This window comes from Gossypium hirsutum, chromosome A11 (genome assembly GCF_007990345.1).
Source record: "Gossypium hirsutum isolate 1008001.06 chromosome A11, Gossypium_hirsutum_v2.1, whole genome shotgun sequence".
Classification (NCBI taxonomy): domain Eukaryota; kingdom Viridiplantae; phylum Streptophyta; class Magnoliopsida; order Malvales; family Malvaceae; genus Gossypium; species Gossypium hirsutum.
Window position 1 is genome coordinate 79,288,266 of NC_053434.1, and position 144,179 is coordinate 79,432,444.

The 144,179-nt window shown below is 36.7% G+C and overlaps 1 protein-coding gene across 1 annotated transcript; it reads left to right on the forward strand.

Moving 5' to 3' along the window:
- The first annotated feature begins 21,086 nt into the window (after window positions 1-21,086).
- On the forward strand, window positions 21,087-115,682 carry LOC121210024 (uncharacterized). Its single transcript, XM_041082095.1, has 3 exons — window positions 21,087-21,517; window positions 114,521-114,870; window positions 115,651-115,682. The coding sequence occupies exons 1-3, from the start codon at window positions 21,087-21,089 to the stop codon at window positions 115,680-115,682; spliced, it is 813 nt and encodes a 270-aa protein (XP_040938029.1).
- Window positions 115,683-144,179: the final 28,497 nt, after the last annotated feature.

Genomic DNA, 144,179 nt, shown 5'->3' on the forward strand with positions numbered 1-144,179 from the left:
ATTGTGATGCAAATATCTATGTTTGTTTGGCCTTATATAATGTCATGAGCATGAATTAATTTAATTAAATGAATGGATAAGTAAAGCTGTCTAGAAAACATAGAATGTATGCATAAGTATATTGTCTAAATGGGACAATAGGAAAATTGGTGTAAGCCAACATGAATGAATGACATGATTTTGATGATGTTACTATGATGATGGAAGTTGTGTCATATGTGTAAGTATAAGAAAGTCGAGTCAGAGGTCCTACAACCCTCCCCCTTACCGAAGTGGTACTTATAATGGAATTTCATGAGATTTGTATTGAATAAGTTTCCGGTTGAGAACCCAAAGAGTACAGTGATAGAATAATTATAAGTATGATTAGAGATTGAAAATGAGCTGATAAGTAAAGTCAGAGCCAGTAAAGTATCGGATTGACGTAAAAATTATTGGAGTTATGCACTGTCCCAGTTAGAAAAGGAATTCTCCTTGGTAAACCGAATTACTCAAGTGCAATGTCGAGAAAAGTGTAAATCGAAATTTATTCAGAACTGGCCTTCTTTAGTGAATGGTTTAATATGAAATTTGTGACGGCAGAACTAGTTGGGGAAATGATAATTGAAATGTGAACTATCTGAGTGTGACAGTTATGACTGGACAGATTTAGCAGTCTCTTTTGAGATGTTCTATGTGTTTACCCGTTCTCAGAAATATTTCTATGGCTATTGATCTTCTGAAGAAATTCTTGTTATATGGGAATGTCTTCTAATTCTGGTGTTGGATGAAAGCATTGGTAGTCTGACTGGTTTATAATTTATATTGCTCTATTTCATCGGGTATTCTATTTCATTTCGTCTGATAAGAATTGATGAGAGAATACGTATGATATTATGATTCTGTTTCTTCTACTTGATGCTTCATGTGATATATATGTATGGGAAGATATATTGATCTTGTTATATTTGATTTCAATGGAATTAAATGATGTTTTCTTCTGGACTTTCTTTCTTTGAAGAATTATCAGGGTAGTCCGTATTTTCTCTATGAGTTTGGTTTTTCGATTCTCGGCATAGTATCGTATCTTGGGTTTCTTTATCCTGGATCTCTTCATTCTGGATTTCTTTATTCTGGGTTTCTCTATCTTGGATTTCTCTATTCGGTTTTCTTCTTATCTTTGTTCCATAATTTGTCAATTACGACTTATGTTCTAAGTGGGTTCTTCAGCTCGTGATAATCGTGTAAAATATGACTATCCTTCTAATTTGATATTAGTAATGTGGTGATTTTAGTATTGGGATTTTTTCTAATTTCTATGTAAGGATTTGACATCAGTAAAGGCATAGGTGATAAAAGCGCGAGCGGTATGGTAAATTATTTATTTGAAAGATTTCATGTGACAACTATGTCAGGATTATTTTTCCCAAGTCTGATAATAGAATTTCATTTTGTACGGATAAAAGAGTAAATAGTTTGAATGAGAAGTGTGTATTTATTAGAAAAGAGTTGGATATTAGTTTAAGTCACTACGAATGATAAGGTTTCCATCTTGTGAAAGCTGAAAAGTTTATTACATGTTGACAGAGTTCAGATAGATGAGAATATTGGTAACCGAAGCGTCTGAACTAGACTAGTCTACATTGAGTAAAGACTTCCTGACTTTCAGAAATGTACTGTTGTATGAATTGTGATGTGTTTCAAGACAGTGAGGTAATGTGATAGTTTAGAGCATTCGATGTTACATAAAATCAAAGTTCTTAAAGGGGTTAAAGCCAAGCATTGGGATCTATCAAAATTATCCTTGTCTGTGTTGATATTGGGGTGGAAATGAGCAGGATTATTCTTGAGGCCATATCAGAATTATTTCTATGGCGGAAAGAGGAAAATGTGATATATCCTATTGTTAAATGTTTGGCGAGATCTATAAATCATATCTGTATTGAATGAATTCCTACTCATCAGATTCATGGAATTTCAGGTCTCTTTGATTGTTGGATTTCTTGGAATTCTGGTCTCCATTAAATCAAGTTGAGATCTGGGTTTTATGTCATGATATCATGGGAAACTGAGAAGGGTTGAAAATTTAAGAACAGTTGAGAGTTGAGACTGTAAGCTTTCAGATCATATGAGAAATTAAAGAGATGTATTGGAGGTACAGTCTAAGTGAAAGTTTTTTGGCACCAAATATGAGATTAAAAGTGAAGACCACTTTTCCGGTAAGATTTTCGGGGACGAAAATCCCTGAAGGGGGGAGAGTTGTAATATCCTGATTTTGGGCCTAGTCGGAATAGTGGTTTCGTGACCACAAAATCCGAGATAGAAATAATTATTTTATAATTATTTTAAGGTCTATGATATGATTGCATGATTGTGTGAAAATTTCGTGAAGAAATTTTATGCATAAAGTGCTTAAATTGAAATTAGGGACTAAATCGAATAATTTGCAAAACTTGCATTCTAGAAGTTTCTAGTATGAAATTGTTTTGAAATATTAATTAGGAGGTCTTAAATAGAAATTTTACAAATTTCTAAGTCTATGGACAAAAATTGGACATGGATGGAATTTTTGGAAAGTTTAGTAGTAAGGGCATTTTGGTCATTTAGGGGTAAAATGAATTAAAATACAAAATTAAAAGCCAATTTTGCTCATCTTCAACCCCATGGCCGAATATAGCAAGGAGAAACCATGGCTAGGGTTTTTCAAGCTTCCAAGCTCGATTGTAAGTCCGTTCTAGCCTCGTTTTTAATGATTTTTACGTTTTTGGAGTCCCGGTAGCTCGATTAAGTTTATGCTAGCAATAATTTAACCTAGGGTTTATATTTGGAAAAATATCCATAGGTGAAATTTGTGTATTTTTATGTTTTATGATAGAATATGAGGTTTTAAATTATGTTAGACAACTTGTGCTACTCGGTTTTAAGTGAAAACGAGCAAAAGGGCTTAATCGGTAAAAATACCTAATAGTCATAAGTATATGTTAGAGTGAGAATTTGATGTTGCCATAGAAGGGAAAAAGGATCAGCATGTCATAAAACATAAGAAAATAGGCTGAAGTTTAATTTACGAGCTTTGGGGAAAAATTGTAAATATGCACAAGTTTAGGGGCAAAATTGTAATTTTTCTAAAATATGATTTTGGGTCAATTTGAATAATGTGAGTCCTAACTAGACTATATTTTAAATGATAGAGCAAGGAAAACTAAAATTCGGGCTAAAATGGGGGAAAATACTAAGTTGTGGATGAAATGGTAAAAGTAGCCATTTTCGCATACAAGGTAAGTTCATATGTAAATGTTGGTAACATAGTTATTATTTTAAATGTTTTAATGTTATTTAAATGATATGATAATTATTATGAAATATCATACTTGTGACAATTGTTTGATAATATGTCAAATTATGTGATATACTTGGAAAATGTGAAATACTATCAAGTATCGGTATTGGCATTCCGTAGAAGATGGTTGAGACACATGATTGGGAAAAAGGTCCCGTTGAACCTTAGGAATGGATTAGGATACAAGTGACATGTCACTAGGATGTTTGAGCATCCGAACTCGTTGAGTTGAGTCCGAGTTCACTTATGGATGCGAGCGTCTGAACTCGTTGAGTTGAGTCTGAGTTCGAGAGATGTAACTAGGCATCCGAGCTCGTTGAGTTGAGCCCGAGTTCACTTATGGATGCGAACGCCCGAGCTCATTGAGTTGAGTCCGAGTTCACTTATGGGCGGGTTATATGGTAGCTTGGCTACATATGTGGCACTTATGTGCAAACTTTCCATGTATCCGAATTATATTCCGATGTGTTCAACGGGTAAAGTTCTACTGAAATGGAGGAATACTCAAGATGAAAGGGACGTATTGGTAAGTGTTGTGAAATGGGTACTTTGAACAAGTATGTACTTAACCCTCAGGTTGAAAAATCGATATAACAACAATATGGTAAGATGATAAATGAAAATGTGATATGAATGTCTTGGTGATGATTATGCAAATGATGTTTTATGTTTTCTTATATGGTTATGTTACTTGCTACTTGCATGTGAACTTATTAAGCATTTATGCTTACTCCTTCCTTTTCATTCCTTGTAGTTTTGACAAGCCAGCTCAAAAATCGGGAACGATCGGAGGCTCGCTCACACTATCCGTATACCATCTTGGCATAATGGCTTGTATATTTTGAGTATGGCATGTATAACATTATAATCATTTTGTATATATGGTCTTATGATATGGTTATTGAGTGGTATGGAAATGCTTGGTAATGATTAGCCATTGGAATGGCTAATCATGATCATATTTGGTGTTATGTATGTCAAATTGCTAGCTAATCCATGGAAACCATGAAATAGGTAAAATTTACCATAAAATAGATTCAGACAGTAGTAGTGACATGAATTTGAAAAATCACTAAAAATAGTATAAATGGAATTTAATAATGAATAAGTTATGGAATCGAAGCTTGATGAGTTTATTTTCATATGGAAGTAGCAAAACAGGTATATGAGCTATATTTTATGAGATGTTTAAATTTTTGTGAAACAGGGCCAGAGCGATTTCTGGATCCCCTATTCTGATTTTGGAAATTCACCATAAATTGTACAAATATAATTAGAAGTCATGCTTTATATGAAAGATTCCTTATTGAGTCCTGTGTTAAGAGAAACAAATTTCATAGTCATTGAAATTCTGTACAGAGAGATATCTGATTCGTAATACACAGAGGTCAGATCAGTCGAACCCTGAAATAGGGGAGACTTTAACTAATAAACTGTACTAATTGGATCAACCAAAAATTCTAGAAAAAAATTAGTAGATAGATATATGAGTCTAGTTTCAGTGAAAATTTAAGGATCTTAATTTTTAGTTTTGAAACTCGAGATATGAATTTTTAAAGCGACTGTGATGCAGTTAGCCAGCTTGTCTGGAAATTTTAAAATGAGTTGTATGAGTTGTTTAAGTAATGAATTAAGTCTGTTAACACCTCATGTTCAACTTCGGCGATGGTCTCGGGTACGGGGCGTTACATTTAGACTTCGAATTTGACTGATTTGATTATGAATGTGTGACTGCGTTTTAATTGACTTGACTATGGTTGTATGACTGATATTCTCTTAATATATGTTTAAAAGACTGTTACTGAGTATGGCCATTCTGCATACACGTGTGATGATTGAGCATGACATACATGACATATTGCATGGGTTGGGAATTATGGAACGGAGAAAGTATACGAGGATCACGTGATTGCTTGACGACCGTGGATCCATCGATGGCTATTAAGCCTAATATTTGATTAGCAGCTTGCTGCAATGAAGGTAGTACCGCAACCGGGCTACCATTGATGTGTATCGGATAGGTGGGTCGATATTTATATCCTCACATGATGTGTACCAGGGGACAGAGTTGGTGTGTAGTGGTTGGATTATTGGGGTGGGTTGCATAGCATTGCATGTATGATATTATTGTGATATTATTGTGATGTGGGCTTCAGCCCAACTGAGGCTAAGTTGGGCTAGGCCCAATTGATTCTATTATGGGCTGTGATCCAAATGATATTGTAACGGGCTTTGGCCCACGTATGCTCTAAATTAGACTGTACTATTACTGTAATGGGCTTCAGCCCAGACTGATTCTGAATTTTGTCTGTTTACTGGCTGTTACTCTAGTAAGGGGATTACACATTGAGTTTTTGTAAACTCACCCTGTTTATTAACTGTGTAGGTAATCCCCAGCGTTAGGTGGATCGGTGTCGTAGAGGGACTCAAAGACGACCATACAACTGCACATGTTTTTCTATTTCGTTTATTTAGTTAAGCACTTTGGTCTTTGATTTGGGTTGTATTAAGGCCTCTTTATTTTCTTAATCTTTTATTTGGAAAATTTATTTAGTATGCTTAATATCTGTTAGAAGTAAAGCACGGTTTTCCAAAACAACAACTAGTTTTCAAAATATCTCATTTCCGCAACTGTTTAAAAGTAAGCTTCCGCAGCAAGTAAGGTTTTAAGGGAATTAACGTTTCACAAGTTTTAAAATGGCCAGAGGTTTTGAGTAGCAAGAAGGGTTTTCAATGAGAACATGGTTTTCGAAAAACACTTTAATGTGACACGCCAGATTCGAGGCTAACTTTTAGGCCGGGTTTGGTATGTTACAAAGATGGTAAGTTTGGTAAGTTCATGGCATGAGATTGAATGATGGTTTTGATATGATCTTACCTTATGTTTTGGTATAAATTGGTAAGGTTGATGAGTATGTAAATGATTGATAATGTTATGGTATGAATGGCTTATGTTTTGGTATTATATTTGGCTGAATTGGTTGAACAAATATGCTTGTTCCTTTGCTTGTAGGTTGACCCAAATTGGGGTGGCAAATTGGCTAAGGAAATGGCCTATTTTTGTCCATATGGACAGAGACACAGGCGTGTGTCTCAGCCGTGTGTGACACACGGCTATGTTACATGGCCGTGTGTCCCCTGGGATACCCTACAATTATAAGTCAGGCTCGAGCACGGCCAAGGCACACGGGCGTGTGGCTAGCCGTGTGAACCAAGTCAGATTCGACCACGGCCAAGGAATACGGGCGTGTCTTGTGGCCGTGTGATCAAGTCAATATGTATGCCCTATTTTAACACAGCCTAGACACATGGACGTGTCTAATGCCGTGCGAGGCACATGGCCTGTTCACACGGGCATGTGACCTGTATTTGTTTGAAAAATGTTTAAGTTTTGGCAAAATTCTGTATGTGTTTGGTTTAGTCCTGACCCCTTTCTAAAGCATGTTTAAGGTCTCGGTGACCTATACAAGGGACTCTATATTAATGTTACTCTCTGATGCATTGACGAATATGAAATGAAAGTTAAATGTTCCGCTTCGTCTGGTAACGCCTTTAACCCTAGTTCAGCAACGGATACAGGTTAGGGGTGTTACAAGCCATTTGTTCATGCCATTACCAAAAATTAAAAAGGAAAAGAAAAGAAAAGACAAGCTAGGGCTCGACCATGTTAAAGTTTGATTAAAGGTTCATTTTTATCAGTTTTCGATAATTTCTATGTTTTTGCGATTGTTGCTTTGTGTTTTACTAAGCCCATGGTTCAATTTTTGAAATTTTTGATGATTTTGAGTTCTGTCATTATTGATAATGTGAGCTTTGTGAAGTTTGATGATAGTAAATGAAAGATGTGTTAGATTACTAAGTTGTGTCATTGAATTTTTTATGAATTTGAGTACTGTAGGCTAAATTGTGAAATTTGTAATTTTAGGGACTAAAATGTGAAATAAATGAAATATTTGGACTTGTATGAGTGCTATGAATATTCGGCTAGGCATGTGTACAAAGAAATTTTGTATATTTTGTGATTTTGTAAATTAGGGACTAATTTGTCAAAATATGAAAATGTGAGGGCTATTTTGTAAAATGCCCTAAATGTGTATTTTTGGATTGATTTGAATGATTTGGTGAATAAAAGAGTTAAATTTGAATTTATTTAGATCAAGAACAAAAGAAAACGGAATTAGATCGAGGAAAGTCAAAAGTCGTCGAGTAGTTGATTCTGTTCATTCGAATCTGTGCGAGGTAAGTCTATATACAAATAAATGTATTTGAAATGATTTATTTATGCTTATATATTATTGAACAATGATGAATGACTTTATGCCTTGAATATGAGATATTCGAGAAAGTATCTACAAAGTTTCAACGTCCGTAAAGCCCCGTACAAACCTTAGGAATAGTTAGGATACATATGTCATGACATAGGATCCGATTTGTGTTATCGTGTAAGACCACAACTAGGATGTTGGCATCGACTTATGATTTACGTGTAAGACAATGTCTGGGATGTTGGCATCATATTTGATTTCGTGTAAAACCCTGTCTGGGATAGTGGCATCGATATTTGATTACATGTAAGACCACGTTTGGGACGTTTACATTGTACGAGCTTTCCGAGCAATCTGTGTATCCTTATGATTCTAAACGATTCAACGGGCATTCCAATAAACGAATGAATATATGAGATGTGTATCCGATTTAGGTACCTTTGAAGTGTATACTATGTTTGAGAGTAAAGGTAAGTAAATGTACAAGTGATGATATGTGATATAAGTATGAGAAAGTAAGTTATTTGTGCAAATTAATTGAGTATATGGGAAATGTACATGAATTATGTGGTTTGTGATAGTATTTGACTATGGAGTATTGTATTTAGATGATGTTTATATGCTTTAATTGATAAGTTTATTTGTATATTGCTTAGTAAGCTTTTGAAAGCTTACTCTTTGTGTTTTTCAAAAGTTTTATAGTTATCGGAGCTACTGAGAGCTCGGGGATCGTCGAGGATCATCACCACACACTTTATTTTGGTACATTTTGCAAGTGTAAATATTGGAGTATGGCATGTATAGGCTAGAAGTACTTTGATTATATGTTGTGATGTATATATTTAGCCATGTGATATGGCTTAATTATGGTTAAACTTATGGTTTGATTTTGGTATATGATATATGATGCAAATTATGATTATGTGATGTGTTTATGAATGACCAAATGAAATGGTCAATTTTGGTAAGTTATAGAATGTGCATATTTGAGAAATTGGTTTATAGCATGTCATTGAATGAAGTAAAATAAGGTTATGAAACAAAAGCTTAGATATGATTTTGTCTTATGTTTTGGCATAATTTGGTATGACTATTAAGCATGAAATTGATTGATAATTGATAATGTTATGGTATGATTGGTGTAAATTTTGGTATTGAAATTGGTTGAAATTATAGTGCAAATATGCTTGGTTTGATGCTTGTATGTTTGACCCAAATTGGGTGGCAAATTGGCTTTTCAAATTGCCTATTTTTTTGTTAGCACGGGCAGAGACACGGGTGTATGTCTCAGCCGTGTATGACACACGGTCATGTTGCACGGCCATGTGTCCCCTGGGGTACCCTTCAATTTTAAGTCAGTCTTGAGCACGGCCAAGGCACACGGGCGTGTGGCTAGCCGTGTGACTCAAGTCAGTTTCGAACACGACCAAGACACACAGGCATGTCTTGTGGCCATGTGATTAAGTCAGTATGTATGCCCTTATTTGACACGGTCTAGACACACGGGCATGTCTACTGCCGTGTGAGGCACACGGCCTGTTCACACAAACGTGTGACCTTTGTAACTCTAGAAAATGTTTAATTTACGAAAAATTTTGTATGAGCTTGGTTTAGTCCTGACCCTTTCTAAAGCATGTTTAAGGTTTAGTAAACCTTATAAAGGGACTACTTGTATATGAATTGCTATGATATGATGATGTATGATTTACGATTTTGTAATGTTCTAAATTTTTTGGTAATGCCTTTAACCCTAGTCTAGCGACGCATTCGGGTTAGAGGTGTTACAAGTTACCTGTTGTGATTTCTTTGATGTCTACCCGAAGATATGTAAGGAAAGGGTGTGAAGCTTATCTTGCTTATGTGTTGAATACAAAAGTGTCTGAATTGAAAATTGAATCAATGCAGATAGTTTGTGAATATGTGGATCTGTTTCCAGAAGAGTTGCTTGGGTTACCACTGGTTAGAGAAGTTGAGTTTGGTATTGAATTAGTACCAAGGACCTCGCTAATATCTATTGCTCCGTATAGGATGGCATCGACTGAATTGAAAGAATTAAAGGCTCAGTTGCAAGAGTTAACAGATAAAGGTTGTGCGAGACCGAGTTACTCTCCATGGGGTGCTCCAGTGTTATTTGTAAAGAAGAAAGGCGGATCTATGAGACTTTGTATCGATTACCGAAAGCTCAACAAGGTGACTATAAAGAACAAGTATCCTTTACCAAGGATAGATGACTTGTTTGATCAGTTGAGAGGAACAACGGTATTTTCGAAGATTGATTCAAGATCTGGCTACTATCAGTTGAGAGTCAAAGAGTCGGATGTGCCGAAGACCGCTTTCTGGACAAGGTATGGACACTATACATTCCTTATTATGTCTTTTGGATTAGCAAATGCACTTGCTATCTTTATGGACTTGATGAATAGAATTTTTTGACCGTATTTGGACAAGTTTGTGGTTGTGTTTATTGATGACATTTTGATTTATTCTCGAGACGAGTCCGAGCATGTTGAGCACTTTAGGACTGTATTACATGCCTTGAGAGATAAGCAGTTGTTTGTTAAATTCAGTGAAAGTGAGTTTGGCTTCGAGAAGTTAGATTTTGGGACATATAGTTTCAGGTGATGGTATTCAAGTTGATCCAATTAAGATTTCAGCTATTGTTGATTGGAAACAACCGAGAAATGTATCTAAAGTTAAAAGCTTTCTAGGTTTAGCCTGTTATTACCTATGATTTATCAAAGGATTCTCGATGATTGCTACTCCTATGACCCAGTTGTTGCAAAAAGATGTTAAATTTGAATGGTCTGAAAAATGTCAGCAAAGTTTCGAGAAATTGAAAGCATTATTGACAAAGGCACAGGTTTTAGTACAACCTCAGCCGAGAAAGGAGTTTGTAATTTATAGCAACGCATCACTAAATGGATTGGGATGTGTGTTAATGCAAGAGGGCAAAGTGATAGCTTATGCCTCGAGACAACTAAAACCGCACGAGAAGAATTATCCTACTCATGATTTGGAATTGGATGTCACTGTGTTTGCTTTAAAATTTGGAGACAACGTTTTTACGGTGAGAAATGTCATGTCTTTTCTGATCATAAGAGTTTAAAATACTTGATGACTCAGAAAGATTTGAACTTGTGGCAACAGAGATGTCTTGAGTTACTGAAGGATTATGACCTAATAATTGATTACCACCCGGGTAAGGCAAATGTGGTCCCCGATGCGTTGAGTAGAAAGGCTTTGTTTACTTTGAGAGCTATGAATACACGATTGAATTTGTTTGATAATGGTTCGATTCTAACCGAGTTGAGAGCTAGATCGTTGTTTCTTCAATAAATTTGTGAAGCTCAGAAATGTGACAGTGATTTGCAAGCCAAAAGAGTTCATTGTGAATCGGGTAGTGATTAAGACTTCCATATCAGATTCGAAAATTGTTTGATATTCCGAGGCAGAATTTGTGTACCGAAAAGTGATGAGCTTGTTTAGAAAATTCTTCATGAAGCAAATAACGGTTGTTTATCTATGCATCCAGGTAGTATGAAAATGTATAATGATTTGAAGAAATTGTATTGGTGGTCTGGTATGAAATGAGACATTTCAAAGTTTGTTTCGAGATGTTTGATTTGTCAACAAGTGAAAGCTGAAAACCAAGTGCCTTTGGGTTTACTTCAGCTAGTGATGGTGCCCGAGTGGAAATGGGATAGGATTACAATGGATTTCGTAAAGGGTTTGCCTTTGACTCCGAAAAAGAAAGATGTCATATGGGTTGTGGTTGATAGACTGACAAAATCGACTCATTTTATACTGGTATGTACTGATTATTCACTTGATAAGTTAACTAAATTGTACATTTCAAAGATTGTGAGATTACACGGAGTGCCTATTTCTATTATTTCGTTTAGAGATCCGAGGTTTACTTTGAGGTTTTGGAAGAAGTTGCAAAAATCCTTGGGTATGAAGTTGAACTTTAGTACCGCATTTCATCCATAAACCGACAGTCAGTTTGAAAGAATGATTCAGATTCTCGAAGATATGCTCCGAAGTTTTGTTCTAAAATTTGAGGGTAGTTGGGAAAAATATCTGCCATTGGTCGAATTTGTGTATAATAACAGCTTTTAGTCGAGTATTAAGATGGCACCTTATGAGGCGTTGTATGGCTGCAAGTGCCGAACGCCTTTGTATTGGATCAAACTTAGTGAGAAACAGATTCATAGGGTTGATTTGGTTAGAGAAACCGAAGAAAAAGTAAAGGTAATTTGTGATTGCTTGAAAGCAGCTTCAGATCGACAAAAGTCATATGTAGATTTGAAAAGAAAAGGGATTGAATTTCAGATCATTGATAAAGTATTTCTGAAAGTATCTTCATGGAAGAAGATTCTGAGATTTATCCGTAAAGGCAAGTTGAGTCCACGTTTCATTAGGCCATACGAGGTTATCGAAAGAATAGGGCCAGTGGCATATCGGTTAGCTCTACTGATAGAGTTGGAAAGGATCCATAATGTGTTTAAGAAAAATAAAAAGAATGATATCATCCTTTTCACCCCTTCTTCTTTACTAAAATTCTCAACAAAATAAGGGTTCTTGGAGCTTTAAAATTTCAGCCAATCTATGCTCTTGCAAGTAAGTGAATTTGAAGGTTATTTTTGATAATTTTTGTACTTTTGGAACCCTTATGGCATGAGCTAGCTAATGCGGGGACCATTTTGCAAAATAGATGATAGTCTAAGGATTTTCCATGAAAGGATTTATGATGTTTTCTAAGTTTTTATGGAAGAAAATGAATCTTAGTTGTGAAATAAACAACTTTTGGGAAAGAACTTCTCATGAAAACCCTAATATGACCATTTTGTAAAGACTGTAAAATAGATAGTAATGTGCTGAAATAATGTGAATTTTGGGTTAATATAAAAGTAAAAAGGGTTCAGCTAGGCTTAAGTCTTGAAGAAATTCGATAAAAATCGATTAACGAGCCCAAGGGTGAAATCATAATTTTTGTGAAAGTCTAAGGGCAAAATGGTTAATTTTGCCAAATTACATATTGTCGATGATTTTATTAATATGGTGATTAAATTAGTGAATTTTTATCATCTTAGACCAAGAAAAACGAAAACTGGACTTGGACAAGGGGAAAGCCAGGCAAGTAGAGTAAATCGTCTAATCGCCTACATTTTTTAATTCGAGGTAAGTTGTGTGTTAATAATGCAACTATATTGCTATGATGTATGACTGAATTGATATTGCATAAATTGTTTGATTGTGATTATGAGAATGCATGTCGAGAAATTAATGTAGTAAACTCTTCCGATTGAACATTTGGAATAGACTTCGATATTCATACCATGACATTTGGGTGGTATGTCAGCCAGTGTAAGGCATGTCTAGGACATACATCGACATTGAGATGAGTGCTAGTGTAAGACATGTTTGGGACTTTCATCGGCCTCGGGATATATAAGCTAGTGTAAGTCCTGTTTAGGACATGGCGTCAGCTTGTTGTGTGTCAATGTAAGACCTGTCTGGGACATGGCATCGACACTGATAGATGAGAGCCGGCATAAGACTTGTCTGGGGCATGGCATTGGCCTCGATATATGAAAGCCAGTGTAAAACCTATCTGGGACATGACAACGACTTTAATGTGCTAGCCTGTGTAAGACCATGTCTGGGACATGGCGTCGGCATCTTATTCCATGTTCGGTGTTATTGAGTATCTTGTAATATTCCAAATAGTTCAATGGAAGATTCCTAAAATATTTTGAAATGAGAAAAGTTATGACCATGTGGTGAGTGGTACAGGTACCTACTTGAAATGTATGAGATTTGGGCGCAATATATGCTATATAAATTGCATTAGATGGTGATGAGTAAGTTGTACTTATGCCTATTTATTGTATTCATGGACAAGCTATGAAATGTTATAAGCATATTGTTGTATGATAAGTAGTTGATGTTTATTTTCACGTAACTTACTAAGCTTTATGCTTACCCCTTTCCTTTCCATTTTCTTATAGTGCCGCGAAAGTAGCTCATGGATCATCGCCTACGTTAGAGAAGTCAGTCACACTATCATTTGAAGCACTTGGTATAGTTAGTTCTTTTATTTTGATTATGGCATGTATAGGATCTTTTAATTTTGTTTTCGTATCACATTGTTTTGGGGCCAAATGTGTTGGCTTACTTTATGATTTGACTCATTTTGTATAAGGACATGAAATTGGCCAATATTGAAAGTCATTTTATGAATACAATAAGGTCTTTCATGAATGAGAAATTGTTTGTATGGTTGACCATGTGAATTTCAATATTTGGATAGCAAAATGCATGAATTGGTTGCCTAAACATATGTGAAATGTGTAGAGATCTTAGTTATGGTTACTAGATCAAGAAATCATGTCATACTAGACTTTGGTATGATGGTTGGTATTATATTTTGTTTTAGGGTGGCAAAGGGTTGGTAGATAGCCTAATATCGTCTACGCGGGTAGACACACAGGTGTGTGTCTAGGCCGTGTGTGATGCACAGTCAGCCCCATGGGCATGTTGTTCGACCGTGTGTCCCGTGCACCTCAGATTTGCAAGTCAGTATGCATGGTAGTAAACACACTGGCAAGGACACAGCTGTGTGTCTCAGCCGTGTGGAGGACATGGCCCATGGCTACGAGCGTGCACCTTGGCCGTGTGCCTCTAAATTGTTCCTGACGTTAGAAACAGAATGTCAAGGCTTTTAGACATGGGCTAAAACACAGGCATGTCATGGCCATGTGAGCGACACGGGCCATGGACACAGGTGTGTGTCAAGCCGTGTGAAAACCCCTATATGTTCAAATTTGGAATTTAATTCACACAGGCTCGGGGCACGAGCGTGTTCCCTTATGCTTAGGTCATGTGAACCACACGGGCCATTGGCACGACCAGATCAACAGGGCCATACGGGTGTGTTGCCCTTCCACATGGGCATGTGCCCTGTTTCAAGTGATATTTTCCAAAGTTTTCATAAGTGATCGAATTAATCCCAGATCGTTTCCAAAGCATGATTTGGGCCTCGTATGCCCATATTAGGAATCAAAAAACTATGAAATGAAGGTTTTATTTTGACCTAGTTTTTACATTTTAGAAAAGATTGAATGCATGTGTTTAAGTCAGGTAATGCCTCGTGCCCAACTTCGGTCTAGGACTCGGGTAAGGGGTGTTACATTTAGTGGTATCATAGCTATGGTTTAGTCGATTCTAGGACTAACCTAGCGTGAGAACGAGTCTAGCTATACATGGCATAATTGTATATTGATAGTGTGGCGACTCCTGATTAAATAAATTGTGTTTTCATATATAGTAACTGGATCCTGATGTGGCTACGATGAATGACGTGGAAAGTAATGCACGGGCTTCAGCTGAAGGGACCGTGCCAGTTGATAGTGGGCCCGTAACAATGAGTCAAGGTGAAGGGGCTAGAGAAGCTTACCTCCATATGATGGACGCTTAGTACTTAGAGTTTATTCGTACGAATCCGAATACTCTACCCCCCCACCTCCCCACCTCCTCCAATTCCTCAACCCATTCATATATCTCCTCAAGGAGCAGAAATGGCTAGAAGAGAGAAACCTCCACTGGATGGAATTAGAAAGCATGAGGCCGAAGAATTTCTGGCAAATATCGAGGATGACCCAGAGAAGGCTGAGTTTTGGTTGGAAAATACCATCAGGGTATTCAATGAATTGCACGTCGGAGGAGTGTATGAAGTGTGTAGTGTCACTCCTACGAGATTCATCCTACCAATGGTGGAACACTCTCGTGTTAGTCGTACTGAGAGAGTGAGTAACTTGCGGATTCTTCTAGGAAGAATTCTTAAAGAAGTACATTAGTCAGAGGTTCATTAATCAAAAGAGGAAAGCGTTCCTCGAACTGAAGCAAGGTCGTATGACAGTGATAGAGTATGAGTACGAGTTTGTGAGACTTAGCAAGCATGCACGGGAGTGCATTTCCACAGAAGCCACGATGTGTAAAAGGTTTGAAGATGGATTGAACGAGGACATCCGTCTATTAGTTGGCATTTTAGAGTTGATGGAGTTTGTAGTACTTGTTGAGAGAGCTTGCAAGGCCGAAGAATTGGCCAAAGAGAAGTGAAAAGCTGACATTGAGTCTTATGACTCAACGAAAAGACAGATGGGGAAACCACATCAAACTTCATCCAAGAGATCGAGAGAGTTTCCTACTTGATCAAATACGTCAGTAGGGTTCTCGAGCAAGAGCAAGAATAAGCAGTACACAATGATAAAAGCCTAAACCACTTCTATCGCAAGTGTTGGTAGTGCTCGCCCGAATAGACCAGAATGTTCATAGTGCGGCAAACGTCATTTTGGTGAGTGCCGAGGTAATGAAAGATGCTGCTTTAAATGTGGGTCTTTGGACCATTTTATTTGTAGCTGTCCCGAGATGGTCGAGAAAATAAGGATCAAAGTGTAAGATTGAGTAATGTTCCTTCAAGGAGTAGACATATAAGAACCTGGGAAGTGGGGCTAGCAGTAGAGGTGTGCCTAGAGATACTACTGTGAGGTTCGAGGGTAGAACACCTGCAGGGACTTATGCTATACATGCCTGTGAAGAGGTAGCGTGATGTGATTACGGGTACCTTTTGTATCCATAATATATCTATTGTATCTTTGATTGACCCGGGGTCTACCTATTTTTATATTTATCTGGAATTGATACCCCGTATGAACATGCTAGTCGAGCCCACTGAATTTGTGATACCCCGTTAGGCAAACATGTGTTAGTTGACCAAGTATGTAGAAATTGGCCTTTGACAATTAGAGGTCATTTTTTTCTGACTAACTTGATGTTATTTCTGTTCAATGAATTTGATGCAATCCTTGGGATGGATTAGTTAACTTCTCATGGTGTTGTGGTAGACTGTGGGAGAAAAGTTATTGAGTTGAAGTGTGAAAGTGGGGATGTTCTTCGGGTTGAATCGGGTAGAGCGGATAACTTACCTGTGGTGATATTGTCCATGTTGGCAGTGAGATATTTGAGAAAATGATATAAAGCTTATCTCGCTTTTATATTGAATACTCAAGCATCTGAATTGAAGATCGAGTCAGTACCAGTGGTATGTGAGTTCTCAGATGTGTTTTCGGAGGAATTACCCAGATTGTCACCCGTGAGGGAAGTTGAATTCAGGATTGAGTTAGTCCCCGGTACGGCACGCATTTTGATTGCTCTGTATAGGATGGCTCCAATGGAGTTAAAAGAATTGAAAGTCCAGTTACAAGAGTTAACGGATAAAGGTTTTCTGAGATAGAGCTATTCTTCGTGGCGTGCTCTAGTACTCTTTGTGAAAAAGAAAGTCGAGTCGATGAGGTTATGTATATAGATTACAGACAACTCAACAAAGTGAAAGTGATAAACAAGTACCCCTTTCCAAGGATCAACTATTTGTTGGACCAATTGAAAGGAGCCACCATGTTTTCTAAGATAGACTTGAGGTCTGGTTATTACCAGCTCAGAGTAAAGGAGCAAGATGTACCGAAAACTGCATTTAGGTCGAGGAATGGGCACTATGAGTTCCTTATCATGCCCTTCGGTTTAACAAATGCCCTTGCAATATTTATGGACTTGATGAACCGCATTTTTTGGCTGTATTTGGATAAGTTTGTGGTGGTTTTTATCGATGATATATTGATTTATTCTCGAGATGCGAGTGAACACGCGAAACACTTGAGAACTGTTTTGCAAACCTTGAGGGATAAGCAGCTATATGCCAAGTTTAGTAAAAGTGAGTTTTGGCTTCGAGAGGTTGGATTCTTAGGACAAATTGTGTCGGGTGCTGGAATTAGAGTTGACCCTAGTAAGATATCAGCCATTACTGAGTGGAAACTGCCAAGAAATATGTCACAGATTAGAAGCTTTTTGGGCCTAACGGGCTACTACAGATGGTTTGTTAAAGGGTTCTCCATGATAGATTCTCTGTAACACCCCGAACCCGAGACCGACACCGGAGTCGAACACGAGGTGTTAACAGACTTTAAACCCCTTATAAAAATATTTCTCAAACACTGCCAATCTGCGTACTAGTCGCTTTAAAAATCATATCTTGAGTTTCACAACTAGAAAATCAGTTTCGTGATTTGTCCCTGAAACTAGACTCATATGCCCATCTACATATTTTTTTCTAGAATTTTTGGTCAGGCCAATTAGTACAGTTTATTAGTCAAAGTCTACCATGTTACAGGGATCGACTACCCTGACCTTTGCGCATTACGACTTGGATATCTCCCTGTACAGGGCTCAAATACTGATGCCGTTTGTTTCTATAGAAACTAGACTCAGAGAGGAATCTATCCATATATGGTATGACTCCTAATTATCTCTGGTTAATTTGTAATGAATTTCCAATGTCGGAACAGGAAATCCAGAAACCGTTCTGGCCCTGTCTCACGAGAACCTGAATATCTCTTAACATACTATCCGTATGATTGTTTCGTTACTTTCCTATGAAAGTAGATTCATCAAGGTTTGTTTACATAATTTATTCACTATTTAATTCCCTTCCTACTATTTTTAGTGATTTTCCAAATCTACATCACTGCTGCTGTCAGCATCTGCCTTTAAAGTAGACTTTACCTATTTCATGGTTTCCATGATTCAACTAGCCCTTTTTGCATAAATAGCACAACTTATGAAAGTGATTAACCATCCCCATGGCCAATCCTTGTCAAGCATATCCACACCAAATGATTATAACAATATACTCAAACACATATAAGCCATTTTCGCATGGCTATCCAAAATTTATACAAGTCCAAAGGGTCCACGACCCACAACAAACGGGTAGTCCTATACATGCCATTTCGAAGTTCAACCAAAATTGTACCAAAAGGGGGCTTTGATAGTGTGGGCGACTTTGACCTCAAGATCCCGAGTCCGATAGCTGGAGAACCAAATCTATAAAACAGAGGAGCAATGAAACGGAGTAAGCAATTTATGCTTAGTAAGTTTTGAGCAAGGAATTCCAGCACAACAAAAGTATAGCATTCATATAGCTAAACGGATAATTTCATATGCACAAATTTACGATATCGTACTTGCTTCACATTATCAACCCTTATGTACATACACAAAAGATCAACTCAGCCAAAGGCCGGTAGCTCGTTTATCAACTGAGCGAATACTTATTTGTAAGGGCTCAACTAAATTCAAGCACATACGAAACATACCTCAATGTTGGGATGTTTCGAGAGTATTAACTGGAATTTTACAGCAAGTTCATTCATTCCCAAATCACGTACCTTCGGAATTTAACCGGATATAGCTCCTCGTTCAAATGCCTTCGGGACATAGCCCGGTTATAGTAATTCGCACAAATGCCTTCGGGACTTAACCCGGATTTAGTAACTCGCACAAATGCCTTCGGGACTTAACCCGGATTTAGTAACTCACACAAATGCCTTCGGGCTTAGCCCGGAATTAGTATCTCGCACAAATGCCTTCGAATCTTAGTCCGGATATGGTCACTTAGCACAAAGCCTTCGGGACTTAGCCCGGACATCATTCAAATAACCATGCACATTTAACAATAAATCATGACACATTCGTATTTCATTTTCGTTAGCAAAACTCAAACACAAGACACTTATCATTCTTGTGATTTCGGCTCAATAGCCACACACAAAGAGCATGATTTTGATTTGCTTAAAACATGATCTAATCAAATCTTAATTTAAGCTCTCTTACTCAAGAACTTACATCGGGTGTTGTCGAACGATTCCGATAGCTATTCGACCACTTTTCCTTCCCTTTATCGGATTTAGTTCCCCTTTGCTCTTGAGCTTAATTAAACAAATAAATTGATTTAATCATTTGAGCATCGAAAAGACGAACACAAGGCACTTAGCCCATATTTATACATTAGACATTAAAGTCACATATGTACGGAATCATGAATCAAACTCAACATTTTAGCTAATTTTTCCCCCTTGGCCGAATATGCATGTCTATTTTGGGGCCGATTTCAACACTTAATACATTCTACAAGCATGGTCACTTGTATTGACTAAACACCCTTTTGTTTCAAGTTCAAAACTTGGCTAATACACACATATACACACTAGTAAAGCATCCTCTCCCTTTCCATCAATTTAACACATGCATTGCTCATTAACATGCAAAAGTTATATTCAGCCTTAGCACACAACTTGCTAGCCGATTCTTCTCCATTTAGCAACCAATGCACATATGTGCTCACTCAAAAATGCTAAAAAGGAGGTTCAAGAATCATCAAGCCACCATCACATGCATCATTAACAAGCTTCATATTTAGCATGCAATGGCATTAACACAAACTCCACCTAGGCCGAATCTTAACTCATCCTCATGCCTCATCACCACAACATCAAACATCAACCAAGAATGATGCATCCATGGCCGAGTGTCATTTCCATCACATAGCAAGATTTAGACCATGGGCTAGGTAGAACTCAAGCTAACAACTAAAACATGCATGCATCTCATGGAACATCATCAAACATACCTTAGCCTAGCTACATGCATGGCCGAACCTCTTCAACCTTTCTTCTTCCTTCCTCCTTAAAATTTTTGGCCAAGGATGAACCAAAGGATGAGCATTTTTTTTTCTTTGTTTTTTTTCTTTCTAGTTTCGGCTAAATGAAGATGAGAAAGGATGAACAAAAATTTTCTCCTTTCTTTTCTTTAGCTCACGGCAATGGGGGGGGGAAACAACTACACACATTTTTTTTTGTATTCATCATACTTCTTTTCATTATTTTATGCCCATGCCCCTTATTTTATTTTTTTCTACATACCTCACTAGGCCAACATGTTCCCAACATGTTTCCACCCATAGCATGGCCAACCACTAGCTCAAATTTTGGGTAATTTGACATGCAAACCCATCATTTTCACAACATGCATTAATAGACCATTTTAAATTAGCCTATCATATTTTCACCATGTCTCATATCAATCCCTATTTAATAATTTCTCATGCAATTGGCAAAATTGGAGAATGAAACTTCCACATACTCATGTACACACATAATAAGCATAGAATATGGAAATCAATTATTTTTATGACTCGGTTTTCTGGTCCCGAAACCACTTCCCAACTAGGGTCAATTTTGGGCTGTCACATTCTCTGATGACAAGATTTCTACAAAAAAGAGGTCAAGTTTGAATGGAACAAAAAGTGTCAACAGAGTTTTTAAAAGTTAAAAGCTTCGTTGACCGAAGCCCCAGTTTTAGTGCAACCGAAATTGGGAAAAGAGTTTGTGGTGTATAGTGACGCATCCTTGAATGGATTAGGGTACGTGCTCATGCAAGAAGGCAAAATGATAGCATACACTTCAAAAAAACTGAAGCCACATGAGAAAAACTACTCGATGCACGATTTAGAGTTGGCTTCCAATGTGTTCGCATTGAAAATTTGGAGATACCATTTGTATGGCGAGAGATGCCAGGTATTTACTGACCATAAGAGTTTAAAGTATTTGATGAATCAAAAGGAGCTAAATCTACGTCAACGAAGATGGTTGGAGTTTATAAAGGATTATGAGTTGGTGATGGACTACCACCCCGGGAAGGCGAATGTAATCGCCGATGCATTGAGTAGGAAATCATTGTTCGCCTTGAGGGCTATGATTACTCAATTGACCGTGACTGATGATGGTTTGATTCTAGCTGAGATGAAAGCTAAATCTATGTTCCTTCAAGAGATTTGTGAAGCTCAGAAAGGTGATAAGGATTTGCAAGCTAAAATAGGTCAATGTGAGATGGGAAACGAATCAGAATTTCGTATTGGTATCGATGGTCGTATAATGTACCGAGACAGGATTTGTGTGCCTAAGGATGATGAGCTTGTTCAGAAGATTTTAAGAGAGGCACATAGTTGTTGCTTGTCTATCCATTCGGGTAGTGTGAAAATGTATAATGACTTGAAGAAAATGTACTAGTGGTCAGGAACGAAAAGAGACATTTTAGAATTTTTTTCCAAGTGTCTAGTTTGTCAACAAGTGAAAGCTGAACACCAAGCACCTTCGGGTTTACTTTAACCTGTGATGGTTTCCGAATGGAAATGGGACCGTGTAACCATGGATTTTGTGTCAGGGTTGCCTTTGACGCCAAGGAAAAATGATTCCGTTTGGGTAGTTGTCGATAGATTAACAAAGTCGGCACATTTTATACCAGTGCGTACTGACTATTTGTAACATCCCGAATTAAGGCCTAGTCAGAACAGTGGTTTTGGGACCACAAATCCGATTAATAAACCATGTCTTACATGACTTGAGATCCTGCAGTGTTGCAGAAAAGGATTTAGCCCAGACGGGTAATCCGTTGATCTCAGATATAGAAAAGGATCTAGCCCGGACGGGTGTACCTTGAGTGATCGAGCCTCCCGAAGAATATGTGTGCTTTAATGATTTAGCTCGGACAGGTAATCCGATTAGGATCTGAATTTAGCCTGGGCTGGTAATTCAGATCCAATCTCATTTGAGTATATGTCATCGTAGGGGATTCAGCCTGGACTGGTAATCCCGACAATACTCTATAAGTTTATATTATGGGGGATTTAGCGTAGACTGATACTACCACCGTAAGATGTGAGGTTCGCGGGAGTTCATAATTGAGATGATCACTTGTATGACTTGATAGTAAATGGATTATGCATCGAGATTTTTGAGAAATTCAACTAGTATTATAATGAATAACGCGATGAAAGTCCCGAGATAGGCGTGGTGATAAAGGTAAAGTTAATCGATATGCATAGGTACATACATTATACTCATAAGCGATGCCTTATTGAAATGTGATAAATGATGAGTAAGCGAATTCATGCATATGTATGTGTATACATGATGAACAAGTGAAAAGATTTGAAAGACGAACCATCCTTATACTTATGATTATGAATTGTGTTGCAATATCATGTTGACTTACAGTGTGTAAATGAATATGGAATTTATGAAATAATGAGTCCATGACCAATGTGATAATGAAATTATGATAGCTACTGTGATTTTGCACCGAAACAGTGTTGAACAGTAGCAGTAGCCCGATTTTGAAAAATCACCATAAATGGTGGAAGTCGAATTAGAGGCTGAATAATATATGAAGTTAAAGCTTAGTGAGTCTAGTTTCACATAAATGAAACGATTTAAGTAAAAGAATTATGTATTATGAGATATTTGAATTCTTGTGAGATAGAGTTGGAGTGATTCTAGACTCCCCTATATTAAATTTTGAAAATCACTAGAAATTGTAAAAAAAAATTATGAGTTAAAATTAATATGAATGACATCTTCAATAAGTCTATTTTCAATAGAAAGAGATTAGAACATTATCCGAGTCTCGTACTATGAGATATTTTATTTTTAGTAGATAGAGGTCTAAGTTATCAGACAGTGAAATAGGGGAAAGTTTAAAGAATAAAATGTACTTATTTTATTGACAAAAAATTCTGGAAATTTTATGTACAAAGATATATGAGTCTAGTTTTAGGGAAAACTAACGGATCTTAATTTAGAGTCTTATAGCTCGAGATATAAATAATTTATCGACTATGACTCGAGTAGATAGCTTGACCAGAATATGAATAAAAATGTAATTATAGTTGTTTTACCTAAGGAAACATGTTGTTACAATGCTTGTTATTTTCATATGGACATACTACGCGTAAAGCTTACTCCCCCTTCAATTTCTTCTAGTGTCCTCAGGTCGGCTCAGGGTTGGAGATCGTCGAAGGCAACCTCACACTATCAAGCTACCATCTTTGGAGTATTGTTGTAACTTAATTTCTTCAAGTGAGTGGCATGTATAGGGACTTAATTATTGATATGTGTTTTTATGTTTTGGCCAAGATGTTGCCTTATACTAATTCAATGTATATAGCCATGAGATGTGGCTTATAATGATTTTGGCTTGTAAGCCTATTTGTCCATGTTATGTGTTAATGTCTTGTGACGTGGTTATGTGATTATGGTTGTTCACTATGTATGAGAAGTATATGGCATATGTACATGATGAATGCCCTAGGACCATTCGAGATGGCCATGGCCATGGAATGAATGTGTGGCATGGTAGTAAGATGATAATGATTGAACATGGACAATTCTTGAATGTGTAGAGATTAAGTGTTGGGTAATAAACACAAGTATGACAACATGCAAATTTCACCAAAGGTTGATTAAACATTAAATTAATGTTATAATTTGTGCCCGTGATGTGTAAAAGTATGGGGGAAAAATAAGGTCAACATAAGGCTTGGAAAATAGCCTAAGTGTTAGCTACAGGGCAGAAACATGACCATGTGTCTCAATTGTGTGGAGGACACGGCCTAGTATACGGACGTGTGGCCTGGCCGTGTGATATAATTTATTTTGCTGACATCATAAACAGAGAGTTACACGAGCTGAGGACACGGGCGTATGTGACCACACGGCCCCACCTACACGAGCGTGTGACTATCCAAAGCAAGAAAATTTTTTAAGGTGCCCAAAGTTTATCGAATGTTTTCAGTTTTGTCCCGAACCGTCCTGATGTATGTTTTAGGCCTCGAAGGCCTGTATAAGGGACGATATGCATATGTTTGAAAAGTTTTAAGTTTGGGAAAAATTTGGTGACTTGATTTTGTATGTTTGTGAATGTTTAAGTTCGGTAACACCTCTAACCCTGTCCCGGAGTTGGATATGGGTGGGGGTGTTACATTTAGTGGTATCAGAGTTATAGTTTAGTCGATTCTCAAACTAACCTAGCATATGTATGAGAGTTCAGCTATACATGCCACTGATCTGTGATAGTGTGATGTCTTCCGACGCACATGAGAGCCATTTTGTTTAGACAAAAGGTACTCTCCAACTGTGCTACACCGACCATGTTGAATGTGTTGTTAAAATATTCGAGTAAAGTATAGTCATGATGAACTGAACCTTGGAAAGGTATGAATGGGGATTCATGGAATGTGTATATCGTGGAATAAGCTTATCTATGATTAATAGACAATGCTATGATGTAAATGGTCGATTTGCTTGAGTAAATGCATGTTTTTAGATAACTTACTACAGATGTAGATGGAATGAATATTCACGTACGCTTATATGAAAGATTATGGTTGATAAGCTCGTATAGCTTAAGTAAATGTGTTAAATTGCTTGGACTGATTTATATTATTGTAACAATATGTTTAAATGATGGTGCACGAGGTAAAAGTATAGGTTGTGATAAATTTATCTGTGTTTGTTGGCCCATGTATGATATCACGTGCATGACATGTATGATTAAATGAATAGATAAGTAAAGTTATCCAGAAAACATGGAATGCATGTATAAGTATACTTGTTAAAATGAGATAACTGGAAAGTGGACATAAAATCAATATGATATTTAGTTTACCTAAAATGAATGGCATGATTATGATGATGAAAGTTGTGTTACATGTATATGTAAATAAGAATCAAGTCAGAGGCCCTATGATCCTATCCCCCTTACCAAAGTGGTGTTTTATAATTGAAATTCATGAGATTTGTGTTGAATGAGTTTCTGGGTGAGAAACCAAAGAGTTCAATGATAGAATGGTTATAAGCATGGGTAAAGATTGAGAACGGGTTGATAAGTATAGACATGAGCTAGAAAGATATCGGATTGACCGAAAGATTGTTTAATTTTCGCAACATCGCAGTTAGTGAAAAAGGTTAATTTTGGTAAAACGATCTATCCTGGTCTGATATCAAGAGATGTATTGATTGAAATTCCCTCGGGAACTGGTTCTCTTAGTGAAAGGAATATTATGGAATATGGGACAGCAAAAATAGTTAAAGGAATAATGTACGAAATATGAAATGTCCAAGTAGGGTAATTATAGTGAATAGTTTGTGACTGTCTCTATTGAGATATTATGTGAGATTATTTGACCTCAAAAATGTTATTGGGACTATCTAATCTCTGATGAATTCTTATATTATGAAAATGTTCCCTGATCTTAACGTTAGATGAATAAGTTGTCAGTCTGATTGGCTTATGATCTGCATGGTTCTATTTTTCTATGGTATTTTGTTGTATTCCGCCTGTTGGGAATCGATGAGGAATTGTGTATGGTGCCATGATTCTGTCTCTACTGATCATTACTCTGACTGGTTTTATATGTATAAATGAGAGGCATATAGTTTCGGTCGTATTTGTTGTCAGTGGTTTGGAATGATGTTATTCTAGATTTCTTTTCTTTGAAAAATCGTTGGGGTTTTTCATATTTTTATCAGTCTGGTTTTCGGTCTTCTAATGCAGTGTTGTAAATTGGATTTTCTTATCATGAATTTCTTTATCTTGGATTTCTTTATTTTGGGCTTCTCCGTCTCATATTTCTCTATATTGGGTTTTTTGGATATTTTTATCTTGTGACTTATTGATCATGGCTTGCATTTAGAGCATGACCTCCAGCTTGTGGTTGATATACATAAAGAACAAGTATGACTATACCTCTGAATTGATCCTGATAATGTGGTGAAACTTCAAGTCCCAATTTGTATGGTGGATTTCTTTTCTCAAGTGGTTTCACTATTCGAATCCGAAAGGATTCGGGTGTGAATGTATATGTAACATGATGGTATGGACCAGAATTTTAAGTACATGAGTTTTTCTGATAGAGATTAAGTTTCAGTGAAAGTGTTGTAAAGTGAAAAAGAAACCAAAACCACTTTTCTGGTAAGATTTTCGGGGACAAAAATCCCTAAAGGAGGGAGAAATGTAACATCCCGAATTAGGCCTAGTCAGAGCAGTGGTTTTGGGACAAAATACGACGTAAGAAAATTTATTTTTATTATATTTTTATGGTCTACAATTTCGCGAAAGGATTTCGGGAAAATTTCGTTCGAAAAATTCGACGTTTGGGCACTCAATTTGGTCAAAAGGATTAAATTGTATAATGTGAAAAAGTTAAGTTCTACATGTTATAGGTGTCTAATTGCTATGAAATTTTACATGGGAGGTCCTTAAATGGTAATTATACCATTGTATAACTTGTTGGACAAAAATGGCATTGGTTGGGTAAAAGTTGAAAGAATAGTAAAAAGGGCATTTTGGTTATTTAGGGGTAAAATGAATTAAAAGACAAATTTTAAAACCCAAATGTGTCCCTTTCTTCATGCTTCAGCCAAATGTACCAAGAGCAGCCATGGTTAGGGTTTGGCCAAGCTTCCAAGCTCAATAGTAAGTGATTCTGAGCTCTGTTTTTAACGTTCTATGCATTTTTAAAGTCCCAGTAACATGTTCTAGCTATTTCTACCATTTATTTGAGCTAAGGTTTGTGTTTAAAAATTTAACCATGAATGATATGCATGTATTTTGATGTTTAATGGTAGAATATGAAGGCTCGGTGTGTAATAAACGACTTTTATTAAGCGATTTTTGATGAAAACGTCCGGAAAGACCGTTTTGTAAAATTGTAAAATTGGTCATAAAAGGGTGATTTAGTGGAAATTAGGGGCTTCCATAGTTATTAAAATGATTTGGCTAGCTTGAAATGCAAGGAATTTGAATAAAAATCATTTTACGAGCCTTGGGGAAAAAGTGCAAATATGTGAAAGTTTAGGGGTCAAAATGAAAATTTGTAAAAATATGATTTTTGGACCGGTATGAATAATGTGACTAATTAGTAGGCTAAATGTGATATTATAGATCAAGGAAAACAAGATTCAGGCTTAGAACGAGGTTGAACAAGGTTAAGCACAAACTCGAAATAAATAGTCGTACTCGAAACCGAGGTAAGTTCATATGTCAATGATAATGCAATGATATTATTGTTCATACTTGAACTTAAATTGATGTGTTACCATTGTGTGATGGATATTTATTTAGTTGATATAAAGATTATATATTGTAACAAATGCCTAAATATAATTGTATGCAATACCATGTTTATTTCATGGACTAATGTCTAAATAAACATGGAAATGTGTTGAATTGGATGTACATTGCATGATCAGCTATGCATAATGAGATACTTGATGAGAAGAGAAAAATCCTGGTTGAATAAAAAGGGAAATCCGATGGATAATCCATGGCTTACATGACTTGAGATCCTGCATGTGTTGCAGAAAAGGATTTAGCTCGGACGGGTAATCCGTTGATCTCAAATATAGAAAAGGATCTAGCCCGGACGGGTGTTCCTTGAGCGATCGAGCCTCCTAAAGAATATGTGTGCGTTGAGGATTTATCCTGGACGGGTAATCCGATTAGGATCTAAATTTAGCCTGGACTGGTAATTCAGATTCGACCTTATTTGAGTATATGTCGTCGTAGGGGATTTAGCCTAGACTGGTAATCCCGACAATACTCTATGAGTTTATATTACGGGGGATTTAGCCTGGACTGGTAATCCTGCCAAAAGATGTGAGGTTCGCCGGAATGTGTACTCAAGATGATCACTTGTATGACTTGATGGTAAATGGTTATCCATCGAGATTTCTGAGAAATTCAACAGGTATTATAATTACTAACGCGATGAAAGTCCCAAGATGGGTGTGGTGATAAAGGTAAAGTTAAACGATATGCTATGAATATGTACAAGTATGTACATTATACTCATAATCATGCCTTATTAAAATGTGATAAATGATGAGTAAGCGAATTCATGCATATGTATGTGTATACATGATGAACAAGTGAAAAGATTTAAAAGACGAACCATCCTTATGCTTATGATTATGAATTGTGTTGCAATATCATGTTAACTTAAATTGTGTAAATGAATATGAGATTTATGAAATAATGAGTCCATAACCAATGTGACAATGAAATTATGATAGCTATTGTGATTTTACACCAAAACAGTGTTGAACAGAAGCAGTAGCCCAACTTTGATAAAGCACCATAAATGATGAAAGTCGAATCATAGGTCTAATAATATACAAAATTAAATCTTAATGAGTCTATTTTCACATAAATGAAACAATGTAACTAAAAGAATTATGTGTTATGAGATATTTGAATTCTTGTGAGATAGAGTTGGAGTGATTCTAGACTCCCCTGTCTTAACTTTTGAAAATCACTATAAATTTTAAAAAAATAATTATGAGTTAAAATTCAGATTAATGAAATCCTTACTGAGTCTATTTGCAATAGAAAGAAATGGATACATTATCTGAGTCTCGTACTACGAGATATTTTATTTTTAGTAGATAGAGGTCGAAGCTGTCAGACAGTGAAATAGGGGAGAGTTTAAAGAATAAACTGTACTTATTGGCTCGACCAAGAAATCTAGAAATTTTATGGTAAGAGGATATATGAGTCTAGTTTTAGGAAAAATTAACGGATCTTAATTTAAAGTACTGTAGCTCCAGATATAAATAATTTATCAATTATGACTCGAGTAGACAGCTTGACCAGAATATGAATAAAAATGTAATTATAGTCGTTTTACCTAAGGAAACATGTTGTTATAATGCTTATTATTTTCATATGGACTTACTAAGCGTAAAAATTACTCCCCCTTCAATTTCTTCTAGTGTCCTCAGGTCGGCTCAGGGTTGGAGATCGTCGGAGGCAACGTCTCACTATCAAGCTACCATCTTTGGAGTATTGTTGAAACTTAATTTCTTCAAGTGAGTGGCATGTATAGGGACTTAATTATTGATACATGTTTTTATGTTTTGGCCAAGATGTTGCCTTATATTAATTCAATGTATATAGCCATGAGATGTGGCTTATAATGATTTTGGCTTGTAAGCCTATTTGTCCATGTTATGTGTTAATGTCTTGTGACGTGGTTATGTGATTATGCTTGTTCATTATGTATGAGAAGTATATGGCACATGTACATGATGAATGCCCCAGGACCATTCGAGATGGCCATGACCATGGAATGAATATGTGGCATGGTAGTAAGATGATAATGATTGAACATGGACAATTTGTGACAGCCCTAAATTGACCCTAGTCGGAAAGTGGTTTCGGGACCACGAAATCGAGTCATAAAAAAATAATGAACAGTCATATTCGATGCTTATTATATGTGAATATGAATGTGTGGAAGTTTCATACTTTAATTTGGTCAGTATATGTGAAATTTATTAGTAGGGACTTATGTGAGACAATTGTGAAGTGTGTTAGACTAATGTAAAAGTGAGCTAATAGTGCATGACGTAAAAAAAAGTGTACTTGCATGTCAAATTAGCCAAAGTATGGATAGTGGCCGGCCATGGTATGGGTTATTAATGATAATATGTATTTTTCTATTAACATTTTTAGATTATAAAATGAGTTAATGAATTAAGAATAATAAAATATGAGGGGAGTGGGAGGAGAAACCAAAGTTGTTTCATCCTTGCTCCTCCATTTTGCCGTAACTTGAGGGAGGAAGAAGAAAGGAGTTCTCTTGCTTCATGTTCGGCTTGGATGATGATTATGAAGAGGTAAGTACTTTGAAATTCTTGGAAATTTATGTATAAATAAGGTGGTTAGTTCAAGTTCTATTCATTCCATGGATTAAGTTTTGGTTGTTTGGTGGTTTGATATACGGCCAAGTAGTTTGAAGCTCTTAGTACATATATTTTTTTTTCTTTCTTGAAGGTTGAAATTGGTTTGTCCTTAAGGAGGTGCCGAATGTGGTCATTGAAGGGCCTTGATGAACAATATGTGTGGCTTGGGTTTATAACATTCGGTTAAGGAAGTTTGTGTGCTAGGAAGTTTGGTTTAATATATATAGATCTAAATCACCTTGTATTTGATAATTTGAAGAGTAGGAAATGGCAAATTAAAATTATGTTGGGTAAATTTTTAGTTTAGTTGTGCTTAAGCATTCGGCATTAATAGTTGATATTGGCTATGAAAGTATGAAAGATTAGAGATTATTTTTTTTAAAATGAATTATGACCTTAATATGAACAAGATAGAAAGTCGGTTATAGATGTGATTGAGTGATTCGATCATTGATGGGCATTATGGTAACCTAATTGTAGTTTGCTACCTTTAATTTCGAGATGGAAATTGTATATATAAGCTAAGTTGAGCGGTTAGGGCCAAATGAGGTATATAAGATATTAAAGCATGCTAGAATTATACATTAGTGAAAATGTGTGATTGTACTAAATTCCCTACTTGAATTCGGTTAGGTATAGTCATGGTATGAGCTCATTAGGGATACTACCTTATAAGTGAATGTAGCTTTAGTTAACTTTATGTGTTATGCGTGTGTTAAAATAATTAATGATTTGGATGTTATTATAGGTATTTATGCTAAAGAATTTTTCGACTATGTTTTGTACCCATGTGATGACTCTAATGTCTAATATAATTAGGTATATAGTTGATTTCATTATTAAAAATAAGGGTTAAGTACGTTGAATTTCTCTTTGATGTTCAAAATGATTAAATCAATTTATTTGTTAAATTAAGCTCAAGAGCAAAGGGGAACTAAATCTGATAAAGGAAAGGAAAAAGTGATCGAATAGCCGTTGAAATCATTCGACAACATCCAAGGTAAGTCTTTGAGTAATGATATTTAGCTTATGATTTAATAAGGCAATTATTTGTCTATGAGCATAATAATTAACTTGTGACCTGACGATTCTACTTGAATTACATGATAAAATAAATAAGTAAGGTATTTACCTGTAGCCGAATGGTTATGGAAATCTTGTGGATTAATGAAATGGGATCATGTTATTTGTTTAGGATTAATGAATCGAACGATGTATGGTTAGTAAACATGCTGTAATTGTATTCGAGTATCAGGAATGATATCCAGATGTGATATGATATATACATATCCATATATGTGTGAATGCTAATCGGGGTCTAAATCCGAGCTTGGTCTCGAAGGGCTTTTGAGCCAGTGCTAATAACCAAACTTAGTTTCGAAGGGCTTTAGAGCCAGTGTCATAACCGGACTTAGTTCCGAAGGGCCTTCAAGCCAGTGGTCTAATCCAAGCTTGGTCTTGAAGGGCTTTTGAGCCAGTGCTAAGAATCGGGCTTGATTACGAAGGATGTTTGTGCCAGCATAATATTTGAGGGTGAAAACCCATAAGTGTTCGTACGAGAAATCATATAATACATGTTGGAATAATTTTAATCACATGTGCTACTTACTGTAAGATAACCATGTAAGTAATTTACTCTTGTTAAGAATATGAATATACTTCAATTATGACTTTGAAATTTGATGGGAATGCTTAGCACATTATTTAAATCATCCGAATGTTTATGATCCGATTATGATGTATGAGTTCCGAATTAGAGAGTTCAATGTCATAGTTATGGAATGTATGTGTATATGCATGAAATTGACATGGACATTTGAGATGAGCGCATTCGGTTATGGATTGGATTTAGCTGGATAAATTGGTTTCACCTTTGTGATATTAATGATAAAAGTGATATCTCGGTTATGTTTCTATTCGGCCAAGGGATGAAACAAACAAACTTGATATTATTATGCCATTCTTTTAAATGATTTCATTACTTAAAACTTACTAAGCATCGAAATGCTTATTCTCTGCTTTAATTCTCTGTTTTATAGATTTTGTTCGTCAACTATCGGACTCGGGAGTGTCAAAGTCGAAGTCATCCACACTATCTAAGCCACTTTTTGGTACTTTTCAGTTGAACTTGATAATGGCATGTATAGGGCTGACCCTTGATGTTAATTAAGTATCTTTTGGTAATGTATATTCGTATAGCCATGCGAAAATGGCTTGTTTATTTTGAGTATAACATTATGGTCATTTTGTATATATGGTCTTATGATATGGTTATTAAGTGGTGTGGAAATGTTTGGTAATGATTAGCCATTGAAATGGCCAATCATGGTCCTATTGGTGCTACGTACGTCATGGCTAATCGTGATTATACTTGAAAATAATGTATGTCAATTTACTAATTGATTCATGGAAAATTTGAAATAGGTAAAATTTACCTTAAAAGAGATGCTGACAGCAGCAGTGATGTGAATTTTAAAAATCACTAAAAATAGTAGGAATGGAATTAAATAGTGAATAAATTATATAATCGAAGCTTGATGAGTCTATTTTCATATGAAAGAAACAAAATGACCATATGATCTGTATTTTATAAGATGTTTAAGTTTTCATGAAACAGGGCCAGAGCATTTTCTGGATCCCCTGTTCTGATTTTGAAAATGTACCATAAATTAACCAGAGACAATTCGAAGTCATGCTTTAGATGTACAAATTCCTTTTTGACTCTAGTTTTATTAGAAATAAACAGCCTAAGTATTGAAGCTCTGTACAGGGTGATATCTAAGTCGTAATGCATAAAGATCAGAGTAGTCGAACCCTGAAACAGGGGAGACTTTAACTAATAAACTGTACTAATTGGCCTGACAAAAAATTCTAGAAAAAAATTTGTAGATGGATATATGAGTCTAGTTTCAGGAAAAATTTATGGAATCGGTTTTCAAGTTTTAGAACTCGAGATATTATTTTTAAAGTGACCGTGATGCAGTTAGCCAGCTGGTCTGTAAATTCTAAAATGAACTGTGTAAGTAAATGAATTAAGTTCGTTAACACCTCGTGTTCGACTCCGGCAACGGTCTCGGGTACAGGGTGCTACAATTTTATTGGTATCAGAGCTATGGTTTAGTCGATTCTAGGACTATCGTAATACGTTCGGGTTTAGCTATACATGCCATTATGTGTTTATTTGATAGTGTGGTGATTTTTGACAGTTAAAAATGTGTTTACTTATAGTAATGGATCCCGATCCCAACCGAGCGGTAGCTGATGATGTTGAGAGTGTAGCGCCTGCTCCCGCGCAAGGGACAGCGCCGGTGGACTCTCAACCTATTGTTAGTAATCAGAATGATGAAGCTAGACAGGCTTTTTATAGCGTGATGAATGATTGGTTCAATCAGTATATTCGAACTAATACGGCTGTTCCAAAACCCCCACTCCCGACTAATACAACCCCTGCACCTACGATACCTCCGGTAACTGACCAGATGAGGTTAAATAAGCCCCTAGTTGACAGAATCCGAAAACACGGGGCTACTAAATTTAAAGCTACAGACAGCGATGATGCCGAGCAAGCTGAATTTTGGTTGGACAACACTATTCGGGTACTTGATGAACTATCTTGCACACCTGATGAATGCCTAAAGTGTACTATCTCCTTACTACGTGATTCTGCCTACTATTGGTGGAATACGTTGATTTCGGTTGTGCCCAGAGAGCAAGTAACTTGGGAGTTTTTCCAAACCGAGTTTCGAAAAATGTATATCAACCAGAGATTCATTGATCAAAAATGGAAAGAATTTCTTGAACTTAAACAAGGTTCCATGTCGGTTACTGATTATGAACGAAAGTTTGTAAGGCTTAGCCGGTATGCTCGAGAATGCATTTCCTCAGAAGCTGTAATGTGTAAACGTTTTGAAGATGGACTGAACGAAGATATAAAACTGTGTGTTGGCATTTTAGAAATCAGAGAATTTGTGGTACTTGTCGAGTGAGCTTGCAAAGCCGAAGAGCTCAGTAAGGAGAAAAGAAAAGCTGATATGGGAGCAAAGGAGTTTCGTAAGAGATCTCCGGGAAAGCCCTATCAACAGTTTTCGAAGAAAGTTAGAGATGATTTAGGCCGGTCTAAAGGCACTTCGGGCTTTTCTAGACGAGATCGTGATCAACCCCCTGTGAGTACACGAGTCACTTCGGTTGCCAGTGTTGGAAATGATCGTTGAGACAGAACAGAGTGCCAGTATTATGGTAAATGGCATTCGGGGAGTTGTAGATTCCATGACTGCTCCTGTTATAAGTGCGGATCAGCTGACCATTTTATCAAGGATTGCCCGAGACTGTCTGAACAAAATGTAAATCAGAGTGGGAAACCAGGTGCTACTACTGCTCGGGGTAGACCATCTAGAAATACGGGGAATGCCAGTACCGGCCAGAGAGGATCTAGAGATGCTACAACCAGATCTGAGGCTCGTGCTCCTGCTAGAGCTTATGCTATACGCGCACGCGAGGATGCTACCTCGCCAGATGTTATTACCGGTACTTTCACTCTCTTTGATACTAATGTGATTGCATTGATTGACCCTGGTTCTACTCATTCATATGTATGTGAGACCTTAGCATCCAGTAAGACTTTACCTGTTGAGTCTACTGAGTTCGTAATTCGAGTGTCGAATCCCTTGGGTCGTTATGTGCTTGTCGACAAGGTGTGTAAGAAATGCCCCTTAATAATCCGAGGCTCCTGTTTTCCGGCTGACTTGATGCTTTTACCGTTTGATGAATTTGATGTTATTCTCGGTTTGTATTGGTTGACCGTACATGATGCAGTTGTGAATTGAAAAAGTAAGACTATTGATTTGAGGTGTGCAAATAATGAGATAATCCGAGTCGAGTCTACTGTTTTGAATGGATTGCCAACAATAATATCCTCGATGTTAGCTCAAAAATATGTGAGAAAGGGGTGTGAAGCGTATCTTGCATACGTATTTGATAATAAAGAACCAGAAAAGAAACTTGAATCGGTACCAGTGGTTTGTGAATATCTGAATGTTTTTCCCGAAGAATTACCGGGGTTACCACCTGTTCGGGAGGTAGAGTTTGGCATCGAACTTGTACCTGGGACTACACCGATTTCGATAGCTCCGTATCGTATGGCACCAACGGAATTAAAGGAATTGAAAGCTCAGTTGCAAGAGTTGATGGATAGAGGTTTCGCTCGACCAAGTTTCTCACCTTGGGGTGCACCAGTATTGTTTGTGAAAAAGAAGGACGGAACCATGAGGTTGTGCATCGACTATCGTCAGCTGAATAAAGTGACAATAAAGAATAAATATCTGTTACCGCGTATTGATGATTTGTTTGATCAACTAAAGGGAACCTCAGTTTTTCAAAGATAGATTTGAGATTGGGCTATTATCAATTGCGAATTCGAGATTCAGATATACCCAAAACTGCTTTCAGAACGAGATACGGTCACTACGAGTTCTTAGTGATGCCGTTTGGGCTCACTAATGCCCCTGCGGTATTTATGGATTTGATGAATCGGATCTTCAGACCGTTTTTGGATCGGTTTGTAGTTGTGTTTATCGATGATAGTTTGGTCTATTCGAGAAATGAAACCGATCATGTTGAACACCTGGGATTAGTGTTACAAATTTTACGGGATAAGCAGTTATATGCTAAGTTCAGTAAGTGTGAGTTCTGGTTAAGAGAGGTTAGCTTCTTGGGTCATGTGGAATCTGCATCGGGTATTCAAGTTGATCCGAGCAAAATTTCAGGCATACTTAACTGGAAGCCTCCGAGAAATATTACTGAGGTTCGGAGCTTTTTGGGACTTGCCGGTTACTACAAACGGTTTGTAAAGGGTTTTTCGATGATAGCCACACCAATGACGAAACTGCTTCAGAAAGATGTTAAGTTTGAATGGACAGAAAAATGTCAGAAAAGTTTCGATCAACTAAAGACTTATTTGACTGAAGCTCCAGTACTAGTGCAGCCCGAATCAGGCAAAGAGTTTGTCGTTTACAGTGATGCATCCTTACTTGGGTTGGGTTGTGTATTGATGCAAGAAGGTCGAGTTGTAGCTTATGCGTTGAGGCAATTAAAGCCATATGAGAAAAATTATCCAACCCACGATCTCGAATTAGCTGCCATCGTATTCGCTTTGAAAATATGGAGACATTACTTATTTGGTGAGAAGTGCCATGTATTTTCGGATCACAAAAGTCTCAAATATTTGATGACTCAAAGAGATTTGAATTTGCGACAAAGACGTTGGCTCGAGTTGTTGAAAGACTATGAGCTTGTCATTGACTATCACCCGGGAAAGGCTAATGTGGTTGCGGATGCTTTAAGTCGTAAATCACTGTTTGCCTTATGAGCGATGAATGTACACTTGTCTGTTCTATCCGATAATGTGTTAGTAGCAGAATTAAAGGCTAAACCATTGTTGATTCATCAAATTCGTGAAGCTCAGAAAGTCGATAATGAATTGGTAGCAAAACGAGCTGAATGTATTTCAAATATGGAGTCAGAGTTTCAAATAGATGATGACAATTGTTTGAGGTTCAGAAGTCCATTGTGTGTTCCAAGAAATTCAAAACTTATTTCGATGATCTTGAGCGAGGCTCATAGTAGCCGAATGTCTATCCACCCGGGTAGTACAAAAATGTACAATGATTTGAAACGTCAGTTTTGGTGGCCTGGTATGAAACGAGACATTTCTGACTTTGTTTCGAAGTGTTTGATATGTCAACAAGTGAAAGCGGAACATCAAGTGCCTTCAGGATTACTTCAGCCGATCATGATACCCGAGTGGAAGTGGGATCAAGTCACGATGGATTTTGTATCTGGATTGCCATTGTCATTGTGACAGCCCTAAAATGACCCTAGTCGGAAAGCGGTTTCGGGACCGCTAAACCGAGTCACCAAATTATTTGAATATGATATTTATTGTCTAAAATATGTGAATATGAATGTGTGAAAGTTTTGAGCTTCGATTTAGTCGATTGCATGTGAATTTAATTAATAGGACTTATGTGTGGCACTTTTAAAAGGTGATAGGTTAATCTATAAGGACCTATTAGTGCATGTTATGAAAATAATGGGCTTGCATGTCAAATTTCCACCTATGACAAGTAGTGGCCGGCCATGCTATGGATTAAAGCCTATTATAAACATTTTTGTGTTAGTGATTTATGTTAGAAATAATAAAATAAAAGGTTAGTAATAAAGTAATAAAAAGGGAGGGGTGATGAAAACAAAGTTGTCTCATCCTTGCTCCCCCTATTGCCGTGACTTGAGGAAGGAAGAAGAAGAGGATTTTCTTGCTTCATGATGGGTTGGTTGATGTTTAGGAAGAGGTATGTTAATGCTCTTTCATTGAAAGTCTTTGTATATTTGGAGTGGTCATCAAGTATAGAAGCTAACTCATGGCAAATGTTTTTGTAAATTTATGAAGATGACATTCGGTCATGGATGTTTGTATTTCTTTGATGTTGTTTTTGATGCTTAGGTGTATTGAGGGTTGATTATAGATGAGTTGAGCTTGGTAAAATTGAATATTTGTGGCTTAATTGCTTAATGACAATTGGCTATGTTGAAATGCCAAATTAGTGCTAAATTGTAAGTATTTAATTGAGTGTTCGAATATGAATTTAAGAAGAATGATACATTCGACTATGCTTTGATGTGCTTGGATTATTGTTCATTGAGTAGGTGATTGAGGAATGATTAGAAGAATTTGAATGCTAAACTAGTTGATTTGTTTATAATGTCCGATTATGATCAATTATAGAGATGTGAATAAAAATTTGTTTGGTGATATATATATGTATTCGGCAATGGGATAAAATGTGTATCAAGGTAAGTTTCATGGTGATTATGCTTGTGATGTTGGGTTAATATTCGGCATTGAGTAATGTTGGGGTAAGGTGATTAATCGGCTATGAAATTAGCTAAATTAAATAAGCATGAAATCGAGTCATGGTATGTTTTATCGAATATGATACATATTGAAATCTATTGTTTTAGATATAGATTAAATGATATGTGATTGCCCAATGTGATAGTTAAGTGAATAATATTGGTTAAGTCCTTAAGCAAATCTATTGTTTTACTTAAGCTTAAGAGCAAAGAGGATCAAAGTCGGATGGGGGAAAAGAGAAAGTAAACAAATAGCCGTGGATATCTAGTCGTCGACCACTTCCGAGGTAAGTTTTAAGTGATTAAATGTTGAGTAAATTCAATCATAATAGGACATAATGAGTTGATTTAATAAGATATGATGTGGCCATGATATGTCTTAAACTCAAATGGTAAGTTCATATGTGTTCGGACTTGGAAAGTTAAGAGCAAATTGTAATAATTTGCTTTGGACAGCAGCAGTAACGTGATTTTAGAAAATCACTATAAATTGTTGGTGTGGAATTATAGGCTGAATAAAATATGTAATCAAGGCTTAATTAGTCTAGTTTCTTATAAAAGAGACCTTGTGAGCAAACAAATTTCCTATAAAGAGATATTTAAAGTTGTGTGAGACGGTGTCAGAATGACTCCGAAATCCCCTGTTCTGTTTTTAGAAAATCATTATAAATTGTACAAATATGGTTATAAGATAAAATTTATATGCTTAGACTCCTTAATGAGTCTAGTTTCAAATGAAATCAAATACAACACATTTTGAATTCTGTAAAATGAGAAATTTGATTCGTAGTGAAGAGTGGTCAGATTAGTCAAACAGTGAAACAGGGGAAAATTAAGAAAAATCTGGTATTGATTGGCCAAACCTAAAATTCTGGAAATTTTATGGATGGAAGATATACGAGTCTATATTCAGGAAAAATTAACGGCAAGTGATTTGGAGTTTTGTAGCTCCGGTTATAAATAATTTAGTGACCATTGCTCAGGAAAACAGCTCGTAGTGAATATGTGATTTTGTTGTAAACATGGATAAAACTTGTTTTAGTTGCTCATAAGCTATTGATTAAACCCATACTTGAATTCTAAATCGTGATATTGTAAGCTTATGAGTATTCGAACATGAAATGATAGTATGGCGTAAAATTGAATTATTCATTGGAAAGTGATGGATGTAGATTCGGCCAAGACCAAGTCTGTACATGATAGTATATGTGGTATGTGAAGTATATTTGAATAAATGTGAAAGTGTATATATATGTGATAAGGCCTAATGGCCAATGTGATGAATGTGAAAGTGTATATATATGTGATAAGGCCGAATGGCCAATGTGATGAATGTGAAAGTGTATATATATGTGATAAGGCCTAATGGCCGATGTGATGAATGTGAAAGTGTATATATGTGATAAGGCCGAATGGCCAATGTGATGAATGTGAAAGTGTATATATATGTGATAAGGCCGAATGGCCAATGTGATGAATGTGAAAGTGTGTATATATGTGATAAGGCCTAATGGCCGATGTGATGAATGTGAAAGTGTATATATGTGATAAGGCCGAATGGCCAATGTGATGAATGTGAAAGTGTATATATATGTGATAAGGCTGAATGGCCAATGTGATGAATGTGAAAGTGTATATATATGTGATAAGGCCTAATGGCCGATGTGATGAATGTGAAAGTGTATATATGTGATAAGGCCTAATGGCCGATGTGATGAATGTGAAAGTGTATATATGTGATAAGGCCTAATGGCCGATGTGATGAATGTGAAAGTGTATATATGTGACAGGGCCGAGTGGCCAATGTGATGGATGTGAAAGTGTATAAATGTGATAAGTCCCGAAGGGCAATTGTGTCAGTACTATATCCGGGTTAAAACCCCGCAGGTTTTATGCGAGAATATTATCCTGATTAATGTCCGTAGGCTTCGTGCGCGTACTATATCTGAGCTTTAAAGACCCGACGGCTAAATGCTAGGATTCAAGTAAGACTTTGATATTGAGTATCTGCATTAAGTTACCATCAAATAAGTATTATGTATTCAAGATGTTCAGGTACGTATTACTTACTCATCGGTGGAGTGATTTCGAGGTGAATTATCAGTATCAAAGAGGTAGGTAAATGTGATTAATATTATAACTCCAAATGTGAGAATGTGCTTTGGAAATATTTGACCATCTAGGTCATTATTATTCGAAAGTATATATGTGGCAGCCAAGTGTTGCGTTTAATGATATTATAGATCGAGATGAAGCTCTAGATTAACTTCATCAAACAATTGAAATGAATGACCAATAATAGTGATTGAGAACACTTTGTCTTGCTTAAAACTTACTAAGTATTAAATGCTTACTCCGTTCTTTGAATCTCTGTTTTATAGATTTTGGTTCGTCAGCTATCGGACTCGAGATTATTGAAGTCGAAGTCACCCACACTATCAAAGCCCTTTTGGTACACTTTTGGTTGAACTCTGAAAATGGCATGTATAGGACTACCCTTTTTGTAGTGGGTCATGGACCCTTTGGATTTGTATAATTTTGGATAGCCATGTGAAAATGGCTTATATATGTTTGAGCATAATGTTATAATCATTTAGTATGGATATGGTTATTGAGAGGTGTGGATATGCTTAACAAGGATTGGTCATGGGAATGGTCAATCACTATCATAATTTGTGCTATTTATGCTAAAAGGGCTAGTTGAATCATGGAAACTATGAAATAGGTAAAGTCTACCTTAAAGGCAGATGCTGACAGCAGCAGTGATGTAGATTTGGAAAATCACTAAAAATAGTAGGAATAGAATTAAATAGTGAATAAATTATTTAAATGAACCTTGATGAATCCACTTTCATATGGAAGAAACGAAACGGTCATATGAGTGGCATGTTAAGAGATAATTAGGTTTTCGTGAGACAGGGCCAGAACGGTTTCTGGATTCCCTATTCCGACTTTGGAAATTCATTATAAATTAACCAGAGATAATTAGGAGTCATGCCATATATGTATAGATTCCTCTCTGAGTTTAGTTTCTATAGAAACAAACGGCATCAGTATTGAAGCCCTGTACAGGGAGATATCCGAATTTTAATGCATGAAGGCAGTGTAGTCGCACCCTGTAACAGGGGAGACTTTAACTAATAAACTGTACTAATTGGCCCTACCAAAAATTCTAGAAAAAAATATGAAGATGTACATATGAGTCTAGTTTCAGGGAAAAATCACGAAACTGACTTTCGAGTTGTGAAACTCAAGATATGATTTTTAAGGTGACAGCGACACAGTTAGCCAGCTGTCTGGAAATTTTTAAAATGGACAGCGATAGTAAGCGAATTTAGTCTGTGAACCCCTCGTGTCCGACTCCGGCGACGGTCTCGGGTACGGGGTGTTACAGTCATCAAGCAAGAAAGATGCGATCTGGGTTGTTGTTGATAGACTGACAAAGTAGGCTCATTTTATCCCTGTACGTATGGATTACTCCCTTAACAAGCTAGCTGAAATGTATGTATCTCAGATTGTAAGGTTACATGGAGTACCCGTTTCTATTGTGTCAGATAGAGATCTGAGATTCACATCGCAATTTTGGAAGAAATTTCAAGAAGCTTTGGGTACCAAATTGCATTTCAGCACCGCTTTTCATCCCCAGACCGATGGTCAATCTGAGCGGATAATTCAGATACTCGAGGATATGTTGAGATGTTGCATTCTTGAGTTTAGTGGTTCGTGGGAACGGTATTTACCTTTGATTGAATTCGCTTACAACAATAGTTTTCAGTCAAGCATTAAGATGGCACCTTACGAGGCTTTGTACGGTCGTAAATGCCGTACACCATTGTTTTGGACCGAGCTCGGTGAAAGTAAAATTTTCGGAATTGATTTGATTAAAGATACTGAGCAGAAAGTAAAGATAATTCATAAAAGTATGAAGGCAGCATCAGATCGTCAGAAGCCGTACGCGGATTTAAAACGAAGAGATATTGAGTATCAGGTGGGAGACAAAGTTTTTCTTAAAGTTTCACCTTGGAAAAAGATACTCAGATTTAGCCGTAAGGGCAAACTGAGTCCAAGGTTCATAGGGCCGTATGAAATATCCGAACGAATTGGTCCAGTGGCATATAGATTGATTTTACCCCCTGATCTCGAAAAGATTCACAATGTTTTTCATGTTTCGATGCTTCGACGTTACAGATCTGACCCCTTTGCACATACTTAATCCCTCAGAGGTTGAAATTCAATCTGATTTGAGTTATGAAGAAGAACCGATTCGTATCCTAGCTCGTGAGGTGAAAGAGTTGCGAAACAAAAGGGTTCCGTTAGTAAAGGTGTTATGGGTCAAACACGGGATCAAAGAAGCTACTTGGGAAACTGAGAACTCTATGAAAGAACGATACCCAAACCTATTTACCGGTAAGATTTTCGAGGACGAAAATTTCTTAAGTGGGGGAGAGTTGTGACAGCCCTAAATTGACCCTAGTCGGAAAGTGGTTTCGGGACCACGAAACCGAGTCATAAAAAAATAATTAACAGTCATATTCGATGCTTATTATATGTGAATATGAATGTGTGGAAGTTTCATACTTTAATTTGGTCAGTATATGTGAAATTTATTAGTAGGGACTTATGTGAGACAATTGTGAAGTGTGTTAGACTAATGTAAAAGTGAGCTAATAGTGCATGATGTAAAAAAAGTGTACTTGCATGTCAAATTAGCCAAAGTATGGATAGTGGCCGGCCATGGTATGGGTTATTAATGATAAGATGTATTTTTCTATTAACATTTTTAGATTATAAAATGAGTTAATGAATTAAGAAAAATAAAATATGAGGGGAGTGGGAGGAGAAACCAAAGTTGTTTCATCCTTGCTCCTCCATTTTGCCGTAACTTGAGGGAGGAAGTAGAAAGGAGTTCTGTTGCTTCATGTTCGGCTTGGATGATGATTATGAAGAGGTAAGTACTTTGAAATTCTTGGAAATTTATGTATAAATAAGGTGGTTAGTTCAAGTTCTATTCATTCCATGGATTAAGTTTTGGTTGTTTGGAGGTTTGATATTCGGCCAAGTAGTTTGAAGCTCTTAGTACATATATTTTTTTTCTTTCTTGAAGGTTGAAATTGGTTTGTTCTTAAGGAGGTGCCGAATGTGGTCATTGAAGGGCCTTGATGAACAATATGTGTGGCTTGGGTTTATAACATTCGGTTAAGGAAGTTTGTGTGCTAGCAAGTTTGGTTTAATATATATAGATGTAAATCACCTTGTATTTGATAATTTGAAGGGTAGGAAATGGCAAATTAAAATGATGTTGGGTAAATTTTTAGTTTAGTTGTGCTTAAGCATTCGGCATTAATAGTTGATATTGGCTATGAAAGTATGAAAGATTAGAGATTATTTTTTTTTAAAATGAATTATGACCTTAATATGAACAAGATAGAAAGTCGGTTATAGATGTGATTGAGTGATTCGGTCATTGATGGGCATTATGGTAACCTAATTGTAGTTTGCTACCTTTAATTTCGAGATGGAAATTGTATATATAAGCTAAGTTGAGCGATTAGGGCCGAATGAGGTATATAAGATATTAAAGCATGCTAGAATTATACATTAGTGAAAATGTGTGATTGTACTAAATTCCCTACTTGAATTCGGTTAGGTATAGTCATGGTATGAGCTCATTAGGGATACTACCTTATAAGTGAATGTAGCTTTAGTTAACTTTATGTGCTATGCGTGTGTTAAAATAATTAATGATTTGGATGTTATTATAGGTATTTATGCTAATGAATTTTTCGGCTATGTTTTGTACCCATGTGATGACTCTAATGTCTAATATAATTAGGTATATAGTTGATTTCATTATTAAAAATAAGGGTTAAGTACGTTGAATTTCTCTTTGATATTCAAAATGATTAAATCAATTTATTTGTTAAATTAAGCTCAAGAGCAAAGGGGAACTAAATCTGATAAAGGAAAGGAAAAAGTGATCGAATAGCCGTTGAAATCGTTCGACGACATCCGAGGTAAGTCTTTGAGTAATGAAATTTAGCTTATGATTTAATAAGGCAATTATTTGTCTATGAGCATAATAATTAACTTGTGACCTGACAATTCTACTTGAATTACATGATAAAATAAATAAGGTATTTACTTGTAGCCGAATGGTTATGGAAATCTTGTGGATTAACGAAACGGGATCATGTTATTTGTTTAGGATTAATGAATCGAACGATGTATGGTTAGTAAACATGCTGTAATTGTATTCGAGTATCAGGAATGATATCCAGATGTGATATGATATATACATTTGCATATCTGTGTGAATGCTAATCGGGGTCTAAATCCGAGCTTGGTCTCGAAGGGCTTTTGAGCCAGTGCTAATAACCGAACTTAGTTTCGAAGGGCTTTAGAGCCAGTGTCATAACCAGACTTAGTTCCGAAGGGCCTTCGAGCCAGTGGTCTAATCCGAGCTTGGTCTCGAAGGGCTTTTGAGCCAGTGCTAAGAATCGGGCTTGATTCCGAAGGATGTTTGTGCCAGCATAATATTTGAGGGTGAAAACCCATAAGTGTTCGTACGAGAAATCATATAATACATGTTGGAATAATTTTAATCACATGTGCTACTTACTGTAAGATAACCAGGTAAGTAATTTACTCTTGTTGAGAATATGAATATACTTCAATTATGACTTTGAAATTTGATGGGAATGCTTAGCACATTATTTAAATCATCCGAACGTTTATGATCCGATTATGATGTATGAGTTCCGAATTAGAGAGTTCAATGTCATAGTTATGAAATGTATGTGTATATGCATGAAATTGACATGGACATTTGAGATGAGCGCATTCGGTTATGGATTGGATTTAGCTGGGTAAATTGGTTTCACCTTTGTGATATTAATGATAAAAGTGATATCTCGGTTATGTTTCTATTTGGCCAAGGGATGAAACAAACAAACTTGATATTATTATGCCATTCTTTTAAATGATTTCATTACTTAAAACTTACTAAGCATCGAAATGCTTATTCTCTGCTTTAATTCTCTGTTTTATAGATTTTGTTCGTCAACTATCGGACTCGGGAGTGTCAAAGTCGAAGTCATCCACACTATCTAAGCCACTTTTTGGTACTCTTCAGTTGAACTTGATAATGGCATGTATAGGGCTGACCCTTGATGTTAATTAAGTATCTTTTGGTAATGTATATTCGTATAGCCATGCGAAAATGGCTTGTTTATTTTGAGTATAACATTATGGTCATTTTGTATATATGGTCTTATGATATGGTTATTAAGTGGTGTGGAAATGTTTGGTAATGATTAGCCATTGGAATGGCCAATCATGGTCCTATTGGTGCTACGTACGTCATGGCTAATCGTGATTATACTTGAAAATAATGTATGTCAATTTACTAATTGATTCATGGAAAATTTGAAATAGGTAAAATTTACCTTAAAAGAGATGCTGACAGCAGCAGTGATGTGAATTTGAAAAATCACTAAAAATAGTAGAAATAGAATTAAATAGTTAATAAATTATATAATCGAAGCTTGATGAGTCTATTTTCATATGAAAGAAACGAAATGACCATATGAGCCGTATTTTATGAGATGTTTAAGTTTTCGTGAAACAGGGCCAGAGCGTTTTCTGGATCCCCTGTTCTGATTTTGAAAATTTACCATAAATTAACTTGAGACAATTAGAAGTCGTTCTTTATATTTACAGATTCCTTTTTGAGTCTAGTTTCATTAGAAACAAACGGCATAAGTATTGAAGCTCTGTACAGGGAGATATCTAAGTTGTAATGCATGAAGGTCAGAGTAGTCGAACCCTGAAACAGGGGAGACTTTAACTAATAAACTGTACTAATTGGCCCGACCAAAAATTCTAGAAAAAAATTTGTAGATGGATATATGAGTCTAGTTTCAGGAAACATTTACGGAATCTGTTTTCAAGTTTTGGAACTCGAGATATGATTTTTAAAGTGACCATGATGCAGTTAGCCAGCTGTTCTGTAAATTTTAAAATGAACTGTGTAAGTAAATGAATTAAGTCCGTTAACACCTCGTGTTCGACTCTGGCAACGGTCTCGGGTACGGGGTGCTACACAATTGTTGAATGTGTAGAGATTAAGTGTTGGGTAATAAACACAGGTATGACAACATACAAATTTCACCAAAGGTTGATTAAACATTAAATTGATGTTATAATTTTTGCCTATGATGTGTAAAAGTATGGGGGAAAAATAAGGTCAACATAAGGCTTGGAAAATAGCCTAACTGTTAGCTACATGGGCAGAGACACGACCATGTGTCTCAATCGTGTGGAGGACACGACCTAGTACACAGGCATGTGGCCTGGCCGTGTGGTATAAATTATTTTGCTGACTTCATAAACAGAGAGTTACACGGGCTGAGGACACGTGCGTGTCCCAAGCCACACGGGCGTGTGTGACCATACGGCCCCATCACACGAGTGTGTGACTTTTCCAAAGCAAGAAAATTTATTAAGTTGCCCAAAGTTTATCGAATGTTTTCGGTTTTGTCCTGAACCGGCCCGATGTATGGTTTAGGCCTTGAAGGCCTGTATAAGGGACGATATGCATGTGTTTGAAATGTGTTAATTTTGGGAAAAATTTGGTGACCCAGTTTTGTATGTTTGTGAATGTTTAAGTCTGGTAACGCCTCGAACCCTGTCCCAGAGTTAGATACGGGTGAGGGGTGTTACAATATTCCCTTGAGAAATTGGCTGAATTGTATGTTTTCGAGATCTGAGGTTTCCTCTCGGTTTTGAAAGAAGTTACAAGGGGCATTGGGAACAAAACTGAATTTTAGTATGACTTTTCACCCGCAAACCAACGGTCAATCGGAAAGGGTGATTCAGATTTTAGAAGACATGTTGCGGTGTTGTGTTTTTGAGTTTCAAGGCAGTTGGGAAAAGTACCTACCATTGGTAGAGTTTGCCTATAATAATAGTTATCAATCAAGTCTAAAGATGGCGCCTTATGAGACTTTGTATGGGCGTAAGTGTCGAACACCCTTATATTGGACTGAACTTAGAGAAAATTAGATTCAAGGGGTTGACTTAGTCAGAGAAACTGAAGAGAAGGTTAAGGTGATTTTTTTTTGTTTGAAAACTACTTCGGATAGACAGAAATCCTACACGGATTTGAAACGAAAAGAAATTGATTTTCAAGTCAGTGATAAGGTGTTTTTGAAAGTGTCTCCGTGGCAGAAAGCCTTTCGATTCGGTAGGAAAGTTAAATTAAGTTCGCGGTTTATTGGACCTTATGAGGTGACCGAGAGAATTGGACCGCTAGCGTACCGATTAGCCTTGCTTCATGAGCTAGAGAAATTCCATTATGTGTTCCATGTATCGATGTTGCGTCGCTACCGATCTGCCCCCTCACTTGTGATTTCACTAGAAGGAATTGAAATAAGCCTGGATATGACCTATGGTGAAGAACTACTTAAGATTTTGGATAGAGAGGTCAAAAAATTAAGGAATAAAAGTGTAGCACTCGTGAAAGTTTTGTGGCATAGACATGGGGTCGCGGAAGCCACATGGGAACTCAAAGAGACTATTAGAGATCAATACTCGAACTTATCGGTAAGATTTTCAGGGACAAAAATCCTTAAGGAGGAGTAGCCCGATTTTGGAATTAGTTAAAATAGTGCTTTCAGGACCACCAATCCGAGGTTGAAGAATTATTTTTATTATTATTTTGGTGTCATAGTATGATTATATTAGTCTATGAAAAATTTGGTGAACTAATTTGACATAAAAGAAATAAAATAGACAAAGAATGATATCATCCCTTTCACCCCCTCTTCTTCACTGAAATTCTCAGCAAAATAAGGGTCCTTGGAGCTTTAAAATTTCAGCCAAGCTATTCTCTTGCAAATAAGTCAGCTTGAAGGTTATTTTTGATAATTTTTGTACTTTTGGAACCCTTATGGCATGAGCTAGCTAATGGGGGAACCATTTTGCAAAATAAATGATAGTTTAGGTATTTGCCATGAAAGGATTTATGATGTTTCCTGAGTTTTATGGAAGAAAATGAATCTTAATTGTGAAATAAACAACTTTTGTGAAAGAACTTCTCATGAAAACTCTTATATGACCTTTTTGTAATGATTGTAAAATAGATAGCAATGTGGTGAAATATGGGAATTTTGGGTCACTATAAGAGTAAAAAGGGTTCTGTGACAGCCCTAATTTGACCCTAGTCGGAAAGTGGTTTCGGGACCACAAAATCGAGTCGCAAAAATAATTAACCGTCATATTCGATGCTTATTATATGTGAACATGCATGTGTGAAAGATTCAAGCTTTGATTTGGTCATTTGCATGTGAATTTATTTAATAGGACTTATGTGAGACACTTTTGAAATGTGATAGGTTAATTTTAAAATGGGCTATTAATGCATGTGTTGAAAAGGATGGTTTTGCATGTTAAATTACCCATTTTAGATAGTGGCCGGCCATGTTACTAGTTAAAATATAATATATGAATTTTATATTAACATTATATTAGTAAAATGGCTTAATATCATGGAATTATAATAGTTAAAAGTAGAAAGTGGGTAAAAAAGAAAAAAAAGTGTTCATCTTGTTCTTTCTAGCCGAATGTAAAGAAGAGTTGGGGAGAAGAACCATTCGGCCACCTTAGGTTTTCATTAAGCTCAAGAACAAGGGGAAACAAAGTTGGATAGGGGAAAAGAGAAAGCAATAGACTAGTCAATCCACAACCATTCCAATATACCGAGGTAAGTTCGGATAGTCACATTTAGTACATCTTGATAATGTCTTGACATGTGAATAATAACTGTACCATGCTTAATTGAATTCTTTGTAAATAAATATATAAGGTGCTCAGTAAAAGAAGAAATCCGGACTTAAAGCCCACAGGCTATATGCTAGAATAAATCCGGACTTAAAGTCCGTAGGCTATATGATGGAATAAATCCGGACTTAAAGTCTGTGGGCTATATGCTGGAATAAATCTGGACTTAAAGTCCGCAGGCTATATGCTGGAATAAATCCGGACTTAAAGTCCGCAGGCTAAGTGCTGGTAAAATATCCAATTTAAGGACCCGCAGGGTCATGCTAGTAATGTATTCCGAGCCTTAAGATTTGACAGAATCGATGCCAGCAATGTAAGTAAGATTGTAAGCTCGAACGTCCGTGGTAAAACTTGTTGCATAGGTACAATGTATTTTATATGTTAATGTTCGCATTACGTACTCAGATTTGAATTGATTTCTATGTGAATTATTAGTATCAAAGTACGGTGTACATATATATGTGAGTGAATGAAATTCGGTATTTGAGGATAAAACAATGATATAATTGGTGAATATAAGTTATCATATGAAAGAATGTGCCTTATAAATAATGGAATATGTACTAGAAGTTTCCTATGTGTATATATATACATACATATTCGGCCAAGTGATGATTAATTAGAATATTAAATGTGAATTTATGTACTCGATTTTTAATAACAAGTTTTAAATTGTTTGCATTACTTAAAACTTATTAAGCATCAATATGCTTACTCTGTTGTCTTAATTCTTTATTTTATAGATCCTGCTCGTTAGCTATCGGATTCGGGAGTTTCAAAGTCAAAGTCGTCCACACTATCTAAGCCCTTTCGGTACTTTTGTAGCTGAACTTTGTTAATGGCATGTATAGGATTGACTTTTTGATGTTAATTAAGTATCTTTTTATAATATATATATGTATTGCCATGCGAAAATGGCTTGTTAAATTATTATATGTATTCCATATAGTTGATGTGTATGTGTGGTTGATATTCAATTAATGTTTTAAATGTTTTTATGTGAATTAAACTTAGGAATTATTGGTATAGTGTTAAATGAAATTTCGTGCTTATTTTGTAACACTCCTTAATTCCTCCGGCGACGGGTACGGGTTAGGGGTGTTACATTTTATTGGTATCAGAGCTACGGTTTAGTCGATTCTAGGACTAACGTAGAGTGTTTGAGTCTAGCTATACATTCCATTATGTGTTAATATGATAATGTGGTGATTTCTGACAGTTAAAAACGTGTTTTCGTATAGTAATGGATCCCGATCCCAATGGAGCGGTAGCTGATGATGTTGAGAGTGTAGCGCCTGCTCCCGCGCATGGAACAGTGCCGGTGGACTCTCAACCTATTGCAAGTAATCAGAATGATGAGGCTAGACAGGCTTTCTATAGTGTAATGAATGATTGGTTCAACCAATACATTCGAACCAATACGGCTGTTCCACAACCCCCACTCCCGAATAATACACCCCCTGCACCTATGATACCTCCGGTAACTGATCAGACGAGGTTAAATAACCCCCGATTGATACAATTCGAAAGCACGGGGCTACTGAATTTAAGGCTACAGATAGCGATGATGCTGAACAAGCTGAATTTTGGTTGGATAACACTATCTGAGTGTTTGATGAACTGTCCTGCACACCCGATGAATGTTTAAAATGTGCTATATCTTTGCTACGTGATTCTGCCTATTATTGGTGGAATACGTTGATTTCTGTTGTGCCCAGTGAGTGGGGACTTGGGACTTCTTTCAAATCGAGTTTCGAAAAAAGTATATCAGTCAGAGATTCATTGATCAGAAACGAAAAAAATTTCTTGAACTTAAACAAGGTTCCATGTCGGTTACAGATTATGAACGAAAATTTGTGAGGCTTAGCCGGTATGCCCGAGAATGTGTTTCTTCAGAAGCTATAATGTGTAAACATTTCGAAGATGGATTGAACGAAGATATAAAATTGTATGTTGGTATTCTTGAAATCAGAGAATTTGTAATACTTTTCGAGCGAGCTTGCAAGGCCGAAGAGCTTAGTAAAGAGAAAAGAAAAGTTGAGGTGGGAGCAAGAGAGTTCCGTAAGAGATCTTCGGGAAAGCCCTTTCAGTAGTCACCGAAGAAATTTAAAGAGGATTCAGGTCGATCTAAAGACACTTCGGGCTTTTCTAGACAAGACCATAATCGACCCCCAGTGAGTACGCGAGCCACTTCGGTTGCCAGTGTTGGAAACGATCGTCGGGACAGAACAGAGTGCAAGTATTGTGGAAAATGGCATTCGGGGAGTTGTAGATTTCATGACCGCTCCTGTTATAAATGCGGGGCAGCCGACCACTTTATCAGAGATTGCCTGAGGTTATCCGAACAAAATATGAGTCAGAGTGGGAAACTGAGTAATACTGCAGCACGAAGTAGACCACCTAGGAATACGAGGAATGCCAACGGCGGTCAGAGAGGGTTTAAAGATGCTACCACCAGATCCAAGGCTCGTGCTCCTGCTAGAGCTTATGCTATACGTGCACGCGAGGATGCTTCTTCGCCTGATGTTATTACCGGTACTTTCACTCTCTTTGATACTGATGTGTTTGCTTTGATTAACCCTGGTTCTACTCATTCTTATGTATGTGAGACTTTAGCATCCAGTAAAACTTTACCTGTTGAGTCTACTGAGTTCGTTATTAGAGTCTCGAATCCCTTGGGTCGATATGTGCTTGTCGACAAGGTGTGTAAGAAATGCCCCTTAATAATTCAAGGCTCCTGTTTTCCGGCCGACTTGATGCTTTTACCGTTTGATGAATTTGATGTTATTCTCGGTTTGGATTGGTTGACTGTACATGATGCAGTTGTGAATTGCAAAAATAAGACCATTGATTTGAGATGTGCAAATAATGAGATAATCCAAGTTGAGTCAACTGATTTGAGCGGATTGTCAACAATAATAATATCCTCGATGTTGGCTCAAAAATATGTGAGAAAGGGGTGTGAAGCGTATCTTGTATACGTACTTGATAGTAAAGAATCAGAAAAGAAGTTTGAAACAGTGCCAGTGGTTTGTGAATATCTGGATGTTTTTCCCAAAGAATTACTGGGATTACCGCCTGTTCGAGAGTTAGAGTTTGGCATTGAACTTGTACCTGGGACTACACCAATTTCGATAGCTCCGTATCGTATGGCACCATCGGAATTGAAAGAATTGAAAACTCAATTACAAGAGTTGACGAATAGAGGTTTCGCTCGACCAAGTTTCTCACCTTGGGGTGCACCAGTATTGTTTGTGAAAAAGAAAGATGGAGCTATGAGAATGTGCATCGACTATCGTCAATTAAATAAAGTGACAATAAAGAACAAATATCTGTTACCTCGTATTAATGATTTGTTTGATCAGCTGAAGGGAGCCTCAGTGTTTTCGAAGATAGATTTGAGATCGGGTTATTATCAGTTGTGAGTTAAAGACTCAGATGTGCCTAAAACTGCTTTCAGAACGAGATACGGTCACTACGAGTTCTTAGTGATGCCGTTTGGGCTCACTAATGCCCCAGCGGTATTTATGGACTTGATGAATCTAATCTTCAGACAGTATTTGGACCGGTTTGTAGTCGTGTTCATAGACGACATTTTGATATATTCGCGAGATGAAACCGAACATGTCGAGCACCTGAGATTAGTGTTGCAGATTTTACGGGACAAGTAGTTATATGCTAAGTTCAGTAAGTGTGAGTTCTGGTTGAAAGAAGTTAGCTTTTTGGGGCACGTGGTATCCGCATCGGGTATTAGGGTTGATCCAAGTAAAATATTAGCCATACTTGATTGGAAGCCTCCTAGAAATGTTACTGAAGTTCAGAGTTTTTTGGGACTTGCCAGTTACTACAGACGGTTTGTAAAAGGTTTTTCGATGATAGCTACACCAATGACGAAGCTACTTTAGAAAGATGTTAAGTTCGAATGGTCAGAGAAGTGCCAGAGAAGTTTCGACCAACTAAAAACCTATTTGACTGAAGCTCCAGTGTTAGTGCAGCCTAAATCCGGTAAAGAGTTTGTCGTTTACAGTGATGCGTCTATAAATGGGCTGGGTTGTGTATTGATGCAAGAAGGTCGAGTTGTAGCTTACACTTCGAGACAATTGAAACCACATGAGAAAAACTATCCAACCCATGATCTCGAATTAGCTGCCATTGTATTTGCTTTGAAAATTTGGCGACACTACTTGTTTGGAGAGAGGTGTCATGTATATTCGGATCACAAAAGTCCAAATATTTGATGACTCAAAGAGATTTGATTATGAGACAAAGACGTTGGCTTGAATTGTTGAAAGATTATGAGCTTGTCATTGACTATCATCCGAGAAAGGCTAATGTGGTTGCCGATGCTTTGAGTCGCAAGGCACTATTTGCTTTGCGAGCGATGAATGTACATTTGTCTGTTTCATCTAATAATGTATTAGTAGTAGAATTAAAAGCCAAACCATTATTGATTCAACGAATATGTGAAACTCAGGAAGTCAATGATGAATTGGTTGCTAAACGAGCTGAATGTGTTTTGAATGTGAATTCAGAGTTTCAAATTGACAACAATGATTGTTTGAGGTTCAGAAGTTGATTGTGTGTTCCAAGAAATTCGAAACTTATTTCGATAATTTTGAGTGAGGCTCATAGTAGCCGAATGTCAGTCCACCCGGGAAGTACGAAAATGTACAATGATCTGAAACGTCAGTTTTGGTGGCCTGGTATGAAACGAGACATTTCTGATTTTGTTTCAAAGTGTTTGATATGTCAACAAGTGAAAGCAGAACACCAAGTGCTTTCGGGATTACTTCAGCTGATTTTGATACCTGAATGGAAATGGGACCGAATTACAATGGATTTTGTATCTGGGTTGCCATTATCGCCAAGTAAGAAAGATGCGATTTGGGTCGTTGTTGATAGATTAACAAAGTCGGCTCATTTCATTCCTGTACGTACGGATTATTCCTTTGACAAGCTAGCTGAATTATATGTTTCTCAGATTGTAAGGTTACACGGAGTACCTATTTCTATTGTGTCGGATAGAGATCCGAGATTCACATCACGATTTTGGAAGAAATTGCAAGATGCATTGGGTACCAAGCTGCATTTTAGCACCGCTGTTCACCCCCAGACAGATGGTCAATCCGAGCAGATAATTCAGATACTCGAGGATATGTTGAGATGTTGCATCCTTGAGTTTAGTGGTTCATGGAAGCGGTATTTACCTTTGATTGAATTCGCCTACAATAATAGTTTTCAATCAAGCGTTAAGATGGCACCTTACGAGGCTTTGTATGGTCGTAAATGCCGTACACCATTGTTTGGACCAAGCTTAGTGAAAGTAAAATCTTCAGGGTTGATTTGGTTAAAGATACTGAGCAGAAAGTAAAAGTAATCCGTGAAAGTCTAAAAGTAGCTTCAAATCGTCAGAAGTCGTATGCGGATTTAAAGCGAAAAGACTTGAATATCAAGTAGGAGACAAAGTGTTTCTTAAAGTTTCACCTAGGAAAAAGGTGCTCAGATTTGGCCATAAAGGCAAATTGAGTCCGAGATTCATTGGACCATATGAGATATTCGAACGAATTGGGCCAGTCGCATACAGATTGATTTTACCCCCTAAAATTGAAAAGATTCACAACGTTTTTCATGTCTCGATGCTTCGATGTTATAGATCTGATCCATAGCACAAGATTAATCCCTCTGAGGTTGAGATTCAAACTGATTTGTGTTATGAAGAAGAACCGGTTCGTATTTTGGCTCGTGAAGTAAAAGAATTACGAAATAAGAAAATCTCATTAGTAAAAGTACTGTGGCTCAAACACGGGGTTGAAAAAGCTACATGGGAACTTGAAGACACTATGAAGGATCGATATCCTAACTTATTCGCTAGTAAGATTTTCGGGGATGAAAATTCCTTTAGTGGGGGAGAGTTGTGACAGCCCTAATTTGACCCTAGTCAGAAAGTGGTTTCGGGACCACAAAACCGAGTCGCAAAAATAATTAACCATCATATTCGATGCTTATTATATGTGAACATGCATGTGTTAAAGATTCAAGCTTTGATTTGGTCATTTGCATGTGAATTTATTTAATAGGACTTATGTGAGACACTTTTGAAATGTGATAGGTTAATTTTAAAATGGGCTATTAATGCATGTGTTGAAAAGGATGGTTTTGCATGTTAAATTACCCATTTTAGATAGTGGCAGGCCATGTTACTAGTTAAAATATAATATATGAATTTAAATTAACATTATATTAGTAAAATGACTTAATATCATGGAATTATAATAATTAAAAGTAGAAAGTGGGTAAAAAAGAAAAAAGGTGTTCATCTTGTTCTTTCTAGCCGAATGTAAAGAAGAGTTGGGGAGAAGAACCATTTGGCCACTTTAGGTTTTCATTAAGCTCAAGAGAAAGGGGAAACAAAGTTGGATAGGGGAAAAGAGAAAGCAATAGAGTAGTCAATCCACAACCGTTCCAATATACCGAGGTAAGTTCGGATAGTCACATTTAGTACATCTTGATAATGTCTTAACAAGTGAATAATAACTGTACCATGCTTAATTGAATTCTTTGTAAATAAATATATAAGGTGCTCAATAAAAGAAGAAATCTGGACTTAAAGTCCGCAGGCTATATGCTGGAATAAATCCAGACTTAAAGTCCACAGGCTATATGCTGGAATAAATCTGGACTTAAAGTCCGCAGGCTATATGCTGGAATAAATTCGGACTTAAAGTCTACAGGCTATATGCTGGAATAAATCTGGACTTAAAGTCCGCAGGCTAAGTGCTGGAAAAATATCCGGGTTAAGGACCCGCAGGCTAATTCTAGTAATGTATTTCGAGCCTTAAGATTTGACAGAATCGATGCCAGCAATGTAAGTAAGATTGTAAGCTCAAACGTCCGTGGTAAAACTTGTTGCATAGGTACAATGTATTTTATATGTTAATGTTCGCGTTACGTACTCAGATTTGAATTGATTTCTATGTGAATTATTAGTATCAATGTACGGTGCACATATATATGTTAGTGAATGAAATTCTGTATTTGAGGATAAGACAATGATATAATTGGTGAATATAAGTTATCATATGAAAGAATGTGGTTAAAGGTAATAGTATAAGCCTTATAAATAATGGAATATGTACTAGAAGTTTTCCTATGTGTATATATATACATACATATTCGGCCAAGTGATGATTAATTAGAATATTAAATGTGAATTTATGTACTCGATTTTTAATAACAAGTTTTAAATTGTTTGCATTACTTAAAATTTATTATGCGTCAATATGCTTACTCTATTGTCTTAATTATTTATTTTATAGATCCTGCTCGTTAGCTATCGGATTCGGGAGCTTCAAAGTCAAAGTTGTCCACACTATCTAAGCCCTTTCGGTACTTTTGTAGCTGAACTTTGTTAATGGCATGTATAGGATTGACTTTTGATCTTAATTAAGTATCTTTTTATAATATATATATGTATTGCCATGCGAAAATGGCTTGTTAAATTATTATATGTATTCCATATAGTTGATGTGTATGTGTGGTTGATATCCAATTAATGTTTTAAATGTTTTGATGTGAATTAAACTTAGGAATTATTGGTATAGTGTTAAATGAAATTTCGTGCTTATTTTGTAACACTCCTTAATTCCTCCGGCGACGGGTACGGGTTAGGGGTGTTACAGGTTCAGCTAGGTTTAAGACTTGTAGAAATTTGATAAAAATTGATTTACGTGCCCAAGGGTAAAATTGTAATTATTGTGAAAGTCTAAGGGCAAAATGGTCAATTTTTCCAAATTATATATTGTCGATGATTTTATTAATTTGGTGACTAAATGAGTGATTTTTTTATCATTTTAGACCAAGAAAGATGAAAAGTGGACTTAGACCGGGGGAAAGCCAGGCAAGTAGAGTAAATCGTCTAATCGCCTACATTTTGTAATTCGAGGTAAGTTGTGTGTTAATAATGCAACTATATTGCTATGATGTATGAATGAATTGATATTGCATAAATTGTTTGATTGTGATTATGAGAATGCATGTCGAGAAATTAATGTAGTAAAGACTTCCGATTGAACATTTGGAATAGATTTGGATATTCGTACCATGACATTTGGGTGGTATGTGAGCCAGTGTAAGACATGTCTGGGACATGCATCGGTATTGAGACGAGTGCTAGTGTAAGACATGTCTGGGACATGCATCGGCCTCGAGATATACAAGCTAGTGTATGACTTGTCTGGGACATGGCGTCAGCTTGTTGTGTGTCAGTGTAAGACCTGTCTGGGACATGGCATCGACACCGATAGATGAGAGCCAGTGTAAGGCTTGTCTGAGACATGGCATCGGCCTCGATATATGAAAGTCAGTGTAAGAACTATTTGGGACACGGCATCGACTTTAATGTGCTAGCCAGTGTAAGAACATGTTTGGGACATGGCGTCGGCATCTTATCCCATGTTTGGGGTTATTGAGTATCCTGTAATATTCCAAATAGTTCAACGGAAGATTCCTCAAATATATTGAAATGAGAAAAGTTATGATCATGTGGTGAGTGATATAGGTACCTACTTGAAATGTATGAGATGTGGGCTCAATATATGCTATATGAATTGCATTGGATGGTGATGAGTAAGCTGTACTTATGTCTATTTATTGTATTCATGGACAAACTATGAAATGTTATGAGCATATTGTTGTATGATAAATAGTTGATGTTTATTTTCACGTAACTTACTAAGCTTTATGCTTACCCCTTTCCTTTCCATTTTCTTATAGTGCCGCCAAAGTAGCTCGTGGATCATCACCTACATCGGAGAATTTAGTCACACTATCATTTGAAGCACTTGGTATAGTTAGTTCTTTTATTTTGATTATGGCATGTATAAGATCTTTTAATTTTGTTTTAGTGTCACACTGTTTTAGGGCCAAATGTGTTGGCTTACTTTAGTATTTGACTCATTTTGTATAAGGCCATGAAAATGGCCAATATTGAAATTTTTTTATGAATACAAGAAGGTCTTTCATGAATGAGAAATTGTTGGTATGGTTGACCATGTGAATTTCAATTTTTGTATAGCAAAATGCTTGAATTGGTTGCCTAAACATATGTGAAATGTGTAGAGATCTTAGTTATGGTTGCTCGATTGAGAAATCATGTCATGCTAGACTTTGGTATGATGGTTGGTATTATTTTTTGTTTCAGGGTGGCAAAGGGCTTGGTAGATAGCCTTATATCGTCCACACAGGTAGACACAAGGGCGTGTGTCTAGGCCGTGTGTGACGCGTGGTCAGTCCCATGGGCGTGTTGTTCGACCGTGTGTTCCCTACACCTCGAATTTGTAAGTCAGTATGCATGGTAGTAAACACACAGGTAAAGACACGGCAGTGTGTCTCAGCCGTGTGGAGGACATGACTTATAGCCACGAGCGTGTGCCTTGGTCGTGTGCCCTTAAATTGTTCCTGATATCAGAAACAGGATGTCAAGGTTTAGACATAGGCTAAGACACGAGCGTGTCATGGCCGTGTGAGGGACACAGGCCATAGACATAGGCATGTGTCAGGCCATGTGAAAACCCCTGTAGGTTCAAAATTTGAATTTAATTCACACGGGCTCGGGGCACGGGCATGTTCCCTTATGCTTAGGCCGTGTGAACCACACGGGCGTTTGGCACGGCTAGGTCAACAGGGCTACATGGGCGTGTGCCCTATTTCAAGTGATATTTTCCAAAGTTTTCATAAGCGATCGAATTAATCCTAGACAGTTTCCAAAGTATGATTTGGGCCTCGTATGCCCATATTAGGAATCCATAGACTATGAAAGGAAAGTTTTAATTTGACCTAGTTTTTACATTTCAGAATAGATTAAATGCATGCGTTTAAGTCAGGTAATGCCTCGTGCCCAGCTCTGGTCTCGGACTTGGGTAAAGGGTGCTACAAAACATGCTAAATCAACCATCCTAAGTGCCTAACCAATGTACCCTCATTGGTACCACAAGTATACCCAATTATACAACAATATGAATTATCAACGATAGCATGTCAATTCACACAACTTAACATCCAACCAATATGTCTATCATAGGCACCTCAAATCACAACATCCCAATATAACACATACCATAAACTTGCACTAAAAACATCTTCCTTAGTTCACATATATCATAGTAAATTAACTACTTGCATTTAAGATCATACTTTAAAGTTTTACATATCAAAACAATAGCAATGACAAATAAGCCTATTACATGCCATAGAATCCAAAATAAAATTCCAAAAACTACTGAAAATGGATGGATAGTGTGACTAGAATGTTGATCCAACCGTCCAACCTTCAAAAGTATCTACAAGAACAAAAAATAACACAAGTAAGCTCATTGAAGCTTAGTAAGTTCTATGTACAAAAATAATAAATCTTACCGAATAAATACAACAAATCATTCAATAATAACTCAATTACATGTGTTTCTTGTCATCAACAATGTTAACTAATAAAATTTCACAATAGACTCAATTGCATATATCCACAATAGACTAAATTATAGATATCATTTATATGTCAAACCATTCAAAGTCATTATAAGTGTAATTGTAACATCCTAAAACCCGACCTAGAAGTTTAGACAGAATCTCGGAGGTTACATTGATCACCGAAGTGATTGTAGGAAAATTTTACAAAAACAAATTATTTCAAATTCCATTACAAACACATTTATCTCTTTTTGAACCAGAAACATTTAATCTTTTAGATTTCAATCAGAAAAATTACAGTTAAGTTCAATTTATGAACAAAGTAAGATTTACGAGAAAAATAAAAAATAGAACTTGTACCATAGATTTTATAAAACCTTTCAGTTCGTAATAGTATACCAAAATGGGAACTGAAAAGAACTGTTAACTTGTTTTTAATAGTGACTGTACGAGATCTTCACATACTGAGTCCAGCCACCGAAACCGAGCGTACTTGCAAGGGGAAACACTAAGGGATAAATGCAGAATTAATCTTCAAGAGCTCAGTGTGAGTTTGAAACGTGACTAATAACAGAATTACAAAAATCAGTTCGATAGCAAAACATACTTACAGAAGTACACAAAAACAAAAAGTAAATACGAAACCAACATCCCAACAGAACGTAACAATTCAAGCACACCATGTCATACACAGACACTCAATCAGAAATGTTATTCAGTCAAACAAAATACAGTTAGAAATCTTACACCTAGTCACTTAAAAAAATGCGTATGAATCCAGTCAAGTAATAAAAAGCCCACCCATGCCAAAACACCTCTCCGTCCCTCTATCACACCCCAAAATAGTTGTTTAAGCTCATCCAACCAAACGCACAACATAGGACCTCGAAAGACCCATCCAACCCTACACATCATGCATGTGGACTAAGCCACTCAGATAATAATACGCAGTAAAGCGGATGTATATACTATTTAGTGCATTTTGGTAAACCACTGTATAGACATGTTGTAGTTTAAACTGCCAGATCACATTAGAATCAGTCTTCCTTCTCTTCACAAGCAACCCCAAAATTTCTTTATGCAAGTGCATGTATGCTTACAACCTCACTGAAACAATGAACACATCGACAGACAGTCAGTTAGAAACATCTATGCACATACACCCAGCTAACCGGGTTCAGGATCAGACATCTTACACAACAGTCACAAATAACACATAAGCCGAAGCCTAGATCTAAGTCTTAACTACCCTCACTATAGCCTAGCTAAGGGTCGGAACACATAGACATATTTTTAGATAAAAAACATATGCAGAACAAAAATTGGTGACTTAAGACCACACGGCTATGTGCTATGGCCGTGTTGAAATGCTTAGACCATGTGGGGGGTCAACAGCCCATGTGGGAGGAGGCGCACGACCGAGTGGATAAGGCACATGCCCATGGGGGCTAAAGACATGGCCGTGTGAATAGGTCTGGTAACTCTCTTTCCATTTGTGCTAAAATGAAGTGCAGGGTAGACATGGCTGTGTGTCCAAAACAGACGCCCGTGTGGGATCCCTAAATTAGCCACACGAGCGTGTGCCCAGACTGTGTGGCACCAAATTACTAAATCCCTGATTCCCCAAAAACACATGCCCATGTGCCCAGAGGACACAGCCATGTGGAAATCGACAATATTCCCCAAATTAGCCACACGATAGTGTGGCAAGGCCGTGTGGCACCAAAATTTTTCCTGGAACCCGAAATCCCAATTGCACACAGCCATGTGAACCGCCCATGTGGGAGCACACGCCTGTGTGGCCACCTGTGTGGTCACAAAACCACACCAGAATTGGCCGAAATATCAATTTTGTAACCTCAGAACAGACCCGAGTCGTTAACCACTCTTTAAACAACAAAATCTTATAGAAATCCTCCAGGTTTAACAACAATTTCATGTCGAAAATAAGCAGTTTAAAACACACAAAATGCCAAATTTCACAACAATTAGGTACCAATTACCCAATTAAGTACACACTCGAAATTATCAAATACCACAAAATTGAATTAACAAATAAAAAATTGAAGAGAAGAGGTTCGAAACCCACACCTTAATTTGCGATAAAAATGCCCCAAAAATTAGGGAACCACAAAGCCTTCACTTGCTGCACAATTATATCTCCCGCAAGAACCTTAAACCAAATCAAAACAATGAATCCGCAATGTTGAAAGAGAACGAATTTAGTTAGAAAAGAGGGAGAGAGGAGAAAAGAGGCATGTAACCACAAACATTAAGAAACCCTATAAAGAACGTGAAAAACTCCTATTTTCTTTTTTTCACCCCTTTTTTGATATCAAAAAATAAAAACTTCAAAAATAAAAATAAGCAAAACAAAACAAATAAAAATAAAATCTAACCTTTTAAAACCAGAACAAAGCTAAATCAAAATAATTCCCTCAAAGCACACCTGAGGACTCGAACCCGAGACCCCTAGGGTAAACTAACACATAACCAACCACCAAACCAGCAGGCCCATTCTTGACACTTGAATGCGAAAACAAGCTCAAATGCCTAATCTAGCCACTGACCCTACCTACATATCCTAAAACTGCTAACCCCCAAAATCGGGGCATTACAGTAATACAATAATTTATGATTTGATGAACGACTTACAGATACGAGCACAGTAATCCATTTGAAAACACACCAAATGCACATAAGACCTCATCCACCCGATAACACACCAATTGCTTTCAAGAGCTAGTCCAACCTAAAGACGCCAAATGCTCATAAGAGCTTAACCACCCGATAACATGCCAATTGCTCCTAAGAGCTAGTCCAAACGAAACATGCCAAATGCTCATAAGAGCTGAACCACCCGATAACACACCAAAACAAGGAGTATAACATAAGAGTTCACAACAAATGCTGAACCTCGACCTACTCGGGAAAAATATATTTATCACATCACATCAATCTCCACTCCAATGTCACATAACACACCTTCATTCAATGGTACTCTATCTCGCGTTTATCCGATCCCAGTATTGAATTTCAATAATATTTCTCAAACAACTTTACATCATCAATAAAAAAATTATATCTATTATATCATATTATATTATCAATCATTTTATATAGATATTAAATTATAGATCGTACAAACTTACCTGTACTAGGTTGTAATAGTTGTAGCAGTTCAGAGACTACTCTAAAATTTTCTTTTTTCCACGTAAATCAATAGGGTCTTGATCTAAAATATAAAATTCTGAATTATTAGCTTACATTTCATATTCCAACTTACTTTACATTTTATACCCTTTTATTTTTTAAATTACACAATTACCCCTAGCTTTTACAACTTTTGCAATTTAGTCCCTTAACCCGAAAATCATCAAATTAATCATTTTCCTTAAGATCAAATTATAGCTGAATATTCTAGACCTTAAAATAGTCCACAAAAAACCTCTTATTCACTTGCAACCCATGTACTTTTAACATTTTAACAATTTAATCCTTAAATAAAAATCTAATAAAAATCACTTTACGAAACAACAAAATATCACAACCAAAGCTTCAAACACACAACTATCATAAAAAACATTCAAGATTCATCAATGGCAACATCTAAAATTTTGAACAGATTAAAAAGCGAAGAAACGGGCTAGCTAGACCTAGTTGTAATGATCTCAAAAACATAAAAATAACAAGAAATAAGTGAGAATTGAGCTCGCATGCACAAAGTAGATGGAACCGAAGCTTGGAGCTCTCTTCAATGGTGATTTCAATAAGATTGAAGAAAAAATAAAAGAATAAAATGTTTATTCTTTACTTAATTTTATTTTAATCACAAAATTGTCATTACGCCTAATTTTCATTCAATTTTTCTTTAAATTAAACCCCATTACCGTCCACTATAAAAAATAAGGACTAATTTCCCTATTGGTCCTCGCACATTTATTAATTAGGCCATTAAATCATCCAAATGCATTAATTAACAAGTTTTGCACCTTTTACAATTTAGTCATTTTTTTAAATAGCTATCTAAATGATAAAATTGCCTAACCAAATTTTAATATGACTCTAATAACTCCATAAATATTCTATAAATAATATTTATGAGTCAACACAATGGAAATTTGTTCTCCTAAAACCATTTTTCTGTCACCTCTAAAAAACGAGCTCTTACAACTCTCCCCTTAGGAAATCTCGTCTTCGAAATTGTTATCTGTGAATAAGTTTAGATACTATAGTTTCATTGGTTCCTCGAGTTTCCTAGGTAGCCTCTTTAGTGTCATGTCAATGCCACAAAACTTTTACTAATGGTACTCATTTATTCCAAAGTTCTTTGACTTCTCAAGCCAAAGTTTTCACTAATTCATTTGAATACGCCAAATCTGGTTGTAATTCAACCTCACTATGATGAATCACGTGTGAAGGATTAGACCTGTACCATCTCAACATTGAAATGTGGAACACATTATGAATTTTCTCCTGTTCAGAGGGCAAAGCTTGTCTGTAAGCTATAGGGCTGACTCTATCAACAATCTCATACGATTCGATAAATCTCAAACTCATCTTTCTTTTCCTTCCAAAACATAATACTTTCTTCCACGGAGAAACTTTTAGAAATACTCGATCGCCAACAAAAAATTCTATATCTTTTCTTGTCAAGTCCACATACAATTTCTGATGATCAGATGCAGTTTTCAAGCAATCTTGAATAACTCAGACTTTGTCTTAGTTTCTTGAATCAAATCAATTCCCACCATTTTGGATTCGCTTAATTCAGACCAATACAATGGTGTTTTACACTTTCTACCATATAAAGCTTCAAATGGTTTCATTTTTATACTGGACTGATAACTGTTATTATAAGAAAATTGAACTGATGGTAAATATTTTTCCCAGCTACCTTTAAACTCGAGGACAGGACATCGTAGCATGTTTTCCAGAACCTGTATTACTTGTTCTGATTGCATGTCAGTCTGAGGATGAAATGCTGTACTAAAATTGAGTTTAGTTCCCAAAGCCTCGTGAAGTTTATTTCAAAATCTCGATGTAAACCTTGGATCACGATAAAAATCTGTGCAATCTTACAATATCTGACATATATAATTCTGCTAACCTCTCAAGTGACAAATCTGTTCTGATTGGAATAAAGTGTGTCGAATTAGTCAATCTGTCAACAATCACCCAGATTAAATCTTTCTTTTTTAGAGTTACAGGAAAACTAGATACAAAATCCATTGTGACTCTCTCCCACTTCCACTCAAGAATCATAACAAGCTGTAATAATCCCGATATTTCCTGATGTTCTTCTTTTACCTGCTGACAAATCAAACATTTAGCTACAAACTCACAAATCTCACGTTTCATACCCAACCACCAATACATCTGTTTCAAATCATAATACATCTTCGTGCTACCAAGATGAATGGGATACGTACTACTGTGAGCCTTTGATAGAATATCATGTTTCAAATCTAAAATATTCGGAACACAAATCCTATCATGCTAACGCAATGTACCATCATTGTCCATACTGTATTCAGTAGTCAAATTATCCTGAACCAAGTTTCATTTCATTATCAACTTCGGATCATCATTTTGCAACTCTAGAATTCATTGTAGAAACAAGGGTTTAGTCCTCAACTCTACCAATATAGAACCATCATCATTCAGAGCTAAATGAGCATTCAACACTTGAAGTGCAAACAATGATGATTTTCGACTAAGTACATCTGCACCCACATTAGCCTTTCCCAGATGATAATCAATAACTATGTAACACCCCTAACTTGTATCCGTCGCCAAAAAAGGGTTACGAGGCATTGTCGAATAACACATCCCATTCACATAAATTTATACATTCATTATAAAAAACCATTCGCAAACATTCATATTGTCCTTTATAAGGTTCCACGAGACCTTAAAACATGCTTAAGAATGGTACAAGACTAAACCGATCACATATAAAAATTTCTGAACACTTAGAAAAATTTTACATTCATAGATCACACGCCCGTGTAAGTAGGCCTTGTGCCTCACACGGCTACCGAACATGCCCGTGTCCTAGACCGTGTGAAAATAGAGCATACATACTGACTTGCACCACACGGCCAGAGACACATTTGTGTGCCTTGGCCGGAGACACGTCTGTTTGCCTTGGCTATGGGAAAAATGGAGGGTTTACTAACTTGGGTAACACGGCCAACCACAAGCCTGTGTGTCTAGCCCATGCTCGAGACTGACTTAAATTCGTAGGGCTACCTCAGGGGACACACGGCCGTGTAACATAGCCGTGTATTGCACACGAACAAGACACACACCCGTCTGCCTGAGTGGACAAAAATAGGCCCTTTGAAAAGCCAATTTGCCACCCTATAATCATGCATATAAATCAACCTATTTGGTACCATTTGAAACCATTTATAAGCAACCAAAACCCACCAAAACATACACATAACATACCATATATAATCAACCATTTTAACTATCTAATTCCATATTCAAAACATTCCTAATCATTATACCAAAACCATCACAACTTACCATTACTCAAACATTGATAACTAACTAAAACAACATCCATTTAACTATATTCACAACTACAGCAAACAAACCAAAACAAGCCAACATATAAAGGCATTATTTGTATCACATGTATCACTTATCAAGCACTTAACTTAAGCCAATTTAAATGGCCAAAACATATCAACATTTACATCATTAACAAGACAAATCACATGGCTAAAATCATAGTTCAAAACATACCAAAATGACACTAGCCTATACATGCCATATACAATATATACAAATTTCAAATGTACCAACAATTGACCGATAGTGTGACGATGCTCTTGACGAGCCTCGAGTCCAAGCTAGGTTTGACTATCTATAAAACATAGATAATTAACACACAGTAAGCTTCATAGTTTAGTAAGTTCATAGTTGAGCAATTCAATTCATCAAATAAATATAATTCAATCATGTACACATTACCAAATCAACATCTCATTAACACAAACCTTCCTATCATGTCTCAAAACATGATTCATTATCATCTCATTAGTCTTTCTCAATGTAATGCTCAAATAGGTTCCGTACGTACCTATACCACATCGTAATAATCTCTTTCTCAAACAAGTCATTCTTTTATCCATTGAACAACTAGAAATAGAAATCGGATAATCACGAATCAAAATCGATAAGTAATCTATACCATGGCCCTTAGCCAAATCAAGATAACTTATTCCGGAGTACCTATACCATGGTCTATAGCCAAATCAAGGTATCTCCTCTCAAAAAACCTTAATCATGGCTCGAAGAAAAATCAAGATAACATATCCCGGAGTACTTATACCATGGCTCGTAGCCAAATCAAGGTAACTCCTTTCAAAATACCTAAATCATGGCTCGTAGTCATGGCCCGAAGCCAATTCATTAACTTAATAACATTAAATTATCAACATCACTGTACTTAAAGTTTAATCGAGAGGCTTCACTTGTCGATTTCGTCATCGAACACTTCTGTATAGTCTTATTCACAATTCAAACATTACCCGCAATCTCATAATCACATTTTATGCAATATCAAAGCATATAACATTCATTTATAATGAAATGAACACCTACGAACTTACCTCGGTCGTAAAAACAATGAAACTAGTCGATTAATTGAGTACTTTATTCTTCCCTCGATCTAAGTTTGAGTTCCTCTTTTTTTGATCTATATGTAATCAAAATTAACTCATTTAATCCCTTATTCATTCAATTTCATCTAAAGTATACATTTGGGCATTTTTTCACTTTAGCCCCTAAACTTTAACATCTATTCAATTTAGTCCCTATTTCACAAATACGAGAAATTCAAAAAATTCAATTTAACCCATGCTTGGACGAATTACCAGAGTGCCCCTAGCAGCCCATATTTTCATTTATTTCACATTTAAACCCCTCAATTTATACTTTTCTCAATTTAATCCCTATTTGACATTTTTGTCAAATATCACTTTACAAAACATTAAAATATATCATTAAACATTCATATTTCATCATCAAACAACCAAAAACTCAAGCACTCATCAATGGCACTTCACAAAATCTTCAACAAATTCAAAAATTAATATATGGGCTAGCTAGAAGACAAAGCAACGATCACAAAAACATAGAAATCATTAAAATCTGAGCTAAAAACGTACCTCAACCAAGAACAACAAGGGCCGAACCCTAAAATAACATTTTCTTCTTCTTTGTCTCTTGTTATTCGGCTATGGATGATGATAATTAAGCATAAAATGGTTTTTATTTTATTTAATATAACTTAAATCATCAATTACCATTTTATCCTTTAATTAAAACCACCAATATTCATGATATAATGCCCATTAATGTCCATTAACATTATAAATGGGTTAATAACATCATAATGACCTCACATATAGCAAACCATAGCAAAAAAACACTTTTAACTTATGGCATGCCACTTTTGCATTTTACGCGATTAAGTCCTTTTATAAAATTGAGCACACAAACGATAAAATTTTCACACGAAATTTTCACACATATCACATATCATGCTGTAAACACAGAAAATAATATTAAAATATTTTTTTAACTCAGTTTTGTGGTCCCAAAACCATTGTTTCGACTAAGGTCTAAACCAGGCTGTTACAACTCTCCCCCTTTAGGGATTTTCATCCTCGAAAATCTTACCAGCAAATAGGTTTGGGTATTGTTCTCTCATAGCATCCTCGGGCTCCCACATAAGCTTCTTCAACCCTGTGTCAAAGCCATAAGACTTTCTATAATGAAATTTTCTTATTTCTCAATTCTTTAACTTTGTGAGCTAGAATTCGGATCGGTTCTTCACTGTATGATAAATCTGGTTGAATTTCAACCTCAGTTGAGGAAATGACATGCGAGGAATCTGATCTATATCATCAAAGAATCGATACATGAAATACCTTATGAATCTTTTCTAGCTCAGATGGCAACAATAATCTGTAAGAAACCGGTCCGATATGCTCAATAATCTCATACGATCCAATGAATCTAGGACTCAATTTACCTTTACGACCGAATCGGAGTATTTTCTTCCACGGTGAGACTTTCAAAAACACTTTGTCTCCGATTTGAAACTCAATATCTTTCCGTTTTAAGTCTGCATATGATTTTTGACGATCTGACGCTGCTTTTAGACTATCAGAATCACTTTCAATTTCTTTTCAATTTCTTTAATCAAATTAACCCCGTGTATCTTATCCTCACTGAGCTCAGTCCAATACAAAGGTGTTTGGCATTTGCAACCGTACAAAGCTTCGTAAGGTGCCATTTTTATACTTGATGGAAAGCTATTATTATACACAAATTCAATCAATGGCAAGTATCATTTCCACGTACCTTCAAACTCAAGAATGCAACATCTCAACATATCCTCGAGTATCTGAATAATCCACTCGGATTGACCATCAATCTGTGAGTGAAAAACGATACTAAAATGTTGTTTTGTACTTATTCATTTTGCAATTTCTTCCAGAAATGCGATGTAAATCTCGGGTCTCTATCCGAAACAATAGAAATAGGTACTCCATGTAATCTCACAATCTCAGAGATATACAACACAACAAGTTTGTCAAGCGGATAATCTGTACGCACAGAAATGAAATGAGGTGATTTGGTCAATCTATCAACAACAACCCATATTGCATCTTTCTTACTCAGAGATAGGGGAAATCCCGACACAAAATCCATAGTCACTCTATCCCATTTCCACTTAGGAATCATAATTGGCTGAAGTAACCCAGACGATACTTGATGCTCAGCTTTAACTTGTTGATAGATTAGACATTTTGAAACTAATTCAGAGACATAATGCTTCATACCAGACCACCAATAAATTTGTTTCAGATCGTTATACATTTTTGTACTTCCCAAATGTACAAATAACGGACTCCTATGAGCTTTATTTAAAATCATCTGAATCAACTCTGAGTTTTTCAGAACACAAATTCGACCTCTGAATCTCAGACTATCATTAGCATCAATCTGAAATTCTGAATCAGACTTCGAATCACATTGAGCTCGTTTTACTAAAATTTCATTATCAACTTTCTAAGCCTCACAAATCTGATGTAAAAAACAACAGTCTTGCTTTCAACTTAGCTACAATCAAGCCATCGTCAGATAGAGCCAACTGAGTATTCATTGTACGTAGATCAAATAAATATTTTTAGCTTAATGCATCAGCAACAACATTAGCCTTTCCCGGATGATAATCGATTACTAACTCGTAATCTTTCAGCAATTCTAGCAATCTCCGCTGTTGCAAATTCAAATCTTTTTGAGCCATCAGATATTTCAAACTCTTATGATCTGAATAAACATGGCATTTCTCACCAAACGATAATGGCGCCAAATCTTCAATACAAACACAATAGCTACCAATTCCAGATCGTGTGTCCGATAGTTCTTTTTATGTGGCTTCAATTATCTCGATGCATAAGCTATGACTTCGCCTTCCTACATCAAAACACAGCCTAGACCATTCAACGATACATCACTATTAATGACAAATTCTTTACCCAACTCTAGTTGAACTAGTACTGGAGCTTCGGTCAACAAAATTTTCAGCTGATCAAAACATTTCTGGCACTTTTCTGTCCACTTGAACTTAACATCTTTCTAAAGTAGTCTCATCATCGGGGTTGCAATCATAGAGAATGTAACACCCCGTACCCGAGACCGTCGCCGGGGTCGGACACGAGGGGTTAACAGCCTCAATTCACTTATTTCCATAGTCCATTTAAAAATTTCCAGACACACGGGTTACTGCGTCACTGTCGCCTTAAAAATCATATCTTGAGTTTTAAAACTCGAAAATCAGTTTTGTAAATTTTTCCTGAAACTAGACTCATATATCAATCTACAAATTTGTTTCTAGAATTTTTGGTCAAGCCAATTAGTACAGTTTATTAGTTAAAATCTCCCATGTTTCAGGGTTCGACTACACTGACCTTTGCGCATTACGACTTGGATATATCCCTGTACAGGGCTTCAATACTGATGTCGTTTGTTTCTGTAGAAACTAGACTCGAAAAGGAAACTATAAATATATGGCATGACTTCTAATTATCTCTGGTTAATTTGTAATGAATTTCCAAAGTTGGCACAGGGAATCCAGAAACCGTTCTGGCCCTATTTCGCGAAAACTTAAATATCTCATAATATACTATTCATATGATCTTTTGTTACATTCCTATGAAAATAGATTCATCAAGGTTCGATTACATAATTTATTCACTATTTAATTCCATTCCTACTATTTTTAGTGATTTTTCACATTCACGTCACTGCTGCTATTAGCATCTATTTTTAAGGTAGACTTTACCTATTACATAGTTTCCATGATTCAACTAGCCCTTTAGCATATATAGCACAAAATATGATCATGATTAACCATTCCAACGGCTAATCGTTCCCAAACATTTCCATACCTCTTAATGAACATCATACAAGACGATTATAATACTAAGCTCAAAGTGTATATAAGCCATTTTCGCATGGCTATCCAAATTTATACAAAACCAAAGGGTCCATGACCAACAACAAAACGGGTAGTCCTATACATGCCATTTTAAAGTTCAACCAAAAGTGTACCAAAAAGGGGCTTTGATAGTGTGGACAACTTCGACTTCAACAATCCCGAGTCCGATAGCTGACGAACCCAAAATCTATAAAACAGAGAATCAAAGAAACGGAGTAAGCATTTAATGCTTAGTAAGTTTGAGCCATGAAATTAGACACAACCAAAGTATAGCATTCATATGGCTAAACGGATAATCTCATATGCACAAATTCTCAATATCATACTTACTTCACATTACCGACCCTTATATTCATACACAAAAGATCAACTTAGCCAAGGCCGGAAGCTCATTAATTTACTGAGCGAATATTATTTAAACGGAATCACCACCCTAATGCATATACGAAACGTACCTCATCGTTGGGTTTTACGAGCGTTTCAATTTAAATTATTACTGCAAGATCACTCGTTCTCAAACCAAGTACCTTCGGAGTTTAGCCGGATATAGCCACTAGCTCAAATGCCTTCGGGACTTAGCCCGGTTATAGTAACTTGCACAAATGCCTTCGAGACTTAGCCCGGTATAATAACTCGCACAAATGCCTTCGGGACTTAGCCCGGATATAATAGCTCGCACAAACACCTTCGGGACTTAGCCCGGATATAGTAGCTCGCACGAATGCCTTCGGGACTTAGCCCAGAATTAGCCACTAGCTCAAATGCTCTCGGGACTTAGCCCGATTATCATCTGAACATTCATGCACATATCAATAAATCATGACACATCTAATTTCATTTTCATAATTAGAGTTCAAACACAAGTCACGTATTAAGCATTCCCATTTCGGCTCACTAGCCACATACAAACAGCATGGTTTAGTTTGCTTTATAACACGATCTCTATGCACATACATTATGACTTAATCAAATCATAAACTAAGTCTCATTGCTCGGAAACTTACCTCGGATGTTGTCGAACGATTTCGATGGCTATTCGACCACTTTTTCCTTCCCTTTATCGGATTTAGTTCCCCTTTGCTCTTGAGCTTAATTTAACAAATAAATTGATTTAATCATTTGAGCATCAAAAGAGGAACTCAAGGTACTTAGCTCATATATATACATTAGACACTAAAGTCACATACATATGAAATCATGAATCAACTCAACATATTAGCCAATATTCAACTTAGCTGAATTTTCTAAGTCAAGATAAAGCCATCAATATGTTTACCTATGGTCGAACATACACATCAACCTATGTACTCATTCATGTGGTCGAGTATACATATTCCAATATGATTTCATTTCCATTTCGTTTAACACTTAACTTTTACCACATATCAAATAACCCATTTCTTTACTCATGTGGCCGATTATATTCGGTCATGCATACACACATAAAATCAATTTGGAGACTCTATCAATCCAACATACATTCGGCAATAGTCCATAATTCTCTCTCTCGGCCACTCATTTCACACTTAACAAAGCTTCCATTCGAACTCATTAGTGAGTATCAATTAACTTTAGCTATCTTTTAAACCTTTATTTATCACTTCATGACAAACCAAAGACCACATTCGGCACTTTCATCCACCATTCTACCAAGCATGCAATATTCAACCACAACCAACTCACATTCGGCCCTAGTTCATAACAAGGTAGCCAAATTCTTTTTATGGTTCAAACACTCATCCATCATCATTCACCTAACTTTAACATGAAACAACAAAACTCACCATTATTAACTACCATAGTCAAAAACCTTACTCAATCCAAAATCAAAATTTAATCATGGGTTACAAAAAAAATAACTTGATATCTCACTCAAGATCAACTAAAATTTCAAGAACTAATCTGAACACCTTACCTTAATATTGACCTAAGATGGCCGATTGCTTCACTCCTTTCTTCCTCCTTTCAATTCGGCCAAGAAGAATCAAAGGACACAACTTGTTTTCATCACCGAATGCTCTAGTTCCCTTTTTTTTTCTTTAGATTCGGCTAGCAAGAACATGAATGATGATCCCTTTTTTTTTCTTTCATCATTTTCCTTTTTCCATTTCTTTATTACTAACTTTTTATTTTGTTGTTCCTCCAATGATGCACCAACATAACATGTCTATGACATGTTTTGCCCGTCACACCTTGTCCACCCTATTTGTCATGGCCAGCCACTACTAAATGGGGGGGAAATTGACATGCAAGTCCCCCTTTTTCTTACATGCACTAATAGATCCTTATGTTTTGATCTTTCACATTTCAAAAGTGTCACACATAAGTCCTATTGACTAAATTCACATGCAATTTACTAAATCGAAGCTTAAAACTTTCACACATTTATATTCACATATTTTAGACAATAAATATCATATTCAAATAATTTGGTGACTCGGTTTAGCGGTCCCAAAACCGCTTTCCGACTAGGGTCACTTTAGGGCTGTCACAACTCTCCCCCACTTAAGAAATTTTCATCCCCAAAAATCTTACCGGTAAATAGGTTTGGGTATCGTTCTCTCATAGAGTTCTCGGTTTCCCAAGTAGCTTCTTCGACTCCGTGTTTGAGCCATAACACCTTTACTAACGGAACCCTTTTGTTTCGCAACTCTTTCACTTCACGAGCTAGGATACGAATCGGTTCTTCTTCATAACTCAAGTTAGATTGAATTTCAACTTCTGATGGATTAATCACGTGTGACGGATCAGATCTATAACGTCGAAGCATCGAAACATGAAAGACATCGTGAATCTTTTCAAGTTCAGGGGGCAAAATCTATCTATACGCAACTGGACCAACTCGTTCGGAGATTTCGTACGGCCCAATGAATCTCGGATTCAACTTGCCCTTACGGCCAAATCTGAGTATCTTTTTCCAAGGCAAAACTTTAAGAAACACTTTATCTCCCACCTGATATTCAATGTCTTTTCGTTTCAAATCCGCATACGATTTCTGACGATCTGTGGCTTCCTTCAGACTTTCACGGATTACTTTTACTTTCTTTTCAGCATCATTAACCAAATCAACTCTGAAAATTTTACTTTCACCAAGCTCAGTCTAAAACAATGCTGTACGGCATTTACGACCGTACAAAGCCTCGTAAGGTGCCATCTTAATACTTGATTGAAAACTGTTGTTGTAAGCGAATTCAATCAAAGGTAAATACCGTTCCCATGAACCACTGAACTCGAGGATGCAACATCTCAACATATCCTCAAGTATCTGAATTATCCGCTCGGTTTGACCATCGGTTTGGGGGTGAAAAGCGGTGCTAAAATGCAACTTGGTACCCAAAGCTTCTTGCAATTTCTTCCAAAATCGTGAGGTGAATCTCGGATCTCTATCCGACACGATAGAAATAGGTACCCCGTGTAATCTCACAATCTGAGAAACATACAATTCAGCTAGTTTATCCATTGAAAAATCCGTGCGTATGGGAGTAAAGTGAGCCGACTTAGTCAGTCTATCCACAACAACCCAAATCGTATCTTTCTTACTTGCCGATACTGGCAACCCAGATACGAAATCCATCGTGACTCGATCCCATTTCCATTCAGGTATCATGATCAGTTGAAGTAAACTGGTAGACACTTGATGTTCCGCCTTCACTTGCTACATACTAAGCACTTCGAGACAAAATCGGAAATGTCTCGTTTCATACCATGCCACCAAAACTGACGTCTTAGGTCGTGGTACATTTTCGTACTCCCCGGGTGAATTGATATTCGGCTACAATGAGCTTCGTTCAGAATCATCGAAATAAGTCATGAATTCCTTGGAACGCACAAACGACTTCGGAACCTCAAACAATCGTCGTCATCAATTTGAAACTCAGATTCCATGTTCGAAACACATTTAGCCCGTTTTGCAACCAATTCGTCATTGACTTTCTGAGCCTCCCGAATTTGATGAATCAATAATGGTTTGGCCTTTAATTCAGCTACTAACACGTTGTCGGATAGATCGGACAAGTGTACGTTCATCGCTCGCAAAGCAAACAGTGATTTACGACTTAAGGCATCCGCAACCACATTAGCCTTTCCCGGGTGATAGTCAATGACAAGCTAATAATCTTTCAACAACTCCAGCCAATGTCTTTGTCGTAGATTTAAGTCTCTTTGAGTCATCAAATATTTGAGACTTTTGTGATCCGAAAATACATGGCACTTCTCACCAAATAAGTAATGTCGCCATATTTTCAAAGCGAATACGATGGCAGCTAATTCGAGATCATGGGTCGGATAATTTTTCTCATGTGGCTTTAATTGTCTCGACGCATAGGCCACAACTCGACCTTCTTGCATCAATACACAACCTAACCAAAGTAGGGATGCATCGCTATAAATGACAAACTCTTTGCCTGATTCGGGCTGCACTAGTACTGGAGCTTCAGTCAAATAAGTTTTCAGTTGATCAAAACTTTTCTGACATTTTTTCGCCCATTCGAACTTAACATCTTTTTGAAGTAGCTTCGTCATTGGTTTGGCTATCATCGAGAAACCTTTTACAAACCGTCAGTAGTAACCGGTAAGTCCCAAAAAGCTCCGAACCTCAGTAATATTTCTCGGAGGCTTCCTGTTAAGTATGGCTGAAATTTTGCTCGGGTCAACTCGAATACTCGATGCGGATACCACATGACCCAAGAAGCTAACCTCTCTTAACTAGAACTCACACTTACTGAACTTAGCATATAACTGCTTATCCCGTAAAATTTGCAACACTAATCTCAGGTGCTCAGCATGTTCGGTCTCATCTCTTGAATAGACCAAAATTTCATCAATAAACACAACTACGAACCGGTCCAAATACTGTCTAAAGATCCAATTCATCAAATCCATAAATACCGCAGGGCATTAGTGAGCCCAAACGGCATCACTAAGAACTCGTAGTGGCCGTATCTCGTTCTGAAAGCAGTTTTGGGTATATCCGAATCTCGAACTCGCAACTGGTAATAACCCGATCTCAAATCTATCTTCGAAAACACTAAGGCTCCCTTTAGTTGATCAAACAAATCGTCAATACGTGGCATCGGATATTTATTCTTTATTGTCACCTTATTCAGCTGACGATAGTCGATGCACAACCTCATGGTTCTGTCCTTCTTTTTCTCAAACAATACTGGTGCACCCCAAAGAGAGAAACTTGGTCGAGCGAAACCTCTATCCGTCAATTCTTGCAACTGAGCTTTCAACTCTTTTAACTCGGTTGGTGCCATACGATACGGAGCTATAGAAATCGGCGTAGTCCCAAGTACAAGCTCAATACCAAACTCTACCTCCCGAACAGGTGGTAAACCCGGTAATTCCTCGGGAAAAACATCCGGGTATTCACAAACCACCGGCACAGATTCGGGTTTCTTTTCTAAATCTTTGTCATCAAGTACATACGCAAGGTATGCTTCGCATCCCTTTCTTACATATTTCTGGGCCAACATTGATGATATTACAGCTGGCAACCCCTTTAAGTCCGTAGACTCAACTTGGATTATCTCGTTATTTGCGCACCTCAAATCAATAGTCTTGCTTTTGCAATTCACAACCGCATCATGCACGGTCAACCAATCTAAACTGAGGATAACATCAAATTCATCAAACGGCAAAAGCATCAAGTCCGCCGGAAAACAGGAACCTCGAATTACTAAGGGACATTTCTTACACACTTTGTCGACAAGCACGTAACGACCTAAGGGATTTGACACCCGAATTACGAACTCAGTAGACTCAATAGGTAAAGTCTTACTGGATGCTAAGGTTTCACATATATAAGAATGAGTAGAACCGGGGTCAATCAAAGTAATCACATTAGAATCAAAGAGAGTAAAAGTACCGGTAATAACGCCTGGCAAGGAAACATCCTCGCGTGCGCGTATAGCATAAGCTCTAGTAGGAGCACGAGCCTCAGATCTGGTCGTTGCATCTCTAGATCCTCTCTAACCACCTCTAGCATTGCCCATATTTCTAGATGGTCTACCTCGAGCAGTGGTAGCACCCGGTTTCCCACTCTGATTTACATTCTCTTCAGACAACCTCGGGCAATCTTTAATAAAGTGGTCAACTGACCCGCACTTGTAACAGGAGAGGTCGTGGAATCTACAACTCCCTGAATGCCATTTACCACAATACTGGCACTCCGCTCTGTCTCGACGATCAGTTCCAACACTGGCGACCGAAGTGACTCGTGCACTCACAGGGGGTCGATCGCGATCTCGTCTAGAAAAGCCCGAAGTGTTTCTAGATCGACCTAAATCATCTCTAAATTTCTTCGAAGACTGTTGAAAGGGCCTCCCCGAAGACCTCTTAAGAAACTCCTTTGCTCCCATATCAGCTTTTCTTTTCTCCATACTGAGCTCCTCAGCTTTGCAAGCTCGCTCGACGAGTACCACAAATTCTCGGATTTCTAAAATGCCAACACACAGCTTTATATCATCATTCAGTCCATCCTTAAAATGTTTACACATCACGGCCTCTGAAGAAATGCATTCTCGTGCGTATCGGCTAAGCCTCACAAATTTTCGTTCATAGTCGGTAACCGACATGGAACCTTGTTTGAGTTCAAGAATTCCTTTCATTTTGGTCAATGAATCTCTGACTGATATACTTCTTTCGAAACTTGGTTTGGAAGAACTCCCAAGTTACTTGCTCTCTGGGCACAACAGAAGTCAACGTATTCCACCAATAGTAGGCAGAATCACGTAGCAAGGAGATAGTACACTTTAGGCACTCATCGGGTGTGCAAGATAGCTCATCGAGTACCCGGATAGTGTTGTCCAACCAAAATTCAGCTTGCTCGGCATCATCGCTGTCCGTAGCTTTAAATTCAGTAGCCCGTGTTTTCGGATTCTGTCAACTGGGGCTTATTTGACCTTATTTGGTCAGTTACCGGAGGTATGGTAGGTGTGGGGTGGTATTTGTCGAGAATGGAGGTTGTGGAACAGCCGTATTAGTTCGAATGTATTGGTTGAACCAATCATTCATCACGCTATAAAAAGCTTGTCTAGCTTCATCATTCGGATTACTAGCATTAGGTTGAGAGTCCGCCGGCGTTGTCCCTTGTGCAGGAGCAGGCGCTACACTCTCGAGATCATCAGCTACCGCTCGGTCAGGATCGGGATCCATTACTATAAATACACACATTTGCAAATGTCAGAAATCACCACACAATCAAATAATTACATAATCGCATGTATAGCTAGACCCAAACGTAGTACGGTAGTCCTAGAATCGACTAAACCGTAGCTCTGATACCAATAAAATTGTAACACCCTGTACCCGAGACCGTCGCCGGGGTCGGACACGAGGGGTTAACAGCCTTAATTCACTTATTTCCATAGTCCATTTAAAAATTTCCAGACACATGGGTTACTGCATCACTGTCGCCTTAAAAATCATATCTTGAGTTTCAAAACTCAAAAATCAGTTTCGTAAATTTTTCATGAAACTAGACTCATATATCACTCTACAAATTTTTGTCTAGAATTTTTGGTCAAGCCAATTAGTACAGTTTATTAGTTAAAGTCTCCCCTGTTCCAGGGTTCGACTACACTGACCTTTTCGTATTACAACTTGGATATCGCCCTGTACAGGGCTTCAATACTAATGCCGTTTGTTTCTATAGAAACTAGACTCGAAAAGGAAACTACACATATATGGCATGACTTCTAATTATCTCTGGTTAATTTGTAATGAATTTCCAAAGTCCGAACAGGGAATCCAGAAACCGTTCTGGCCCTGTTTCGTAAAAACTTAAATATCTCATAATATACTGTTCATATGATCGTTTCGTTACTTTCCTATGAAAGTAGATTCATCAAGGTTAGATTACATAATTTATTCACTATTTAATTCCATTCCTACTATTTTTAGTGATTTTTCACATTCACGTCACTGCTGCTATCAGCATCTATTTTTAAGGTAGACTTTACCTATTACATAGTTTCCATGATTCAACTAGCCCTTTAGCATATATAGCACAAAATATGATCATGATTAACCATTCCAACGGCTAATCGTTCCCAAACATTTCCATACCTCTTAATGAAATCATACAAGACGATTATAATACTAATCTCAAAGTGTATATAAGCCATTTTCGCATGGCTATCCAAATTTATACAAAACCAAAGGGTCCATGACCAACAACAAAACGGGTAGTCCTATACATGCCATTTCAAAGTTCAACAATCCCGAGTCCGATAGCTGACGAACCCAAAATCTATAAAACAGAGAATCAAAGAAACGGAGTAAGCATTTAATGCTTAGTAAGTTTCAGCCATGAAATTAGACACAACCAAAGTATAGCACACATATGGCTAAACGGATAAGCTCATATGCACAAGTTCTGAATATCATACTTACTTCACATTACCGACCCTTATATTCATACACAAAAGATCAACTTAGCCAAGGCCGGAAGCTCATTAATTTACTGAGCGAATATTATTTAAACGGAATCACCACCCTAATGCATATACGAAACGTACCTCATCGTTGGGTTTTACGAGCATATCAATTTAAATTATTATAGCAAGATCACTCGTTCTCAAACCAAGTACCTTCGGAGTTTAGCCGGATATAGCCATTAGCTCAAATGCCTTCGGGACTTAGCCCGGTTATAGTAACTTGCACAAATGCCTTCGGGACTTAGCCCAGTATAATAACTCGTACAAATGCCTTCGGGACTTAGCCCGGATATAATAGCTCGCACAAACACCTTCGGGACTTAGCCCGGATATAGTAGCTCGCACAAATGCCTTCGAGACTTAGCCCGGAAGTAGCCACTAGCTCAAATGCTCTCGAGACTTAGCCCGATTATCATCCGAACATTCATGCACATATCAATAAATCATGACACATCTAATTTCATTTTCATAATTAGAGTTCAAACACAAGTCACGTATTAAGCATTCCCATTTCTGCTCACTAGCCACATACAAACAGCATGGTTTAGTTTGCTTTAAACACGATCTCTATGCACATACATTATGACTTAATCAAATCATAAACTAAGTCTCATTGCTCGGAAACTTACCTCGGATGTTGTCGAACGATTTCGATGGCTATTCGACCACTTTTTCCTTCCCTTTATCGGATTTAGTTCCCCTTTGCTCTTGAGCTTAATTTAACAAATAAATTGATTTAATCATTTGAGCATCAAAAGAGGAACTCAAGGTACTTAGCTCATATATATACATTAGACACTAAAGTCACATACATATGAAATCATGAATCAACTCAACATATTAGCCAATATTCACCTTAGCCGAATTTTCTAAGTCAAGATAAAGCCATCAATATGTTTACCTATGGCCGAACATACACATCAACCTATGTACTCATTCATGTGGTCGAGTGTACATATTCCAATATGATTTCATTTCCATTTCGTTTAACACTTAACTTTTACCACATATCAAATAACCCATTTCTTTACTCATGTGGCCGATTATATTCGGTCATGCATACACACATAAAATCAATTTGGAGACTCTATCAATCCAACATACATTCGGCAATAGTCCATAATTCTCTCTCTCAGCCACTCATTTCCCACTTAACAAAGCTTCCATTCGAACTCATTAGTGAGTATCAATTAACTTAAGCTATCTTTTAAACCTTTATTTATCACTTCATGCCAAACCAAAGACCACATTCGGCACTTTCATCCACCATTCTACCAAGCATGCAATATTCAACCACAACCAACTCACATTCGGCTCTAGTTCATAACAAGGTAGCCGAATTCTTTTTACGGTTCAAACACTCATCCATCATCATTCACCTAACTTTAACATGAAACAACAAAACTCACCATTATTAACTACCATAGTTAAAAACCTTACTCAATCCAAAATCAAAATTTCATCATGGGTTACAAAAAAAAAACTCACTCAAGATCAACTAAAATTTCAAGAACTAATATGAACACCTTACCTTAATATTGACCTAAGATGGCCGAAACCGCTTTCCGACTAGGGTCACTTTAGGGCTGTCACAGAGAAACCCTTTACAAACCATTTGTAATAACCAGTTAGTCCTAGAAAACTTTAGACTTCGAATAAATTTCTTAGGGGCTCCCAGTCCATAATTACAGAAATTTTGCTCGGATCAACTCGGATACCCGATGTTGACACAATATGTCCCAGAAAACCAACTTCACGCAACCAAAATTCATATTTACTGAACTTTGCAAACAACTGCTTACCACGTAAATTCTGTAGCACTATTCTCAGATGTTCAGCATGCTCGGATTCATCACGAGAGTAAATCAATATGTCATCTGTAAACACAACCACAAAGCTATCCAAATACTATCTACAGATTCAATTAATTAAGTCCATAAAAACTGAAGGTGCATTCATTAGTTCGAAAGGCATAACTAAAAACTCATAATGTCCGGACCTCATTCGAAAAGTAGTTTTCGGCATATTAGAGTCTTTAACTCTTAACTGATAGTAACCTGATCTCAAATCTATCTTTGAAAACACTATAGCCCACCTTTAACCCATATTTGTCGCCGAAAAAGGGTTATGAGGTATTATCGAATAACACATCCCATTCACATACATTTATACATTCATTATCAAAAACCATTCGCAAACATTCACATTGTCCCTTATAAGGTTCTACGAGAACTTAAAACATGGTTAAGAATTTTTCGGGACTAAATCGATCATATATAAAAATTTTTGAACACTTAGAAAAAAATTACATTCATAGGTCACATGCCTGTGTAAACAGGCCGTGTGCCTTACACAGCTACCGAACACGCCCGTGTCTTAGACCATGTGAAAATAGAGCATACATACTGACTTGTACCACATGGCCAGAGACATGTCCGTGTGCCTTGGCCGTGGGAAAACTCGAGGGTTTACTGACTTGGGTCACACGGCCAACCACAAGCTCGTGTGTCTAGCCCGTGCACGAGACTGACTTAAATTCGTAGGGCTACCCCAGGGCGAGAAACTCGATCGTGCAAATCCTCTATCAGTTAATTCTTGCAACTGAGCTTTTAATTCTTTTAACTCTGTCGAAGCCATTCTGTATGGAGTTATTGATATCGGTGTTGTACTCGACATTAACTCAATGCAAAATTCAACCTCTCAGATCGGTGCTAATCCCAGAAACTCTTTAGGAAACACATTTGGATACTCACACACTACCGACACCGATTCAATCTTCTTTTTAGTCACATTCATATCAAGCACATAAGCTAAATAAGCTTCGCAACCCTTTCCCACATATTTCTGAGCTAACATTGACGAAATTACTGATGGCAAGCCATTTTAATCATCTGACTCAATTCGAATAATCTCATTATTCTGACATCTCAGATCAATCATCTTTTGTTTGCAATTCACAATAGCATCGTGCAACGTTAGCCAATCCATACCCATGATTTTATCAAACTCATCAAATGGTAATAGCATCAAATCGGCCAAAAAACAATTATCCTGAATCATCATTAGACAGTTCTTACACACTTTACCAACCAGCACACACTTGCCTAAGGGGTTTGATACTCTAATTACAAATTTAGTAGACTCAACATGCAAAGTCTAACTGGATACTAAATTCACAAATATATACGAATGAGTTGATCCTGGATTTATGAATGCAATAACTTTAGTATCATAGAGAGTAAAAGTACCGGCTATAACATTTGGCGATGACGCTTCTTCGCAAGCACAAATAGCATAGGCTCGGGCAGGTGCTCTAGCATTAGATCTTGTAGCAATATATCGTGTCACACCTTACCATCACTTACGTTTCCCTTGTTTCTGGGTGGTCTACCTCTAGCTATAGTGTTACTCTGCCTCGGTTCTGAACCTCCTCTTTTTCCATCAACTCTAGACAGTATCGTATAAAATGATCCAACGATCCAGATTTGTAACAAGCTTTATTTCCTTTGTTCTAGCATTCTCCAAAATGTCATCGTTCACAGTGTTGACATTCAGGTTTATTGTCTCTCACACTACCAACACTAGCTACTGATGTAGGTTGAGCTTTAGAACCAGAGTGTTGTTTAACATAATCTTTGTTTGAATATCCCATCGAAACATTCAGACGATTATATGAATCTTTGAATTTCTTTGATGAAGACTGATGCGGCTTATTCATCAATCTTTTTTTGGTATCTCTAGCCCCTGAATTTGCTTTCCTCTTTTCTTTGCTGAGATCTTCAACTTTACATGATCTTTCAACTAAAACAACGGATACTTTAATTTCTAGAATTCCAACTAATAGCTTTATATTTTCATTCAACCCATCAACGAACTGCTTACACATAATCTCTTCGGTAGAAACATATTCTAGAGCATATTTACTCAATCGTACAAATTCTCTTTCATACTCGGTCACAGCTATTCGACCCTGTATTAACTTTAGAAACTCTTTATGTTTCTAATAGATAAATCTTTGGCTTATGTACGTTTTCTGGAACTCAATCTGAAAGAATTCCTAGGTAACCCGTTCACTAGGAACCACTGATGTCAACATTTTCCACCAATGATATGCATTATCTCTAAGTAAGGATACCACACACTTGATACTTTCTTCCAGAGTACAGGATAATTCATCGAATATTCTGATAGTGTTCTCAAACCAGAATTCAACTCTCTCAGCATCATCATCAATTGTAGCCCAGTTTCCTCAACCTCGTGTTTTTGAGTCTTATCAACAGATGGCTTACTCAATCGGGTTGGATCTATCACTTGCGGTACAATTGGAACTTATTGAGAAACAGGTGGGGGTAGAGGTTATTGAGTAGCCGGATTTGTTCGTACAAATTCCGTGAACCACTCAGTCATCATTTGGAAGAAGGATTTCTTAGCCTCTCCTCTCTAACTACTAGAAATAGGCCTAGGATCGGCTGGCACTACCCCTTGAGCAAGAGCAGGCGCATTGCTTTCCACATCACCAGCTATAGCTCGTTTGAGATCCATTTCCTATATAAAAACACATTTTAACAGTCATGAATCATTACACTATCGCAATTTATATATATGGCATGTATAGCTAGACTCTCACATGCCACGTTAATCCTAGAATCAACTAAACCGTATCTTTGATATTAATAAAATACAACATCCCTAACCCGTATCTATCGTTGGAAAAAGGGTTACGAGGCATTACCGAAAAACACATCCCATTCACATACATTTATACATTCATTATCAAAAACCATTTGCAAACATTCACATTGTCCCTTATAAGGTTCTACGAGATCTTAAAACATGCTTAAGAATGGTACAAGACTAAACTAATCATATATAAAAAATTATTAACACTTAGAAAAATTTTACATTCATAGGTCACACGCCCGTGTAAGTAGGCCGTGTGGCTCACATGGCTGCCGAACATGCCCGTGTCCTAGACCATGTGAAAATAGAGCATACATACTGACTTGCACCACATGGCTGGAGACACGCCCATGTACCTTGGCCTGAGACACGCCCGTTTGCATTGGCTGTGGGAAAACTAGAGGGTTTGTTGACTTGGGTCACACGGCCAACCACACGCCCGTGTGTCTAGCCCGTGCTCGAGACTGACTTAAATTTGTAGGGCTACCCAGGGGACACATGGCCGTGTAACATAGCTGTGTATCGTACACGGCCTAGACACATTCCCGTGTGGACAAAATAGGCCATTTGAAAAGCCAATTTGCCACCCTACAATCATGCATATAAATCAACCTATTTGGTACCTTTTCAAACCATTTATAAGCAACCAAAACCCACCAAAACATACACATAACATAAAATATATAATCAACCATTTTAACTATTTAATTCCATATTCAAAACATTCCCATTAATTATACCAAAACCATCACAACTTACCATTTCTAAAACATTGATAACTAACTAAAACAACATCCATTTAATTATATTCACCACTATGGAAAACATACCAAAACAAGCCAACATATAAAGGCATTATTTGCATCACATATATCACTTATCAAGCACTTAACTTGATCCAATTTAAATGGCTAAAACATATCAACATTTACATCATTAACAAGCCAAATCACATGGCTAACATCATAGTTCAAAACATAACAAATTGACACTAGCCTATACATGCCATTTACCATATATACAAATTTCAAATGTACCAACAATTGATTGATAATGTGACGATGCTCTTGACTATCCTCGAGTCCAAGTAGCTTTGACTATCTATAAAACATAGACAATTAACACACAATAAGCTTCATAGCTTAGTAAGTTCGTAGTTGAGCAATGCAATTCATCAAATAAATATAATTCAATCATGTACACATTACCAAATCAAGATATCATTAACACAAACCTTCCTATCATGTATCAAAACATGATTCATTATCATTTCATTGATCTTTCTCAACATAATGCTCAAATAGGTTCTGTACGTACCCATACCACCTCGTAATAATCTCTTTCTCAAACAAGTTATTCTTTTTATTAGTTGAACCAATAGAGATAGAAATCGGATACTCACAAATCAAAATCGATAAGTACCCATACCATGGCCCTTAGCCAAGTCAAGATAACTTATCCCAGAGTAGCTATACCATGGCCCGTAGCCAAATCAAGGTAATTCCTCTCAAAATACCTAAATCATGGTCCGTAGCCAAATCAAGGTTTTATTTGCACCTGAAGTGTCGATATCATGGACCAAATCTAATACAGTAACTTAATAACATTACATTATCATCATCACTGTACTTAAAATTTAATTGAGAGGTTTCACTTGTCGATTTCGTCGTCGAACACTTCTGTATAGTTTTATTCACATTTCAAACATTATCCGCAATCTCATAAACAAATTTTATGCAATATCAAAGCATATAACATTATGCAATATCAAAGCATATAACATTCATTTATAATGAAATGAACACCTACGAACTTACCTCGATCGTAGAAACAACGAAACTAGTCGATTAATCGAGTACTTTGTTATTGTGATCTAAGTCCGAGTTCCTCTTTTCTTGATCTATATGCATTCAAAATTAACTCATTTAATCACTTATTCATTCAATTTCATCAAAAAATATACATTTGGGCATTTTTGCACTTTAGCGCCTAAACTTTCACTCTATTCAATTTAGTCCCTATTTCACAAATACAAGAAATTCAAAAAATTCAATTTAACCCATGCTTGGCTGAATTACCATAGGGCCCCTAGCAGCCTATATTTTTCACTTATTTCATATTTTAACCCCTCAATTTATCCTTTTCTCAATTTAATCCCTATTTGACATTTTTGTTAAAAATCACTTTACAAAACATTAAAATCTACCATTAAACTTTCATATTTCATCATCAAATATCCAAAAACTCAAGCACTCATCAATGGCACTTCACAAAATCTTCAACAAATTTGAAAATTAATATACGGGTTAGCTAGAACACAAAGCAACAGTAACAAAAACATAGAAATTGATAAAATCTGAGCTAAATGTAACACCCCTTACATGAGACCAATGCCAGAGTCGAGCACGAGGTATTACCAGACTTATCTTACTTGTTCGGGGCATAATTTTTTGTTACTTTTAAAAATTAATTCGCTTGCATTCATCCAATAAATCCATAAAAAGGGCCTTCGAGGCCATAAAATGTGCAATTGGAACGATTCGGGACCAAGCTGGAAATATTAAAAATTTTCCAATTACTTACACAAATCCAAACAATTTATTTCACTATTCATAATAAAAATGTCCATCTGCATAACAGTTACTAAATAAATTATAACTCGAGTTACGAAACTTGAAATTTAAATCCGTAATTTTCTCTAAAAATAGACTCATATATCGTCTTACCATAATTTTTCCAGAATTTTTGGTTTGGCCAATTAGTACAGTTTATTAATTAAATGTTCCCCTATTTTGCAGTTCAGTGGACCTGATTTCTCTTCACTAAAAATTGATTATTTCATTATACAGAATTTGGATAATGTCCCATTTGTTTCTAATGAAAATAGACTCACTAAGTAATCTAGACATATAGACTATGACTTATAATTCTTTTTCTACAATTTCTAGTGATTTTCCAAATTTGGAATAGGGGATCACAAAGTCACTCTGAACCAGTCTTACAAAAATTTAAATATCTAAGAATATAGACTTCCTTTGCTTTCTCTGTTTCTTTCCTATGAAAATGGACTCAATAAGCTTTAGTTCTATATCTTATTCACCACTTAATTCCATTTCTACAATTTAGTGATTTTTCAAAACCACGTCACTGCTTCTATTTCCAAACTGTTCGAAGGCCAACTCTTACTCCATAATTTCTTTGCATCAAACCTCATTTAGGCATACATAATACCAAAACATGTTCTTGTTTAGCTATATCATAAGCTAATCATTACCAAGTATTCACATGCCATTGTTTAATCATATGATAAGGATATACACATAAAATAGCCAAGTCCCTATACATGCCATAACTTAAAGTATTTCTAGTCACAAAATACCGAGATAACTCGTTAATAGTGTGAGGTGATCTCCGACATCCTTACGATTTTTCGAGTTGGCTTTGCGATACTATAAAAAAGAGAGAAAAGAAAAGGAGTAAGCATAAAGCTTAGTAGGTATACATGTAAATAAATAACAACATTCTAAATGAATTATCAAGATAACCTGAACTTTTCGAACATGAACTTATCTTACCTTCCCTTTGGTACACTCTTTAAATTTTCCGTTGAACCACTTTGAATACTAAGGATACACGGGTACCTTTGCTTTTTAAAATTACCATTCCCATGTCTTGACATAGCCTTACGTGGTATCCTTGCCTTATGAACTCACCATTTCCATGCCTTGGTATGGTCTTACATGGGATCTTTGCCTTATCGTAGTTTATCAATGCCATGTCTTGACATGGTCTTACATGATTTCCTCGCCTTGTAATACTTACCAATGCCATGTCTTAGCATGGTCTTTCTTGGTATCCTTAAACCCTAATGTCATGACATTTGTATCCTACACATTCCTAAGGTTCAACCGATACTTTTAAGTATCATTTCTCCATCATTTCTTGCTTGAATCATCAATGAATAAATTTAAAAAATAAATATATAGATGTTGAAAATAACATCATTAATTATAAATAATAAAACATTGCATTTATTTACTGCAAACTTACCTCGATACGAAATACGATCAAATATTTTGATTTAGTCCTCAACCATTTTCTTTCCTCGGTCTAACCCTGGATTTTGTTCTTCTTGATCTATAATAACAAATTTAACTTATCTAATATTCACATTTATCAAAATAGCCCTTAACTCTAACTTTGGAAAAATTACAATTTTGCCCCTAAACTTTTGCATATTTACACTTTTTCCCCTAGGCTCGAAAATGAAACTTTATCCCTAATTCTTATGCTTTATGACATGCTGATCATTTATTTACCTACGGCAACATCAAATTCCCAGTCTAACATGTACTTATGACCATTAGGTATTTTTATCAATGATGTTGTTTTACTCGTTTTCGCTTAAAATAGCTTAGATCAAGTCGTTTAACATAATTTCAAGCTTCATATTCTACCATAAAACATCGAAATAAACATATTTCACCTATGGGTATTTTTTCAAGTATGAACCCTAGGTTAAATTATTGTTAGAATAAGATAAATCAAGTTATCGGGACTTAAAAACGTAAAGAACATTAAAAACAGGGCTTGGAATCACTTACTATGAAGATTGGAAGCTTGACAAAACCCTAGCTATGAAGAACCCTTGAAATTTCAGCCTAAGGAAGAAGATGGGCACATTTTGCCATCTTTTTCCCTTTTTTAATCTTTTAATAACCAAATGACTAAAATACCCTTCATTAAAACTTTAGTTATTTTTATCTATGTATGTTCATTTTTGTCTATGAAAACCTAATGGTCTAATTACCATTTAAGGACCTCTACTTCAATTATGCTCTTCAATTTAATCCTTTAGCATCTAAAACTCATATTTATCAACTTTTACAATTAAGCCCTAGTAGGTAAATTAAGCATGTTATCTATAAAATTTTCCATCGATACTCTAACACATGCATCTAATCACCTGGTAAATTATAAAAATTAATCGGAATAAACTTTTCTATCTTGGATTCATGGTTTTGCAACCACTGTTCCTTTTAGGCCCTATTTTGCGGTGTTACATTTCTCCCCCGTTTAGGGATTTTCGTCCTCGAAAATATTACTTGTGAATAGGTTTAGATACTATTTTCGCATAACCTCTTCAGGGTCCCATGTAGCCTGGTATACTCCATGCCTATTCCATAATACTTTCACAAGTGCAATACTTTTGTTCCTTAGTTGCTTGACCTCTCGAACTAAAATCTTTACCAGTTCTTCACCGTAAGTCATATCTTGCTGAATCTCAACCTCTATCTGTGAAATCACATGTAATGGATCAGAACGGTAATGACGTAACATGGACACATGGAACACATCATGAATTTTATCTAACTCAGTGGCAAAGCTAACCGATATACTAATGGTCCAACTCTTTTAATCACCTCAAACGGTCCAATAAAACGTGCACTTAGTTTGCTTTTCTTGCTAAATCTAAAGACTTTCTTCCATGGGGATACTTCCAACAACACTTTGTCACCAACTTGATACTCAATATCTTTTCTTTTCAAGCTTGCATAAGACTTCTATCTATCTGAAGCTGCTTTCAAGCAATTTCTGATAACTTTCACTTTCTCTTCAGTTTCTTTAACTAAATCAACCTCATAAATCTGATTTTCTTTAAGCTCTGTCCAATACAAAGGTGTGTGACATTTATGTCCATACAAAGCTTTATAAGGTGTCATTTTCAAACTCGACTGGTAACTATTATTATAAGCAAATTCTACCAACGGTAAATATTTCTCCCAACTAACTTGAAATTCTAAGACACAACATCTGAGCATATCCTTAAGTATCTGAATAACTCTCTCTGGCTGACCATAGATCTGAGGATGAAAAGTTGTACTAAAGTTCAACTTTGTGCCCAAAGATTCCTGTAACTTTTTCCAAAACTGCAAAGTGAATCTCAGGTCTTTATCTGAAATAATCGATAACGGTACTCCATGTAGTCTGACTATCATTGAAATATACAACTCGGCCAACTTGTCAAGTGAATAATCCATACGAACTAGAATAAAATGAATCGAATTCGTTAGCTTATCAATCACAACCCATACTGCACCTTTCTTTCTCGGTGTCAACGGCAATCCTGTCACAAAATCCATGGCAACTCGGTCCCATTTTCACTCAGAAACTAACACAAGCTGCAATAAACCTGAAGGTACCTGATGTTCGGCTTTTACCTGCTGATAGATCAAGCATCTAGAAACAAACTCTGAGATATCTGTCTGCATTCCTACCCACCAATACATTTTCTTCAAATCATTATACATCTTTGTACTACCTAGATGAATAGACAAGGAACTGTTATGTGCTTCCTCTAAAATATTTTGAATAAGCTCATCATTCTTTGGTACACATATCGATTTCTGAACATTAAACAACTGTTAGAACCGATCTGAAAATCTGACTCTATACCCGATTCACACGAAGCTCTTTTGGCTTGCAACTCACTGTCATCTTTCTGAACTTCACAAATTTCTTCAAGAAACATTGGATTAGCTCTTAATTTGGATAAGATAAAACCATCATCTGATAAGGTTAAACTAGTGTTCAAAGCTCTTAATGCAAATAAAGATTTTCTACTCAAAGCATCAGCAACTACGTTTGCCTTACCCAGGTGATAATCGATCACTAGTTCATAATCTTTAATCAACTCTAGCCATCTTATTTGCCTCAAGTTCAAATCTCTCTGAGTCATAAAGTATTTCAAACTTTTATGATTAGTAAATATTCGGTACTTCTCACCATACAAGTGATGTCTCCAGATTTTCAATGCAAATACAATGGCAACTAGTTCTAAATCATGTATTGGATAATTTTTCTCATGTGGCTTTAGCTGTCTAAAGGCATAAGCAATTACCTTTCCTTCTTGGATAAGTACCTAGCCTAGTCCATTGAAGGGCGTATCAATGTAAATCACAAACTCTTTACCCAGTTCTGGTTGTACTAAGACAGGAGCTTCAGTCAATAATGCCTTTAACTTGTCAAAACTCTACTGACACTTTTCAGTCCATTCAAACTTGACATCTTTCTATAGCAATCTTGCCAATGGAGTACCTATCAAGGAAAATCCCTCTACAAATTGTCTATAATAACCGGCGATACCAAGAAAACTTCTGACATCTGATACATTCCTGTGAGGCTTCCAATCAACAATGGCTGAAATCTTGCTTGGATCTACTCTAATACCTTCAATTGAGACTATATGTCCAAGAAAACCAACTTCCCATAACTAGAACTCACTTTTGCTAAACTTGGCATAAAGCTAATTTTCTCTCAAAGTCTGTAAAACTATTCTCAAATGCTCTGAATGCTCAGTCTTATCATGAGAATAAATTAAGATATCATCAATGAACACAACTACAAATTTATCGAAGTAAGGTTTGAAAATTCGATTCATTAAGTCCATGAAAATGGTAGGAGCATTAGTCAAGCCAAATGGCATCACAAGGAACTCATAATGGCCATACCTAGTCTGGAAAGCAGTCTTCGAAACATCTGACTCTTTAATTCGCAACTGATAATATCCAGATCTCAAATCTATCTTGGAGAACACAGTAGTTCCCTTCAATTGATCAAAAAAAACCATCAATTCTAGGCAGTGGATACTTGTTCTTAATAGTCATCTTGTTAAGCTGCTAATAATCTATGCACAATCTCATCAAACCATCTTTTTTTTCACAAAGAGCACTGATGCACCCCATGGTGAACAACTAGGTCTTGCAAAGCCTTTCTCTGTTAGTTCCTGCAACTGAGCTTTCAATTCTCTCAATTCCATTGGAGTCATTCTATAAGGAGCAATAGAAATGGGTGTTGGACCCATAACCAATTCAATACCAAACTCAACTTCTCTAATAGGAGGCAAACCTAGTAGTTCTTCCGGAAACACATCAGGAAACTCACATACCACAGGCACTGATTCAATTTTCAACTCTGGATCTTTAGTATTCAACACAAAAGCAAGATAAGCTTCATATCCTTTTCTCAAGCATTTTTGAGTAGACATGACAGATATCATGGCAATTGAATTATATGACTCATCTGAATTAACCCAAAGAATTTCACCATTTTTGCATTTCAACTCAATGAATTTCTTTCAACAATTCACTATCATGTCATGCGCAGTCAACCAATCCATACCAAGAATCACATCAAACTTATCAAATGGCAATAGCATGAGATAGATCGGAAAATAGTAACCTCTAATCATCAAAGGGCAATTTTTACATACTTTGTCTACTAATACATACTGACCCAATGGATTCGATACTTTAATCATAAATCCCATAGACTCTATGGACATGTTCATACTAGGCATCAATTTCATTCAAACATAGGAATGGGTCGAACCCGGATCAATCAAAGCAATAACATTAACATCATGAAGAGAAAATGTACCCGTAATTACATCGGAGGAGGATGCCTCTTCATGAGCACGGATAGCATAGGTCCTTGCAGGTGCGCTAACATCTGGTCTCATTGCTGAATCTCTAGATGCACCTCTACCTGCCCCTATTCTTGAACTTCTCTGAGGTCTGCCTCTAACAGGGGCATTGCTTGATCTTACTCTCACTATTACTTCTCTTTTAACCAGCTTAGGACACTCCTAAATGAAATGATCTGATGCACCACATCAGAAAAAACCAGTCTCAATTGCTCGACATTGACCTGGATGACGTCAACCACATTGAGGACACTCGGGTCTATCAGCTAAATACTGCCAACACTCGCAATTGAAGTGGTCTGAGCTTTTTGACCCATAAATCTTCTACCTGTCTTTCAACTAAAATACCTGCTGAAAAATTGGATCTCATAGAGAACTCTCTAGGCCTTTTGGATGTAGACTGAAACGACTTGCTCATCTGTCTTTTCTTTGTGTCTTGCATCTCTATTTTAGCTTTACCCTTTCCTTTCAGCAACTCCTTTGCCTTACAAGCTCTTTCAACTAAAATAACAAACTCTTTTATTTCTAAAACACCGACTGATACTTGAATATCATCATTGAGCCCATCTTCAAATCTCTTGCACATAATAGCTTCAGTAGACACACACTCTTGAACATAATTATGAGTCTGAAAAATTCACGTTCATATTCAATCACTGTCATCTTACCCTGCTTTAGTTCAAGGAATTCTTTTCTTTTCTAGTTGATGAACCTCTGACTAATGTATTTCTTACGGAACTCCTCCTGAAAGAAATACCAAGTAACCTTCTCTTTCTGTAATACTGACACAAGTGTCTTCCACCAATGGTAGGCTGAGTCTCGTAAAAGTGATACAACACACTTCATGCACTCTTTAGGTGTGCAGGATAACTCATCAAAGACCCTGATAGTATTCTCAAGCCAAAATTCAGCTTTCTCTGCATCGTCATCTTTAGTAGGCGAAACTCTTCAGCCCCTTGTTTCATAATTTTATCAACTAGTGGCTTCTCTCTTTTGACTGTATCTGTGATTGGGAAAGCTACATGGGTAGTCTGAGGATCATGAGGTCCTAGAGGTCTAACGGCCGGATTCGTACGAACGAACTCGACAAACCATTCATTCATAGCTTGGAAGAAGGCTTCTCGAGCCCCTAATTGTAACGGTTCTTTCACTACTATCTGGTGGCACCGTCCCCTCTGCAGGAGCGAGCGCGTTACTTTCTACATCATCTGACCAACTCATTCAGGATCCATAACTAAAAAAGAAAAACATTTTAAAATAGTCAAAAGTCATTACACTATCAAAATATAAGTATGGCATGTATAGCTAGACTCTTACTTATACTGAATATTCTAAGAACTAACTAAACTCTTGCTCTAATACTAATAAATGTAACACCCCTTACCCGAGACTGTCACCAGAGTCGAGCACGAGGCATTACCAGACTTATCTTACTTGTTCGGGGCATAATTTTTTTTAATTTTAAAAATTAATTCGCTCGCATCCATCCAATAAATCCGTAAAAAGGCCCTTCGAGGCCCTAAAACATGCAATTGGAATGGTTCGGGACCAAAACAGGAACATTAAAAATTTTCCAATTACTTACACAAATCAAAACAATTTATTTCACTATTCATAATAAAACTGTCCATTTGCGTAATAGTCACTAAATTAATTATAACTTGAGTTATAAAACTAAAAATTTAGATCCATAAATTTTCCCTAAAACTAGACTCATATATATTCTTACCATAATTTTTCCAAAATTTTTGGTTTGGCCAATTAGTACAGTTTATTAATTAAAGTTTTCCCTATTTTGCAGTTTAGCGGACATGATCTCTCTTCACTAAAAATTGATTATCTCATTATACATAATTCAGATAATGTTTCTAATGAAAATAAGCTCACTACGGAATCTAGACATATAAATTATGACTTAAAATTCTTTTTTTAAAATTTCTAGTGATTTTCTAAATTTGGAACAGCGGATCACGAAGTCACTCTGAACCAGTCTTACAAAAATTTAAATATCTCAGAATATAGACTTCCTTTGCTTGCTCTGTTTCTTTCCTATGAAAATAGACTCAATAAGCTTTAATTATATATTCCATTCATCATTTAATTCCAATTCTAAAATATTTAATGATTTTTCAAAGCCATGTCACTGCTGCTGTTTCCTAACTGTTCCATGGCCAACCCTTACTCCATAATTTCTTGGCAGCAAGCCTCATTTAGGCATACATAATACCAAAACATGTTATTGTTTGGCTATATCATAAGCTAATCATTACCAAGTATTCTCATGCCATTGTGTAATCATATGATAAGGACATACACACAAAATGGCCAAGTCCCTATACATGCCATAACTTAAAATATTTCTAGTCACAAAATACCGAGATAGCTCGTTGATAGTGTGAGGCGATCTCTGATGTCTTTACAATTTTCTGAGTTGGCTTTGCGATACTATAGAAAAGAGAGAAAAGAAAGGGAGTAAGCATAAAGCTTAGTAAGTTTGCATGTAAATAAATAACAACATTCTGAATGAATTATCAAGATAACCTGAACCTTTTGAACATGGACTTATCTTACCTTCCCTTTGGCACACTCTTTAAATTTTCTGTTGATCCAGTTGGAATACTAAGGATACACGGGTACCTTTCCTTTTTAACCTTACCATTTCCATGTCTTGACATGGTCTTACGTGGTATCCTTGCCTTATGAACTCACCTTTGCCATGCCTTGGCATGGTCTTACATGGGATCTTTGACTTATCATAGTTTATCAATGCCATGTCTTGACATGGTCTTACATGATTTCCTCGCCTTGTAATACTTACCAATGCCATGCCTTTCCATGGTCTTACTTGGTATCCTTAAACCCTAATGTCATGACATTTGTATCCTACACATTCTTAAGGTTCAACTGGGACTTTTAAGTATCAGTTCTCCGTCAATTCTTGCTTGAATCATCAATGAATAAATTTACAAAATAAATATATAGATGCTGAAAAAGAACATCATTAATTATAAATAATAAAACATTGCATTTATTTACCACAAACTTACCTCGATACAAAATACGATCAAATATTTTGATTTAGTCCTCAACCTTTTTCTTTCCTCGGTCTAAGCCTGAATTTCATTCTTCTTGATATATAATAGCAAATTTAACTTATTTAATATTCACATTTATCAAAAAAGTCCTTAACTCTAAGTTTGGAAAAATTACAATTTTGCCCCTAAACTTTTTCATATTTACACTTTTGCCCCAAGCCTAAAAAATGAAGCTTTATCCCTAATTCTTATGTTTTATGACATGATAATCATTTATTTACCTACGACAACATCAAATTCCCACTCTAACATGTACTTATGACCATTAGGTATTTTTTTTACTGATTATGTCATTTTACTCGTTTTCGCTTAAAATCGCTTAGCTCATGTAGCTTAACATAATTTCAAGCTTCATATTCCACCTTAAAACATCAAAATAAACACATTTCACTGATGGGTATTGTTCCAAATATGAACCCTAGGTTAAATTGTTGCTAGAATAAGCTAAATCAAGTTACCGGGACTTCAAAAAATGTAAAGAACATTAAAAATGGGGCTTGGAATCACTTACTATGGGCACATTTTGCCATCTTTTTCCCTTTTTAATCTTTTAATTACCAAATGACTAAAATACCCTTCATTAAAACTTTAGTTATTTTTATCTATATATGTCATTTTTTATCCATGAAAACCTAATGGTCTAATTACCATTTAAGGTCCTCTACTTCAATTATGCTCTTCAATTTAATACTTTAGCATCTAAAACTCATATTTATCAACTTTTGCAATTAAGCCCTAGTTGGTAAATTAAGCATGCTATCTATAACATTTTCCATCGATACTCTAACACATGCATCTAATCACCCTGTAAATTATAAAAATTAATCAGAATAAACTTTTCTATCTCGGATTCTTGGTTTCGCAACCACTGTTCCTTTTAAGCCCTATTTTGGGATGTTACACTAAAAACGTACCTCAATCAAGAACTACAAGGGCCGCACCCTAAAATAATATTTTCTTCTTCTTTTTCTTTTGTTATTCGACTATGGATGCTGATAATTAAGCATAAAATGGTTTTTATTTTATTTAATATAACTTAAATCATCAATTACCATTTTATCCGTTAATTAAAACCACCAATATTCATGATATGATGCCCATTAATGTCCATTAACATTATAAATGGGTAAATAACATCATAAGGACCTCATAAATAACAAACCATAACAAATAAACACTTTTAACTTATGGCATGCCACTTTAGCAATTTACGCGATTAAGTCCTTTTATAAAATCGAGCACACAAACGATAAAATTTTCACACGAAATTTTCACATATATCGCATATCATGCTGTAAACATAGAAAATAATATTAAAATATTTTTTTGACTTGGATTTGTGGTCCTGAAACCACTATTCCTACTAAGGTCTAAATCGAGCTGTTACAAACTAGGTCATAATCTTTCAGTAGCTTTAGCCTACATCATTGTCTCAAATTCAGTTCTTTTTGGGTCATTAAATACTTTAAAATTTTCTGATCAGTATACACGTGACATTTCTCACTGTATAAATAATGTCTCTATATCATCAAACCAAAGACAATTACGACCAACTCGAGATCATGAGAAGGATAATTTCTTTCATGCGACTTTAACTGTCGAGAAGCATAAGCTACTACTTTTCCCTTCCTGCATCAACATGCAACCTAAACCATTGAAACACACATCACTATAAACAACATATGCTACCCAAACAAATGTTTTTCAACTGATTAAAACTCTATTGACACTTATCAAACCAAACAAATTAAATGTTTTTCTGTAGTAACCTGGTCATCAGTGAAGCAATGATCGAGAAGTTTTTAACAAAACGACAGTAATAACTTGCTAAACCTTGTATACATTTCATCTCATTAAACACAATGGTATAGGTATTACGATCATTTAAATCAATACCAAAGATATGCTTAATGACTTACCTGTGTTGGGTAAGACGGTTCCGACTCGGCTACTCGATGATCTTTTCTTTGCCTTTGCTCGATTCTCCTCCTTTAACTCCTTGAGCTTAATCAATAAATCAACTAGTTTAACCGCCTTGCTAAATATTTACAATCCAATTACACATGCATATGTATGTTAGTATATTCGGCAATCACCCTTACTAATCACCCACTTGATCAATTATAGAGAATCAAAGTTAATATCACAATGTGTACCGTATATGGCCCATTATACATAATCAAATTTAACATCATCTATATATTTACTCATATGGCCGAATATACCTAATCATACATACACCTAACCAAAAATAATTTCTAAAATCTTTATATCATTTATACACTAAGCCGAGTACTCTTACCAAGTTCACCTATATTCTTCAACAAATTCTTCATTGATCAAACACATATTCGGCTAAAGAAATGGCAATTTTAGCAACTTTTGATTTAATACTTTATCAATTATAATACATCTAAATATTTTTTTCATATTATTAACACAATTCACATACATTACTTAATATAACATTTTCACATTCGGCATTAGTATCAACCATAGTAGCCGATTCTTCCTACTTTGTACCCATGCATCTATTTGATCCTTAGTTAGTTCAAACACTCAAAGTCAACCATCTCCATACCTCATCACCAAAGACATCAAAATACCAACCAAGAATTGTAACATGCATGGCCGAATATCATCTCCATCATTTAACAAAGTTTGAACCATGGCTAGGTAGATTTCAAATTTACAACTTAAAATATACATGAATCTCAAAGAATAATATCAAACATACCTCAATCTAGTTACATGCATGGCCAAACACTAGCTCAAATTTTGGGTAATTTGACATGCAAACCCATCATTTTCATAACATGCATTAATAGACCATTTTAAATTAGCCTATCATATTTTCACCATGTCTCATATCGATCCCTATTTAATAATTTCTCATGCAATTGGCAAAATTGGAGAATGAAACTTCCACATACTCATGTACACACACAATAAGCATAGAATATGGAAATTATTATTTTTATGACTCGGTTTTGTGGTCCCGAAACCACTTCCCGACTAGGGTCAATTTTGGGCTGTCACATTTTACCTGCCTTGGGGTCTAGGTACTTTTATCGACCCATCAAAAGGTCTACAGTCACCTCGAGCAACTCATGTAACCTTAACGATTCTAAAAGTGTAAATGGGCCCAAGGGCCATCATGCGGTCCAAGTAGGCCTATACGCCTGTGTGATTCATCAAGCCCAAAAGTTACCACAACCATGTAAACTACACAGCCCAATCCAGTAATTACAACATACCACTAAATTTATTCATGTGGAGCCCACGAGCCCATCGAGGCCCAAAATAGTCTAAGCCCATGAGAACGCATATTGTGGCTTCTACAGTCTTATGCCCATGATTCGTAGGCTTGGCTTACCACATAAGCGTTCGCACACCCATGTGGTCAAAAAGCCATTCTTTTGGCTTTTCATATTTCGGCTTCTCGGCTTTTGCCGTTCTACAATCTATTCAGTGTGTGAATACACACCTGCTATGGAGTTGTAACTGAACCACTTCTGAAACAAGAACCTATGATCAACCACAACCCCTCATTAGCCTTAAACCCATGTTAATCTAATACCATAATATTGAAACCGTTACAACCAAAACATCTACATACCAAACAATAATCGCAATCTTCCTTTGATCTAACTCCACGTACTCCTTTCAAAAGCTTTACCTTCATATGAATAGTTAACTAACTCATAAACAACCATAATCCCATACAGATATGTCTATAACTTGAACCTTTACCAGTAGAGGAATTATCACTTGTAAAGGAAAAGTAAACGACCCAACACCTTGCTTATAGAAATCGAGCCCCCAGTAACATTCGATAAAATCCCAGTATTACAAGTTAATCATTAAGGTGAAAAAGAGAATGAGTAGGAAGGGTACATTTAGCCCTTAGAGGAAGAAGACGACAAGCCCTAAGAAGAAGACTTACCAATACCTAGCCAAGGCCCAAGCCTAGAAGTCACCTAAAAAGTAAATGGATATTCGACCAAGAACAATTCGGCCAAGAGAAGAAAGAAGAGAAGTGGAAAAAAAAAGATGTTCGGCTTTGAAGAATAAAGGACCTTAGATTTAGCAACATAGTAGAGAGCAAAGGAAATCAGAGGGAAGATGAGGAAATAATCGATCAGGCAAAAACCCAAAAGTTGAAAATGAGAGGAAGAGAAGTCAGTTGCTGTTTTTGAAGAACCAAAAATAAAAATAGGCAAGTGCTCGAATGGTCAAAATGAGAAATTCCCCAAGCGCCTCAGCAGAAATCGACTATTCAGAAAACAAAAGAGAAATACCTAAAACGCAAAAAGGAAAACGAGAGCGCTAAATTGACCAAATGAGCTGTAGCCTAGGCTGAATTCATCAGTGCCTAGAGTCCCCATTCGGCCAACTTTCCACAGCAATTCAAACTCCTTATTTTCCTCCAAAAATCCCTCCCTAAAAATCCTCCTTGATTTACTGCACCCTCCTCTCGTTGACCAATTCAAATTCTACCTTGTAGAATTTCAGTCGGCTTCTGCTTCCCACATGGCAAGATAGAAAAATAAATACTCTTTTTACCTTGCCATGACTTGAACCTTAAACCTTAAGAGAAACATCCACATGGCACATCCACTAGATCAATAGGCTCTTTATGTCATACCTTACCAAATTTTATTTATAATCCTACTGACCAAATATAGGGGTTTTATCCTTTAAAAAAACCAAAATTTTTGTGCAAGCCAGGACTTGAACCCATGGCTTCCCAGACACTTCCAGAGCACACAACCACTAAGCCAAACACTCAATTGTGTCACTTTCCTACACAATTAAATATTTATGTGCAGTCTCCTAACTGCACCCGTACTCAAATCCTAATACTTCTAGGCCCAAATTCGGGGCGTTACAAGGTAAGTACATGTGTAAAAAATGTGACAATATGGTATGTTATGTTGTGTTAACGTTATGTGATAATTATTTTATTGTTTATTATGTATGCTATGTCTAATGGTACTATTGTAAGCATGAATGATATTATGGTCGCTATCCACGATGTCATGGGCCAGTGCAATAAAGGCACAATGTGCAAGTGAGAAAACTATCTTTTGAACCTTAGGAATAGTTTAGGATAGAAGTGACATGTAACAAGGAATTATGAAGTTCAAACTCGTTGAGGGTCTGGGTTCATGATAAATGTGGCATCCGAGCTCATTGAATGGTCCGAGTTCATAATGGATGTGATACATGTGATTGAGTTCCGGGCAATGGACTTGTGTGTCCTATTGGTGGCTAGGTAATCCTTAAGTGGTCGGATATCTGACAGCTTTTGTGAGCAGCCCGTGTAGTTACACCTTGATCGATTGCTTATACGAGCAAACCTATGAGTAGCTCCATTGTGAGTGTTAGATGATATGAGGTAGCTTCGGCTACGTATGTTTATGTGGCACTCATGTGCAAGTTTCCGTGTATCCAAGAGTATTCTGAGTGGTTATGCTATTATGTCTTGTATTATTTTGGTTTACTAATATTTCACATTATTTGCACGTGGACTTACTAAGCTTAAATGCTTACTCCCCTTTCTTTTCCATCAGTTGTAGTTCCGCCAAGCTAGCTCAGGGATCGGAAGTTGTCGGAGTATTCGATCACACTATCAAAAGAACATTGGGTATAGTGAATTTGTTATTTTAAGTATGGCATGTATAGGGGACTTGGTCATTTTGTGGTATGTGTCATGCTATTTGGCCAAACTGTGAAGGCTTATGATGTTGATGATTCATTTTGTAATAGCCATGTGATATGGCTCATGATTGATTTGGTGTTGTAATATCTAATTGTTCATGCATGCATGTGTTGATACCTTGATGATGTTCTATGTGGTTGTGTGATGGATATATGATGAGATATTGTCTTGATGATGTGGAATATGATTGCTTGGTGGATGTATGAATATGCATTGATTAAATACTAGGAGATAAAGAATGGTTTAATAACCTAAGATTATAATAGTTATAAATGTGCAACTTGAAATTTTGATAATTAAATTGATTTGCATGAAGTTTGAATAAAATGCTCCCAAATGGTGTGATTAAGGGAATGTGCAATAGGATGATATTATAAAGATGTGAAAGTGCCATGGTGTTGAATATTGAGTGTCTAAGTATGTCATGTTGCATGCTATGAAATGTGCTTAAGTGCATGAGTGATTAAGGGTGGCAATTGGCTTGGAAAATAGCCTTCAAATTGTCCATACGGGTAGGGACACAGGCATCCGTCTAGGCCGTGTATGACACACGGTCTGTCCCATGGGCATGTGGAATGGCCGTGTGTCCCGTGCACCCTATTTTTGTAGGTCAGTATGCTCAGTAGTAAACACACGGGCTAAGACACGGGCATGTGTCTTGGCCGTGTGAGGGATACAGCCTACCCACATGGGCATGTACTCTGGCCATGTGAAGTCTGTACCTTTTTATGAAAATTTCATTTAATTTTAATTGACCACACGGTCTGTAACACCCCGAAACAGTGGCTGTTACCGGGGTCGAACACGAGGTGTTATCGGGCTTAATTCATCACTTATACAGCTCAAACAATTTATTTTAAAACTCCCAGACAAGCTGTCAATCTACGTTATAGTCACTTAAAAATTCGTATCTTGAGTTCCGAAACTCAAAATCAAATTTCGTAAATGTTTCCTGAAACTAGACTCATATATATATGTAATAAATTTTTTGTAGAATTTTTGGTTGGGCCAATTAGTACAGTTTATTTGTTAAAGTCTCCCCTGTTTCAGGGTTTGACTACTCTAACCTCTGAGCATTACGACTTAGATATCTCCCTACACAGGGATTCAATGCCTATGCTTCTTGTCTCTAATGAAACTAGACTCAATAATGAATCTGTACATATAAAGGATGACGTCTAATTATCTCTACAACATTTATGGTGAATTTCCAAAGTCAGAACAGGGGATCCAAAATTCGCTCTGGCCCTGTTTCACAAAAATTTAAACATATCATAAAATATAGCTCATATGGTCGTTTCGTTTCTTTCATACGAAATTAGACTCATCCATATTCGATTACATATTTTATTCATTATTTAATTCCATTTATACTATTTTTAGTATTTTTTCAATTTCACAGCACTACTGCTGTCTGCATCCATTATTAGAGTAAATTTTACCTATTAGAGTAATTTAACATACATATCACCAAGTATGATCATGACTAGCCATACCAAAGGCTAATCATTACCAAGCATTTCCTTACTACTCAATAACCATATCATGAATGTAACACCGGAAATGATTAGCCATGACAAACGGCATAATAATCAAATAGACTTTAACTATTACTTATAACTAAGTATCATAAGACCAAATCCAACTTAACATTTATGCCATTTTCGCATGGCTAAAAGTATACATACCAAGGTTCAAACAAAACATAATAGCCTATACATGCCGAAATGTTCTCTTAGACCAACTAAGAAGAAGATACCAAAAAGTTGCAAGCTGGTGTGATGACTTCGACGATGGTCCCGAGCACACAAAAATGGATCAAAGGAACCTAAATAAGTGACAAATAAACACACCAAATGAGTATATAACTCAGTAAGTCATAAGCATTACACTGCCGTCCATTTATAAAGTATCATAAAAGAAAACAATTAATGCAAGATTAGGTACTCCATCCATACCAACTATGCTAGAATTTCACGCACATTTATCATTACATGCTCTCAACTAGCCAAGCCTCCATTGACATCTCGTATGATATTCGATATGATATTTGACGCATTTCCACACATCATTTTATTTTCGTTTAGATTAGACTAATAATAGCATTTCATCTATTCCACAATAATCTTATGTTCCTAACTTCAAATATAATCACCACATAGGTTCAAGACTTACCAAGCTCAGTTCCAAATATAAACATAACGTCTATTTCTCATGAACTCAAAGTATCTACTCATTCCGCTGTCCATGATCTACTCGATAAAGTCGCACAGTTAACGTTAATAATTATTCGAAAATATGTAGTAAGTCCGCACACTTAGTGCTTAATAATCAAACTCGCACACTTAGTGTTATACAATTAAACTCGCACACTTAGTGCCAATCTCATTATCGTAAATGTTTATACCCGCACACTTAGTGTCGAAATCAACAACTCAGTATATCTCACTTCTTTTTACACTCGATAATTTTGTCACTACATGCATTTATATATCATTCCATTCGGCATAATTACATAGGTATTATGATTATTTAAATCAATACAAAATATATGCTTAATAACTTACTTTGTGTTGGGTAAAATGGTTCAAACTCGGCTACTCGATGTTCTTTCCTTTGCCTTTGCTTGATTCTCCTCCTTTAACTTCTTGAGCTTAATCAATAAATTAACTAGTTAACCGTCTTGCTAAATATTTATATCAAAATATTAATGATTTCATATCATAGGAGATACATGACTAATTCTTATCTTCCTACCATATGTTTTTGAGCTATTCGGCTAATAACCATATGCTATCACCCTACTATCAATAATCCAATCACGCAAGCATATATATATATAATTGGACATTCGACAACCACCCTTGCTAATTACTCATTTTTAGTCGATTATATATATAATCCAAAAGTAATATCACGAATGGGCATCATTTATATATATATAGCCGAATGTGCAAACTTAGACTCAACATCACCTATGCTCTTAATTTGATGGCCGAATATGCATATATATATGATATCAACTATACTATCATCTTTAGTTCATCTAAACACAAAATTTCATCTCATGAACACTTGACCGAATTTTTTTTTCCTAATATAGCATGGCTTCACATCTATTTGTAACATCCTATAAATCCACATATACCACATTTCTACATAAATTTTCTATCACTTTTCCACTACTTCCATTCACAACATCAAAAGCACCATACTCTTAGCATCTACCTCTTCCTAACCATATGCCATCTAAGTACCCCTTTAGGTAGAAAATTAACATATGGGTTGTAATAAGACATTGGCTACTAACTAGATTTTCACAAGAATTTAGTAAAAGTAACATAAATCCTACCTTAATCAACCCCTTTTGAGTTAGCCGAATGTCTAGAGCATTTCTTCCTTCCTTCTCCTAACTCACGGCAATTGCAAAAAGAAAGAAGATGAATACTCCCTCTTCCTTCCTTATTTTATTCATCGTTTCTTTTTAATTCCTTTCTTTAATTTATTTTAATTGTTAACTAATAAAAGAATTGCATTGAAATTCAACCTAGTGGGTGGGGCATCATGGCTTGGCCGGCCACTACTTGGGTTTTTGGGCAATTTGACATGCAAACCCAAGTTTCCTCACTTTATTATTATTTGATCCTTACATATTCCCCTATCATATTTTCTTAAGTTCTCAACTAAGTCAATCACATGAAATTCACATTCATAAGTCTAAACTAGAACATCAAATTTTCACACATGCACTAATACACATAGAGGACATGCAACCAAATTTTAAATAAATTTTGGGACTCGGTCTTGTGGCCCCGAAACCACATTCCGACTAGGGTCGAATTAGGACTGTCACAACTCTCCCTCACTCAAAAATTTTCGTCCCCGAAAATCTTACCAGCGAATAAATTTGGATAACGTTCTTTCACCGAATCCTCGAGCTCCCAAGTAGCTTCTTCGACCCCATGTTTATGCCACAGTGCCTTCACTAATGGGATTTTCTTATTTCACAATTCTTTTACTTCACGTGTTAGAATGCGAACCGGTTCTTCCTCGTAACTCAAATCAGATTGAATCTCGATCTCAGATGGAGTAATTATGTGTGATGGATCGGACCTATATCGTCGAAGCATTGAGACATGAAAAATGTTATGAATCTTTTCAAGTTCGGGGGGTAAAATCAATCTATATGCAACTGGACTAACTCATTCGGATATTTCATACGGCCCAATGAGCCTCGGACTCAATTTGCCCTTACGGCCAAATCTGAGTATCTTCTTCCAAGGCGAAACTTTTAGAAACACTTTATCTCCAACCTGATACTCAATGTCTTTTCGTTTCAAATCCGCGTACGACTTCTAACGATCTGAAGTTGCCTTCAGACTTTCACGAATCATTTTTACTTTCTGCTCAGCATCCTTAATCAAATCAATTCCGAAAATTTTACTCTCACCGAGCTCAGTCTAAAACAACGGTGTACGGCATTTACAACCGTACAAAGCCTCGTAAGGTGCCATCTTAATGCTTGATTGAAAACTATTATTGTAAGTGAATTCAATCAAAGGTAAATACCGTTCCCATGAGCCACTAAACTCAAGATGCAACATCTCAACATATCCTCGAGTATCTGAATTACCCGTTCGGATTGACCATCGGTTTGAGGATGAAATGCGGTGCTAAAATGCATCTTGGTACCCAATGCTCCTTGTAATTTCTTCCAAAATCGCGACGTAAATCTTGGGTCTCTATCCGACATGATAGAAATAAGTACTCCATGCAATCGAACAACTTGGGAGACATATAATTCTGCCAATTTATCGAGCGAAAAATCTGTACGGACAGGGATAAAATGAGTAGTCTTTGTCAATCTATCAACAATAACCCAGACCGAGTCTTTCTTATTCTGTGTCAATGGTAAACCAGATACAAAATCCATTGTTACCTGATCCCATTTCCACTCGGGTATCATGATTGGCTGAAGTAATCCCGAAGGCACTTGATGTTCTGCTTTCACTTGTTGACATATCAAAACTTCGACACAAAGTCAGAAATGTCTCGTTTCATACTAGGCCACCAAAACTGACGTTTCAAATCATTGTACATTTTTGTGCTACCCGGGTGGATAGACATTCGGCTATTATGAGCCTCATTCAAAATCATCGAAATAAGTTCCGAATTTCTTGGAACACATAATCGACTCTTGAACGTCAAGCAATCATTGTCGTCAATCTGAAACTCCGATTCCTCATTTGAAGCACATTCAGCTCGTTTAGCAACCAATTCATCGTCGACTTTTTGGGATTCAAATATTTGACTAATCCATAATGGTTTGGACTTTAATTCAGCTACTAGAACATTATCGAGTGAGACGGACAGGTGAACATTCATCGCTCTCAAAGCAAATAGCGCTTTACGACTTAAAGCATCGGCAACCACGTTAGCCTTGCCCGGGTGATAATCAATGATAAGTTCATTATCTTTCAACAATTCAAGCCAGCGTCTTTGTCGCAGATTCAGATCTCTTTGAGCCATCAAATATTTAAGACTTTTGTGGTCCGAGTAAATATGACACCTTTCTCCAAACAAGTAATGTCACCATATTTTCAAGGCGAACACTATGGCCGCTAATTCAAGATCATGGGTCGGATAGTTTCTCTCATGCGGCTTTAATTGTCTCGACGCGTAAGCCACAACTCGACCTTATTGCATCAACACACACCCTAGCCCAAGCAAGGATGCATCACTATAAATGACAAACTCTTTACCGGACTCTGGCTGTACTAGCACTGGAGCTTCAGTTAAACAGGTTTTAGCCGATCGAAACTTTCCTAATAGCTTTCTGACCATTCAAACTCAACATCTTTTTGAAGTAGTTTTGTCAACGGTGCAGCTATCATCGAAAAACCTTTTACAAACTGTCGGTAGTATCCGGCAAGTCCCAAAAAGCTCCGAACTTCAGTAACATTCCTCGGAGGTTTCCAATCGAGTATGGCCGAAATTTTGTTTGGATCAACTCTAATTCCTGATGCGGATACGACGTGCCCCAAAAAGCTAACCTCTCTCAACCAAAATTCGCATTTACTGAATTTCGCGTATAACTGCTTGTCTCGTAAAATCTGTAATACTAATCTCAAATGCTCGGCATGTTCAGGTTCATCTTGGGAATAAATTAAAATATCATCAATAAACACAACCACAAACCGATCCAAGTATTGTCTGAAAATTCGATTCATTAAATCCATGAATATCGCAGGGGCATTAGTAAGCCCAAACGGCATCACTAAGAATTCGTAGTAACCATATCTCGTTCTAAAAGCAGTTTTGGGTATGTCTGAGTCTCTAACTCTCAACTGATAATAAGCCAACCTCAAATCTATCTTTGAAAACACTGAGGCTCCCTTCAATTGATCAAACAAATCATCAATACGCGGTAACGGATATTTATTCTTTATTGTTACTTTATTCAACTGACGATAGTCGATGCACAACCTCATGGTTCTATCCTTCTTTTTCACAAACAATACTGGTGCACCCCATGGTGAAAAACTCGGTCGAGCAAAACCTCTATCCGTCAATTCTTGCAACTAAATTTTCAATTCCTTTAATTTCGTTAATGCCATACGATACGGGGTTATCGAGATTGGCGTGGTACCAGGTACAAGTTTGATGCCAAATTCTACCTCTCGAACAGGTGGCAACCCCGGTAACTCCTCAGGAAAAACATCTGAATACTCGCAAACCACTGGTATAGATTCGAGTTTCCTTTTCGTCTCTTTGCTATCAAATACATACGCAAGATATGTTTCACACCCCTTCCTCACATATCTCTGAGCGATCATCGAGGATATTATTGCTGGCACTCCCCTTAAACCAGTAGACTCAACTCAGACTATCTCATTATTTGCACCCCTTAAATCAATGGTTTTTCTTTTGCAACTCACCACTACGTCATATCCGGTCAACCAGTCCATACCAAGAATAACATCAAATTCATCAAATGGTAAAAGCATCAAATCGGCCGGAAAACAGCATTCTCAGATTATTAGAGGGCATCTCTTACACACTTTGTCAACAAGCGCATATTGACCCAAAGGATTTGACACTCGAATTACGAACTCAGTAGACTCAATAGGAATAGTCTTACTGGATGTTAAAGTCTCACATACATAAGAATGAGTAGAGCCAGGGTTGATTAATGCAATTACATTAGTATCAAAAAGAGTGAAAGTACTAGTGATAACATCAGGGGAGGATGCTTCCTCTCGTGCACGGATGGCATATGCTCTAGCAGGAGTACGGGTCTCAGATCGAACAGCCGTATCAAAAGTCCCTCTCTGACTACCACCCCTACCTCCTGAAATTCTCGGTGGTCTACCCCTAGCCATTGTTCCACTAGGTCTTGCACTTTGCATCTTATTTTTCTCATCAAATTCCTTGCAATCTCTAATGAAGTGATCCTTCGAACCGCATCTGTAACAGGCCCTGTTAGTGGACTTACCCCAACATTCACCTATGTGTCGTCTTCCACATTGTGGACATTCAGGTTTTTCTTGGCCATTGTTACCCACACTAGCAACCGAAGTAGCTCGTGAGTCCGTTAATGGTTGTGTCCTAATAGAAATTCCCGCAGTCGTCTTCGGTTTGTGAGTGTCCTCCCTGAACTTCTTTATAGCTGAGAACGGAGTTTTACTCGTTGATCTTTTACGAAAGTCTCTAGCTTCAGATTCTGCCTTCTTTTTCTCCTTTCCAAGTTCTTCCGCCTTGCAAGCTCGTTTAACTAGTGTTACAAATTCTTTTCTCTAAAATACCCACTAGTAGCTTTAAATCTTCATTTAATCCTTCCTCAAATCTTTTGCACATAGTGATTTCATCGGCTACACACTCCCGAGCATATCGACTGAGTCTTACGAACTCACGTTCGTATTCAGATACTTTCATGCGGCCTTGCTTAAGTTCCAAGAATTCCTTATGCTTTTGATCGATGAACCGTTGGCTAATATATATTTTTTGAAACTCCGTTCGAAAGAAATTCCAAGTAACTCGTTCCTTCGGGACTATGGTAATCAAGGTCCTCCACCAATAGTAGGCTGAGTCTCGCAACAAAGATATAGCACACTTTAAACACTCATCAGGTGTGCAGGACAGTTCATCAAAAACTCGGATGGTGTTATCAAGCCAGAACTCGGCCCTTTCAGCATCATCAGTAACTATGGCTCTGAATTCCTCAGCCCCGCGCTTCCTAATCAAGTCTACAGGTGGTTTACTCGGCCTTACAGGATCAGTAGTTGATGGCATTATGGGCTCCTGGGGCGGATTATTTAAATTCGGGAATGGTTGGGCAGCCGGATTAGTGCGGGCATATTGTGCGACCCACTCATTCATCATAGTAAAGAAGGCTTGTTTTGCCCCCTCATCTTGATTATTCGTAGATGACTGAGGTTCAACAGGCGGTGTCCCTAGCGCAGGAACAGCCGCTACACTTTCAACGTCATCCGCTAAGGTTCTCTCTAAACCGGGATCCATTTACTAATCAAAACAAAAATTTTAGCCGTCAGAAGTCATCATACTATTAAACACTACATTAAGGCATGTATAGCTAGACTCATACACGCTATGGTAGTCCTAAACCGACTAAACCATAGCTCTGATACCAATAAAAATGCAACACTCCGAAACCGTGGCCGTTACTGGGGTCGAACACGAGGTGTTATCGGGCTTAATTCATCACTTATACAGCTCAAACAATTTATTTTAAAACTCCCAGACAAACTGTCAATCTGCATTATAGTCACTTAAAAATTCGTATCTTGAGTTCCGAAACTCGAAATCAAATTTTGTAAATTTTTCCTGAAACTAGACTCATATATATATGTAATAAAATTTTTGTAAAATTTTTGGTTGGGCCAATTAGTACAGTTTATTTGTTAAAATCTTCCCTGTTTCAGGGTTTGACTACTCTGACCTCTGAGCATTACGACTTAGATATCTCCCTACACAGGGATTCAATGCCTATACCGCTTCTCTCTAATGAAACTAGACTCAATAATGAATCTTCACATATAAAGGATGACGTCTAATTATCTCTACAACATTTATGGTGAATTTCCAAAGTCAGAACAGGGGATCTAGAATTTGCTCTGGCCCTATTTCACAAAAATTTAAACATCTCATAAAATATAGCTCATATGGTAGTTTTGTTTCTTCCATATGAAAATAGACTCATCTATATTCGATTACATATTTTATTAATTATTTAATTCCATTTCTACTATTTTTAGTGATTTTTCAATTTCACATCACTACTGCTGTCTGCATCCATTATTAGAGTAAATTTTACCTATTAGAGTAATTTAACATACATATCACCAAGTATGATCATGACTAGCCATACCAAAGGCTAATCATTACCAAGCATTTCCTTACTACTCAATAACCATATCATGAATGTAACACCGGAAATGATTAGCCATGACAAATGGCATAATAATCAAATAGACTTTAACTATTACTTATAACTAAGTATCATAAGACCAAATCCAACTTAACATTTATGCCATTTTCGCATGGCTAAAAGTATACATACCAAGGTTCAAACAAAACATAATAGCCTATACATGCCGAAATGTTCTCTTAGACCAACTAAGAAGAAGATACCAAAAAGTTGCAAGCTGGTGTGATGACTTCGACGATGGTCCCGAGCACACAAAAATGGATCAAAGGAACCTAAATAAGTGACAAATAAACACACCAAATGAGTATATAACTCAGTAAGTCATAAGCATTACACTGCCGTCCATTTATAAAGTATCATAAAAGAAAACAATTAATGCAAGATTAGGTACCCCATCCATATCGACTATGCTATAATTTCACGCACATTTATCATTACATGCTCTCAACTAGCCAAGCCTCCATTGACATCTCGTATGATATTCGATATGATATTTGACGCACTTCCACACATCATTTTATTTTCGTTTAGATTATACTAATAATAGCATTTCATCTATTCCACAATAATCTTATGTTCCTAACTTCAAATATAATCACCACATAGGTTCAAGACTTATCGAGCTCAGTTCCAAATATAAACATAACGTCTATTCCTCATGAACTCAAAGTATCTACTCATTCCGCTGTCCATGATCTACTCGATAAAGTCGCACACTTAACGTTAATAATTATTCGAAAATATATAGTAAGTCCGCACACTTAGTGCTTAATAATCAAACTCGCACACTTTGTGCTATACAATTAAACTCGCACACTTAGTGCCAATCTCATTATCGTAAATGTTTATACCCGCACACTTAGTGTCGAAATCAACAACTCAGTACATCTCACTTCTTTTTACACTCGATAATTTTGTCACTACATGCATTTATATATCATTCCATTCGGCATAATTACATAGGTATTATGATTATTTAAATCAATACAAAATATATGCTTAATAACTTACTTTGTGTTGGGTAAAATGGTTCCAACTCGGCTACTCGATGTTCTTTCCTTTGCCTTTGCTTGATTCTCCTCCTTTAACTTCTTGAGCTTAATCAATAAATTAACTAGTTTAACCGTCTTGCTAAACATTTATATCAAAATATTAATGATTTCATATCATAGGAGATACATGACTAATTCTTATCTTCCTACCATATGTTTTTGAGCTATTCGGCTAATAACCATATGCTATCACCCTACTATCAATAATCCAATCACGCATGCATATATATATAATTGGACATTCGACAACCACCCTTGCTAATTACTCATTTTTAGTCGATTATATATATAATCCAAAAGTAATATCACGAATGGGCATCATTTATATATATATATATATAGCCGAATGTGCAAACTTAGACTCAGCATCACCTATGCTCTTAATTTGATGGCCGAATATGCATATATATATGATATCAACTATACTATCATCTTTAGTTCATCTAAACACAAAATTTCATCTCATGAACACTTGACCGAATTTTTTTTTCCTAATCTAGCATGGCTTCACATCTATTTGTAACATCCTATAAATCCACATATACCACATTTCTACATAAATTTTCTTTCACTTTTCCACTACTTCCATTCACAACATCAAAAGCACCATACTCTTAGCATTTACCTCTTCCTAACCATATGCCATCTAAGTACCCCTTTAGGTAGAAAATTAACGTATGGGTTGTAATAAGACATTGGCTACTAACTAGATTTTCACAAGAAATTAGTAAAAGTAACATAAATCCTACCTTAATCAACCCCTTTTGAGTTAGCCGAATGTCTAGAGCATTTCTTCCTTCCTTCTCCTAACTCACAGCAATTGCAAAAAGAAAGAAGATGAATACTCCCTCTTCCTTCCTTATTTTATTCATCTTTTCTTTTTAATTCCTTTCTTTAATTTATTTTAATTGTTAACTAATAAAAGAACTGCATTGAAATTCAACCTAGTGGATGGGGCATCATGGCTTGGCTGGCCACTACTTGGGTTTTTGGGCAATTTGACATGCAAACCCAAGTTTCCTCACTTTGTTATTATTTGATCCTTACATATTCCCCTATCATATTTTCTTAAGTTCTCAACTAAGTCAATCACATGAAATTCACATTCATAAGTCTAAATTAAAACATCAAATTTTCACACATGCACTAATACACATAGAGGATATGCAACCAAATTTTAAATAAATTTTGTGACTCGGTCTTGTGGCCCCGAAACCACATTCTGACTAGGGTCGAATTAGGACTGTCACACGGTCTGGCCACACAGGCATGTGATGCGGCCGTGTGACCTTAAATTGGTGCTGACGTCATAGTCAGAGAGTTACCCGGTTGGAGGACACAGGCGTGTAGAGACCACACGGGCGTGTCCCCTATCTCACACGGGCATGTGGCTCTGTATTAGGGAAAATTTCCCAAACTTTTCTAAAAGTTCTCGATTTAGTCCTGATCTTTTTTATGGCTATCTTGGGCCTCGTAGGCCAATATTAGGGACAATTTATGTATGTATGAATGAAGTTGGTTTAAAGAAAAATTTTATAGGCTGACTTTTTGCATGAATGTATTAGTACAAGTTTGGTAATGCCTCGTACTCTGTCCCAGTGTCAGATATGGGTAAGGGGTGTTACATTTAGTGTTATTAGAGCTATGGTTTAGTTGATTCTCGGACTAACCTAGTGTATTTGACTCTAGCTATAAATGCCATACATATATATAATGATAGTGTGACGACTCCTAGTAATATTAACATGTGTTTTCATATAGCAAATGGATCCCGACAGAGTAGTGGTAGATGATGTAGAAAGTAACACGCCTGCTCTGACTGAAGTTACGGTGCCATTCGAGAGTAGACCCAAAACTGTCAGTAGAGAAGAAGGAGGCAGAGAGGCCTTTCTTCACATGATGAATGCATGGTATACGGTGTTCGCTCGAATGAACACAAACGCTCAACCTCCCCTACCTCCCCAAATCCTCAACCTGCACCCGTGATGCCTCAAGGTATAGATTTTATGAAATTTTCTAGAACACCAGTTGATAAAATTCGAAAGCAAGGTGCTGAGGAATTTAGGGAAAATGATAATGACGACCCTGAGAAAGTAGAGTTCTGGTTAGAGAACTCAATGAGGGTATTTGATGAGCTATCCCATACACCCGAGGAGTGCTTAAAATGTGCCATATCTTTGTTGAGAGATGCGGCATATCACTGGTGGAGAACGCTGATATCTGTGGTACCACCAGAGAGGGTTACTTGGAAATTCTTTCAAGAGGAATTCTGAAAGAAATACATTAGTGAAAGGTTCATCGATCAGAAGCGTAAGGAATTTTTGGATTTGAAATAGGGTCATATGATAGTTAGTGAATATGAAAGAGAATTTGTCAGACTCAGCAAATATGCTCGGGAGTGTGTATCCTCCGAAGCTAAGATGTGCAGAAGATTTGAAGATGGACTTAATGAGGATATTAAGACATTAGTGGGTATTCTTGAGTTGAAAGAATTTGTGGTATTCGTTAAGCAAGCTTGTAAGGCCAAAGAATTGGTCAAAGAAAAGAAAAAAGTCGAGTTTGAGGCTAGAGACACAAGAAAGAGATATCAGAGTAAGTCATTGCCATCTTAGTCTAAGAAACCTAGAGAGATGTACTCCCGTTCACATGTGTCAGCTGGACACTCATATGGGAATCGTAGAAAGTAGAATTTGAGTTTTAGATCTCAGGCTACATCCGTGGCAAGTGTGGGTAATGCTAAACCTTCCAAGATAGAATGCCAGCAATGTTGTAGACGTCATTCTGGCAACTGTAGGGTGAGTGAAGGGTCTTGTTTTAGATGTGGTTCTCTAGACCACTTTATTAAGGATTGTCCTGAGATGATGGAGAAAGAAAGATTTCAGAGTTCAAGATCGAGTGATGCAGCTTCTAGGGAAAGACCCTCGAAAAATGCCAGGAATGGGTCTGGTAGTAAGAATGTGACACAAGATACAGCAGTGAGATCTGAAGCTAGGGCTTCGGCTAGAGCCTATGCCATATGCACACGCGAAGACGCAACTTCTCTTGATGTGGTCACTGGAAATTTTTCTCTTTATGATACTAATGTTATTACTTTGATAGACCTTGGCTCTACTTATTCATATGTGTGTATGAAATTGGCATCTAGTATGTATATACCCGTCGAGTCTACAGAATTTATGATTAAGGTGTCAAACCCGTTAGGAAAGCATGTGATAGTTGATAAAGTATGTAAGAAATACCCTTTGATGGTTAAAGGTCATTGTTTTCCGACCGACTTGATGTTGTTTCCTTTGGATGAATTTGATGTCATACTAGGTATGGATTGGTTGACACTACATGATGCTATACTGAATTGTAGACAAAAAAATTATGGAATTAAAATGTGAAAACGATGAGATTCTTCGGGTTGAATCAGATGATGCAGATAAGTCACCAATGGTAATTTCTTCAATGACTGCTTAGAGATGTATGAGAAAATGATATGAAGCTTATTTGGCATACATATTGAATAAAAAGGAATCCAAATTGAAAATCAAATCAGTACCGGTCGTATGCGAGTATATGAATGTATTCCCAGAGGAATTGCTAGGTTTGCATCCAATTAGAGAAGTTGAATTCACCATTGAGCTAATTCTAGGGACAGCACCTGTAACACCCCGTACCCGAGACCGTTGTCGGAAACGACCACGAGATGCTAACAGACATAATTCATGTATGTTCACAGTCCATTTTAAAAATTTCCAGACAGGTGGCTAACTGCGTCACTGTCACCTTAAAAATGATATCTTGAGTTCCAAAACTCGAAAATAAGTTTCGTAATTTTTCTCTGAAACTAGACTCATATATCCATCAACAAATTTTTTTCTAGAATTTTTGGTCAAGCCAATTAGTACATTTTATTAGTTAAATTCTCCCCTGTTACAGGGTTCTACTACACTGACCTTCCTGCATTGTGACTTCGATAACTCCTTATACAGGGCTTCAATACTTATGCCGTTTGTTTCTACTGAAACTAGACTCAAAAAGGAATATATAAATATATGGCTTGAATTCTAATTATCTCTGGTTAATGTATAATGAATTTCCAAAGTCAGATCAGGGGATCCAGAAATTGCTCTGGCCCTGTCCCACGAAAACATAAATATCCCTTAAAATTCGACTCATATGACCGTTTCGTTTCTTCCATATGGAAGTAGATTCATCAAGGTTCGATTACATAATTTATTCACTATTTAAATCCATTTCTACTATTTTTAGTGATTTTTCAAATTCACACCACTGCTGCTGTCAGCATCTGCCTTTAAGGTAGACTTTACCTATTACATAGTTTCCATGATTCAACTAACCCTTTAGCATATAGAGCACAAAGTATGATCGTGATTAACCATTCCAATGGCCAATCATTGCCAAGCATATCCACACCTCTCAATAACCATATACATACAAAATGATTATAACATTATGCTCAAAAATATATATAAGCCATTTTCGCATGGCTATCCAAATTTGTACAATACCGAAAGGTACATGACCAACATCAAAAAGGGTAGTCCTATACATGCCATTTCAAAGTTCAACCAAAAGTATACCAAAAGGGTCTTTGATAGTGTGGACGACTTCGACTTCGACAATCCCGAGTCTGATAGCTGACGAACCAAAATCTATTAAACAGAGATTCAAAGAAACGGAGTAAGCATTTAATGCTTAGTAAGTTTTGAGCCATGAAATTAAACACAACTAAAGTGTAGCATTCATATGGCTAAACGGATAATTTCATATGCACAAATTCTCAATATCATACTTACTTCACATTACCAACCCTTATATTCATACACAAAAGATCAACTTAGCCAAAGGCCTGTAGCTCATTTATCGACTGAGCGAATACTATTTGTAAGGGATCAACTAATTCAATGCATATACGAAACATACCTCATCGCTGGGATTTTACGAGCTTATTAATTGAAACTATTACAGAAAGGTCGCTCATTCCCAAGCCAAGTACCTTCGGGATTTAACCGGATATAGCTACTCGCTCGAATGCCTTTGGGACATAGCCTGGATATAGTAACTCGCACCAATGCCTTCGGGACTTAGCCCGGATATAGTAACTCGTACAAATGCCTTCGGGACTTAGCCCGGATATAGTAACTCGCACAAATGCCTTTGGGACTTAGCCCGGAACTAGTCACTAGCGCAAATGCCTTCGGGACTTAGCCCGGTTCTCATCCAAATATTCATGCACATATCAATAAATCATGACACATCTATATTTCATTTTCATAATTAGAGTTCAAACACAAGTCACGTATTAAGCAATCCCATTTTCGGCTCACTAGCCACATACAAACAGCATGGTTTAGTTTGCTTTATGACACGATCTCTATGCACATACAGCTACCCGTCATACGTATAGACTAATTAACTCAACATATAATTCAAGTAGAATCATCATATCACCGTATATTTGTTATGCTCATACGTCATGACTTAATCAAATCGTAAACTAAGTCTCGTTACTCGAAAACTTACCTCGGATGTTGTTGAACGATTTCGATGGCTATTTGACCACTTTTTCCTTCCCTCTATTGGTTTAGTTCCCCTTTGCTCTTGAGCTTAATTTAACAAATAAATTGATTTAATCATTTGAGCATCGAAAAGAGGAACTCAAGGTACTTAGCCCATATATATACATTAGACATTAAAGTTACATACATATGAAATCATGAATCAACTCAACATATTAACCCACACTCCCTTTTAGCCGATTGTCTAAGCCAAGATAAAAGCATCAATATGCTTGCCTCTAACCGAATACGTGCAACACCAATCTTTTTCCTATGGCCGAATATGCATGTCTATGTTGAGGCCGATTATATGCTTAATACTTCCTACAAGTATGGTTACTTGTATTGATTATATATCATTTTGTTTCAAGTTCAAAACTCGGCTAATACACATATATACACTAGTAATCAAATACTAACATTTTGCACTTCACCTTACTACCATTTCACATCTACTTTCTACCATGGCCGAATGCATCAAGACACCATACCATTCAATTTTGGTCATGGGTTACACAAAGAACTTGATGTCTGACTCAAAAATGCCAAAAAGAAAATCCAAGAGTCATCAATCACCATAACATGTATCATTACAAAGCTTCACACTTAGCATGCAAATGACATCAACACAAATCCACCTTAGCCGAAACTTAACTCATCTTCATGCCTCATCACCACAACATCAAACATCAACCAAGAAGACAACACCCATGGCCGAATATCTTCTCCATCTCATAGCAAAGATTTAAACCATGGGCTAGGTAGAACTCAAACTAACAACTAAAAACATGCATGAATCTCATGGACAACATCAAACATACCTTAGTCTAGCAAACCACCATAGTCGATTTTCTCAAGCTCTTCCCCCTTCTTCTCTTTCTTCTATTCGGACAAGAACAACATGAGAGCTTTTTTTTTCTTTCTCTTTTCTTTTTTCATCATCATTTACCTTCCCATTATTATTTTATTGCCCATACTCCTTATTTTATTTTATTTAACATAAATCACTAACATAACATGTTTATGACATGTTTTGCCCATAACATTTTGTCCACCCTTCTTGTCATGCCGGCCACTACTAAATTAAGGGGGAAATTGACATGCACTAATAGATCCTTATAGATTAACCTATCACATTTCAAAAGTGTCACACATAAGTCCTATTAGCTGAATTCACATGGAATCGACTAAATCGAAGCTTAAAACTTTCACACATTCATATTCACATATTTTAGACAATAAATATCATATTCAAATAATTTGGTGACTCGGTTTAGCGATCCCGAAACCGCTTTCCGACTAGGGTCACTTTAGGGCTGTCACAACTCTCCCCCACTTAAGAAATTTTCGTCCCCAAAAATCTTACCGGTAAATAGGTTTGGGTATCACTCTTTCATAGAGTTCTCGGGTTCCCAAGTAGCTTCTTCCATCCCGTGTTTGAGCCATGACACTTTTACTAACGGAACCCTTTTGTTTCGCAACTCTTTCACTTCACGAGCTAGGATACGAATCGGTTCTTCTTCATAACTCATATCGGATTAAATTTCAACCTCTGATGGATTAATTACGTGTGATGGATCAGATCTATAACATCGAAGCATCGAAACATGAAAGACGTCGTGAATCTTTTCAAGTTTAGGGGGCAAAATCAATCTATACGCAATTGGACCAATTCGTTCGGATACTTCATATGGCCCTATGAACCTCGGACTCAGTTTGCCCTTACGGCCAAATCTGAGTATCTTTTTCCAAGGTGAGACCTTAAGAAACACTTTGTCTCCCACCTGATACTCAATATCTCTTCGTTTTAAATCCGCATACGACTTCTGACGATCTGATGCTGCCTTCAGACTTTCACGAATTATTTTTACTTTCTGTTCAGCATCTTTAATCAAATCCACTCTGAAAATTTTACTTTCACCGAGCTCGGTCCAAAACAATGGCGTACGGCATTTACGCCCGTACAAAGCCTCGTAAGGTGCCATCTTATTTTATTTTTTTCTAACATAAATCATTAACATAACATGTTTATGACATGTTTTGCCCATAACATTTTGTCCACCCTCCTTGTCATGGCCGGCCACTACTAAATTAAGGGGGAAATTGACATGCAAGTCCACCCTTTTATTACATGCACTAATAGATCCTTATAGATTAACCTATCACATTTCAAAAGTGTCACACATAAGTCCTATTAGCTGAATTCACATGCAATCGACTAAATCGAAGCTTAAAACTTTCACACATTCATATTCACATATTTTAGACAATAAATATCATATTCAAATAATTTAGTGACTCAGTTTAGCAGTCCCGAAATCGCTTTCTGACTAGGGTCACTTTAGGGCTGTCACAACACCTATTTCTATTACTCTGTACAGGACAGCCCCAACTGAGCTGAAAGAATTGAAGTTACAGTTACAAAAGTTGACTGACAAAGGTTTTGAGATACCTAGCTTTTCACCATGGGGTGCTCCCGTATTATTCATGAAAAAGAAGGACGGTTCCATGAGATTATGCATTGACTATTGGGAACTCAATGAGGTGGCAATCAAAAATAAGTATCCTTTTCCAAGGATTAATGACTTGTTTGACCAGCTGAAAGGAGTGACATAGTTCTCTAAGATAGACTTGAGATTCGGATATTACCAGTTACGAATTAAGGAGTCAGATGTGCCTAAGACTGCCTTTAGAACGAGGAATGGCCACTATGAGTTTCTTGTTATGCCATTTGGAAAAACAAATGCTCTTGCCGTGTTTATGGATTTAATGAACCGGTTTTTTCGGCTATATTTGGATAAGTTTATTGTGGTGTTCATCGATGATATTCTTATTTATACTAGAGATGAGGCAAAGCATGCGGAGCACTTAAGAACAGTGTTACAGACTTTGAGGGATAAACAGCTATATGCCAAGTTTAGTAAAAGCAAGTTTTGGCTTTAAAAGGTTGGATTTTTAGGCCACATTGTTTCAGGAGATGGTATACGAGTAGATCCCAGTAAGATTCTGCTATTGTTGAGTGGAAGCTACCAAAGAATGTAACTGAAGTTAGAAGCTTTTTAGGTTTGGGCGGATACTACAGATATTTTGTGAAAGGATTTTTGATGATTGTCGCTCCAATAACGAGGTTGTTACAAAAGGATGTTAAGTTTGAATGGACAGAGAAGTGCCATCAGAGTTTTGAGAAACTGAAAGCGTTGTTGACTGAGACACTAGTGTTAGTGCAACAGGAATCAGGGAAAGAATTTGTGATTTATAGTGATGCGTCCTTGAGTGGATTAGGTTGTGTGCTTATGCAATAAGGCAAGGTAGTAGCTTATGCTTCGAGGCAACTGAAGCCCTATGAGAAAAACTATCCTACGCATAATCTAGAATTAGCCGCCATTGTATTTGCTTTGAAGATTTGGTGACATTACCAATTCGAAGAGAAATGCCATGTCTATACAAACCATAAAAGTCTTAAGTATCTGATGACTCAAAAGGACTTGAATTTAAGGTAACGAAGATGGCGGGAATTGTTGAAAGACTATGAACTTGTGATTGATTATCACCCTGGTAAGGCTAACGTGGTTGCCGATGCCTTAAGCAGAAAGTCTTTATTTGCTTTTAGAGGTATGAATGCATGGCTAACCTTATCTAATAATGGTGCAATTCTAGCAGAGTTAAGAGCTAGACCCACTTTTCTTCAACTAATTTGTGATGCACAGGAAGTTGATAAAGAGTTACAAGCTAAGAAAGCTCAGTGTGAGTTGGGCAGTGAATCAGATCTTCAGAGAGATTCTGATGGTTGTTTAAGGTTCCATGGAAGGATTTGTGTTCTGAAGAATGTTGAGTTGATTTCGAATATTTTGGATGAGGCTCATAATGGAGGTATGTCAGTTCACCGGGTAGCACGAAAATGTACAATGATTTAAAGAAAATGTATTAGTGGTATTGTATGAAAAGAGGTATATCCGAGTTTGTATCGAGATGCTTGATTTTTCAACAGGTAAATGCCAAACACCAGGTACCTTCAGGCTTACTTCAGCCTATTTTAGTTCTTGAATGGAAATGGGACCGAATTACTATGGACTTTGTGACAGGCTTGCCCTTGACAACAAGAAAGGAAGATGTCGTATGGGTTGTGGATGACAGAATGACTAAATCAGCTCATTTTATACCGGTACACGTTGATTATTCACTTGATAAGTTAGCCGAATTGTATATTTCTGAGATTGTGAGATTTCTTGGAGTACCTTTATTGATTATTTTGGATAGAAATCCAAGGTTCACTTCATGGTTTTAAAAGAAGTTAAATGAAGCTTTGGGTACAAAGCTGAATTTTAGCACCGCTTTTCATCCACAGACTGATGGATAATTCTAGAGAGTAATTCAGATACTTGAAGATATCTCAGATGTTGTCTTCTTGAATTCCAAGGTAGTTGGGAAAAGCACTTACCTTTGGTTGAATTTGCCTATAACAACAGTTATCAGTCAAATTTGAAAATGACACCTTATGAAGCATTGTATGGTCGTAAATGTCGTACACCATTGTATTGGACTGAGCGTAAGGAGAATAAGATTCATGGAATAGATTTGATTAAGGAAACATGGGAAAAGGTGAAAGTAATTCGTGATTGTTTAAAAGCGACATTGGATAGAAAAAAGTCTTATGCGGATTTAAAAAGGAAAGAAATTGAGTATCAAGTCGGTGATAAGGTACTCTTGAAAGTATCTCCATGGAAGAAGGTTTTGAGTGTAGCACCCCAAACCCGACCTAGACGCTATGGCCAAAATCTGGCGTGTCACATTGAAGTGTTTTTCGAAAACCATGTTCTCATTGAAAACCCTTGTTACTATTTAAAACCTCTGGCCATTTTAAAACTTGTGAAAACCTCAGTTTCTATTGGTTTATTAAAAGTCAATCTCTTGTAAAACATTATTACCTTTAACACATTATTTGCTGCAGAAGCTTAATTTAAAGTTTTACGGAAACGTGATATTTTGAAAAATAGTTATTGTTTTGGAAAAGAAAGTCATGTTCTACTCTAGTAGTTATAAGAAAATATAAAATTCCAAATTTAGAACCAGAAATTAAAAGAGGCCATGTTACAACCCAGATCAAATATAAGTACTTGTAAATAGATAACTTAAAAGAAAGTCGGAAACAATAGCAATTGTGTGACCACCTCTGAGTCCCTCGCAGCATCGATCATCCTAATTCTGGGGATTACCTGCAAAGTTAATAAACAAGGTTAGTTTAAGAAAACTCATTGTGTAATCCCCTCCTAAACTAAAACAGTTAGAAAACAGGCAGAATTCAGAATCATTCTAGGTCGGAGCCCATTACAGTAACAGTGCATACAGTAATGGTCTGGGCTTGAGCCCTATTCAATAATAGTACAGTATGGGCCTAAGCCTTATGCAATAACAGTGTGGGCCTATGCCCAAAACAGTATAATCACAACACAGGTATGCAACCCAACCCAATCCAACTAGCTCAGCACCTATACCAACCAACTCACCATGTGGGGAAAAAAATGACCCACCCAGCCAACACACCAAGCTTAGCACCAGTTGTGGCACCAAATCAGTAGGACGGCTCAATGCCATAGACAGGACGGCTCAACATCGTAGACAGGATGACTCAACATCGTAGATAGGGTGGGTAAAGGCCGTAAATATTGTAGCAACACTGCTAGTTAACAGAATCGCTATAAGCCATAAGTATCGCAGAAAGGATGAAAGCCTTATACAGGATGGCTACAAGACGTACACTTTTGTAGACAGGACAGCTAAAGGTCATAAATATCTTAGCAATGCTACCAGTTAACAGAACGGCTATAAGCCATAAGTATCGCAGAAAGGCTGAAAGCCTTATACAGGACGGCTATAGGCCATACACTTCCTCCGTCCATAATAACCCAACCCCATGCAATATGTCATGTCATAAATATTATGTGTATGCAAATTCATACTCAGTACAATCATATATGTAAATCATAAGCACATCAGTCATACAGAACATAAGGCATAATCGTCATTCCACCATACAAGGGTATTACAGTCATTTTACACTACAAGGGTATTTCAGTAATTTTACCAATATTGGGGTTTCAGCTCAGGTAATGACCTCTCCGAAGGTCTACAATCGCCTCAGTGACACAAATAACCTAAATGATTATAACAGTGTAAATGGGCCCAAGGACCATTACTCGACCCAAGTGGGCCTACACCCTCATATGGCCTATTTAGCCCAAATTTAGATACGGCTATGTGACCTACATAGCCCAATCCAATAAATATCACAAGTTGCAGATTGACATGACAAGTCTATCTACATGGGCCCTACACAGATTGAATCTGCAACTTGTGATATTTATTGGATTGGGCTATGTAGGTCACATAGCCGTATCTAAATTTGGGCTAAATAGCCGTATCTATCCAGATGGTGCCTTTTGCAATGCTCGCAAGCCAAAAAGTTCAGACGCGTCTTAACGCGTTTCACAAAATGAGGGTTCTGCTTCAAAGGACTGTGATTTGTCTTCCTGCTGCACTCCAAACACCTAGCCTGAAGTGTTTCACCATTTGCCTTAACTCTTGCCTCGAACACTTCTTCCAATACTTCCCTTACCAACAGGGTCAGTGCCTCCGTACCAAGCTCCGGGTTATTGTTACCCAAAGTTGGCAGACTTACCTTGACTATAGTTTCCTGAACCATCTCATGTTCCGGGGAGATGGGCAACTCCTCGCAACCTTTCTTGCCTTTGGAATCCATCAAAGTACTGTTGCTAACTTTAAAAAATATCTGATTTCCAGAACATACACTGAATAAATACAAAATCTAACTTTAAGTACAATCTAATAGAAAACTTACAGATTCAGTGCCGGAGACTCAGTAACCACACTTTCAGGAACATTTTCTGAAAAACATTTCAAATACTTCAAATCTTTTCAAACCTTTTTGAAACAATTCTTTAGGAATCCAATTTTAAAACCCAATCCACAGCCGAGTTTTGCAACTTGGCTCTGATACCACTAAATGTAACACCCCAAACCCGACCTAGATGCTATGGCTAAAATCTGGCGTGTCACGTTAAAGTGTTTTTCGAAAACCATGTTCTCATTGAAAACCCTTCTTACTATTTAAAACCTCTAGCCATTTTAAAACTTGTTAAAACCTCAATTTCTGTTGGTTTATTAAAAGTGATTATCTTGTAAAACATTATTACCTTTAACACTTTATTTGCTGCAGAAGCTTAATTTAAAGTTTTTCGAAAACGTGATATTTTGAAAAACAGTTATTGTTTTGCAAAAGAAAACCGTGTTCTACTCCAACAATTATAAAAAATATATATAAAATTCCAAATTTAGAACTAGAAATTAAAAGAGGCTTTGTTACAACACAGATCAAATATAAGTACTTATAAATAGATAACTTAAAAGAAAGTCGGAAACAATAGCAGTTGTGTGGAAACCTTTGAGTCCCTCGCAGCACTGATCCTCCTAATGTTAGGGATTACCTGCACAGTTAATAAACAAGGTTAGTTTATGAAAACTCAATGTGTAATCCCCTCCTAAACTAAAATAGTTAGTAAACAGACAGAATTCAGAATAAGTCTGGGTCAGAGCCCATTACAGTAACAGTGCATACAGTAATGGTATGGGCTTAAGCCCTATTCAATAATAATACAGTCTGGGCCTAAGCCTTATGCAGTAACAGTGTGGGCCTATGCCCAAAATAGTATAATCACAACACAGGTATGCAACCCAACCCAATCCAACTAGCTCACCACACGTACCAACCAACTCACCATGTGGGGATAAAATCGACCTACCCAGCCAACACACCAAGCTTAGCACTGGTTGCGGTACCAAGTCAACAGGACGGCTCAACGCCGTTGACAAGACAGCTAAACATCGTAGATAAGACGACTCAATGTCATAGACAGTACGGCTAAAGGCCATAAATATCGTAGCAACGCTGCCAGTTACCAGAACGACTATAAGCCATAAATATTGGAGAAAGGCTGAAAGCCTTAAACAGGACGGCTACAGGCCATACACTTTCATAGACAGGACGGCTAAAGGCCGTAAGTATCTCAGCCACGCTGCCAGTTAATAGAACGACTATTAGCCCTAAGTATCACAGAAAGGCTGAAAGCCTTATACAGGATGGCTACATGCCGTACACTTCCTCCGTCTATAACAACCCAACCCCATGCAATATGTCATGTCATAAATATTACGTGTATCCAAAGTCATACTCAGTACAATCATATATGTAAATCATAAGCACATCAGTCATATGAAACATAAGACATAATCGTCATTCTACCATACAGGGACATTACGGTCATTTTACACTACAAGGGTATTACGGCTATTTTACACTACAAGGGTATTTCGGTAATTTTACCAATATTTATCAGCTCAGGTAACGACCTTTCTGAAGGTCTACAGTCACATCAACGACACAAATAACCTAAATGATCATAACAGTGTAAATGGGCCCAAGGTCTATTACTCGGCCAAAGTGGGCCCACACGCTCGTGTGGCCCACTTAGCCTAAATCTAGATACAGCTATGTGACCTACATAGCCTAATTCAATAATTATTACAAGTTGCAGATTCAATTCATGTGGGGCCCACAAGCTTATTGGGCCCATATGGCCCATCTAGGCCTAACGTGTCCTAGAACTACCTAAGTCATGTGCGTGACATGACAAGTCTATCTACGTCCCACTTAACAGTGAAGTTTACACAAGCGAGCCCATAGGCCCATCGTGCTGGCAGACGAGAATGCTCGTGATGGTCTCCACAGTCTATCGCCTATGATTTGTGGGCTCGGTTCGCCCCTCGTGCGTTCACACGCTCGTGAGGCCTCAAATACCGAGGTTTTGACTTTTGCAGACTTCCAACACAGAAGGACGTGAATAGACACCTATTTATAAGAACGAGCCGAAGTCCATGATCACTAACCTTGGCATAGCCTACATTGAGTCTTAATCACTTTCCCTCTCACCAACTCATCTGTTTCGCTCTATTTAAAGCCAGCTTCTCACCAATGCTCATGTTAGCTTCCCGATGTGGGATTACTTTCAACCATTATGAAAATTCCTTATTTTTATACGACCACTTCAACCACAGAGTTCCAGTCTAACTCCACCTCCTACACAGCTCAAATAGCAAAATAAATACCCCATTGCACATCCCAAGACTTGAACCTTAGACCTCACAGTTACACAACACGCCACCTTGCCACTACACCACAAGGCTCTTTGTGTCACCATTTTATCCTCAATTAAATATAAGGTCTATAGGCCAAAGTCCAGCTTCCTTTATAAGAAAAACCAAAATAAATTGTAAGAGCCAAGACTTGAACCTGGGCTCCCTTTCAACCTTAATGACGCCACAACCACTAGACCACATGCTTCCTTATGTCATTTATTTACCACAATAATTTAAAAGGCCTTCATCCAAACATCCAGGGTTTTATTCACTTAAAACCAAAAATTTTTCTAAAGCCGAGGTTTGAACCCAAGATTTCTCCAACACATCTTAGATCCATTAACCACCAAAGCAGACATTTAATTGTGTCATTTCGTTGCACAATTAAATGCTTATATACAACCTCCTTATGGACCCATACTCAAGTCCCAATACTTCTAGGCCCAAATTCGGGGCGTTACATTGAGATTCGGTAGAAAAGGCAAGTTGAGTCCTTATTTTATAGGACTATATGAGATTACCGAAATGATAGGGGTTGTTGCTTATCGATTGGCTTTGCTGACTGAGTTAGAAAAGATTCACGATCTGTTTCATGTGTCCATGTAGAACCGATATAGATCGGATCCCTCACATGTTATTGTACCGACAGAGGTTGAAATCAGGCCAGATATGACTTATGGTGAGGAACCTGTTAGGATCCTAGCTCGGGAAGTCAAGCATTTGAGAAACAAAAGTGTTGCTCTTGTGAAAGTTTTATGGCAAAGATATGGGGTTGAAAAGGCTACATGGGAGCCTAAGGAGGCTTTGAGAAAATAGTACCCAAACCTTTTTACCGGTAAGATTTTCGGGGACTAAAATCCTAAAAGGAGGAAAGTTGTAACATCCCGAATTAAGGCCTAGTCAGAATAGTGGTTTCGAGACCACAAATCTGAGATAGAAATAATTATTATATGATTCTTATAAGGTCTATGATATTAATGCATGCTTATGTGAAAGTTTCATGAAGAATTTCTATGCATAAAATGTCTAATTAAACATTAGGGACCAAATTGAGTAAGATGCAAAACTTGCATTCTAGAAGCTTAAAGCATGAAATTGCTTTAGATTATAAATTAGAGGGTCCTAATTAGCAATTTGACCAATTTCTATAATTTTGGACAAAAATGGACATGCATAGGAACAATTTGAAAGAAAAACCCTAAGGGCATTTTGGTCATTTGGTAATTAAAAGAATAAAAAGGGAAAATCAAAGTAAAAATGTGTCCATTTTGTCCAAGTGCTAGCCAAATTTCCCAATGGACATAGCTAGGGTTTTGTTCAACATTTCCAAGCTTGATTGTAAGTGCTCCCTAGCCAAGTTTTTAATGTTCTTTGTATTTTTGAACTCTTTGAAGCATGATCTACCCATTTCTAGCTATATTTTGAGCTAGGGTTCATGTATGAAATTTGCCTCATGTGTAACATGCATGTATTTCGTTTATTAATGGAGAAATATGAATGTTTGATGGAGGAATATGAATGTTTGATGCATGATAAACATCTTTTACTAGGTGATTTTTAGTGAAAACACCAAAAAAGGGGACTTGTTTATAAAAATGTAAAAGTGAGTAGTAATAATGTGAAATAAAGGAAGCTATGGGCTGATATGAGCATAGTAAAGGTTCGGGTAGGCTTGGGTAACCAAGAAAATACATGCATTTCATTTTACGAGCCTAGGGACTAAATCATAAATAAATGGAAAGATAGGGGTGAAAAGGTAATTTTACCAAACAATGATTTATGGTTCGATTTGCATAATGTGATTAATAAACAAGTTAAATTTGGCATTATAGATCAAGAAAAACGTAAACCGGGTCTTGATCGAGGGAAGAATAAAGTATACGACGATTAGGCACGATTACCATCATTTTTGTACCGAGGTAAGTACATGTGTAAATAATGTGACAATGTGGTATGTTATGCTGTGTTAACATTATGTGATAATAATTTTATTGCTTATTATGTATGCTATGTCTAATGGTAGTACTGTAAGCATGAATAATATTACGGTCGTTATCCACGATGTCACGAGCAAGTGCAATAGAGGCACAATGTGCAAGTGAGAAAAACCCCGTTTGAACTTTAGGAATAGTTTAGGATACAAGTGACATGTCACTAGGAATTAAGAAGTTTGAACGCGTTGAGTGGTCCAGGTTCGTGATATATGTGGCATCTGAGCTCGTTCAGTAGTCCGAGTTCATAATGGATGTGATAGATGTGATTGAGTTCCGAGCAATGGTATTGTGTGTCCTACCAGTGGCTAGGTAATCCTTGAGTGGCTGGATACCTGACAGCTTTTGTGAGCAGCCCGTGTAGTTACACCTTGATCGATAGCTTATACAAGCAAGCCCGTAAATAGCTCCTTTGTGAGCGTTGCATGATATGAGGTAGCTTCAGCTACATATGTTTATGTGGCACTCATGTGCAAGTTTCCATGTATCCAATAGTATTCCGAGTGTTCAACGGGTATTATAATGACTGATACTATGAAAGTCCCAAGATGGGCATGATAATGAAGGTAAAGTTATTTGATATGCTACGAATATGTATAGGTATGTACGTTATACTCATGAGTGATGCCTTGTTAAAGGATGATATATGACGAGAAAGTATATTCATATATATATATGAATACTTGATAAATGAGCTAGAATGCTTGAATGATGAATAATCTTGGTGGTTATGTTATTATGTCTTATATGATTTTTGTTTACTAATATTGCACATTATTTGCATGTGGACTTACTAACCTTAAATGCTTACTCCCCTCTCTTTTCCATCCTTTGTAGTTCAGCCAAGATAGCTCGGGGATTGAAAGTTGTCGGAGCATTCGATCACACTATCAAAAGAGCATTGGGTATAGTGAATATGCTATTTTGAGTATGGCATGTATAGGGGACTTGGTCATTTTGTGGAATGTGTCATGCTATTTGGCCAAATTGTGAAGGCCTATGATGTTGATGATTCATTTTGTAATAGCCATGTGTAGCTCATGATTGATTCTTGGGTTGTAATATCTAATTGTTCATGCATGCATGTGTTGATGCCCTGATGATGTTATATGTGGTTGTGTGATGGATATATGATGAGATATTTTCTTGATGATATGGAATATGATTTCTTGGTGGATGTATGAAGATGTATGGATTAAATACTAGGAGATAAAGAATAGTTTAATAACCTAAGATGACTATAGTTATAAATGTGCAGCTTGAAATTTTGATAATCAAGTTGATTTGCATGAAGTTTGTATAAAATGCCCCAAAATGGTGTGATTAACGGAATATGCAATAGGATGATATTATAAAGATGTGAAAGTGCTATGGTGTTGAATATTGAGTGTCTAAGTATGTCATGTTGCATGCTATGAAATATGCTTAAGTGCATGAGTGATTAAGGGTGGCAATTGGCTTGGAAAATAGCCTTCAAATTGTCCAAACTGGTAGACACACGGGCATTTGTCTAGGCCATGTGTGACACACGGTCTGTCCCACGGGCATGTGGGATAGTCGTGTGTCCCCTGCACCCTATTTTTGCAAGTCAGTATGCTCAGTAGTAAACACACGAGCTAAGACACGGGTATGTGTCTTGGTCGCGTGACGGACACAGCCTACCCACATGGGCGTGTACTTTGGCCGTGTGAAGTCTGCACCTTTTTATGAAAAATTCATTTAATTTTAATTGACCAAAAGGTCTAGCCACACGGGCATGTGATGTGACCGTGTGACCCTAAATTGGTGCTAACGTCATAGTCAGAGAGTTACAGGACTGGAGGACACGGGCATGTAGAGAGCACACGGGAGTGTCCCCTGTTTCGCACGGGTGTGTGGCTCTGTATTTGGGAAAATTTCCCTAACTTTTCTAAAAGTTCCTAATTTAGTCCCGATCCTTTTTCGATGGCTATTTTGGGCCTCGTTGGCCCATATTAGTGACAATTTGTGTATGTATGAGTGAAGTTGTTTTAAAGAAAAAAATTTTGCCCAACTTTTTGCATGAATATATGAGTACAAGTTTGGTAATGCCTCGTACCCTGTCCTGGCGTCGGATACAGATAAGGGGTGTTACAAACTCGGTCTTATTGCTTTTCAAATCTGCATATGATTTCTATCTATTGGAAGCAGCTTTCAAACAATCTCGAATTACTTTTACTTTCTCTTCGGTTTTCTTAACCCAGTCGACCCCGTGAATCTGTTTCTCACTAAGTTCGGTCCAATACAAGGTGTTCAGCACTTGCGGCCATACAATGTCTCATAAGGTGCCATCTTTATACTCGACTGAAGACTATTGTTATAGTCAAATTTGACTAGTGGTAGGTATATTTCCCAACTACCCTCGAATTCCAATACACAATATCGGAGCATATCTTCAAGTATCTAAATTACTCTTTCGGATTGACCATCGGTCTGTGGATGAAATGTAGTACTAAAACTCAATTTTGTACCCAAGGCTTCTTACAACTTTTACCAAAACCTCGAGGTAAACCTCAGATCTCTATCTGAGATAATAGAAACAGGCACCCCATGTAATCTCACAATCTCAGCAATGTATAGCTCAGCTAGCTTATCAAGTGAACAATCAGTACGTACCGATATAAAATGAGCCGATTTCATCAATCTATCAACCACAACCCATACAACATCTTTCTTTTTCGATGTCAAAGGCAAACCCGTTACGAAATCTATCGTAATCCTATCCTATTTTTGTAACAGCCCAATTTTCAGTGGTGTTGAAAACAATGATTTGGGAATCACTAAATCTGACAAGTAAGTTTGAAAATTTAATAAATTAATAATTATTGGTCAAGTGTGAATTTAGAAGAATTTTTGAATTAGTGAATTTTGGGATTTAAAAGAAAAAGAAAAAAAAGAAAGAAAGAAGAATTTAATAGGTAAATTGGGTCTAAAATGAGGTATCGAGACCTCGAATGCATAATTTGAGCCATAAATATTTTTATAAATATTTATGGAGTGTCATTGAGTTAGTATTAAAGTTTCGTTAGAAAATTTTAACGTTTTGATAGTCAATTAATTAAAAAGGACTAAATTGAAGAAGGATTAAAACTTGTTAAAGTGATTAAATAGCTTAAGTGACTAATAAGGAAGGATTTAAAAGGAAATTAGACACAAATTATATGGACTGGACGGTTTGGGCAAGAAATTCAGCAAAAAGATAAGGAGAAACAAGGGCAAAATTGGAAAATTTGCAAATTAAACATATTAAGTAAAGACAAAATTGAAAAATCTAGAGATATCATCATTTTTCTTCAGAAAAAATGCCATGGGAGGTCTGGAAGTGGCTAGTTTTTCATATTTTGACATATGTGAGTTCAATTTTTACTTTTTCTAAGTAATTTTTATATTTTTGTGACTTTTACAATTAGGTCCAACTATCTAATCCATTAGTTTTTGATTTTATGGGTGACTTTAAAAGTTACCATGAATAAGTGTTGTATGATTATGGTGAATTATTATGGAATTGAAGTTCTGATTTTATTATATGATGATTTTATTAAGAGATTTTGATAGAAATTGGTTTTAGGACCTAATTGTGAAAAAGTTGTGAATTAAGGTTTGGTACTGAAATTATGATTTTTAAAGGTTGTATAGTAGCTTATAATGAATAAATAAAGCATTAATTGAGAAAATTTAACTCAATTTATGGGTTAATTGAGTAGGGACTAAATTGTAAAAATTGTAAAAATTTGGGGCAGAAGTGTAATTTTAGGAATTAAAGGGTATAAACTGTAAAGTAGAGTAAAATTGAAATGAATGCTAATAAATTAATGATTTTAAAATTATAGATCAAGAACCCGAAGTGAATCGTGGAAAAGAGAAAATAGCCGATTAGTCCCTGAACTTGTATGACTTTTGCGAATTTGCCCAGGTAAGTTCATATGGCTAAATTTAATGTTTTGATATGAAAATTTCATGAATGATATAGTATATTATTGCATATGAATTTCATTAAACTGTGATAGTTGTAAAATGATATTTGAATAAAAGTACAAATTAAGTGGAACAACGGATTTGAGTACTTTCGTTTAGTGGCTAAGACGAATTGACGGAAAAGACCATGGTTGGACCATGGCAACATGTGATATGTGATTTTCGTATAAGACCATAGCTGGGCTATGACATCGATGTGATGTGATCATGTGATTTCCGTATAAGACCATAGTTGGGCTATGGCATCGGAGAGATGTGATTATGTGCTTCCGTATAAGACCATATTTGGGATATGGCATCGGTGTGATATGTGCTACTGTATAAGACCATATCTGGGATATGACATCAGTGTGATATGTGATCCATGTAAGACCATGGTTGGGCTATGGCTTCGGTGTGTAATATGTGACTATATGCAAGACTATAGTTTTACTTTGTAATTGTGATAATGAAGTACTCAATTCCGTAATCGTTCCCTAATTTGACTATGAAAGTAAATGAGAAATGGGCCCAAAAGATCAAGAATTGGTGAATAGTGACATTGAAATCAATCAAATGAGTTTATTAATGATTTTGTGATTTACAGGAGGATTTAGTGAAATTAACTATTATATGATTATGTGCAATGTTCGGCACGATTTATTTTTCTATGCCTATGAGCTTACTAAGCTTTCATAAGCTTACTCTTGTGTGTTAAATGTTATTTGTAGATTGACGTGAAATCGGTGGATCAGATCAACACATCAGGGCACACTATCCCAATAACTTCGGTAAAATTTATTAAGCATCTTAAGGTTTATATGGCATGTATAGGGTTTAATTGAAAGGAAGTGAAGATGTTATAAACTTAGTTATCAACATTTTTCATTAAAACAGTTTTGGACAGCAGCAGCAGTCCAACTTTGAAAAATCACCAAATATTGTGGAAATCAACATAGAGGTTGAGTAAAATATGAAATTAAATCCTATTGAGTCTAGTTTTACATAGAAGAAACGGTATAAGCAAAAGAATCTTACTTTATGAGATATTTGAATTTTTGTTAGACAAAGTTAGAATGATTTTGGAATCCCCTGTTTTGATTTTGGAAAATCATTAAAAATTGTACAAAAATAATTATGAGTTATAATTTATATTATTAAAATCATTAATGAGTCTATATTCAAAATAAACAAATTATAACATCATCCAAATTCTGTACGCAGAGATAATTAATTTTTAGTAAAGAAAGGGCGAAGCTATCAAACAGCAGAACAAGGGTAACTTTGAAGAATAAATTGTACTTATTAGATAATTCATAAATTCTAAAAATTTTATGGTAAGAAGATATGTTAGTTTAGTTTTAGGAAAAATTAGTAGATCTTAATTTGGAGTTCCGTAGCCCCAGATATAAATAATTTAGTGACTATGACTCAGGTAGATAGTTTCACTATGAACAGTAAATATCATGAATTATTTGAAAATGTTCTGAAATTTTCGGTAATGCTCTGTAACCCTATTCTAGTGTCGGATACGGGTTAGGGGTGTTACAATTTTCACTTGGGTACCATAACTGGCTAAAGTAAACCCGAAGGCACTTGGTGTTTAGCTTTCACTTGTTGGCATATCAACCATTTCGAAACAAACTCGGAGATATCTCTTTTCATACCCAACCACCAATATATTTTCTTTAAATCATTATACATTTTTGTAGTACCCAAATGCATAGATAAACAAACATTATGTGCTAAACAAGCTCATCATTTTTCGGTACACAAATCCTATCTCAAAACATCAAATAATCATCAGATCCGACATGGAAGTTTGAATCACTAACCGATTCACAATGAGCTCTCTTGGCTTGCAAATCACTGTAACATTTCTGGGCTTCACAAATATTCTGAATAAACATCAACCTAGCTCTCAACACGGCTAAAATAGAACCTTCATCGGATAAAGTCAATCTCATGTTCAGTGTCCTCAAGGCAAACAAGGCCTTCCTATTCAAGGCGTCCGCTACTACATTCGCTTTACCCAGGTGATAGTCAATCACTAACTCATAATCTTTTAGCAACTTGAGCCATCTTCATTGTTATAAGTTAAAGTCCTTAGGACTCATCAAATACTTTAAACTCTTATGGTCAGTAAAAACATAACATTTCTCAGTGTACAAAATGGTGTCACCATATCTTCAAAGCAAACACAATAGCAGCTAATTCCAAATCATGAATTGGGTAATTCTTCTCATGTAGCTTCAATTGTCTCGAGGTATAGGCTATCACCTTACCCTCTTGCATCAACACATATCCTAACCCATTTAGTGACGCATTGCTAGAAATCCAAACTCTTTTCCTGGTTCAGGTTGCGCTAAAACCGTTGCCTCAGTCAATAAGGCTTTCAACTTCTCAAGACTTTGCTAACATTTTTCGGACCATTCAAACTTGACATCTTTTTGCAACAATCTCGTCATAGGAGTCACAATCATCAAAAATCCTTTGAAAAATCGATGGTAGTAACTGGCTAAACCCAAAAAGCTCCTAAGCTCAGACACATTTCTTGGTGGTTTCCAATTAACAATCACCTAAACTTTATTGGGATCAACCTTGATACCATCACCTGAAATGATATGTCCCAAAAATCCAACTTCTCTAAGCCAAAACTCACTTTTACTAAACTTAGCATATAACTGTTTGTCTCTCAAAATTTGTAAAACAGCTCTCAAATGCTCAGCATGCTCGGTCTCATCATGAGAATAAATCAGTATGTCATCAATAAAAATAACTACAAACTTATCCAAATATGGTCGAAAATTTCAGTTCATCAAGTCCATGAAAACAGCAGGGGCATTAGTTAATTCAAATGGCATAACAAGAAATTCATAGTGCCCATACCTTGTTCTGAAAGTAGTTTTTGGCACATCTGAATCTTTAACTTGTAACTGATAGTAGCTAAATCTCAAATCAATCTTTGAAAACATGGTTGCTCCTCTCAGCTAGTCAAACAAGTATCAATCCTTGGTAAAGCATACTTATTCTTTATGGTAACCTTGTTGAGCTATCGGTAATCAATGCACAATCTCATGGATACGTCTTTCTTCTTTACAAATAACACTGAAGCACCCCAGGGGGAGTAACTCGGTTTCGTAAAACCCTTATCTATCAATTCTTGCTACTGAGCTTTAAATTCTTTTAATTTAGTCAGAGCCATCCTATACGGAGCAATAGATACCGGTGAAGTACCATGGACTAACTCAATGCAAAATTCAACTTCTATAACTGAGGTAACCCAGCCAACTCTTTCGGGAACACGTCCAGATATTCAAAAACTTTCAGCACTAATTCAATTTTCAATTCAGACTCTTTTGTATTCAGCACGTAAGTCAGATAAGCTTCATAAACTTTCCTTACATATCTTTAGGCAGATATTGAAGAAATCACAACAGGTAACTCACTCGACTCAACTGAATCAATCCAAAGAATATCACCATTTTCACATTTCAGTTCAATAATCTTTCTTTTACAGTTCACTACGGCATCGTGCAATGTCAACCAATCCATACCCAAAATAACATCAAATTCATCAAATGGAAACATCATTAAGTTAGCCAGAAAATAGTGATATTGAATCATCAAGGGACAATTCTTGCAAACTTTATCAACTAATACATGTTTGCCTAAAGGGTTTGATACTCTAATCACAACCTAAGTAAACTCAACTGGAAAACTTTTACTAGTTACCAATTTCACACATACATAAGAATGAGTTGATCCAGGATCGATCAATACAACTACATTAGTGTTATAGAGAGAAAAATTACTAGTGATAACATTAGGAGATGTCACTTCTTCGCGAGCATGGATGGCACAAGCTGTGGTAGGTGCTCGAGCTTCGGACCTTTCTTCATACCCTTACTACTAGCACCATTCCCAGATTTCTCAGTGGCCTACCCCTTGTAGCAGTATTATTCAGACTCACACTCTGAAATTTTTCCTTCTCAACCATTTCAGGACAATCACGGATAAAATGCTCTTGAGAGCCACACTTGAATGCCCTATACTTGCCGGGATGATGTCTGTCACACTACGGACATCCGGGTCTATTGGACCTTAAATTACCCACACTCGCCATTGAGGTGGCTTGAGAATTAAAACTTGAATGTTGTTTCTCACGATCTCTGCATGAATACCCCGCTGAAACATTCAAATGGGAATACATTTCTTTAGACTTCTTGGCCTGATATGGAAACAGCTTACTCATCTATCTTTTCTTTGAATCTCCAACTTCAAGATCAGTTTTTCTCTTCTCTTTATTCAATTATTCAGCCTTACAACTCCATTCAACCAATACCACAAACTTTTTCAGCTCTAAAATCCTAACTAACACACGAATGTCTTCATTCAATCCATCCTCAAATCTCTTGCACACGATGGTCTTAGTGGAAACACACTTCTGAGCATATTTACTCAGCCTGACAAATTCTAGCTCATACTCTATTACGGTCATACAACCCTATTTCAGCTCAAGAAACTCCTTATTTTTCTGATCGATGAATCATTTGCTAATATACTTCTTACGAAACTCTTCCTGAAAGAAGTCTCATGTTACTCTTTCTCTCGAAACTACAAATACAAGCATATTCCACCAATGATATGCAGAATCTCTCAAAAATGAGATAGCACACTTTAAACATTCATCCGGTGTGTATGACAGCTCATCAAATACTCTAATGGAGTTTTTGAGCCAAAACTCAGCTTTTTCGGGATCATCATCCATATTAGCTCTAAAATATTCTGGTCCATGCTTTCGGATCTTATCTACCGAGGGATTGTTCATTCTCAACAAATCTATACCTTGAAGGGCTATGGGAACTAGTCGAGGAATGGGTAGGGGTGGAGGAGGTTAGGCATTCAAATTTGTTCGAACAAATTTCGTATACCACTTATTCATTATGTGGAGAAAGGCTTCGCTGCCTCCTCCTCCTTGACTAACAGTAGGGGGTCTACTATCAGACGGTGCTACCCCTTGAGCGGGAGCCGGTGCATTACTTTCTACTTCATTAGGCTCAGCTCGAATGAGATCCATTATTATACAAAGACATAGTTTACAATTGTCAGGAGTCATCACACTATCACAGTTCATTTATGGCATGTATAGCTAGACTCGTACACATTCTACGTTAGTCTAAGAATTGACTAAACCATAGCTTTGATACCACTAAATGTAACACCCCTTACCCATGTTCAACGCCGGAATAGGGAACGAGGCATTAGCGAACTTAAAAATAAGCAAACATACACTTTCGGGTTATAAATTTACGTTCAAATTTAAAAAATTTTGTACTCAATCACAATGTCCCTATTATGAGCCTACGAGGCCTAAAACATACTTTGAAAATAGTTTGGGACTAAACCAAGAAGGTTAGTGAACACCCATTACCCATATCCCACATGAGGACAGTGTACGAGGCGTTACTAGACTTAAACACATGCATACAAAAAATTTCAGGTCATAGAATTTTGCTCAAACATAAAACTATCAAACTTCCTCTTAAACGTCCCTAATATGAACCTATGAGGCCCAAAACACGCTTTGGAAATGGTTTGGGAATAAATAAAAAACACTAAAAACTTTGAATAATTTCAATGCAAACAAGGGCACACACCCGTGTGGGAGGGCGACACGCCCGTGTGTCCTCTTAACATGGCCATGTTGAAGGCCCGTGTGGCTCACACAACCTGAACATATCGGGACACGCTCGTGTCCCTAGCCCGTGCGAATTTATTTCTCGATTTGAACCTACAAATATTTTCACACGGCTTGACACACGCCCGTGTCCATGGCTTGTCTCCCTCACACGGCCATGACACGCCCATGTCTCAGCCCATGTACAAAATCCTTGACATTCTATTTCTGACGTCATCAACCATTTAGGGGCACACGGCCAAGGCACAAGCCCATTTTCTAGACCGTGTCTTCAACACGATTGAGACACATGGCTGTGTCTCAGCCTGTGTGGTTACTGCTGGGCATTCTGTTTTGCCAAATTTAGGTGCAAGGGACACATATCCTGACTACACGTCGATGGGGCAGACCATTTGTCACACACGGTCTAGACACATGCCCGTGTGTCTACCTGTGTGGACAAAAACAAGGCTATTTACCAAGCCTTTTTATCACCCTTACTTACACCCACCTACAAAAACATCCAACAATACCAATACCACATAAATACATGACCATATCAGCCAATACCTAGGCATTCATACATCATTTCCAAGCTATTTTCTATTACATACAACATCTCCTACTTATCAACACAAACCATGCAACAAACACATCCATGAGAGTTTTCAACAAATGCATTTAATAATATTCAGTATTAGCCAACATCAACAGCCTATACAAGATGAATATCACATCCATATGAGCGAACAGTTATGGCTAAACCAATGATACGATTCACCTCGGAAGAGTCGAGTCGTATTAGTGTGCCCGATCGTCAACAAGAAGTTACGTTAGGTTTAATTGAAAAGGTCAGATGAAGGAAAGAAGAATATTGGTTTTGGGTTCGAATTAGAATAGGTAAGAAGAATTTGAAAGTTCGAGTTTAGAGTCCGAATAGGTTTGGATGAATGAATTGGTTCAATTAGGTAAGGGGGAATTGAAGAAATGGGCGTAATGGTATGAAGGGTAAGAACAAAATGGTATTATGAAATGGTACAAATGGAATGGTCGGTACAATTGGTAAATGGAGAAATGGGGTTGAACAAAAAGTGCAAACAAGAACCAATACCGATTTGGTATCGACACGTTGTTTATAAGCTCTTTTAGTTCGGTTTGGAATTGGCAAATGAAAACCTCGATCCACTATCTAACAAGATAGGAACCTGGGTATGTTTGAACGCCACACTACGAGTAGTGATAAGTTCGGTTTCGACAAAGAACAACGGTTGACACACTAGACACTAGGAATCCAATCGAATCTTTGAACGAAATTTGAGAAAAAGTTTTGCCTAACAAATTCGGCAGCATAACATTAACAAAAGTCCAAAAGTCCTTTTACAAAGAAAAATAATAAGTATTTATAGCCTAAAGACTAGCTAATTGAATGGACACTTTACATACTTAATAATTAAGTAAAAGTCTCATGAATGCATCTTGAAGGTTCTAGAAGGAAGTCCTTTGATGTTCATGACCAGATTCGGCTATGGTGGAGATGTCCTGGAAGTTCTTCATGCTTAAAGAAATGAATCATGAATGAGAGACTCCCTTGGACATTAGCTAGGTTCGGCCAACCTGAGTAATTGAGGCGTTTAATTCATATTGTTTGGTGAAAAGTTGGGAATTAATTGAGGACACTTCATGAGCCAAATTAAGTGTGAATGCCGATTCTTGAAGAGTCCATAGGTGTGAACACTTTGAATTGAAAGGCCATGCCATGTGAACATAATTTGAACGGAATTTTAAGGTTCACGGAGGGAGATGTTCGGCCACATGTATGAAGTAATGGGAAGCCTCCTTTAGCCGAATAGTCACTTGGAAAAATGAAAGAATAGCACACCATACATGAATGGGAACATTCATGAACCTTGAACACATTGAATGTGGCCATACATGTACTTAACCGATCATGCACCTAGGAGATTCAAAGCCCTTAACTGTCCATGCACCTCCAAAAAGACATGTTGCTTCAAGCTCCATACATCCATTGAGTTTCTACAAGAAAATGTGAACAGAATTAATTCAAGCTAATGTGAACACAAATGTAAACATTAAATTCGGTTATGACAATTTAATTAATATCAATAAACACTTTTAAGACATATTTAATAAAACTAATGTGAACTAAATTTAATATGTGGTTTATTAATTAACTAATTAATGAACTTATTAAATAAAAATTTAATAGCAGTCAAATGGAGTCAAAGTAGTCTTCATGAGCTAGAATTCAACTCATGAGCTAAAACCGAGCTGGACTTGGACCCATGAGCTGGTAGTGAGCTGGGGAACTGGACGTGAGCTGGTGGCGAGCTCGATGAGTTGAGCTGGACTTGCAGGTAGTTGCATGGTGAGTTCAAGGAACTGGAATCAGCTTTCTCGGAGTGTCCTAATGGCGTTTCAATCCAAAGTTGAGCAACAAAAGCTGTGATGGACTCCTTAAACTTCTTGGCTCGAGCTCGAGTAACAGGACCTTGTGGTAGCACCATAGAATCCTTGCTCGAACTAGCTGAACCATGGGGCGCGATCGTATCAACCAACATGACACTGAATAGAAGACCAAATCCCTGTACATGCCATGCTCAAAACATTTAAACTAACTATACCAAAAACATTAGGTGATAGTGTGATCATTGCCTCCGGCGTTCCTTGATTCCCGAGCTAGCTTGGCGGCACTATAAGAAAAATGGAAAAGAGAGGAAGGAAGCATAATGCTTAGTAAGTTAGAAGTAAATAATTAACATCGCTTTACCAAGTAACATCATACTCATTTTTCATCCTTACTATTCATATACATAACCCGAGCTCATTCTTATGAGTTTCGTGTAGGTTCCTGTACCACTTGCAACATAATCATAACTTTTATCAATCATGGTATAATCTTTAAATTACCTGTCGAACCAATTGGAAAAATAAATGGATACTCGATAAGCCTCATACAAAAGGGTAAGATGCCGATGCCATGTTCTAAACATGGTCTTACACTAGCTCTCATATAAGCATCGATGCCATGTTCCAAATAAGGGCTTACACTGGCTCACATATCGAGGCCAATGCCATGCCCCAGACATGGTCTTACACTAACTCTCATATCAATGCCGATGCCATGTTCCAAACATGGTCTTACATTGGCTTACATATCGAGGCCGATGCCATGTCCCAGACATGGTCTTATACTAGCTCTCATATCAATGTCGATGCCATGTTCAGAACATGGTCTTACATTGGCTCACATATTGAGGTTGATGCCATGTCCCAGACATGGTCTTACATTAGCTCTCATATCAATCCTAATGCCATGTTCCAAACATGGTCTTACACTGGCTCACATAACCCTAATATCACGACATGGATATCCGATTTATTCCTAGGTTCAACCAGGAGTTTTACCACATCAAATCTCGTCATGCATATTCGTAACAAAATTAAACATTTCATGCAATATCAATTATTTAATGCATAATAACAATAGAATTGTGATATTTATTTATGTGTAACTTACCCCGGTATATATAATATGGGCGACTAGTTTGAATTAGTCTACTAGCTTGGTCTTCCCCCGGTCTAGGTCTGAATTTCTTATTTCTTGATCTAAAATGATAAAATTCACTAATTTAATCATCACATTAATCAAGACATTTCATAATTCTTATTTTTGCAAATGACCGTTTTGCCCTTAGACATTCACAAATTTACAATTATGCCCTTAGGCTTGTAAAACGATTTTCATCAAATTTCTACATTAACCAAGCCTAGCCGAAACTACTTTAAGCCTATTGCATCTCACAATTTCAATTATTTCACACATTTACTACCCATTTTGTAACTTTTACAAAATGGTCCCTTTTTGGTGTTTTCATGAAAACCCCTTTCACTAAAGTTGTTTATTTAACAACCATGATTCATTTTCTCCTATAAAAATTCAGCAATCGACATGGGTACTCTCATGAAAAAACCCTAAACTCTCAATTATTTTGCAAAATAGTCCCCCCATTAGTTAGCTTAACTACAAGGGCCCCCAAAATAAAAAAATCATCAAGACAGACCATCAAAATCACTTACTTGCAAGAGTCTAAAGTTGCTGAAAATTTCAAACTCCTATGGCCTTTTTTCTTAGAGAAAATCGGTGGAGAAGAAAGAGAATGAAAAAGATGAAAGGTTATCCTTATTTTATTATATTTCTAGTCATATTAGTCACCAAATTTCACCTAACTTTAACCTTACAAATTCTTTGTCTCCATGTTCAGCCACTAACAAATTTGCTGTTTATTTACTCAATAAAGACCTCTAATTTAATGTTCCATAGATATTTGACACCTTTAGCTAGTAGAACAAAATTGTTGCACTTTATGTGATTTAGTCTTTTTTTCAAAATTAAGCATGCAATCACTGAAATTAATTCACCAAAAATTTGAAACACTCATATAATCATGCTATAACACATAAAATAATATTAAAATAATTTCTTTGACCTCATATTTGTGGTTTCGAAGCTACTATTTCAACTAGGCCTAAAATTTGGCTATTACAATTATCCCCCTTTAAGGATTTTTGTCCCCAAAAATCTTACCAATTAAAAGGTTTGGCTATTTATCTTTCATAGTCTCATCGGGCTCTTATGTGGCCTCTTCAGCCCAATGTGTAACACCCCTCGCCCGTATCCCTCACCGGAACAGGGTTCGAGGTGTTACCCGACTTAAACTCAGTCAATCACACAGAAACCGTGCTGAAAAATTTCAATCAATTTAAAACTTTTCTTTTCACATGCAATCTATTCCATATATGAGCTTACGAGGTCCAAAACATTAAAACCCTATAGATGCCATAGACTCGAAATACTAGGATTTACTTACACCGATAACGTGAGCTCGACAGTGTGATGATATCTCTGGCGAACTCCAACCCGAGCAGGTAACTGAAGTCAACAATCTATCAAACAGAGAAATGTAACAACGGAGTAAGCTTTCATAAGCTTAGTAAGTCTTAAGCAATGCAAACAAATAAACGCAATTATACTTCGATTATTTAATTTCTTAAGAGGCCAAATTCTAGGGATATTGCCATCTGGCCGAATATACACAAGCACATAATGCACATTCAGCATTCTTATCACACTTAATCTGAATTCATATAACATATTTTTATCAAATACCCTCACATACTTTCACACCCTGACCAGGTGTATTATGATCATAGGTATAGTTTTAACATTTATTCACGCACGTATCACATTACTCCCTTATGATTCACTTCAAATCAAACTCATATATGAGTACATACTGCGTACCTAGCTCACTTTACGTATTAAATGTATTCATTTGACAATCTAGCACGAGGTACCTTAGTCATAGGCTTTCCTCAAATCACCAGCATTTCGCCTGCTAGGCTCGAGGCCCGATATCATTTCACCAGCTTTATAGCCTGCTAGGCTCGAAAGCCCGAATAGTATCTTACCAACATTATAGTCTGCTAAGCTCAAAGGCCCGAATAATCAAATCAACAAGTTCCATATAACATATGCATATCAATTGAGTACTAACATCATTCGAACGTATATATAATTATACATCTCAAACACTTTTCTTTCATCTCATTTTCACACTTAACATTTGATATCTTATGCATAACATTTCACTCACATTCATTTCAAACTTATCATTCGATTATAAAAGCACATTGTATATTTACCAACATGTGATACTTGCCATTAGGCCATATAAGCATGATACAATACACTATCATTTCATCTTTAACATTCGGCTACCTTTATCTTACAAGGAACACCAAATTCACATAACATATCATTTCATCGGCATTACGTCTGCTAGGCACGAAGGCCCGATTACACATCACTGGCATGAAGCCTGCTAGGCACGAAGGCCCGAATATAATACCAGCACTAGGCCTGCGGGATTTATCCCAGATATAATACCAGCACGAAGCCTGCGGGATTTAACCCGGATATTTTACCAACACGAAGCCTGCGGGTCTTTAAGC

Bases quoted from the DNA above. Each gene is read 5' to 3' on its own strand.
- LOC121210024 (XM_041082095.1), top strand. From the start codon at position 21,087: ATGAATCAAAAGGAGCTAAATCTACGTCAACGAAGATGGTTGGAGTTT. The intron at 21,518-114,520 runs GTATAATGACTT...TGGCAACTGTAG, and splicing joins CATTCGGGTAGTGTGAAAAT to GGTGAGTGAAGGGTCTTGTT. The intron at 114,871-115,650 runs GTATGTATATAC...CCCCTGTTACAG, and splicing joins GTGTATGAAATTGGCATCTA to GGTTCTACTACACTGACCTT.